This window comes from Gossypium arboreum, chromosome 13 (genome assembly GCF_025698485.1).
Source record: "Gossypium arboreum isolate Shixiya-1 chromosome 13, ASM2569848v2, whole genome shotgun sequence".
Lineage (NCBI taxonomy): Eukaryota > Viridiplantae > Streptophyta > Magnoliopsida > Malvales > Malvaceae > Gossypium > Gossypium arboreum.
The window spans coordinates 98,078,298-98,222,476 of NC_069082.1; the positions used below are offsets into that span (position 1 = coordinate 98,078,298).

General features: G+C 36.5%; 1 protein-coding gene, 3 long non-coding RNA genes and 2 other non-coding genes across 6 annotated transcripts; 4 read left to right on the top strand and 2 right to left on the bottom strand.

Annotated features, from left to right (window-relative positions):
* Nucleotides 1-30,187: 30,187 nt before the first annotated feature.
* LOC128286562 (uncharacterized) lies at nt 30,188-31,918 on the top strand. The gene is made up of 3 exons (XR_008277170.1): nt 30,188-30,267; nt 30,382-30,425; nt 31,727-31,918. It is a non-coding gene; the product is annotated as an uncharacterized LOC128286562 (long non-coding RNA).
* A 35,564-nt stretch (nt 31,919-67,482) lies between these two features.
* LOC108466244 (uncharacterized) lies at nt 67,483-75,225 on the top strand. Its single transcript, XM_053024562.1, has 3 exons — nt 67,483-67,544; nt 74,240-74,442; nt 74,762-75,225. The coding sequence occupies exons 1-3, from the start codon at nt 67,483-67,485 to the stop codon at nt 74,929-74,931; spliced, it is 435 nt and encodes a 144-aa protein (XP_052880522.1). The 3' UTR covers nt 74,932-75,225.
* A 3,475-nt stretch (nt 75,226-78,700) lies between these two features.
* On the bottom strand, nt 78,701-79,440 carry LOC108466528 (uncharacterized). The gene is made up of 3 exons (XR_001868648.2): nt 79,354-79,440; nt 79,203-79,264; nt 78,701-79,016 (listed from the first exon to the last, which is right to left on the bottom strand). It is a non-coding gene; the product is annotated as an uncharacterized LOC108466528 (long non-coding RNA).
* A 28-nt stretch (nt 79,441-79,468) lies between these two features.
* On the bottom strand, nt 79,469-81,774 carry LOC108466527 (uncharacterized). Its single transcript, XR_001868647.2, has 4 exons — nt 81,580-81,774; nt 81,335-81,399; nt 79,823-81,204; nt 79,469-79,597 (listed from the first exon to the last, which is right to left on the bottom strand). It is a non-coding gene; the product is annotated as an uncharacterized LOC108466527 (long non-coding RNA).
* Nucleotides 81,775-96,347: 14,573 nt separating this feature from the next.
* LOC128287716 (small nucleolar RNA R71) lies at nt 96,348-96,453 on the top strand. The gene has a single exon (XR_008278416.1). It is a non-coding gene; the product is annotated as a small nucleolar RNA R71 (small nucleolar RNA).
* A 12,152-nt stretch (nt 96,454-108,605) lies between these two features.
* Nucleotides 108,606-108,708, top strand: LOC128287571 (small nucleolar RNA R71). Its single transcript, XR_008278271.1, has one exon. It is a non-coding gene; the product is annotated as a small nucleolar RNA R71 (small nucleolar RNA).
* The last annotated feature ends 35,471 nt before the right edge of the window (nt 108,709-144,179 follow it).

Genomic DNA, 144,179 nt, shown 5'->3' on the forward strand with positions numbered 1-144,179 from the left:
TCTTCTTTCCCTCAACTCACGGCAATGGGGGGGGAACACTCACACCATTCTTTTTTTTTCCCCATTTCTTTATTACCCATATCCTTATTTTATTTTTTTCTAACATACACCATTGTCACAACATGTTTTATGACATGTTTTGCCCATCACCCTTTGTCATGGCCGGCCATTAGCAATTAAAAAGGGGAAATTGACATGCAAGTCCACCCCTTTGATTACATGAACTAATAGATCCTTATAGATTTACCTATCACATTTCAAAAGTGTCACACATAAGTCCTATCGACTAATTTCACATGCAATTTACTAAATCGAAGTTTAAAACCTTCACGCATTCATAATAACATATTTTAGACAATAGATACCATATTCAAATAATTTGGTGACTCGGTTTAGCAGTCCCGAAACCGCTTCCCGACTAGGGTCACTTTAGGGTTGTCACACGCACACTCGCAAGTTCTCAAAATATCGGCTTTTCGGCATTTCAGCTTTTCAGCTTTTGCCGATCTAGTCTATAAGAGGGTGTCAGTTACACACCTATTTGCGACGATATGCTGACGAGATCTATACACGAACTGCCTACAATTGGATTACTAACACGTTAATCTAACTATCAAAAACAAACTACATATTAACCCCTTACCATAATCGGCCAATAGCACCTTAGGCATTAGCAATCCTACCTTTGCCGAAATTAGCGACTATATCTAGATCCAGTCGTTCCACTTGTCCAAGCCTTTGATCAGTAGCCTCTAGATCACACTAGCATAAAAAAATAAAATAGTTATCACAACCCTTAGAGCTCCAAGCCCAAATCGACAGTCTCCCTAACCTTTAGGGGTTTTGGCTTTTTCTAAAACCTGAAATAAAGATTAGGCTCAAAAACTTACCACTGGTTCCTTCGGTCAATGATTCCAATTAACTCCTACTCGATTCTGATGCAGATCTAGCCCCTCAATTGATAACAAAAGTCGAGCCTTTAGTGATCTTAAAATTCGGCTATATCCCTATGGCTATGCGTTTTCTATTTTTTTTGTAATAGTGAAGAAAAGATGGGGGTTTTGTAGTGGCTTTGTCGAGTGAGGTTTAGGGTTCAGAAAAAGAAAGAATTGATCAAAAAGGATGAAGAAAAATCAGTAGGTTTTTACTAGGAGAATCCAGCACAGACAATATGAACTTTCGGGATTTCAGCTTTTGTGATATTCGGCTGTAAGGCTTAAAAATAATAGTAAGAAAGTGGTGCAGAGTAGAGTGGTAGAAGGATGCGGCTATGGAGAAAAGAAGAGGAGAAGGTAGATGGAGAGAAAAAGAAAATAAAGGAGGAGGAGGAAGGATGGTCTGAAAAACGGCACAATTTACCCCCAAATGCCGAATTTATACTTGGCATTTAACCTAGCCGAAATTTGCCACCTAAAGAAACCCTTGGCCGGCCAACTCTTGCTTCTCAAGAGTCCATCATTCAGCCAATACTGCTCTCCCTAATCAGCTCCTAAATCCTCTCCCTTATCCCCTCTTTACTCAATCTCCTGAGCAACTCAAACTCCTCTTGACAGTCTTTTACTTTAGTTCCATTACTTACCCTTTCTAAACATAAAAAATAATTCCCTTAATATGCTCCCATTGTGACTTGAACCTTGGTTCTCCCTAGCATCCACACGCCAGTTTTATAGCCTTCCCAATGGCGTCACATGCCACTTTGCCACCTGCTTCCTTGTGCTTTATTTTACCCAATTAGTACTTAAAAGCCCAGTTAACCAGAACCCCCTTTTTTCCCTATGGAATTAAAATTAATTAAAAAATACCGGGTTTTAACTAAAGCTTGGGCCTTCTAGAGGCCTACTAACATAATTAAACCTATGCCAAGCAGACAGAACACAGAAATTTTAAATTTTGCCAGCATACACAGAATTCCTGAAAATTGGGGCGTTACTATAAGTACTGATTCAATCTTCTTTCCAGACACTTTGGTATCTAAAATGTAAAGGAGACAAGCTTTGCAACCTTTTCTCACATATCTTTGAGCTGGCATAGTTGATATCACAACTGGTAATCCACCCAATTCATCAGATTCAATCCAAAGAATTTCATTATTCTAACATTTCAATTCGATAGTCTTTGGTCTAAAATTCACAATGGCATCATGCAGAGTCAACCAATCCATACCCAGAATCACATCAAACTCATCAAATGGCAAAAGCATCAAGTCAGTCAGAAAATAGTAACCCCGAGTCATTAAAGGAGAGTTCTTGCATACTTTGTTAACTATAACATACTTGCCTAAAGGGTTCAATACTTTAATTACAAATTCTATAGACTTAACAGAAAATTTCTTACTAGACACCAAATTCTCACAAACATACAAATGTGTCGATCCAATATCAATTAAAGTAATCACATTAGTATCGTAAAGAGAGAATATACCAGTAATAACATTTGGAGATGACGCTTTTTCATGAGCGCGAATAGCGTAAGCTCTGGCTAGCGCTCTAGCTTCAAATCTCACAGCTAAATCCTTTGGTGCTCCTTTCCCACTAGATATATTTCCCACATTTCTTGGCAGTTTCCCTTTTGTAGTCGTATTATTCGGTCTTGTGTTCTGAAATGTATATTTCTCAAATAAATCTGGGTAATTTTAGATAAAATGATCTGGCAATCCACATTCGAAATAGGCTTTAACATTCTTATTCCAGTACTCTTTAAAATGACGTCTCCATCACTGTTGTCACTCAGGTTTGTTGTTCCTCACACTGCCAACACTCGTGACGGAAGTAGCTTGAGCTTTAGAATTCACATGTTGATTTCCACGATCTCTGTTTTGATATCTCCGCTGACGCATTTGATCGACTATACAAATCTTAAGATTTCTTTGATGAAGAATGATAAGATTTATTCATCGGTCTTTTTCTCGAATCGCTAGCCTCAAAATCAGCTTTCCTCTTTTCTCAACTAAAATCTTTAGCTTTGCAAGCCTGATCAACTAACACAACAAATTCTTTTAAATCTAATATCCTGACCAGAAGTTTAATATCTTTGTTCAACTCGTCAACAAACCATTTACACATAATCTCTTTGGTATAAACATACTTCCTAGTGTACTTGCTTAACTGTACAAATTCTCTTTCTATTCGATTACAGTCATACGGTGTGACAGCCCAAAATTGACCCTAGTCGGGAAGTGGTTTAGGGACCGCTAAACCGAGTCACCGAAATGTTTGAATGTAATATTTATTGTCTAGAATATGTAATTATGAATGTGTGAAAATTTCAAGTTCGATTTAGCCGATTGCATGTGAATTAGGTTAGTAGGACTTGTGTGACACTTTTGAAAAGTGAAAGGCTACTCTATAAGGACCTAATAGTGCATGTAGTCAAAGGGAGGACTTGCATGTCAAATTCCCCCAAGTTGTAGTGGCGGCCATGACAAGGAATCATGGGCTAAACATGTCAGAAACATGTTTTGTTGGTGCATTAGGGAGAAACAATAAACAAATAAGTATGGGTAATAAAGAAAGAAAAAAAAAATGTGTGTGTGAGTGAAACCCCCATTCCGTGCATTGTGGAAGAGAAAAGAAAAGAAAAAAATTGTTCATCCATCTTTTCATTCTCTCTAATCGAAAATACTAGAGGAAGGAAGGAATTTTGCTTCATGTTTGTTTTGGAAGAGGATTAGGAAGAGGTTGGCTATACTTGCATCAAGATTAAGGTATGTTTGAGGTTGTGCCATGAGATTCATGCACGTTTTAGTTGCTAGCTTGATGTTCTTGGTAGCCCATGGTTCAAATCTTTGCTATGTCATGGGAATGAAATTCGCCAAAGTAAATGTGGTGTTAATGCCATTGCATGCTAAATATCAAGCTTGATAATGATACATGTGATGGGGGATTGAGGGCTCTTAGATTTTCTTTTAGCATTTTTGAAAGAGATACTAAGTTCTTTGTTTAATCATGACCAAAATTATGGTGTTGTGATGTATTCGGCCATGGTACATCCATAAGTATGATTTATGCTCATTGCATGGAAAGTAAGATTTGTGTATTGAAATTTTGTTCATGTTTAGTTACAATCAACTTGAGATTCGGCTCTAGCATATATATATGTATATATGTTTGCACACGATGTATTGGTATGACATATATGCTATTTCAAGGTGTATATTTGCTTGTGATGATGTCTCGACTATGAAGTAAATGAGAGATGTGCATTGAGCTACGATATGTAATGCGTTAGTAGTAAAATGTATGCTGTTTTTGTGTGGTATTAAGTGTATAATTGGCCTCAACATGGACATGTATGTTCGGCCACATGAGGGGAAATTGGTGTGCATGCATTCGGTTAGAGGCAAGCATATTGATGCCTATTCTTGGCTTAGAAAATTCGGCTAAGAGGAATATTAACTAATGTGTTGAGTTCGATTCATGATTTCGTACATATGCGACTTTGATGCCTAATGAGTATATATATTGGCTAGGTATCTTGAATTCCTCTTTCGATGCTCAAATGATAAAACCAATTTATTTGTTAAATTAAGCTCAAGAGCAAAGGGGAGCTAAATCCGATAAGGGGAAGGAAAAAGTCGTCGAATAGCCGTCGAAATCGTTCGACCACGTCCGAGGTAAGTTTTGAGTATCGAAACTTAGATTTTGATTCGATTGAACAAGTAATAAGCAATCGAAATTGTGCCCTTGTATGTGGCCATAGAGCCGAAATGATATTCTTGATTAAGTAAATTGTGCATAAAAGTTTGTTATGAAATTGAAACAAAGATGTGTATGAATGTGCGATTGTGATATCGGGCTAAGCCCAAGGCAATTGTGCGAGATGTGATATCGGGCTAAGCAGAAGGCAATGGTGCGAGCTATGATATCGGGCTAAGCCCAAGGCAATTGTGCGAGTTGTGATATCCGGGTTAAGTCCGAAGGCATTTGTGCGGGTTACCATAACAGGCTATGTCCGAAGGCGTTTGAACAGTAGCTATATCCGGTTAAACTCAGAAGGTATGTGATTTGAAAATTATAAGCTTGCTGGAAAATTTTCAGTTAATGCACTGGTGAAATTCCCAACAACAAGGTATGTGTTGTGTGTGCTTTGCACACTAGGAGTAAGTGCGTATGAATATTTGCTCCAATGATAAACGAGCTATCGGCCTTAACTAAGCCGTTATTTGTGTATGAATATAAGAGTTGGGATTGTGAAGTAAGCATGTCATTGAGAAATTGTGCATATGAATTATTGTTTAGCTACTTGAATGCTATGCTTTGGTTGTGTGTAATTTATGGCTCAAAACTTACTAAGCATAAATTGCTTACTCCGTTCCTTTGTTTCTCTGTCTTATAGATTTTGCTCGTTAGCGATCGGATTCGGGATCATTGAAGTGAAGTCATCCACACTATCAAACCCCCTTTTTGGTACTCTTTTGGTTGAACTTTGGATATGGCATGTATAGGACTACCCTCGATTGTTTTTAAGTTCTTTGTGATGTATATGTGTACGGCCATGCGAAAATGGTTCGTAAAAGTGGAGGATGGAATTTGACCATTTGTGCTTGTAATTATATTTGGTTTCATGATGTGATTATGGTTTGGAATGAGAGTGTTGGTCACATGATCAGCCATTGGAATGGCTAAATATGATCATATGTGCACCTATGTATGTCAAAATTATAGTTGGCCCATGGAAACCACAAGATAGGTAAAGTTTACCTTGAAAATAGATACTGGCAGCAGCAGTGGTGCGGATTTGAAAAATTGCCAAAATTTTTAGGAATGGTATTAAATAGTGAATAAGTTATGTAAATGAACCTTGACGAGTCTATTTTCATATGAAAGTAACGAAACGATCATATGAACAGTATACCGAGAGATATTAAAGTTCTCGTGAGACAGGGCCAGAACGGTTTCTAGGTCCCCTATCATGACTTTGAAAATTTTCTATAAATTATCCAGAAAGAATTAGAAGTCATGCCTTATATGTGAAGATTCCATTTTGAGTCTAGTTTCATTGGAAACAAACGGCACCAGTATTAAAGCCCTGTACAGAGAGATATTCAAGTTGTAACGCACGAAGGTCAGTGTAGTCGACCCCTGTAACATGGGTGACTTTAACTAATAAACTGTACTAATTGGCCCGACCAAAAATTCTAGAAATAAATCCATGGATGGATATATGAGTCTAAATTGAGGGAAAATTTTCGGAATCAGTTTCCAAGTTTTGAAACTCGAGATATGATTTTTAAGGGGACAGTGATGCAGTTTTCCAGCCTGTCTGGAAATGCCAAATTGGTCGGTACTTCAAGAGGATTTGTCTCGTTAACCCCTCGTGTCCGACACCGGCGATGGTCTCGGGTTCGGGGTGTTACATACGGCCTTGTTTTAGTTCTAAAAAATCTCTATGCTTTTGCTCCAGGAACCATTGACTGATGTATTTCTTTCAGAATTCGGTATGAAAGAACTCCCAAGTGACTCTCTCTCGGCACAACTGACACTAGCATATTCCACCATTGGTACGCGGTGTCTCTCAATAGTGATATATCACATTTTAAACATTCAGCAAGTGTGCAAGAAAGCTCATCAAACACTCAAATCGTATTCTCAAGCCAAAATTTTGCTCTTTCAAGATCATCATCAATGCTTGTGACAGCCCGAAATTGACCCTAGTCGGAAAGTGGTTTCAGAACCGCTAAACCGAGTCACCGAAGTATTTGAATATGATATTTATTGTCTAAAATATGGGAATATGAATGTGTGAAAGTTTTAAGCTTCAATTTAGTCGATTGCATGTGAATTTAATTAATAGGACTTATGCGTGACACTTTTAAAAGGTGATAGGTTAATCTATAAGGACCTATTAATGCATGTTATAAAAATGATGGGTTTGCATGTCAAATTTCCATTTATAATAAGTAGTGGCCGGCCATGGTATGGGTCATTGATGATAATATGTATTTTCTATTAGCATTATTAGTTTACAAAATAAAATAAGGAATTAAGAATAATAAAACATGTGGTAAATGGGAGGAGAAACCAAAGTTTTCCTCTTTGCTCCTCATTGCCGTGACTAGGAGAGAACAAGCTTGGAAAAATTCAGCTATGGTGGTTAGCTAAATCAAGGTAAGTTCAAGGATGATTCTTGGATTTCTAGCATTTTTTGAGTTAGTCATTAAGCTCCTTGCTTAGCCCATGTCCAAATTTTGAATCTTGTTGGTAACATGAGTAATCGGTTAAGAGAAAATGTTCAAGAAATGGTTGTTGTTCATGTTATTTGGATGAAAAGAAAAAAATTGGTAGTTAGGTGAAGTAGAGTCTAACAAATGAGCACATATGTGCATTAGCTGCTAGATGGAGAAAAATCGGCTAGCAAGTTGAGTACTAAGGCCGAATATGATTTTGGATATTATTGGGCAATGTATGTCTTTTGAATTGATGGAATGGAAAGGATGCTTTAATTGTGTTATGAACAATTATATGTTAAATTAAGGTTTGCTAAGCTAGCTATTAAGGTGAAGTGCAAATGTTAATATTTGATTGCTAGTGTATATATGTGTAATAGCCGAAATGAAGATGCTTGATGTCATGAGTAAATGTTGTTTATATGTTTGGGAATTGAGTAAAAATTTGATTTTTAATCACTTAAGGATTCGGCATTGTTTAAGATAATTTACTTAAAATGTGATTTTGAATGTTATGAGTATTGGGATGTAAGTATATGTGTGTGCTTGGTCATAGGAGTTTGCTATGAAATTTTGTTTGGTTGAGTGATGAATGGCCGAATGAACTATAGGCTAGGGTGGATAAATTTTTGTAGATAAGTAGTGTGTGTGACTATTGGTTAATGAATATTCGACATAATGGGGTTTATGAGTAAATGGCATAATATATATATATATATATGTGTGTGTGCGAATATGTGGTAGTGCATAAAACAAGAAATCGATTAAATTGGGATGGTCACACATAGGTATATTCGGCTTGTAGTTTTATAAATGTGATATGAGTATTTTGTTTGTAAATGAGTAGTAAATATGTTAAGAATGGTTCTAAAATGTATATGGATGCCGTGTGATTTTGTTTGATGGGGAAGTAAATTGTTTGATTTAGCTCAAGAGCTTAGAGGATCAAAGTTGGATAAGGGAAAGGAAAAAGTGATCGAATAGCCGTTGAAATCGTTTGACAACATCCGAGGTAAGTTTTCGAGTAATGAAACTTAGTTTATGATTTGATTAAGTCATGACATATAAGCATAACAAATAAACGGTGATATAATGATTCTACTTGAATTGTATATTGAGGTGATTAGTTTATACCTATGACGGGTAGCCGAATGTGTATAGAGATCATGTTATAAAGCAAATCAAAATCATGCTCTTTGTATGTGGCTATTGAGCCGAAAATGGTAATGGTTGATAAGCGTCTTGTGTTTGAATTCTAGTTATGATAATGAAATATGGATGTGTCATGATTTATTGGTATATGTGCTTGATTATTCGGATGATATCCGGGCTAAGTCCCGAAGGCATTTGTGCAAGTTACTATATCCGGGCTAAGTCCCGAAGGCATTTGTGCGAGTAGTTGCTATACCCGGGCTAAGTCCCGAAGGCATTTGTGCTAGTGACTATATCCGGGCTAAGTCCCGAAGGCATTCATGCTAGTGACTATATCCGGGCTAAGACCCGAAGGCATTTGTGCGAGTTGCTATATCCGGCTAAATCCCGAAGATACTTGGGTTTGGAAGCGAGCGATCTTGCTGTAATAATTTCAATTAATACGCTCATAAAATACAAACGATAAGGTATGTTTCGTATATGCATCGGAAAGGTTGATTCCTTTCAAATAGTACTCGCTCAATTGATTAACGAGCTTCCGGCCTCTAGTTAGGTTTGATATCCTGTGTATGAATATATTGGTTGAAGCGTGAAGAAATTATGATTTTGAGAATGTGCATATATGAAATTATTCATTTAGTCATATGAACGCTATACTTTAGTCGTAAATAATTTCGTTACTCAAAACTTACTAAGCATTAAATGCTTATTCCGTTTCTTTAATTCTCTATTTTATAGATTTTTGTTCGTCAGCTATCGGACTTGGGATTTTCGAAGTCGAAGTCGTCCACACTATCTAAGCCCTTTTGGTACTCTTTTAGTTAAACGTTGATAATGGCATGTATAGGACTAACCTTTGTTGTTAATCAAGTACCTTTGGTAATGTGTATATATTCGGATAGCCATGCGAAAATGGCTTAAATATTTTGAGCATAGCATTAAAATAATTTTGTATATATATGGTTATTGAGAGGTTTGGAAATGCTTGGCAATGATTAGCCATTGGAATGGTTAATCAAGATCATATTTGGTGCTATGTATGTCAAATGGCTAGTTGAATCATGGAAACTATGAAATAGGTGAAATTTACCTTAAAATAGATGCTGACAGCAGCAGTGATGTGAGTTTGAAAATTCACTAAAAATAGTAGGAATGTAATTAAATAATTAATAAATTATTTAATCGAACCTTGATGAGTCTATTTTCATATAGAAGAAGCGAAACGGCCATATGAGCCGTATTTTATGAGATGTTTAAGTTTTCGTGAAAATAGGGCCAGAACGGTTACTGGATCCCCTGTTCTGACTTTGGAAATTTACCATAAATTAACTAGAAATAATTAGATGTCATGCTTTATATTTACAGATTCCTTTTTAAGTCTAGTTTCATTAGAAACAAACGACATATGTATTGAAGCCCTGTACAGGGAGAAATCTAAGTCGTAATGCATGAAGGTCAGAGTAGTCGAACCCAGAAACAGGGGAGACTTTAACTAATAAACTGTACTAATTGGCCCAACCAAAAATTCTATAAAAAAAATTTTTGATGGATATATGAGTCTAGTTTCAGGGAAAATTTACGGAATCAGTTTTCGAGTTTTGGAACTCGAGATATGATTTTTAAGGTGACAGTGATGCAGTTAGCCAGCTTGTCTGGCAATTTTAAAATGAACTGTGTAAATAAATGAATTAAGTTCGTTAACACCTCGTGTTCAACTCCGGCAACGGAGTCGGGTGCGGGGCGTTACAATGCTAGCTCTGAACTCTTCAGCCCCGTGTTTACGAATCTTGTAAACTGGAGGCTTATTCAATATTAAAAGCTCGACTCCTTGAGGAGCTACAGGAATCAGATAGAGATTAGGAGGGGTAGAGGTTGCTGAGTAGCCGGGTTTGTCCGGATATACTACGTAAACCATTCGTTCATCATTTGGAAAAAGACTTCTTTAGCCTCTCCTCCCTAGCTACATGATACGGGCCTAGAATCAGATAGCGCTGTCTCTTGAGCAGGAAGCGCATTACTCTCAACCTCATCATCTATAGCTTGATTGGGATCCATTTACTATACAAAAACACATTTTAAAATGTCAAGAGTCGTCACACTATTACAGTTTATATTTGGCATGTATAGCTAGACTCTCACACACGCTACGTTAGTCCTAGAATTGACTAAATCGTAACTCTGATACCAATAAATGTAACACCCCTCCCCTCACCCATATTCAATGTCGAAATAGGGTTAAAGAGAATTACCAAACTTATAAAGCAATTAAACATCTATTTAACATACATTTCCTCAATTCAATCATTCATCATTCAATCTCAACCAACTTGTCTTTAATATGAGCCTACGAGACCCTAAACATACATTGGGAATGGTTCGAGACTAAACTAATAACTCAAGAAACATTCACAAAACTTTGAAATTTTTTCTAAAAATAGGGGACACACGCCTGTGTGACTAGACCATGTGTCTCATGCGGCCACCAAACACGCCCGTGTCATAGGCCATATGGACATTCAAAATGGGAGTACATGGCCGTGTCCTAACCCATGTCCAATCCCGTGTAACTCTCTAACTTGAGTCACACGACCAACACACACCCCCGTATAGATAGCCCGTATACCCTAAATATGGCCCCACACGCCCGTGTGCCAGGCTGTATGCTAGGTCGTGCCAAACCTGTAGGGTATATTGACTTATGCCACACGGCCAAGTCACATGCCCGTGTATGAGGCTATCTGGAGCATACTGAATTGATTTCTAAAACCACACCAGGGACACATGGCCGTGTACTTAACTGTGTGTCACACACAGCTCGGACACAAGCCCGTGTCTCTGCCCGTGTGGACAAAAATAGGCTATCTACCAAGCCATTTTGCCACGTAAATATGCATATACATACGCAACAAAACATAGCATAAATGAATATCTAATTTAGCCAAAATAAAATCTAATTTATACCATTCCCAATTCTAACAACCAACATGCTTTTAACCTTAAATCTTACACAATTAAAACATTCCAAAACACATATACAAACCAACTAATTTAACCTTTGCCAAACATATTGTAACATCCTGAATTTGGGGCCTAGAAGAGTTGGGTTTTGAGTCTGGGATTCGAATAGAAGAAAACCTGAATAATTAGGAAGTTTTAAATATTATCGTTTAGAAAAAAAATTATTTTATTAAATTACCACTAGAAAATTTTTACTGTATTTATTATTACGGATATTTTAAATTTTATGAAATTTTAATTAGTATTATGAGATAAAATTATTATTATTAGAAAAATATTCTTGTATGTATGTTTGAAAATTTTTACGAAAATTATTACTATTTCTTGTATTATTGATATTTGAAATTTTTATTATTAGATATATTTATAAAATTATTATTATTATTGGAAAGGAAAAAAATATTAGTTGTAGCATACGATTTTCGGGATTTTTTTGGGTTTTGTGATTTTAGTAAATCTTGAAATTTTCATGTTCTAAATATTGGAATTATGTTTAAATGTGTTAGTAGACCTTTAGAAGGCCCAAGACTAAGCTAAACACGGTAAAATATCAAGGTGGGATTTTTAAGTGAATAGGAAATTTGGTTAAGTGGGCTTTTAAGAAGAACTGCGTAAGTTATGACACAAATAAGGCCTTGGTAAAGTGGCAAGGTGACGCCACTAAGTTCCTAAAAAAAGTGGCGCCTGGGAAGGAATTGGAGGTCCAGGGTTCAAGTTGTAAGGTAGGCATATTGTTTTTCTTTTAATTTTTAGGCATGTACTAGGCATGTGATCACACAAGTAAATTTCGACAAGGGCCTTAGAGAGATGGGCCGATTGCTCTAATTTAATATTAGGGTTAGGTTCTTTTCTTTTCTATCTTGGGGAATTAGGGTTAGCCACCTGAAAGCTTTCTTTCATCTTTTCTGAATTCTCACAAAAGCCGAAAACACAAGTCTATTTCTCATTGTGCCAAATTTTCTTCTTCTCTTTTCCTCCATTTTTTCTCTTCCTTTATGCTTCTCCTTCTAGCCGAAACCTTCTGACCATCTTATTCACCTTCTTTGTCGATCCCATCTTCCATTAAACCTTCATCACCAATCGCCATTAAAAGGCCGAAATCCTGAAAACTCACTACTTGTGCCGATTTCTCCAAAGCCAAATACTTTAGTATTTTTGCTCCTTGTGATCAACATTCATATTCTCTAAACCCTTAATATCTGTCGGCAACGTTACTCCAAGGTTATAGCCTCAAACCATCATCTTCTTCATCACCTAAAAAGCCGAAATACCATAGATTTAGGGACTTATAGCCGGAACTTCAGATCTTCTAGATTCGAGTTCTACCATCGTTTAGAGGATAAATCTACATCAGATCTGCGTAGAAATCAAAGAGGAACAAGTGGTAAGTGCTCATCCCTTCAGATCTAGTCTTATTTTACAACTTCGAAAAAGCCGAAGTCCCTAAAATCTAGGGAGGCTGTCGATTTGGGCATATGGCTCTAAGGGTCTTTAACTGATGTTTTCTTTCGGTGACTAGAGTCTTCTTAAGCGTTGAATTAAAGGCGTGGTTCATTGGAGCAATCAGATTCGGAGCTAACTATCGATTTTGGCAAAAAGGTAAGGTTTCAAAGGCTTTCAGGGACATGGTTCGGTCATGGATAAGTAGGTTTTGGGTTTAGTGATTACAGTTTGTAAATAAGAACTGTGCTAATCAATTGTAGGACATCGGAAGAGGTCTCAGTAGCGGTTGTCGCAAATCAGGTGTGTACCGAACACCCTTTCTTAGTTCAATTCGGCAAAAGCCGAAATGCCGAAATTCTGGCATTTCATGGTCATGTGAGTATGCGAATGCTCTCAAGTCATAGAGTAATTGTTAGATCTGGTACCGCAAGGTGGTAAGCACGTTCGCGTGACGTTTTAGCGTATTTCGGAAAAAGGGGCTCGATAGGCCAAAACTGGGCCCAATGGGCTTACGGACCAATATGGGTAAGAGATGGGCAAATTAGCCTGTTAGGTAGATGGTGGAATCAAATTTCATAAAACTGTTAAAAATTACTGAATTAGCTTGTGTAGTTGCGTAGATCACGAAATTACCCCTAAAGAGCAAAATTACCAATATACCCCTTGGGTTTAAATTGGTTGAACTGCATGATTGATCAATGTTGTATTTTACATGATATGCTTTTATTAATATCTGTTGTATAGGGTTGGGGTATTAATGGAGGAAGTACTGAAAGTGGTTCATCCACGTACTGGAGGCTTTGCCTCAACTTACTGAAATTTGAGCAGCGTTGCTGCAACTGTGGAGTGTAGGGCTGGGTGGGTTGAGATATTCCCCACATGGAGTGTAGGGTTGGTACGGGGTAGTGTAGCGGTTGGTGGGTTGAGTAGTCTCCCCAGATGGGCTTGCATTCATTATTACTGTTGTTACTCATGTTACTGAACTGGGCCTATAGGCCACACTGTTATGTAAAAAGGGGCTAAGGCCTTGCTACTGTATTCTGAAAGGGCTTCGGTCCACTGTGTACTGTTATCTGAGTGGGGCTTAGGTCCAATGGGCTCGAGCTGATTTGGGCTTTGGATGGGTTTCTGTATACACTGAGTTTTCCCAAACTCACCCCTTCCTCTTCCATCCTTGCGGTGAGCCCTAGTTGGTGGACTTGGAGTCAGGGGATTCAGAGTGGCCATGAAGATTGATTGCCGATTTAAAAAAGTTTAGCATTTAATTTGGATTATTTTATTATACTTAAAGTTGTAATAAGGCCGCTCTTTTAATTAATTTTATTTTGGGGATTATTAAACTGGTTAGCACTAGGGTTCGTTTTATAAAAACTACTTGATTTTTAAAAGATCACGATGACGCATAAAGTTTCCATAAAGTAAATGTTTTTCCAAGAAAATAAATATTTTAAACAAACGTTTTCAAACTTAATCATTTTCTTAAGACGGACATAATCAAACGGTTTTCTCAAAATTATATGAGATGTTAGAGTGTGGCAATGGCGGTGTGCATGTCTAGGATTGGATCCGGAAGAGCTTGGTACTTAAGCGGTCAAGACGGACTCACCTCCTCTTTTTTCTGGTTTCCTACAGTGCGCACTTCCATTCACTTTAACCTACTTTTAAAAGTGTCTTTTACAACACCAACTCAATTTTTCCAAACTAAGTGTTTTGAACGCATCAATGTGGCGCATCGATCCGGTCATAACATCCAGCCGGGTTTGAGGTGTTACATTTAGTGGTATCGAGCCTAGGTTGCAACAACTCATTTGTGGATCGAGTCCAAAATCGTTTCAAAAAAATTAGGCCTAAGAAGGGTATTTTTGGAAAGGCGATTTTTCAAGATGTTCAAGTTTTTCTATTTGTTAAACGGGGTTAAATCAATAGTTTTAAAATAAAAGTGTTTTCAAATCATATCTTTTTGATAAACAAGAACATGGGTTTTATGGATCGATCGAAGTGGCTGCTGAATCCCCGCACCAAGTCTGTAAGTATTTCATTCCTCATATTACACTATATTAAGATATTATTGTAGATAGAACTGAGACCATATCATGACATTATAACTAGGGCAACCCTAAAAACTCTAGAATCTGAGGCGTAGCTAGGCTATGATTACGTGAAAATAGAAACTTGAAAATACTATCTCGCATAAGACATGTGAATAAATAGTAAAAATATTTGAGACCTTTGTAGTTATTTGATATGTGTCTTGGTAATGTAAAGCATTGATATGGATTTCTGGGTAAGCAAAGTCGCCAACTTGGTAGCGGTAACTCGAGCTTGGTACTGAGGCACCGCCGAGTTAGTAAGAAAAGTGGTAGAGGAAGTATTGGATACAAAATTAAGGAAATTAGGGAAGCGCTTCAAGCGGGGTGCTTGGAGTGTAAGAAAAGGAAGGATTCTAGTTCTCGAAAACCAAGCCTCGCTTCGTGAAACATGTTAAGGCACGACCAAACTATCCAACCCGCAAAGATCGCAGCGGACGTCATTCGGTGAATGCCATAGGAAGACAGGAGCATGTCGTAGATGTGGGTCCAAGGAGCATCGAGCTCGAGATTGCCAAGTTTGTTTTATTTAAATATATGTTACGAGTTGTATGCGTGCCTGATAAACGTTTCTTTATTTCGGTAATTAGATGTTCTGGGTCGTACTAAGAATTATTTTTAATCAAAGTGCGCAGTGAAAGCATAGTGGTTTGACTTGAGTAATACGGTTTTTTTAAGGAGGGTAGAGTTGTAACATCCGAATTTGGGGCCTAGAAGAGTTGGGTTTTGAGTCAGGATTGAATAGAAGAAAACTGAATAATTAGGAAGTTTTAAATATTATCGTTTAGTAAAAAATTTATTTTATTAAATTACCACCGAGAAAATTTTCTTGTATTTATTATTACGGATATTTTAAATTTTTATGAAATTTTAATTAGTATTATGAGATAAAATTATTATTATTAGAAAAATATTCTTGTATGTATGTTTGAAAATTTTTACGAAAATTATTATTATTTCTTGTATTATTGATATTTGAAATTTTTATTATTAGATATATTTATAAAATTATTATTATTATTGGAAAGGAAAAAAAATATTAGTTATAGCATACGATTTTGGGATTTTTTTGGGTTTTTGTGATTTTAGTAAATCTTGAAATTTTCATGTTCTAAATATTGGAATTATGTTTAAATGTGTTAGTAGACCTTTAGAAGGCCCAAGACTAAGCTAAACACGGTAAAATATCAAGGTGGGATTTTTAAGTGAATAGGAGATTTGGTTAAGTGGGCTTTTAAGAAGAACTGCGTAAGTTATGACACAAATAAGGCCTTGGTAAAGTGGCAAGGTGGCGCCACTAAGTTCCTAAAAAAGTGGCGCTGGGAAGGAATTGGAGGTCCAGGTTCAAGTTGTAAGGTAGGCATATTGTTTTTCTTTTAATTTTTAGGCATGTACTAGGCATGTGATCACACAAGTAAATTTCGACAAGGGCCTTAGAGATGGGCGATTGCTCTAATTTAATATTAGGGTTAGGTTCTTTTCTTTTCTATCTTGGGAATTAGGGTTAGCCACCGAAAGCTTTCTTTCATCTTTTCGAATTCTCACAAAAGCCGAAAACACAAGTCTATTTCTCATTGTGCGAATTTTCTTCTTCTCTTTTCCTCCATGTTTTCTCTTCCTTTATGCTTCTCCTTCTAGCGAAACCTTCGACCATCTTATTCACCTTCTTTGTCGATCCCATCTTCCATTAAACCTTCATCACCAATCGCCATTAAAAGGTCGAAATCACGAAAACTCACTACTTGTGCCGATTTCTCCAAAGCCAAATCCTTCAAACATTTTTGTTCCTTGTGATCAACATTCATCTTCTCTAAACCCTTAATATCTGTCGCAACGTTACTCCAAGGTTATAGCCTCAAACCATCATCTTCTTCATCACCTAAAAAGCTGAAATACCATAGATTTAGGGACTTATGGCCGGAACTTCAGATCTTCTAGATTCGAGTTCTACCATCGTTTAGAGGATAAATCTGCATCAGATCTACGTAGAAATCAAAGAGGAACAAGTGGTAAGTGCTCATCACTTGAGATCTAGTCTTATTTTACAACTTGAAAAAGTCAAGTCCCTAAAATCTAGGAGGTGTCGATTTGGGCATATGGCTCTAAGGGTCTTTAACTGATATTTTCTTTCGGTGACTAGAGTCTTCTTAAGTGTTGAATTAAAGGCGTGGTTCATTGGAGCAATCAGATTCAGAGCTAGCTATCATTTTTGGCAAAAAGGTAAGGTTTCAAAGGCTTTCAAGGACATGGTTCGGTCATGGATAAGTAGGTTTTGGGTTTAGTGATTACAGTTTGTAAATAAGAACTATGCTAATCAATTGTAGGATATCGGAAGAGGTCTCAGTAGCGGTTAACGCAAATCAGGTGTGTACCGAACACCCTTTCTTAGTTCAATTCGGCAAAAGCGAAATGTCAAATTCGCATTTCATGGTCATGTGAGTATCTGAATGCTCTCAAGTCATAGAGTAATTGTTAGATCTGGCACCACAAGGTGGTAAGCACGTTCAGCGTGACGTTTTAGCGTATTTGGAAAAAGGGCTCGATGGGCCAAAAGCGGGCCCAATGGGCTTACGGACCAATATGGGTAAGAGATGGGCAAATTAGCCTGTTAGGTAGATGGTGGAATCAAATTGCATAAAAGCTGTTAAAATTCTGAATTAGCTTGTGTAGTTGCGTAGATCACGAAATTACCCCTAAAGAGCAAAATTACCAATATACCCCTAGGGTTTAAATTGGTTGAACTGCATGATTGATCAATGTTGTATTTTACATGATATGCTTTTATTAATATCTGTTGCATAGGGTTGGGGTATTAATGGAGGAAGTACTGAAAGTGGTTCATCCACGTACTGGAGGCTTTGCCTCAACTTACTGAAATTTGAGTGCGTTCTTTGCAACTATGGAGTGTAAATTTGGGTGGGTTGAGATATTCCCACATGGAGTGTAGGGTTGGTGCAGGCGGTGTAGCGGTTGGTGGGTTGAGTAGTCTCCCGGATGGGCTTGCATTCATTATTACTTGTTGTTACTCATGTTCTTGAACCGGGCCTATGGGCCACCTTTGTTATGTAAAAAGGGGCTAAGGCCTTGCTACTGTATTCTGAAAGGGCTTCGGTCCACTGTGTACTGTTATCTGAGTGGGGCTTAGGCCCAATGGGCTCGAGCTGATTTGGGCTTTGGATGGGTTTCTGTATACACTGAGTTTTCCCAAACTCACCCCCTTCCTTTTCTATCCTTGCAGGTGAGCCCTAGTTGGTGGACTTGGAGCTGGGCGGGATTCAGAGTGGCCATGAAGATTGATTGCCGATTTAAAAAAAGTTTAGCATTTAATTTGGATTATTTTTATTATGCTTAAAGTTGTAATAAGGCCGCTCTTTTTAATTAATTTTATTTTGGGGATTATTAAATTGGTTAGCACTAGGGTTCGTTTTATAAAAACTACTTGATTTTTAAAAGATCACGATGACGCGCAAAGTTTCCGCAAAGTAAATGTTTTTCCAAGAAAATAAATATTTTAAACAAAAGTTTTCAAACTTAATCATTTTCTTAAGACGGACATAATCAAACGGTTTTCTTAAAATTATACGAGATGTTAGAGTGAGGTAATGGCGGTGTGCATGTCTAGGATTGGATCCAGGAAGAGCTTGGTACTTAAGAAGTCTGACGGACTCACCTCCTCTTTTTCCTGGTTTCCTACCTGGTGCGCAGCTTCCATTCACTTTAACCTACTTTTAAAAGTGTCTTTTACAACACCAACTCAGCTTTTCCAAACTAAGTGTTTTGAACGCATCAATGTGGCGCATCAGATCTGGTCATAACATCCAGGCCGGGTTTGGGGTGTTACACATATACATTTTGCACCAATTCACAAATATAATTCATATCTAATATCAAACATTTAACATATATAATATCAGTAACCACAAGCCTCATAATATAAGTCATTCCCATATCCATCCATGAACTCAAACATCAACATATATGCACAAATATGCACATAACCAAATTCACCAAATTAAGCCAACTCTCATGGCTATATTTACAAACCAAAACATAAGCATTTACAAGCCAATTCAAATGGTCATTATCACTACCAAAACATAGCCAAAATGACTCAAAATCCCTATACATGCCATATACTTAATATACTAAAGTTCAAAGGTACCAAGTGATAGGTAGATAGCATATGCAATCTCCGACGATCCCCAAATCCAAGCTAGCTCAATAACATTATAAAACATGAAAAAAAATAAACAAAGTAAGCTATAAAGCTTAGTAAGCTTGTATGAAATAAACTTAATGAAATCTCACAAATGTAATTCAATAAACTCAATAAAACAACATAAGACTTACTAACTAACAAACCTTTCATATACTAATTCACAAACTATATAATTTCATCCTCATTTCTTCAACTCAATGCTAAAATAGTTTATATACATACCTGTACCATCCTATACAAATCTCATACACATTCACATCTTACATTTATCTGTTGAACCAGTTGGGATAGAAGTCAGATACTCAAGGATCTCACACGATAAGTACCTATACCATGGCCTGTAGCCAAATCCAAGTAACTTATCTAAAATACTGATATCATAGCCCGAAGCCAAATTAGCCGATATGCCAAATCAATTTATCTCACACCTGAAATGCTATATCATGGCCCGAAGCCAACTCAATATATCCCCTAATGACATGTCACTAGCATCATAAACTATTCCTAAGGTTCAACTGGGATTTTAGATGTCGAATCATTGTCGAATCACTATTGTTCATATCCATAGTCTCGTATTCATAATTTATGCAATATCAAAGCATATTAAATACATTTTTATTGAAATATATCGCATACAAACTTACCTTGGATGTGGAAACAACAAACTAAGTCAATTAGTCGATAACTTTAGTTTTCCCCCGATCTAGATCTGAATTCCACTTTTCTTGATCTAAATTTATTCAAAATTAACTTATTTAATCATCTATTCATTCAATTTAGTCCAAAATACACTTTAAAACACATTTACACTTTTACCCTTAATAATTCACATTTTTCACAATTTAGTCCTTATTTCATAAAATCACAAATTAATGAAATTCCAAATATACCCATGCTAGCCAAATTACTATAATACCCCTATCAGCCCATATTTTTCATTTATTTCACATTTCAACCACAAAATTTCAACATTTCTCAATGAAATCCCTATTTTGTATTTTCACTAAAAATCTCTTAACAAAACTTGTTTAACTATCAACTACTATTCAAAATCTATCATCAAATATCAAAACTCATACTTATTCATTAATGGAAACTTTCAAAATCTTTAACAGCTTTGCAAAATAGTCCCTAGGCTAGCTAGACCTAGTTTCAACAATCTCAAAAATATAGAAATCATTAAAAACGGAACAAAATTGACTCACCAATTGAGCTTTCAAAGTAGCCGAAACCTAGCTCATTCCCATGGCTTTTAATCTTTGAAATTTCAGTGGAGGAAACTAAGAAAGATGATAACCTTATGCATTATGTTATTATTTTACTATGTTATTTCATAAATTACTAATTTAACCTTAAGTATATAACATTAAAATTCATTTATGCATGTCCATTAATGTCCATCTACCTTAATAATGACCCATTTATCACTTAAGGACCTCCACATTTAATATTCATAGTCACTGCATTTAACAACTAGAATTCAACATTTACGCTTGAAGTGTGACCAACCAAATGATAAAATTTCTTAACGAAAATTTCACACCATCATATATTCTTGTTGTAAAAATTAAAATAATAATAAAATAATTATTTCAACCTCAGATTTATGGTTTCAAAACCACTGTTTTGATTTGACTAAAAATGGGTTGTTATAATCGGCTTAATTACCTTGGTCTTGATTCTGATTTCCAAGGTCCATCTCAACTTGTCTTTGAGTTGTTCGTTCACGTCTTCTTTGTCTGAAAGTTAGCTCAATTTCAGGGTCTACAGAGAGTAAATCAATAATCCAATTTATGTTCATAAACACCTGAAAAGAAAATCACAAAATTAAAAAGAATAAGTTAGTAATGTTAGAAATAAACCAAATTGGAAGTAAATAATTTCACAAAAAAAAAAAGACTATGGCAACAATTAACAATCCCTGGCAACGGCGCCAAAAAATTGTAATGCGTAGGTTTGTGCAAGTGTACACAGTTGTTATCAAGTAATAAGTAAGTATCAAGTTATCATCTCCCCAGGGATTGAATTTGTGTTAAATCACTTAATTGTAAAATTATACTAACAACTTGGTAAATAAAAACACAATATGATTGAGAACTGATGATTAAAATTAAATATATTAAACTAGATGCAATGATCCCTAATGCAAATTATCCTAAGTATGTAAACTATATGAATGGAATAGATTTTAGTGAAATTAAACATAATTTGCAACAATTATAACATAAATAAACTAGGGAAATTACTTTAATTAAACTTAATTTATTATCGACATGCTTAATAACATTCGGAAAAACATTCTATGGCAACTCGATCTTTCATGAGTTTGGAAACCACATTAGATCCTTTCAGAATCCTTTACTTAGTAAATACACATTTCACTAATCCTTATTTACTAAGGGTTTCTTAGCATCGTATGAGGTAACAGGGATGTGTTATGTTTGAAATAGTTTAATCACACAAATTTAAAAACTATGCAGATAACAGAGCTTGGTTAGAGTTGTTATGCAACCTGTAATTTAATCAGGTTAGGATCTAACATGAGCATGCACATTTCAATTATGTGTCCACTAGCCGTCGTCTGGTTAAGATCGCTCAGCTAATTCAGGTGCATTTCAATCACGTATGAATGAAATATAGACTTGATTTTAATTGATAACATGATCGATTGAGGCACAAAATTATAATCATGAATCAAATAAATATTATTTAATCAAAGCAATCATCTTAGCTTAAATAAAATTAAATTAACATTGTTGTAAACAAGAACAAAGAACACGTAGCAAAAATTTTAAATTAAATTAAAGAAAAGAAAGATTAAACCCAAATCAGAGTGGCTGTCACCCAAGACTCTAATCGACAAGGCTCCTTTCCTTCTTCGCTTTGCTTTTTTGCTGATGGCTCTCTAAGGTGGCTGACCAGCGGCTATTTAAGAGGGTTAATTGTTAAAATCTCTATGAAGAGATGATGCTAGGCTTGGGGAATGGAAAATGCTAAGAGATGATGCTAGGCTTGGGGAATGGAAAATGCTAAAGAGAATTGAAAGAGAAGAGAATGATGAGGGGTGAGGGAATGAAGGGGTCTTAGTTATAGGTGAAGAGAGGTGGGTGGTTTGCTAAAAATAGCTGGGTTTAGTCTCTTCACACTTCTTCCATGAGTGGCCAGCCACAATAAGTGGAATTTAACCTAGTTTTTGCTTGATTTTTAAGCAATTTATGTGACAGCCCTAATTTGACCCTAGTCGGAAAGTGGTTTAGGGAACCACAAAATTGAGTCACGAAAATAATTAGATGTTATATTCTGTGCTTATTGTATGTGGAATTTGTATGTGTGAATATTTCGTGCCTTGATTTTATCAATTAGGTGTTAATTTATAAGAAAGGACTCATGTGATAAGAATTGAAAATGTGATAGGTGATTTTTAAAGTGACCAAACAATGCATGAATTATTGACATGGGGGACTTGCATGTCAAATGGACCACTTTTAATATAGTGGCCGGCCATAATGATGGTTGATAAATAATATATTCATTTTATTTTTGCATTATAATAGTTAATGGCTTTATATTATGAAATAAAGAATAATTAAAATAAGAGAAGAGTGATAAAAAAAATGTATGTTCATCTTTCTTTTCCCCATTGCCGTAACTAGTGAAAGAAAAATAGAATAAGAAGCCAAGGCATTCGGCCATGGTTATTTCATAAATCAAAGGTATGTTAATATGATTTTTATGTAATTGTTTATGAAATTAAATTGATAAGTGCATCATATAGTTAACCCATGGTTTAAATTCATGAATTATTGAACATATGTGCATTCGGCAATTTGTAAATTGTGATAATTTGATACCTTTTGTAAGGTGTTGTTTAGATGTTAAATTTTCTTATATGATGGCCGAATGAGTGTAATGTTAATGAATGATTAAGTTGAATTCATTGTTGAGGGGTATGAAGTTGAAGTTGCCGTATATATATGCTTTTGGTAAAGGAAATTTCTTTTTATTTAAATTAAGCATGTTCTTATTAAATTGAGCTTTGAATTGATGTAATTAATTGGAAAATTTGTTGTTTATTTAGGTGATAGAAAGTATGAAATGGTCTTATGTGATACTTGTATATAAGTAGATGGAAATGAAGTGTTGTATATTTTTGTGTATGGGATTAATTGCACTTTGATTATAATGTGCATGATTATTACTATGTTTAATATTGGTGAAAGCCTAATATACTCATGATACAATGCTAGACTATTTGATCAATATGTGTTAAGGGAACACGAATAAATATCTAATTATGAGCTATATATTCAGCTGTATGGTTAAGATATGTATATGAAATTATGATAAGTCATATGAGTTTTGTGTTTGTGTATGTGAACTAGGTATACAATGAATATTCGGCTATGAAGGTTAAAGGTTAAGTCATAGGAATTTTGGTGATATACATATTCGGCCATTAGGGTTATATGTACTTTGGCTATGTGGGTTATGTGTTAAGGTAAGTTACTTATTTGATATGTGTATTCGGTCATAAAGGTGTACATGAGGAAATGTTAAATTAATTGTATTAAATTGCTTAATGTGATTAAAAATGTGTATAACCATTTTGTATTTGAGCTAAAAGTAGCTATATGATCTATTAAATTTCTTGTCATATTCGGCCATAAGCTAGCATGATGGGGCTTTAATAAGTTAAATTTGTTTGAATTAGCTCAAGAGTATGGAGAACCAATGTTGGACAGGGCAAAAGAGAAAGTAGTTGAATAGCCGATCCGAGACTGTTCGAAAATATTCGAGGTAAGTTTTAAGTAGTTAAACATAAATAATATTCGATAATGACATGACATATTATGAGAATTAAGTAGTACTTGTAATGTATGTATATGGCTGAATGGAAAATATAATATGGAAGTAAAATGTGATATGCTTTTATGATCAAATGATAAGTGTTAAATGAATATGAGTGAGATGTTATCTGTAAATTATCAAATGATAAGTGTGGATGATGAAATGAAATAAAAGTGAATAAAATGTAGGATGATATATTCGAATGATGCTACTACCTAATTTGGTGTGATTGTGTTACATGAAACTTGTTGATTTGAATATTGTACGGTACTATTCGGGCCTTTGAGCCTAGCAGGCTATAATACCGGTAAGATACTATTCGGGCCTTTGAGCCTAGCAGGCTATGATGTCGGTGAGATACTATACGGGCCTTTGAGCCTAGCAGGCTATAATGCCAGTGTGATACTATTCAGGCCTTTGAGCCTAGCAGGCTATAATGCTGGTGAAATGAAATCGGGCTTCGAGCCTAGCAGGCGAAATGCCGGTGGATGAATTCAGGTTTAAAACCTAGTAGGCTAAATGCCGGTGATTTGATAAAAGACTAACACTAAGATACCTCATGTTAGAACGACAATTGAATACATTCAATACGTTAAGTTGGCCAGGTACGTATTATGTACTTATATGTGAGTTTGATTTGAATTGAATCATAAGTGTATAATGTGATACATATGTGAATAAATGTTATAACTATATCTATGATCATGATACATTCGATCAAGGTGTGAAAGTATGTGAAAGTATTTGATTTATTTATGTTATATGAATTCAAATTAAGTGAAATAAGAATGCTAAATGTGCATTATGTGCTTGTGTATATTCGGTCAAATGGCAATATACCTAGAAAATGGCCTCTTGAGAAATTGAATGATCGAAGTATAATTAAGTTTATATGTTTTCATTGCTTAAAACTTACTAAGCTTATGAAAGCTTACTCCGTTTGTTACGTTTCTCTGTTTCATAGATTGTTGACTCCAGTCACCTGCTCGGGGGAGGGGGGGATCGTCAGCAACTCGTCACACTATCTATCATTTTGGTACTACTATGTTTTGGAGCTAGTATGGCATGTATAGAATAGACTTAAGTGAATGATATTTTTGAGATGTTGTTGTATATAAGCCATGTGAATATGGAAACTTTTGAATGTCGGTATAAGTTTGAATTTCGATCATTTGATTGTGTTTGGCTATGCATATAATTGCTAATGAACTTATGTAAGTGTGAATGTACAAATGTAGTGTTTTGGATTGGTAACTCTTCATAACCCACTCCGGCGGGTGTTACAATTTAAATGCCATAATAACTCAAGACTGAGACTCGGTCCAATGTAAATCCTCGGGCAAATCTCTAATTTCTTCAACAATGCAAGGACCTTGTGTAATTAAACCAAAAAAGTGGTTTAAATGGGTAGCCATCTGTAGCCGAATTTGGGTTGACTTGGTCTTCAATTTGGACGGTTTTTGTAATCCAACAAAGCTATCAGACCTATCCAAAATAAATTAATAAGTTAAAGGACCAAAGAATAAAATTTATCCAATTTAAATAATTAATTACAACCCAAATTATTAATAAAATATTTAAAATATTTATTAAATATAATTTTATATTTTATTATTTAATTTAATCATGCATGACCCATTTTATGTCTTAAAAATGTAATATGTTCAAGTCAATATAAAATAAGCCATTTTATACATGAAACCTATATAATAAAGCATAAAATCACATTTTAATAATTTCTATGTCTTAATTTCATATTTTCACATATTTCATTAATTTATTAAACAATTACTTAGTTTTACCAATGAGTTTAAGTAAAAAAGGTGATAAATTACATAGGAAAAATCTTATATATTTTTCAGTTTACAATGGAAGTCTTGAATGAAATATGCTTTGTTGATGTGTTTGAAGTTATAAAATATGGTACCAATGAGGGTACATTTTTTAGGCACTAAAGATGGTTTTTTTGGTATGAATTTTGTATATTTAATTGTGTTTTGGATAGGTTAAATGACTGGTGAAATGGTTGCTTAGTGCCCAAGCAATCAAAATTTGGTAAACTTGAGTTTTAAGGTACGTTTAGGTGCACATGGTTTGCCATTCGGTCGTGTGTCACACATGGGTAACGCACACGGACATGTGCCCTCAATGTGTAGAATATTTAAATGAGTGTAGTTTTCACATGGGCTGACACACGACTTGTAACACGACCGTGTGACCTAAGTTAGAGAGTTACACGGGCAGAGACACGGGTTGGGACATGACTGTGTGTCTCAAGTCAGTGAATTACACGGGCAAGGACATGGGCTGGGACACATCCATGTGTCCTTATTTCGAAAATCACATGGCCTGGGGTATTCCATATTGCCGTGTGTCCCCTATTTTTAGGTATTTTGAGATTTTACCCTAAATTTCTAGAATTTTTTCAAATTAGACCCTGTTAGTTCTTAAATCATTTTTAGGGACCTATAAACTCATATTTAGGACTGTATGGATAATTTTTACTATAATTTGAATGATATAACCTGCATTTTAATTATTTTTGATTAATGGATTGATTTTTTTGGTAATGCTTGTGACTCTAATCTATCAGCAGAGAGGAGTTAGGGGTGTTACAAGGATCTTTTCATTTTCAAGGAAAAAAAAGACGGAGGCTATGTGCTATATTAAAGAGAGGATTATAAAGAAGATACAAGGATAGAAACAAAAGTTACTTAGCCCAATTATAAAAGAGGTTTTGGTTAAAGTAGTGGCATGAGAAATCTTGATTTACACTATACAGAGTTTCAAAGTGATATGTTATGAAATTAACATTATTATTGCTAAATATTGGCAGGGACAGAAACAAGAAGAGAAAAAGGTGCATTGGTTAAGTTGGTTCAAACTTATTGATATAAAAGGTGACGAAGGAATGAGTTTCAAGCAATTAGGATTGATGAATAAAGTGTTATTGGTGATGCAATGTTGGAGGTTTTTAATGTACCCAATTGCTCTTGGGGCTAAATTTATTAAGGGGATTTATTTTCCACACAATTATTTAATGGAGGTAAGAAGGGAGCAAAGGCTTCATGGATTTAGACCGGTTTATTGAATGGAAGAGAATTCTTAAAAGAAAAATTTTAATGTAAGGTAATGAATGGAGAGAAGATTGATATTTGGGTTGACCATTGGATACCTAATGTGAAGCTTAATAGGGCAATAAATCACGAGGAAAACCTACCAATTAAGGTGTTAGAGTTGATTGATAATGAAACAAGGAGATGAAAATTAGAAACAGATGAAGAGGTGATTCTGGAGGAACACTATAAGGCTATAAAAGAATTACCAATTTGTTTGCATGGTGAAAATAGACTAACATGAACAATAGCTAGAAATGGTATGTATGTAATAAAGTATGGTTACCATGAATTAAAAGAAAAGGAGAAACAGAGGACTGTTCAAAGGGCATTGTCTTCTCATATTTTTTGACCATAGGTATCGAAGACCATTTGGAATCTTAATGTTCCAAATAAAATTAAACATTTTATGTGGAGGGCATGTGTGAATTTCTAAACTACTGGGGTTAATTTATGGAGGAGATTAAAGGAGTGCTTTTTATGCCTTATTTGTATAAATGTAGTGGAAAAACTTGAGCAAATTCTACTAATATGTGAATGGGCACAAGCTGTGTAGTTTGGATTGGAGTTGGGGTTCAAAGTGGATAAAAATCATATCAAATCGTTTGATGAATGGTTCTTGGATGATTTTAAGATTGTGAGTAATGATAAAATAGAAAGAAAAGAGATAACAAGCATCATTGGGATTACCTACTAGCAAATATAGAAGGTGAGATGTGGTTTGGTTTTTCAAAACAATCAACCAAACCAAACTAGGTGCATAAGAAAAATTAAAGAATGGAGCAAATTGGATAGGTAAAATGAAGGGTGTTGTCCAAAGGGATATTGCAAAGTTAAAGAGGGATAGGAAAAGCCAAGTAAGAGATGGTATAAAGTTAATTGTGATGGACCGTTTGGACCTGATAATGAAGCTTGCCAATGCAAACTACTTGGGTTACTTGTGTACCTACTCAATTTCTCAACAATATATGCAATATCTAGTACTGTACATGTCATTATGTACATGTAACACCCCGAATTTGGGCCTAGAAGTATTGGGCCTTCAGTGTGGGTTTGTAAGGAGGTTTTATATAGGTATTTAATTGTGCAATGAAAGGACACAATTAAATGTTTGCTTTAGTGGTTAATGGCTTTGAGAAGTGTTGGAGAAATCTTGGGTTCAAACTTGGGCTTTAGTAAAAATTTTGGTATTAAGTGAAAAAAAAAAACTAGATGCTTGGATGAGGGTTTTTAAATTATTGTGTTAAATAAATGACACAAGGAAGCTTGTAGTCTAGTGGTTGTGGCGTCATTCAGGTTGTATGGGAGCCTGGGTTCAAGCCTTGGCTCTTGCAATTTATTTTGGGTTTTTTAAAGGGAACCTGGACTTTGGCCTTTAGACCTTATAATTAATTGGGGATAAAATATAACACAAAAAGCCTTGTGGCTTAGTGGCAAGTAGCGTGTGGAGCATTTAAGGAGAGGCATAGGTTCGAATCCCATAGCAAGCAAAGAGCATTTATTTTGCTAACAGGGGGCGGCAAGAGTTGGTGTTGAATTTAAACTCTAATGTTGGAGGGATCCCACATCAGGAAGCTAATATAAGAGTGGTTGTGAAGCTGGCTTTAAATAGAGGGAACCATGAAGAGAGTAAATGTACCTTTCTTGGCTGATCCCTTTCGCTGTATGGCGTGCTCGTTTGGGTTGGGCGTCGGCTAAGGGTGCTCGGAGTGTGGATTAACTCCAGTCTCCTATCAGGTGTGTATTTCTTACTACTCTAGCTGTAGGATGGCTACTTGAACATGATGGGTAGAAAGGGGTCATGGGCCTAATGGGCCTCTGAGCCCAATTGGATAAGTTATTTGATTGTGTAGTAAATATTGGGCTAGGCTAGGTGAATCTCATATTTGTGGCTAGATTTGGGCTAAAAGGGCCACACGAGCGTGTGGGCCCATTTAATGAGAATAGGCTTTAGGCCCATTCGTATTGTTATCCCTGTTTAGAATACTTTAGTTTACTAAAATTACCGAAATACCCTTAGTTTGTAAAAATACTGAAATACCCTCGATTTGTAAATTTACCGAAATACCTTCGACTTGTAAAATTACCAAAGTACCCCCGATTTACAGAATTACCGTTTTACCCCTAATTTACATAATTACCGTTTTACCCCTGATTTACATAATTATCGTTTTACCCTCGACTTACAGAATTACCGTTTTACCCCTAATTTACATAATTACCGTTTTACCCCTGATTTACATAATTATCGTTTTACCCTCGACTTACAGAATTACCGTTTTACCCCTAATTTACATAATTACCGTTTTACCCCTAATTTACATAATTATCGTTTTACCCTCGACTTACAGAATTACCGTTTTACCCTCGATTTACTGAATTGCTGTTTTACCCTTGATTTATAGAATTACTATTTTACCCTTGATTTACAAAATTACTAAAATACCCTTGGTTTGTGAAATTACCGAAAAACCCTCAATTTGTAAAATTACCAAAATACCCTAATTTACAAAGTTACGAAATACCCTTGACTTTCTAAAATTATAGAAATACCATTGGTTTACAAAATTCTTGAAATACCTTTGGTTTGTTGATTTACCAAAACACCCTTGTAGGATGAAATGACTAAAATACCCCTAAAAGGTAAAAAGATAGTAAAGCCCCTGTAGGGTAAAGTGACCGTAATACCCTCGTATGATAAAATGACGAATATGCCCTTATGTTCCGTATGGTGATGTGCTTAGGATTTACATATATTGATATTGGATTAGTTAAGTTTGAGTGACGGTGGTGGTTATCGAGGCGATTGATTTTGGAAACGTTTCAACTTCAACCCGTAATAGGTGTGTACTAACCTCGTAATAGCTTAGATTAATATTTCTTTGAAAAGTGAAAGCTTCATATTTTAGTGATTCGAGAATTAATATTTAGATCTATTTTCTACGCACGTTTAAGTTGGATTCACAATGGATATGGGGTAGGAAGGTATTTGGAACATTCTTCAACGAGTAGATATCTTGGTAAGTATTCGAACCTTCTTTCCATTTGTATCTTGTGGTTTAAGAAAAGCTGAAAACCCCTGTGTCGACTAAGGCTAAAAGGGTTTTTGGTGTTATTTGGTTTGTTGGTGCTAGTGAGGATTAAAGGCTACCGATCGAGGAGTGTGTGAAAAGCTTGGATCATCGTAGTGACTAAATCTAGTCATCAACTTCGGCAAAGGTATGAACCCAAGGGCCATTGTGGATGGTGGCCGAATGTGTAAGTGATGATAATAGGTTGTTTTCGATTTGGTTTAATAATAACATGGTCTAATCTATAAGTGGTTGATTATAGGAGAAATCGCATAGGAGATCTCGTCAAGGAATATCGCAAATCAGGTGTGTAATGAACCCTTTTCATAGTTTAAAGCGATGAATGCCGAAAAATTTGAAATGCCAAATTCGGCATTTCGAGGACTTGTGAGCAAGTTTAACGCTCACTAGTTAGTTAGAATCGATGAGATTATGATCGGGAACATTGGAAGCAGTAAGAACGTGATTTTTGGCATTCACGGTAAGTTGGGCCTCGAGGTCGCAATAGGGCCCAATAGGCTTTCGGGCCCATTTGGGTAAAATTGGTAGAAAAGTAAATCTGTTAAATTGTCATTAAGACTATTAACACTATTATGGATATAGGCTAAATGGGCCTAGATGACAAAATCGGCTAAGTAGGGCCCATTAGGGTTTTAGGCCCAATAACTCGGTTTAGTTAAAAGTGGGCTAGAAACGCGGTTTACACAAATGAATAGTTAGTAATCGATGATGAACATGGAACAATCCCTAATTTTTGGTAAAATTACGATATTACCCTTATAATATGAAAATGATCATTTTGCCCTAGGTAAAATGACCATTATACCCCTAGGGTTTATATATGAACTTAATGCATGGGATTTTGATAAACATGATATGTATGATATGCACATGACATGTATGATATGCACATGATATGTATGATATGCACATGAGATGTTCATAAATGCATTGGGTTGGGTTTTATATGGATGGAGGAAGTGAAAAGGGCTTATGCCCCGCTTATTAAAGGGCTTATGCCCCGATTATTAAAGGTTATGCCCCAGTTATCAAAAGGGCTTATGCCCCAGTTATTAAAGGGCTTATGCCCTAGTGATCAAAAGGGCTTACGCCCCAGTTATTAAAGGGCTTTTGCCCCAGTTATTAAAAGAGGCAAGGCCTCCAGTTATATGATAAAGCAGCTATGCTGCCAGTGGAGAGTTATGGCGGGGTGGGTCGAGTTAATCCCACATGGTGTCTTTGGTTGGTACGGTGGAGAGTAGCGGATGGTGGGTTGAGTAGTCTCCCCAAATGGGTTTGCATACATTCATTGGTATTTCATGTGATATTGAAATGGGCTTGCATTCTTTTCATTGACATTATATGTGATATTGAAATGGGCCTATGGGCCATACCGTTTACAGTAAAGGCTTCGGCCCAGTAATATGAAATATGAAAAGGCTTCGGCCAAGTGTTATGAATTGTGAAATATGAAAAGGGCTATGGTCCAGTACATGTTTGAGATTGGTTTTGGGCTTAGACCCAACAGGCTGCTATTGTTTTGGGCTCTGAAGAGGGCTTGTTGCACACTGAGTTTCCAAACTCACCCCCTTTCCTTAACCTTGCAGGTGAACCTTAATATGGGGACTTGGGCCGGAAGGATTCAGAGTGGCCACGATGATCGCTTTTAGACCTTTAAATAAGTGTTGGTTTTCATTTAATTTCCTTTAATTATTATTTATTTTTGGGTTGTAATAAGGCCATTTTTAACTTTTCTTTTATTTCTTCTCGAGATTATTTTATTCTTAATAACTTTAAAATTGGTTGATAATTATTCAATTGGGCTAGACTTAGGACGTGTTTTCAAAACGATAATTGTTTTTAAAATATCTCAACGCCACGATTAATTGATTTATCAAAGACGTTCACTTAAACAAATTTAAACTCGATATAACAAAGTGTGGCTATGGTTGTGGGCATGTCTAGGATTGGATCCAATCAAAGAGCTTGGTACTTAAGCAGTCTTCATGGCTCACCTCCTCTATCTCGGATACCTACCTGGTGCCTAGCTTACATACACTTTGTTAACTCAACAAAATATATGGTTTTTAAAACACTAAAACGGAACGTGGGTTTTCAACTCCAATGTGGCACGTCAGATTCGGCCATAACGTCTGGGCCGGGTTTGGGGTGTTACAGTACATGAGACAACCAATCACACTTGCATATTCCAATTGATCAATTTTTCTACAAGTATTAGATATTAATTCTATTTGAAGATCTATGAGTGTAGATGCTGGTATACAATTGAAAAGATCAAACTTTTTAATCTCCTTTTTAATGTAATGCGATTGTGATAAAGCTATAGCTCGAGTTATTTTAATCCCAAGAATAACATTTGCTACACCCATATCTTTCATAGCAATGTTGATTGACAAGAACTTCATTATGTTTTCTACTTGTTCCAAATCTGAGTAAAATTTGAGCATGTCATATATATATAAGAAAATTATGACACCTTTTCCATTTTCAAATTTGCTATATTTTCACTTATTGGATTCATTTATTTTATAGCCATTAGCTAGAACAACCTTTTCAAACTTTTGGTGTCATTGCTTTGGTACTTGTTTAAGCCCATATAGAGATTTAACAAGCTTACATACCTTATGCTCTTGTTCTGGAACAAAAAATACTTCTTGTTGTTCCATGCACACTTCCTTTTCTAATTCACCATTTAAAAACACAGTTTTAACATCCATTTGGTGAACAACCAAATTATACATGGAGGTAAGTGATATTAAGAGTCTAATTGTAGCAATTCTTGCTATCGGATCATAAGTATCAAAGTAATCAATACCTTATTCTTGCTACCAACCTTGTTTTAAAATCATCATGGTTCCATCGACCTTCATTTTCTTTTTGAAGATCCATTTACAACCTATTGATCTGGAACTTGGTGAAAGATCAACTAAGATCCAAGTTTGATTTCCCATTATTGAACCCATCTCATCATTTATAGCTTATTTCCGTAAGTCAGAGTCTTGAGATTTGATTTTCTCTTAAATGTAATAGGATAAGATTTTGTAATATAGTAGTAAGGTATCTCATTTCCTATACTTTCATCTTTACCTTCTACAATGAACATAATGAAATCTGGTCCAAAATCTTTGACCTTTTTAATCCTTTTATTTCTTCTTAATTCTTAACAAGGTCTGTCATTATTATCAACTTGTTTCAATGGAATATCATTCTCATTTGAAGAATAAATTAATTGTTGTGGTTGGAATTGTCTTGAAATAGAACAAAAACCTATTTTCATAAAAAATAACATATCTTGATTCAATAACAATATTAATTGAAATTGAATCATTTGGTTCAATTACCATGAATTTATATGCCTTGCTATTATGTGCATATCCTATAAATATGAATTCAATTTCTCTTTTGCCTAACTTTATACGTTTTGGTGTTGGAACTTTGACATAAATCTATAACCCCAAACCTTCAAATAATTAAGGTTTGATTTACTTTCTTCCATTGTTGATAAGGGTTATTTTAGTTTCCTTATTAGGAACTCTATTCAATATGTGACAAGCTATTAGAAAAACTTCTCCCCAAAAACCTTGTCCAAAACCTTAATATGATAACATTAAATTTACCATTTCAGCCAGGACTCTATTTTTCCTTTCAGTTACACCATTTTGTTGCGGTTTGTAAGGAGCTAAAGCATGATGGATGGTCCTAGTGGATTCAAAATAACTTGGGTTAGTATCTTTCACTTCTATCCGATCTTAAACACTTGATAAATGATTTACATTGAAGTTCAACTTCAAATTTATAAACTTTAAATTTATCAAATGCTTCATCTTTTGAATGCAATAATATACATAACAATATTTGGAACAACCATCAATAAAAGGAACAAAATTTTCTTTCCACCTAATGTAAGAGTAGTATGCATGTCACACAAATCACTATGTGTCAAACATTTTGTTTTCCTTTTAACCTTTCATTTTCATGTGTTGTAGTAGTCATCATGAAAATGATTAGAACCTTAAAATTTTTAATGTGGAACTTCGGTGAGGAAAATATCGAACACATGAACGGTACACGAATAACAACTCGAACAAAAAAAAAGAAGCAATAAGACAAGACTTCAAGGCGTGTATCAAGCCACCATCTTTAAGGTTCTATTCACCCCAACCTATACTTAGTGTGCAAATGAGTTTCAAACAAATGAACCTCGAGGATATAATTAAGCCTAGTGACTATTTGTGTTTTTCACTAATAAAAATAGTCTATTAAGCACTGAGCAGAGTATAACAATAAAATCAATTTCTATAAAGAATTTCTATAGTAATTTTTTATAGAACAATTTAATAATAGTAGAAGATGGGGAAAGGATAGAAAGAACTTTTGAGAATTACTTTGGTATGTCTTATCAATGAAATCTCACTTCTATTTATAAGAACTTTCATGTCTCTTCATAAATATATAACTTTCAACATGTGTTTTTTTTAATAATCACATCTTTAAAATAGACATAATTATTAAACTAATATCTCATAACTGTTCATGTAATATTCTTGTATAGTTATAATTCTTTGTCAAAATCAAATGATATAATTATTGATCAATAACTAAAAGATATTACACTTTTTTATTTATAGTTATAGGAATATTATAAATATTTGAAAATGTTTCGGATGAGTAAAAAAGTTAAGTGGGATCAGTTTTGGGAGTGGGGCTGATGCATCTTACTTGCTGAGAACATAGCTTTGAAGAATGTGATTATTAAATCTGAGTCACAAATGATGATAAAGGAAATCAAAGGAGAATCGAAAAGAAGTGATTGGAAGATTTTTCCATATGTACAGGAATTGTCGTTGGTGAATATTTTGAGTAGGGATGGTTTGCCTGAACCACATCGATTTAGTCTGTTTTACTAAGCATCTTTGAGTTTTCTGTTACTTAGTTTCTCATGTAAGGTGCTTTGTTTGATTGTCCGATTCGTTATTTGGTTTGACTTTGAGTAGAAGAATGTATTGCTGTTGGATTTAGTTAATTAAAGTGTTTTCTTATTTGTCGAAACCATTTTTTTAAATCGAGTTTTAGAAAATGGGAATCGACTTTAAGAAAAACGAAAACGGGAGTCGCCACCGATCTTTTTAGGTGTGATTGGATCACCTTTTTAAACATTTTTGTTTAAAAATCATTAGTTTCGGTCTACGAAATCAGAAAATGGGTTCAGGAGCCGGTTACGTACGAGGAAGGGTTAGCACCCTCGTAACGCCCAAAAATTGGTACCTAATTAATTATCAAAATGTCTTTAATGTTGGAAATTTAAAAAATTTAAAATGCAATCCTTTTTTAAATATTTTTGACTTTGAAAATTAAGGTACACTTGTATCAAATGAATCAAAATATTACATCTAGTAAGTTAGGACACAATATTTTTAAGACATTTGACACTAAGTTAGTCCCTTTGGAAATCCCTATCTCGAAACAACGAAACGTCATATCCAGTAAGTTAGGATACAACGCTTTGAAATTCTAAGATAGTTGCTTGCATTTTGAAAACCTTAAAAACTTAGAAGGGTGCTTGATTATTTGAAATCAACGAGGAAAGTTGCAACCCAGTAAGTTAGGGCACTACTTTTCTCGAAACTTCCAAACATCAAGCATTGCCTTTATTTTTTGAAAACTTTAGAATCTTGTTTTTAAAATCAATGTATGAAGGAGCATATGTGAGATAACATATTATGATAATAGGTGAATAAAAGCATAATAGCATAAATATCATACATTAACTAACATATATATAAGAAATAAAACATGGCAAATAAGTAAAATATACATAAAAAAACAATATATATTTAAGAAGAATAGGTAAAAACACATAAACATGTAATTCAACATATATTTAAACATATTAATAAAAAATGATGCATGATATACAATTTGATACATATATATATAAATAATAATAATATGCCAAACACTCAACATTTAATTATGAGACCAATATTTAATATATTGACATAATATATAAAAAGGGTTTTGTATATATATTAAATTATAAATGAAGTGAGTAATTTTTTTAAAAATGTGTGAATTAAAATTAAATTTTGACAATGCAATGCTAATATAGTATACATAATAACTTTAGTTTTAGGATTATAATAAAATAATAAAATATAAATACTATGATATTGTACTATGTAAAATATAAGATAATAAACATATTTAATAATACATGAAAACATATTAATTAATAATGAATTTTGAAATAGTATAATAATGTATAAAATACTAATTTTATAGTTTTGGATAAAAATATACATAGGTTTTTAAAAAATATAAAGGAAATAATTAATAAAATATTTAATATCAATTTAATGTGAAGATAATAATGTGAATAACAATATACATAAAAAATATATAATAGATAATAATAATATGAAATAATATATTGTTAAAATATAAAATAATATAATAATGTAAAAATATAATATAATAAATAATAAGTAATGATATATGTTAAAATATATATTAATATGATTATAGAAAATATGAAGTAATATAATATAATAAAATATAAGTAAATAATAATATAAAATATATAATACATAAAATAATATATATACAATTTAAAATAAATAAGTTATAAATAATTTTAAAAGGGATAAAGGGACTAAAATTAAATGTAAATAAAAATCAGTGGCTAATTTAATAAAAAAAAAACTGAGATCGGACCTAATTGAAACGGCCACTAAAACCCTAGGGATTCATCGAGAAATTTTCCCTTGTCCCTAAACGGCATCGTTTCGTTATAGGCCTTAAAGTGGTTTCTGTTGGGACTAAATTGAAACAAAATTAAAACATTAGAGCTAAATCAAAAGTAAATAAAATGAAATTATAATTATTAAAATTGCGAGAGGACTAATTGAGCAATTAACTCATTTACAAAAGCACACGAATCCTCCCCGGGTAATCGGGTCAACACGCAGATCCTAATGCTTCGAAACGACATCGTTTTTAAGCTTATCGAAATAAGCTAAAACGGCGTCGTTTTACCGATGTTATAAAAGTAAAAAAAAAAGCTTAAAATTTTCATTTTTCAACTACTCAAACAAAAATAGAGAGAGAAATCTAAAACTCGTTCAGGGCTTCGGCCTAGGGCCATCCTGGCTCGTCCTAGAGCACCACAGCCTTTGGTCTTACGTGCCTCACGCACCACCGTCTGAGTCTCCGTGTTCGGCGGTTAGGGTTTTCAAAGCCCTATTCTTTTTGCGGCGAATCAAAAGGTAACCCTTTTTACTTTTTTTAAATGTATTTTTGCTACATGCTGTATCAAAAGATAATAAATATCGAAAAGAGAAAAAAAAATTGAAATATCACATCTGTTCTTCAGTTTACTCCTTGATTTCTCTTATATATATTTTGTATTTATCAAAAAAACCGTAGTTTGTACAGATTAGAAAAAGGGTTTTTATAGCCTTTTCTGCAAATATTTACATTTTGGGGAAAGAAATCTTTGATTTCTTTCCATGTTCGTTTTGCTTTTGCTGTGTTTCTTTCCATATTTGTTCCTTGCCTGTCGCGATTTCTTTCCCTTGTTTGCAGGTGAGCGTGAGGATCTCGGTGGCGAGATAAGGCTGAGGTGTGGCGCGCTGATGAAGGCGATGATCTCGGCGTTGTTAGCGCCGATGGTGGCACGACATCCAGTAGCTAAGGTCAAGGAGAAAGTCGTGGCGCTGATGGAGCCTTGACGTGAGGCCAACAGATGCTCCCCGAAAGTTCTGGAGTTTCATAAAACGAAAGGGCGCTAATTAGGCATGACGTTTGAGGCACCTGAAGCTTCTAGAATCCTTTGCGGCGCGAGGAGAAAGAGAGCTAGGGTTTCTAACCCGATCTGAAAGTCATTTGGGCCCCTACTATTTGGGCCTTCGGGTTTATTGGTATTACGTGGGTCTGTTTGGGTCTGTTGTAATAAGTCTGGTTTAAGTTTGGGCTACGGGTGTATTTGGGTGTAACCGGGCACACGGGTAGTGCTTCTGTATTGAACCAAAAACACTTGGGCTTTGTAATTGGACTTTTAAATGGACATTTTAAATAAATAAATACTTATTTATTTAATTATTTTATTCTGTTTTCAGCCCGTTCAAATTTGGACTACTACAGCTGCCCCTCTTTGCTCATTACTGTGTGACGCGAATCGATCAATGATTTAGAAAGACCAAGTTTGACCGGTCTTATCAAATCATGGTCTTCAATCTGCTTCTTGTAAACTTATGACTGTCATGTTGATATCTTCGATCTGCTCTCTGCCGAACACAGAGACGCCAAATCTTCTTCGATTTGTTCTCTGACAATACAGAGTTGCCAAATCATCTTAGATTTGCTTCAACGTAAGCATGCGAAAACCAAATCAGCTATGTCTTCGATTTGCTCCTTGTAAGCACAAGGATACCAAACCATCTTGGATCTGCTTCAGTCTAATCATCTGAAGGTTAGATCTACTATGTGTCTGTCCTCCGTCGAATATGGAGATGCCAAACTTTGATTTGTTCTCTGACAATACAGAGATGCCAAATCATCTTAGACTTGCTTCACGTAAGCACGTGAAAGCTAAATCAGCTATGATTTCGATTTGTTCCTTGTAAACACAAGGATGCCAAATCATCTTGGATCTACTTCAGTATAAACAGCTAAAGGCCAGATCTGCTATGTATCTGCTCTCCGTTGAATATGGAGACGCCAAACTTCGATTTGTTCTTTGACAATACAGAGATGCCAAATCATCTTAGATTTGCTTCATCGTAAGCACGTGAAAGCCAAATCAGCTATGATTTCAATTTGTTCCTTGTAAACACAAGGATGCCAAACCATCTTGGATCTTGCTTCAGCCATATCTGCTATGCTACGGCCTATTACCTTACTGCTTAGGGGATTAAGGCGCGTCATCTTTGATAACCTGTTAAAATGATTATGCCTGATGATTAGGATGTTATGATCGAAGTGAACCGAATGTTCTTAATTAAACATGTTATGATGCAAAATGTTGTGAATATGACCCCTATCTTAGACGTCACCACTCATTCCTTCATTTGTCTTTTCTTTTCTCAAAGTATTATTCTTGCTCAGCCTGTAGGCCTGTACCCTTCCTCAAATGCTACGATCCACTGAGGATGTCTGTAAGATAATCTTTCCTTAGAATTGAATTGTTGGTTTTGTCCATTTTTCTTTTATACTGGAAGAAAAAAATCCCTTGAGTTCCTTCATCCCTTACTTATGTAAATTTCTCAAACAATTGTCTTGTTTTAGTTTCTTGTATTATCTAGAAATCTCAGAGTAATGTGCAAAACTTCGTTTGTGAACATATTTAGTTCATCTATCATTATTTTAATGCAACATACTTAAAGAATAATGAAAGATAAATAAATCTCTAAGAATAATTGGATTTGAATGAATTATCAAAAAAGATACAAAGGAAATTAATTTGAAAGCCTATCTTTGAGAAGAGAAAAAAAAAGCAAACAGGCCAAAAATTAGATGCCCTAGATATCGCCGCTTAAGCGCTTATACATCAACTTCAATGAAGGCATGTGATTAGAAGACTCAAAGTACTCTGTCGATGCCCCAGTATGCAACGTTCTTTGTTCTTTGTTGAGCAAGATTATCGGATGCTTCAAAATTTGAGTCGCCCTTTCGGGTTTTCAACTCAAAACCCTTTTGGTCACAAGGCGCCCTTTGTGGGTTTTCACCTTGGATTCTCTTCTCCTTTAGACAAAGTATTTTTTAACTGAGTCTGAGTTCACTGAGTTGGGTAAACTTTTCCCATCCATTTCCGTTAAGATCAATGCACCGCCAAAGAAAGCTTTCTTCACGACATACGGCCCCTCCCAATTCAACATCCATTTCCCCCTAAAGTCTTTTTGAATAGGAAGGATCTTTTTCAGTACAAGGTCTCCCTTATGGAAATCTCTTGGTCGAACTTTCTTATCATAAGCTCGCATCATTTGCTTCTGATACATCTGACCATTTCGAATGGCTCTTAGCCTCTTTTCCTCAATCAAGTTCAACTGGTCATATCGGGATTGAACCCATTCAGCCTTATCTTCGTCAAAATTCGAAGAGAATGTATTTCTACTTCAATAGGTAACACTGCTTCCATCCCACAAACTAACGAGAATGGGGTTGCCCCAGTAGAGGTTCTGACAGATGTTCGATAGGCCAGGAGTGCAAACGGTAACTTCTCATGCCAATCTCTATAGGTCTCAGTCATCTTCCCCACTATTTTCTTAATGTTCTTGTTGGCGGCCTCCACTGCCCCATTCATTTTTGGACGATAGGGAGAAGAATTGTGATGCTTGATCTTGAACTGGTCGCAAACCTCTGCTATTGTTTTGTTGTTTAAGTTCAATGCATTGTCGGATATGATACTCTTAGGCATTCCATACCGAAAAATGATCTCCTTCTTCAAGAATCGACTCACAGCTGACTTAGTAACATTCGCATAAGAAGCGGCCTCTACCCATTTTGTAAAGTAGTCAATTACCACGAAGATAAACCGATGTCCATTCGAAGCTTTCGGTGATATTAGCCAATGACATCCATGCCCCACATGGAGAAGGGCCATGGAGAAGTCATAACATGCAAAGGTGAAGGTGGTATATGAATTTTGTTCCCATAAATCTGACACTTATGGCATTTCTTGGTATAGTTGATACAGTCCCCTTCCATAGTGGCCCAATAATAGGCAAACCTCATGATTTGCCTTGCCATCGTGAACCCATTTGCATGCGTCCCACATACACCTTCATGAACTTCTTCTAAAATCAACTTTGCTTCCACAGCATCGACACATCTCAAAAGTACTTGGTCTTTCCTTCTCTTGTACAGGATATCCCCGTCCAAGACATAGTCGCAAGCTAACCTTCTCAAAGTTTGTTTATCATTTTCATTGGCCTGTTCAGGGTATTTACGATCTCTAACATATCGTAATATATCCTGATACCAAGGTTTATCGTCCTTTTCTTCCTTCTCAATGTTATAACAATGAGCTGGAGCCTCGTAGACACTCATTTGAATTGGTCTCATCTCTTCCTCTTTATTCACCTTAATCATTGAGGCCAAGGTTGCTAAAGCATCTGCCATCTGATTTTCGTCTTGTGGGAGATAATTAAAGGTGATGTCATCAAACTCCTCAAGTAACCCCAAAATTACCTTTCGATAATTGATCAATTTAGGGTCCCTTGTCTCTCATTCACCTCTAAGCTGATAAATTACCAATGCAGAATCTTCATATACTTCTAGGGTTTTTATACCTCGCTCCATAGCTGCTTGAAGTCCCATGATGCATGCTTCATACTCAGCCATATTATTCGTGCAATCAAAGTCCAACTTGCACGTGAACGGGTAATGATCGCCATTCAGGGATACCAAGACTGCCCCAATTCCATTTTCGACTGCATTAGAAGCCCCATCAAAATTTAGCTTCACCAAGGAGAATCTTCGGTCGTTGCTATACACATTAACTCCTTATTTGGAAAATCAAAGTTCAATGGCTCATAATCCTCTAGAGCCCTACTGGCCAAGAAGTCTGCTACCGCACTTCCTTTTATAGCCTTCTGACTTATGTAGACTATATCAAACTCTGAAAGCAAAATTTGCCATCTCGCCATTCTCCCATTTAGAGCCGTTGACTCCATCATGTATTTCAATGGATTAAGCTTTGAGATGAGCCAAGTGGTATGGTATAGCATGTCTTGTCTTAATCTTGAGTCGTCCAAATCAACAAGACAAAGACAACTTTTCAATTGGTGGATATCTCATTTCACAGTCAGTGAATTTCTTACTGAGATAATAAATTGCCTTCTCCTTTTTCCCTGACTCGTCATGCTGACCAAGCACACATCCCATAGAATTACTGAATACTGACAAGTACAGTATTAACGGTTTATCTGGGCTAGGTGGAGATAAGACCGGAGCATTCAACAAATACTGTTTGACCTTTTCAAAAGCATTCTGGCAGTCCTCATCCCAAGTACCTTAATTGTGCTTTCTGAGGAGGCGGAAGATAGGATCACATTTCTCAGTTAGTTGTGAAATGAACCGAGCGATGTAATTCAACCTTCCTAGGAATCCTCGAACTTTTTTTTGAGTTTGTGGTGGAGGCAATTCTCGTATTGCTCTGACTCTGTCTGAATCAACTTCTATTCCCTTTTCACTAACTACGAAACCCAATAGCTTTCCCGATCTAGCTCCAAAGGTGCACTTTACCGGATTGAGCCTCAACTGAAACTTCCTCAACCTCAAGAATAGTCTTCTCAAAACTTCAATATGCTCTTTTTCTATTTGGGACTTAGCAATCATGTCATCAACATATACTTCAATGTCCCTATGTATCATGTCGTGAAACAAGTTCACCATGGCCCACTGGTAGGTTGCCCCTGCGTTCTTTAGTCCAAATGACATTACTTTGTAGCAAATAGTGCCCCACAAGGTTATGCAGGTGGTTTTATCCATGTCCTCTAGATGCATCTTTATCTGATTTTACCCGGAGAAACCATCGATAAAGGAAAACAAAGAAATATCCCGCCGTGTTGTCTACCAAAGTGTCGATGTGCGGCAAAGGAAAGTTGTCTTTTGGGCTAGCTTTATTCAGATCTCTGTAATCAACACACATTCATACCTTCCCGTCCTTCTTAGGGATTGGCACAATATTAGCTACCCATTCGGAGTACTTGACCTCTTGTAAGAATCCTGCATCGAACTACTTCTTAACCTCATCTTTTATTTTTAGAACAATGTTTGGCCGCATTCTCCACAACTTCTGTTGGACTGGTTTGCAATCCTGTCTTATTGGAAGACGATGTACTACAATGTTGGTACTCAATCCGGGCATATCTTGATATGACCATGCGAAGATATCCTTGAACTCTCGAAGCAACTCAACCAGACCATGCCTTGTGTCATCGGTAATCAGTGTTCCAATTTTCAACTCCTTCCCTTCCTCTAAGGCTACATTTTCTATTGCCTCTTTCTCATGCGGCATAATTCATTTTTCCTCCTGTTTTACCATTCTTAACAGATCAAGAGACACATCACAATCTTGAACATCTTCAAAATCCTAAGATTCCTCTAAACACATGTCTTGCTTGCAAAAGAAATCAGGAGTTGCAGTATCAGTGATCATATCATTGATATCTAGGGACTTGTGGGGGTATGAAAGAATATACAAAGAATGAATGAATCTAAGAATGATTGTTTATGTGCTATGAAAAAGTTCAACGAAATATTGATTGATAAAAAGATACCATATTCGTCCAAATTGATAATAAAGCTATGTTTTATTAAAATAATAATAGATGATCATAAGCCTTTTTCACAAACGTAATCTTACTACTCCTAGGCCCTAGAGTAATAGGCATGTTTCGAGAATTACTCTAAAAAATTCCTAAAGACTACAGGAAGGTCCTCCGCAGTCCAATTGTTCAGAGAGCTCCCCAGTTTATAAGGACGAATGCCCTCGAGGCTTCCTTGCTCTAATCCCTCATTGTGTACACATTAATCTGATGACTTTTTTCTACCAGTAACCCTCCTGACTTAAAAGATTTGGATATAGGTGGGAATGTCATCGGTTCCCACCCCACTTTTCCTCCGTTCAAACGTGTCTTTCTTCTCGCTTGGCGCTTTTCAATCTCTTGCCTCTGGTGCTTATGGTCTGGCTTGAAGCCCAAACCAAAGCAATCTTTCTTCTCAATCAGTTTTGGGATTTGAACCCCTCCTTGTATCTGTCTTCCTAGTCCTTTTCCTTGCAATGCTCCCTTCCCCATCATCATTTGCAGGGCCATCCTTGTGAATCTAGACATTTTGGGTACCGGCACCTCACTCCCTTCCAAAATGAAGGTTGCATTGATGATTTCTAAAGAGCGGAAAGAACACTCAATAGCCTCTTCATTCACCTCGACATAAGGGGCCTTGCTAGTGACTGCTGCTATAATGTCCTCCTCCGCATTAATGGTTATTAACCGTCCATCGGTCACTAACTTCAATTTTTGGTGTAATGAGAAGCGCACCGCCCCTGCCGAGTGTATCCATGGTCTCCCCAATAAACAATTATAGGAGGGCTTGATATCCATCACCAAGAAATCAACTTCATATGTATTTGGCCCAATTTCCAAAGGGATGTCAATTCGTCCATCACTTTCCTTTCGGTTCCATCGAAGGCTCTTACCACATTGTGACATGTTTTCATATGCAAACTGTCAATGGGTAATTTGTTCAATGTGGAAAATAGAAGGACATTCAAAGCTGACCCGTTATCAATGAGTACGCTTCGAAGTGTGTATCTCTTGCACCAAGTAGTGATGTGCAAGGCCTTGGTTGACCCTATGCTCCCAGGTGGAATTTCATCATCATTGAAGTAGATGAAATTGTCAGCACTGATGTTATTCACCAACCAGTCCAACTTGTTAACGGATATGTCGTGGGTGACATATGTTTCGTTAAGTACCTTCAACAATGCATCCCGATGCACCTCAGAACTCAGAAGTAGGGCTAATACTGATATACGGTTGGCTGCCTACGCAACTGTTCGACCATACTATACTCGCTATGTTTAAGGAACTTTAGAAACTCCTTAGTCTCCTCCTCCTTTACCGGCTCCTTGACAGGCACTTCAACCTCTTTCTTCTTCTCAATGTCAACATCCTTTGTTTTTGTGGGCTCCACTCTGATGCCCCCTCATCATAACACTTCCCACTTCGTGTATGGGAACCTTCATTTTGCACGCCCTTAGACGCACTGGCTATACTCTCCCCCTCAGGTACTGTTACACTGCAACCATAGCTCAATGGCACCCTTTTGTCATCCTTGTAAGAGAAAGGAGTGGGTTTATGGATGACGACCTTGGGCCCGGTTTGCGCCCTCACTTCATTATTCCCTGGAAAGGAAATAATAATTTTTGGTCAGCTGATTCCTTGTCGTTCATTTTCCAACACACATATTTGTCTTTTACAAGAACTACCCTCAAAAATCTGTAACTCTTTGTTAACCATAAAGCCTTGCACCATGACCTTGAACTTTTCACAATTTTGGATCATAAGACCCACCTCTCCATGGAATTCACAATAGTTCCCCATTCTTTCTCTACCTTTTCCAGAGGTCAACATACCTCTCTTCACCATCTCCTCCCATATTACTTTGATGGGTGTCTTCACCTTGGCAACATCTTCCTTGATTCTTCCTTCCCTAGTTTCATCAATGGCATTCACTTCTTGATTGCCATGATTTGGTAATGGATTTTTAGCATTAGGGGTACTATTGAATTTCACAACCCCCATCTTGATAAGCCTCTCCATGGCCTTCTTGAATCCGATGCAGTTTTCAATCGAATGCCCCGGTATTCCCGCATGATATTCGCATTTAGCATTTGCATCATACCATTTGGGGTAGGTGGCTGTAGCGGTTTCAAGTGAAATGGAGCAATAGCATGTGCATTGTATAAGCTTTGATAAAGCTCACGATACGTCACAGGAATAGGCGTGAATTGCATCCTTTCCGAATTCTATCTTGTGCCCGATTCCTATCTTTGAGTTCTTTGTTGCTATATTGCAGCTGCTTTGGGTTGACCAATTGTGATTGCCCTCGAGTTGAAACTATTCATGTTATTCACCTCGTTGTCCTTTCTCCTTAGGGCCGATCTTTTAGCCATTTCCCCCTCAATTTTATCACCTCTTATGGCATCCTCAATCATCTCTCCTGCCATAACTATATTCGCGAAACTTTTCGTGGTGCTTCCAATCATGTGAGTGATGAACGGCGCTTTCAAAGTGTTGATAAACAACATGGTGGTCTCCTTTTCTAACAGTGGTGGTTGTACTTTCATTGCCACTTCTCTCCATCATTGTGCGTATTGCCTAAAAATTTCATTAGGCTTTTTCTCCATGTTTTGAAGTGTGATCCTGTCCGACGTCATATTAGTCACATGGTTGTACTGTTGCATAAAGGCTTGTGCAAGATCTCTCCATGAACCGATTCTTGCATGGCTCAACTGATTGTACCACCTAGCCCTGCTCCTACTAAGCTGTCTTGAAAACAATGGATCAATAGTTGATCATTATTCACATACCCAGTCATTCTCCTACAAAACATTGTTATGTGTGCCTCTGGGCAAGTAGTTCCGTTGTACTTTTCAAACTCCAGCATCTTAAATTTGTGAGGAAGCACCAAGTCTGGGACCAAACTTAAGTATTTAGCATCAATATGATGATTGCCAGTGTAACACCCCGAACCCGAGACCATCGCCGGTGTCGGACACGAGGGGTTAGCAAGCTAAGTTCACTTGTTTTGCCCATCCATTGGACATTTCCAGTCAGGCTGGAAAAACTGCGTCACTGTCGCCTTAAAAATCATATCTCGAGTTTCAAAACTCGGAAACTGGTTTCGTAAATTTTCCCTGAATTTAGACTCATATATCCATCCATGGGTTTATTTCTAGAATTTTGGTCGGGCCAATTGGTACAGTTTATTAGTTAAAGTCACCCATGTTACAGGGATCGACTGCTCTGACCTTCGTGCGGTATAACTTGAATATCTCTCTGTGCAGGGCTTTAATGCTGGTTCCGTTTGTTTCTAATGAAACTAGACTCAAAATGGAATCTGTACATATAAGGTATGTCTCCTAATTCTTTTGGATAATTTATAGTGAATTTTTAAAGTTGCGACAGGGAACCCAGAAACCATTCTGGCCCTGTCTCACAATAGCTTTAATATCTCTTAACCTGTAACTCCTATGACCATTTCGTTTCTTCCATAAGAAAATAGACTCATCAAGGTTCATTTACATAGCTTATTCACTATTTAATTCCATTCCTATGAATTTTGGTGATTTTTCACATTCACGCCACTGCAGCTGGCAGCATCTGTTTTTAAGGTAGGGCTTACCTATTTGGTAGTCTCCATGAATCAACTAGTCTTGCCATACATAGGTTCATATATGATCATTTTAACCATACCAATGGCTGATCATATGACCAACATTCCTATTTCCAAGCCATAGCCACATCATGACACCAAATATATATATATACAAACCACAATTAGTCTAAGTTCATGCTTCCTTTTTCGAGCCATTTTCGCATGGCCGTACATACTTACATTACAACATATTTAACAAACATGAGGTAGTCCTATACATGCCATCTCAAGTTCAACCAATAATTTATACCAAAATGGAGGCTTGATAGTGTGGATGACTTCGACTTCAACGATCCCAAATCCGATTGCTTCGAGCGAAATCTAGAAAACTGAGAGCCAAAGCAACGGGGTAAGCATTTTTATGCTTAGTAAGTCTCAAGGAATATAATCAACTCTAATTAAAGCAATACATTCACATAACCAAATGCATCATTTCATTAATGCACATTCACATAATCGTACTTACTTCACCATCCCAACACTTATGTTCATACACAAATAACGGCTTCATTAAGGCCGATAACTCGCTCCATCATAGGAGCGGATATTCATACGCTCTTACTCCTAGCGCGCAAAGCACACACCGCACTTACCTTGTCATTGGGAAATTTCACAAGTGCATTAGCTGAAATTTTCCAGCAAGCTTATAATTTTCAAATCACATACCTTCGAGTTTAACCGGACGTCGCTACTCGTTCAATCGCCTTCGGGACATAGCCGGTTATGATAACCCGCACCAAGGCCTACGGACTTAACCCGGATATCACGATTTGCACAAATGCCTTGGTCTTAGCCCGGATTTAACAACTTGCACGAATGCCTTGGTCTTAGCCGGATATAGCTACTAGCACAATTGCCTTGGTCTTAACCCGGATATAATTTTCAGCATAATTGTCTTGAGGCTTAGCCGGATATCATTCAATTTCTCATGCACACATACATCAATAATCATTGGACATACATATTTCATTTTCCTTACTAAGGCTCAAACACAATTATAATCATTAGCATATTCGCCTTGGGACTTAGCCCGGTGGAATTCAAATACTCATACACACATAATCAATAATCATACACATCCATATTTCATCTCACATAATTCAAGTAAGGTCACTTCTTGAGGACTTACCTCGGATGTTGTCGAACGGCTTTTACGGCTATTCGATCACTTTTTCCTTCCCTTGTCCAATTGTGGACCTCTTAGCTCTTGAGCTAATTCAAACAAATTCAATTTATTAAAACCTCATTGTGCTAGCTTATGGCGAATATGACAAGGAATTTAAATGGTCATATGGCCACTCTTTAACTTGAATACACAATGGTCATGCACATTTTATACTACATCAAGCAATTCAATACAATTTATTTGAGCATCAAGGAAATGCTAAGGCCTTCAATAGGCTACCCAAGGCGAATATTCATGTACATGTTGAGGCCAATTATGCACTTAATACCTCACAAAAACAGCATGCATTTTACTAGTTAATGCTTTTCATATTGTGGCTCAAAACTTATAATATAGCATCAAGCACTTATATGTGTGCTAGGCCGATTTGTGCTTGCAATTTCACAATTATTCTTCAACATCTTCTTCGTTAAACAAACTTATTCATCACTTCCTTCATAACCAAAACATCATGTGCAAACATATATATACATATATGAGCATGGCGAATTTCAAGGTGTCCATAGCCATCCAAAACACAAATTTTAACTAACATGCAAGAAGCATGAACCATGCTCATGAATGCATCATGGCCGAATATGACAATCATGCTCCTTTTCAACTTCAATCATGATAAAACAAAAAGAAAGCTCAAAATCTTACTCAAGAGTAGACAATCCATCATTGCATGCATCATCATCAAGCTTCACACTTAGCATGCAATGGCTTTATCACCATAACAACTTTGGCCAAATACCATTTCCATGGCTTAACAAAGATTTGAGCCATGGCTAACATGCACATCAAGTTAGCAACCAAAACATGCATGAAACTCCTAACACAACCTCATACATACCTTAGTCTTGATGCAAACTTAGCCAAATCTCCTTCTACATCTCTTCCAAACCAAGCATGAAGCAAAAATCCTCCTTCTTCCTTAGTTTTGGCTCAAAGAAAGGATGAACAAAATTTTTTCTTTCCTTCTCTACAACTCACGGCAATGGGGGATTACCACACTCACACACATTTTTTTCATTTTTTATCACCCATACACCTTTGTTTATTATTTCACCCTAATGCACCAACAAAACATGTTTCATGACATGTTTAGCCCATCCTCCTTGTCATGGCCGGCCACCACCTATAAAGGGGAATTTGACATGCAAGTCCATTATTTTGCATGCATGCTTTAATTAGTCATCACACATTTCCTATCATACTTTCAAAGTTCATTACTAAGTCCTTTCTTGTGGAATTCACCCTTATAACACTAAATCAATCATCATAAAATGTCATACATGAGCACACACATGTTATAGGCATCAAAATAAATTTTAATTATTTTTATGCCTCGGTTTTGTGGTCCCGAGACCACCTTCCGACTAGGGTCAATTTTGGGTGTCACAACTCTCCCCACTTAAGAAATTTTCGTCCCCGAAAATCTTACCGGTAAATAGGTTTGGATATCGCTCTTTCATAGAGTTCTCGGTCTCCCAAGTAGCATCTTTTATCCCGTGCTTGAGCCATAACACTTTTACTAGCGGAACCCGCTTGTTTCGCAACTCTTTCACTTCTCGTGATAGGATACGAATCGGTTCTTCCTCATAACTCATATTAGCTTGAATTTCAATTTCTGATGGACTAATCACGTGCGATGGATCGGATCTATAGCGTCGAAGCATCGAAACGTGAAAGACATCGTGAACCTTTTCGAGTTCAGGGGGCAAAATCAAACGATATGCCCATGGATCGGACTCGCTCGGATATCTCGTATGGCCCAATGAACCTCGGGCTCAACTTGCCCTTACGGCTGAATCGAGTATCTTTTTCCAAGGCGATACCTTGAGAAACACTTTATCACCCACGATACTCGATATCCTTACGCTTCAGTTCGCGTCACGACTTCCGACGATCGGAGGCTATCTTCGACTTTCACGGATTACTTTCACTTTCATTCAGCATCTCTAATCAAATCCACCCGAAAATCTTACTTTCACCAAGCTCGGTCCAAAACAATGGTGTACGGCATTTACGACCGTACAAGGCCTCGTAGGGTGCCATCTTAATACTTGATTGAAAGTTGTTGTTGTAAGCGAATTCAATCAACGGCAAATACCGTTCCCATGAACCACTAAACTCGAGGACGCAACATCTTAACATATCCTCAAGTATCTCGAATTATCCGCTCGGATTGACCCTTGGTTTGGGGGTGAAAGGCGGTCTTGAAATGCAACTTGGTACCCAAAGCCTCTTGCAATTTCTTCCAAAATAGCGATGTAATCTTGGGTCTCTATCCGACACGATAGAAATAGGCACCCCATGCAATCGAATAATTTGGGAGACGATAATTCGCCAATTTATCGAGCGAAAAATCCGTGCGGACAGGATAAAATGAGCGACTTGGTCGATCTATCAACAATGACCCAAATCGCATCTTTCTTACTTGCCGACCTTTGGTAATCCGGATATAAAATCCATTGTCACTCGATCCCATTTCTATTCGGTATCATGATTGGTGAAGTAATCCGATGGCACTTGATGTTCCGCTTTCACTTGTTGACATATCGACACCTTGAAACAAATTCGAAATGTCTCATTTCATACCGAGCCACCAAAATTGGCGTTTGGTCATTGTACATTTTAGTACTACCCGGGTGGATTGACATTCGACTCTTGTGAGCCTCGCTCAAAATCATCGAAACAAGTTCGAATTCCTTGGAATACATAATCGACCCTTGAACGTCAGCGGTCATTGTCGTCAATCTGAAATTCGATTCTTCATCCAAAACACATTCGCTCGCTTAGCGACCAATTCAGCGTCGACCTTCCGAGATTCAAGTATTTGATGAATCAATAACGGTTTGGCCTCTAATTGACTACTAGCACCTCCTCGGGTGAAACGGATAAATGAGCATCCATCGCTCTCAAAGCGAGCGGTGCCTTGCGACTTAAAGCATCACCACCGCGTTGGCCTTTCCGGTGATAATCAATGATGAGTTCATAGTCTTTCAACAACTCAAGCCAACGTCTTTGTCGCAGTTTAAATCTTTACGAGTCATCAAATATTTTAGACTCTTGTGGTCCGAATAAATATGACACCTTTCTCCAAACAAGTAATGCCGCCATATCTTCAAGGCGAACATTATGGTACGCTAGTTCAAGGTCATGGGTCGGATAGTTTCTCTTATGCGGCTTTAGTTGTCTCGACGCAAAGCCACAACTCGACCTTCTTGCATCAACACACAACCTAACCCAAGCAAGGATGCGTCATCTGTATATGACAAACTCTTTACGGACTCTACTGTACTAGCACTGGGGCCTCGGTTAAACAAGTTTTTAGTCGATCGAAACTTTCTTGTGACGTTCACCACTCGAACTCAACATCTTTTGGAGTAGTTTCAGTCATCGGTAGCACTATCATCGAAAAACCTTTCACAAATCGTCGATAGTATCCGCAAGCCCCAAAAGCTCCTAAATTCGGTAACATTCCTGAGGTTTCCAATTGACTATGGCGAAATTTTGTTCAGTCCATCCCGACACCGATCGGACACCACGTGCCCAAAAAAAAAGCTAACCTCTTTCACCAAAATTCACATTTACCAAACTTTGCGTATAATCGCTTATCTCGTAAGATTTGCAACACTAGCCTCGGTGTTCGGTTTCATCTCTCGAATTGACCTAAATGTCATCGATAAATACAACTACGAACCGATCCAAGTATGGCCTGAAAATTCTATTCATTAAATCCATAAACACCGCAGAGGCATTAGTGAGCCCAAACGACATCACCAAGAATTCAGAGTGACCGTACCTCGTTCTAAAAGCGGTTTTGGGTATGTCCGATTCTCGGACCCTCAACCGATAGTACCCGACCTTAAATCTATCTTTGAAAACACCAAGGCTCCCTTTAATTGATCAAACAAATCGTCAATTCGTGGCAACAGATATTTATTCTTTATCGTCACTTTATTGAGTTGACGATAGTCGATGCAAAACCTCATGCTTCCGTCCTTCTTTTCACAAACAATCTTGTGCGCCCATGGAGAAAAACTTCGGTCGAGCGAAACCTCTATCCGTTAATTCTTGCAATTGGACCTTCAATTCCTTTAACTCCGTTAATGCCATACGATACGGAGCTATCGAAATTGAGTGGTACCGGTACCAATTCGATGCCAAATTCTACTTCCGAACAGTGGTAAGCGGCAATTCTTGGGAAAACATTCGGTATTCACAAACCACGGCACAGATTCGGGTTTCTTTTTCGATTCCTTGTCATCGAAGCACGTCGCAAGGTACGCTTCGCACCTTTTCTTACATATTTCTAGGCCAACATCGGCGATATTACGGTGGCAACTCCTTTAAGTCCGTAGACTCAACCCGTATTATCTTGTTATTCGCGCTCCTCAAATCGATAGTCTTGCTCTTGCAATTTACAACCGCATCGTGCATGGTCAACCAATCCAAACCAAGAATAACATCGAACTCATCGAACGGCAAAAGCATCAAGTCCGCCGGAAAACAAGAACCTCGGAACACTAGGGGACTTTTCTTGCACACTTTGTTGACAAGCACGTAATGACCCAAGGGGTTTGACACCGAATTACAAACTCGAGAGACTCAATGGGCAAAGTCTTCTTTGGATGCTAAGGTTTCACATATATATGAATGAGTAGAACCAGGTCAATCAAAGCAATCACATTTGTATTGAAAAGAGTGAAAGTACCGGTAATAACATCCGGAGAGGCAAGCATCCTCGGCGTGCGCGTATGGCATAAGTCCTAGCAGAGCACGAGCCTCAAATCGATGGTAGCATCTCTAGATCCTCTCGACCGCCAACGACATTGCCCATATTTCTAGGTGGCCTACCTCGGCGATGGTAGCACCGGGTTTGCACTCGACTTACATTCATTCATGCATCCTCGGGCAATCCTTCATAAAGTGGTCGGCCGATCCACACTTATAGCAGGCGATCACGAAACCAACAGCTCCCCGAATGCCATTTGCCACAATGTGGGCACTCCGCCTCTCTCGCGATCATTTCCACCACCGTGATCGAGGTGACTCGTGTGGTCACTGGGGGTCGATCGCGTCCTCGTCTAGAAAAGCCCAAACGCCTCTAGACCGGCTCACATCATCTCGAAATCTCTTCGATGCTTGTTGAAGAGACTTTCCGAGGACCTCTTCGAATTCTCCAGTTCCCACATCAACTTTTTTGTTTCTCCTTTCTAAGCTCTTGACTTTACAAGCTCGCTCAACAAGTACTACGAACTCTCGTATCTCGAGAATGCCAACGAACATCCTTATATCATCATTCAGCCCATCCTCGGCGTTTACACATAATAGCCGGACGAAATGCATTCTCGCAGCGTCTGGCTAAGCCTCACAAACTTTCGTTCAGTAGTCAGTAGCGGACATAGAACCTTGCTTAAGATCAAGAAATTCCCTTCGCTTTTGGTCGATGAATCTCGACTAATATACTTTTTTGAACTCGGTTTGAAAGAATTCCCAAGTCACTTGCTCTCTAGGCACCACAAGTCGAGTACTCCACCAATAGTAGGCGGACTCACGTAGCAAGGAGATGGTACACTTTAAACACTCATCGGTGTACAGGATAGCTCATCGAGCACCGGATAGTGTTATCCAACCAAAATTCAGCTCGCTCGGCATCATCATCATCCGTAGCCTTAAATTCAGTGGCCCCATGTTTTGAATCCTATCGATTGGGGCTTACTTGACCTTATTTGGTCATCACTGGGAGGTATTGTGGGTGGGGTTGCATTTGTCGGGAATGGAGGTTGTGGAACAGTAGTGTTAGTTCGAATGTATTGATTAAACCATTCGTTCATCACACTATAAAAGGCTTGCCTAGCCTCATCATTCGGATTGCTGGCCATAGGTTGAGAGTCCGTCGTGCTGTCCCTTGTGCGGGAGCAGCGCCACACTCTCACACCATCAGCTATCGCTTCGGTTGGGATCGGATCCATTCTAATAACAAACACAAAGTCAAATTGTCGAAATCACCACACTATCGATTCATCATTTAATGGCATGTATAGCTAGACCCCAAACACATCACGGTAGTCCTAGAATCGACTAAACCGGCTCGATACCAATAAATTGTAACACCCGAACCCGAGACCATCGCCGTGTCGGACACGAGGGTTAGCAAGCTAAGTTCACTTGTTTTGCCCATCCATTGGACATTTCCAGTCAGGCTGGAAAAACTGCGTCACTGTCGCCTTTAAAATCATATCTCGAGTTTCAAAACTCGGAAACTGGTTTCGTAAATTTTACCTGAATTTAGACTCATATATCCATCCATGGGTTTATTTCTAGAATTTTGGTCGGGCCAATTGGTACAGTTTATTAGTTAAAGTCACCCATGTTACAGGGATCGACTGCTCTGACCTTCGTGCGGTATAACTTGAATATCTCTCTGTGCAGGGCTTTAATGCTGGTTCCGTTTGTTTCTAATGAAACTAGACTCAAAATGGAATCTGTACATATAAGGTATGTCTCCTAATTCTTTTGGATAATTTATAGTGAATTTTTAAAGTTGCGACAGGGAACCCAGAAACCATTCTGGCCCTGTCTCACAATAGCTTTAATATCTCTTAACCTGTAACTCCTATGACCATTTCGTTTCTTCCATAAGAAAATAGACTCATCAAGGTTCATTTACATAGCTTATTCACTATTTAATTCCATTCCTATGAATTTTGGTGATTTTCACATTCACGCCACTGCAGCTGGCAGCATCTGTTTTAAGGTAGGGCTTACCTATTTGGTAGTCTCCATGAATCAACTAGTCTTGCCATACATAGGTTCATATATGATCATTTTAACCATACCAATGGCTGATCATATGACCAACATTCCTATTTCCAAGCCATAGCCACATCATGACACCAAATATATATATATACAAACCACAATTAGTCTAAGTTCATGCTTCCTTTTTGAGCCATTTTCGCATGGCCGTACATACTTACATTACAACATATTTAACAAACATGAGGTAGTCCTATACATGCCATCTCAAGTTCAACCAATAATTTATACCAAAATGGAGGCTTGATAGTGTGGATGACTTGACTTCAACGATCCCAAATCCGATTGCTTGAGCGAAATCTAGAAAAGCGAGAGCCAAAGCAACGGGTAAGCATTTTTATGCTTAGTAAGTCTCAAGGAATATAATCAACTCTAATTAAAGCAATACATTCACATAACCAAATGCATCATTTCATTAATGCACATTCACATAATCGTACTTACTTCACCATCCCAACACTTATGTTCATACACAAATAACGGCTTCATTAAGGCCGATAACTCGCTCCATCATAGGAGCGGATATTCATACGCTCTTACTCCTAGCGCAGAAAGCACACCGCACTTACCTTGTCATTGGGAAATTTCACAAGTGCATTAGCTGAAATTTTCCAGCAAGCTTATAATTTTCAAATCACATACCTTCGAGTTTAACCGGACGTCGCTACTGTTCAATCGCCTTGGGACATAGCCGGTTATGATAACCCGCACCAAGGCCTACGGGACTTAACCCGGATATCACGATTTGCACAAATGCCTTGGTCTTAGCCCGGATTTAACAACTTGCACGAATGCCTTGGTCTTAGCCCGGATATAGCTACTAGCACAATTGCCTTGGTCTTAACCGGATATAATTTTCAGCATAATTGTCTTGGGGCTTAGCCGGATATCATTCAATTTCTCATGCACACATACATCAATAATCATTGGACATACATATTTCATTTTCCTTACTAAGGCTCAAACACAATTATAATCATTAGCATATTCGCGCCGGGACTTAGCCCGGTGGAATTCAAATACTCATACACACATAATCAATAATCATACACATCCATATTTCATCTCACATAATTCAAGTAAGGTCACTTCTTGAGGACTTACCTCGGATGTTGTCGAACGGCTTTTACGGCTATTCGATCACTTTTTCCTTCCCCTTGTCCAATTGTGGACCTCTTAGCTCTTGAGCTAATTCAAACAAATTCAATTTATTAAAACCTCATTGTGCTAGCTTATGGCCGAATATGACAAGGAATTTAAATGGTCATATGGCCACTCTTTAACTTGAATACACAATGGTCATGCACATTTTATACTACATCAAGCAATTCAATACAATTTATTTGAGCATCAAGGAAATGCTAAGGCCTTCAATAGGCTACCCAAGGCCGAATATTCATGTACATGTTGAGGCCAATTATGCACTTAATACCTCACAAAAACAGCATGCATTTTACTAGTTAATGCTTTTCATATTGTGGCTCAAAACTTATAATATAGCATCAAGCACTTATATGTGTGCTAGGCCGATTTGTGCTTGCAATTTCACAATTATTCTTCAACATCTTCTTCGTTAAACAAACTTATTCATCACTTCCTTCATAACCAAAACATCATGTGCAAACATATATATACATATATGAGCATGGCGAATTTCAAGGTGTCCATAGCCATCCAAAACACAAATTTTAACTAACATGCAAGAAGCATGAACCATGCTCATGAATGCATCATGGCGAATATGACAATCATGCTCCTTTTCAACTTCAATCATGATAAAACAAAAGAAAGCTCAAAATCTTACTCAAGAGTAGACAATCCATCATTGCATGCATCATCATCAAGCTTCACACTTAGCATGCAATGGCTTTATCACCATAACAACTTTGGCCAAATACCATTTCCATGGCTTAACAAAGATTTGAGCCATGGCTAACATGCACATCAAGTTAGCAACCAAAACATGCATGAAACTCCTAACACAACCTCATACATACCTTAGTCTTGATGCAAACTTAGCCAAATCTCCTTCTACATCTCTTCCAAACCAAGCATGAAGCAAAAATCCTCCTTCTTCCTTAGTTTTGGCTCAAAGAAAGGATGAACAAAATTTTTTCTTTCCTTCTCTACAACTCACGGCAATGGGGGATTACCACACTCACACACATTTTTTTCATTTTTTATCACCCATACACCTTTGTTTATTATTTCACCCTAATGCACCAACAAAACATGTTTCATGACATGTTTAGCCCATCCTCCTTGTCATGGCCGGCCACCACCTATAAAAGGGGAATTTGACATGCAAGTCCATTATTTTGCATGCATGCTTTAATTAGTCATCACACATTTCCCTATCATACTTTCAAAGTTCATTACTAAGTCCTTTCTTGTGGAATTCACCCTTATAACACTAAATCAATCATCATAAAATGTCATACATGAGCACACACATGTTATAGGCATCAAAATAAATTTTTAATTATTTTTATGCCTCGGTTTTGTGGTCCCGAGACCACCTTCCGACTAGGGTCAATTTTGGGCTGTCACAGCCAGCGCCTTCTAAAACCCTAAACTTCTCCTCCAACCACTTGCAACGATCCTCCAACTGTTTTGAGGAGTTGGTTGCCATTCTTTCCCTCTTCATCATATCCAAATCAGGGGTGATAGGGTTGATTGGGCTATCGCCCAAATTATTTCCCGCCCCAGATGGGAAATTCACGGGGATTCCAGTATCAACCAGCCCATGTTGAAGCCTTACAGTAACAGATAGCCTTCTAGGAGGTGCCTCGGTTTGCAGTGGCACATGAGGTGGAGTAAAACCTGGAAGATGATCCTCACCTTCCTCACCAGTGATAGCCACGGGGGCTTTCCCTTTATTAGTGGCCCTTAGCAGCTGAGTCATTTCAGCCATCATATTCCTCTGAGCCTCTAGCATTTGCTCCCTCATGTCATTCTGCATTTTGGCCAACTACTCTTGCAATTGGTCTTGCATATCCTTTTGCAATTGTTCGAACCTTTGATCCATACTCTTAGTTTTAGTGTGAGTGCCGTAAGGATGTGTGATTTTTAGATTTTCTTTTCTACCTCTCTCTCAAGAAGTAAACTTTAACTAATTAGGGTTTTTCTATAACTTTGAATGCAGATGATGTGATGTAATGCAAATGCATGAATGCAAAAAAGGTATTGATCTCGATTCAATCTCATTTAGAAAAATATATTTAGAAAAAGAATATCTTTACATATAAATGGATTTCATATACGCATTTGCCCTAATGCCCAAAGTTCTAACTTTATCTAATAAAAGGGCTAACTCTCGACCTTTATCAGACGCTGACTCATACATCATACTCAACGGGTCAGCTCGTACTGCTAAGTCTCGAACATATTCAAAAATCTCTCGGATCTGGGCTATAGCCTCCCAAATAATGTAATCCCTATCTCTGACTTGACCTTTAAGTTGATGGAGCTCTCCTTTTATACAATCTTCTTGCGCCTCGAGCTGCTCAATCTGAAGTTCACCATCATGCAATGCCACTTCCAAATCTTCAACCTTACTTTTTAGCTCCTTTAACTCGACCGTAGGATCATGGTTTCGATGCCAACGAAGGGATCTTCCAAGCTCAGTTACCTTAGTCTTCAACCCTTTATTCTCTTTCTCTAATGCCAAATTCTGCGACCGTATCTCTTGGAACTTCTTCTCCCAATACTCGGCTCTAGCTTTTTCCTCTTGAGCTTCTTTCTGCCACTGTTCTGAAGACCTTCCTAACCCCACTCGCTTTAAAGATATTTGTGTCTTCTTATACTCCTCTTTTAAATCATCTCGGTCTTCCTCAACCTTCCTTTTTTCCTTCCTAACTTTTTCAACCTCCTTCTTTTACAGGTCAACATCTAGACTCAGGTACATCTTCTCCTCCTCAAGCTTTTCTATCTTCTTTTCGAGTTCCAAATTCTTTCTCTTAAATTATTGCTTTATGATATCAAGCTCCGAGGGTATCACTTGCAAATATTCCTCCATTGGTTGAGCTTCCTCCATTTTTGTCATACAGACATTATCGTTAATCCTTTTACTCCTCCACTGGACATATTCCGGGGTCGTAGCAGGATTAATGGCCATTCCCTTCAACCGACAAGTCTTCTTCCAAGCACTAGAAACCTCACTAACCTTCCTCTTGTAATCGGATCCTCTGTATACAAACTCACTTTGAGCCAACCCATGAGTTGCTGGTATGAACTGTCTCAATCCATGCTGCCTCAGCACGAGCAAAGGGGCATAACCAATGGCACCCCAAATTCCTAATAGGGGAACCCAATCAAAGCTGTCGCATCGATAAAGTATCTCACCAGGAACCATCCATGGAGCTCTCCACTCAACATCTTTCGATTGAAGATTCCGAAGTAATGCTATCCAATTCTCTTCCAGCATATCCACTTTCCTAGATGAGGCTACTATATCTTTCAACGGGGAGTAGTTCTCAAAGAAAACTCGATAAAAAATCCTATCAATCAATCGAAAGTGATTGTAAAACCAAGCCAAAAGTAACTGAACACACCCTATAAACCTACCTGCACCAGCCCTCTTACATGCACCTAAGGACCTGAATGTCTCCGCCAAAATCGCAGGGACGGAAGTGACTTTTTTGCTGAGTCAATGAAAAAGATCCGTGGTTGCCTCGTCCACATATCCCAAAGACCTAGGGAAAACCATCAGTCTATACAAACTTAAGGCAAAAATGTCTACCTTCTTCGTCTCATCGGGGTGTGTCAAAATCAGATCTTTCAAAGTGTCCCATGAAATGCACTTGCACTCACCCTTCTCTTTAATTCTATCCGTGATCCACTACTCGCTCATCCCGGTAATGGTCATGAATTTCTTCCAAAAGGTAGGGACACAAGCAGCCCGAGAATAGATCCTATCACTCTGAAACCTGGGACAACGAAGTAAGGCAGTGTACTCCTCCACGATAGGTACCAAGTCTACTTCCCCAAAAGTGAAACAACTGTATGCCGGGTTCCAAAACTGAGCAAGGGCTAGGAACAAGTGCTCATCTACTTGAATATCGAGCAAGTAAGGCAAATCTCCATAATTATCGTAGAATGACTGCTTGGTCTCATTGCCCCACTGATCCTAAATTTCCTTAAGCTCTTGGAGATTATTCTATGTGACACTAATACGAGTATAATCTGACAGCTCCGACACATATCCCATAGTTATACTGTCTCCCTTTTCTAGCTAAGTTTGCTCTGACCATCTATGAACATCGGCGTTGCCCTCTACTCTATCAAGAAGTCCGTTTTCCATAATAAAACTTCCTAACTTAGAAACTGACCGTGAATCGGTACCTTTGTAAATGCAAAATGCCATGCAAACAAAAGAAAAGAAATAGTCAGTATCACATGATATCAATAAATCTCAACGATAATTTGTAAGGGTAATATATAGAGTATAGCTTTGACTAAGTTGGGCTCTTACGGTTTTTCTATATATGGTTTGTTTCTAAAGTTTGAGGTACCCGAACCAGCAGATTCCTCGATCCTCACCCATTATAGGGTCATTTGAATCGAGTTCAGTTCAGGGGAATACATTTCCCTATGGCTACACGGAGATGAAAATATCATGAAACCATAGGTACGGATGTATCCCGAAAGTGATCCACTATCCTGCACGGAGGCGAAAACCTCACGAAGGCGTAGCTTCTCACTCCCACTTAAGGGTGTGACCACAATGGTCATGCAAATGCAATGCGTATCAGAATATAGCAATACATGCAATAATACAAACAAATGTAATGCAAAGAGGATTAAATTTTAAAATTTTTAATTTCTGACATTAAGACAAGAGATAATCAATTACACGGCTTGACTCTTTTATTACTCCCCAGCGGAGTCGCCAATGTGACAGCCCTAAAGTGACCCTAGTCGGAAAGCGGTTTCGGGACCGCTAAACCGAGTCACCAGATTTTTTGAACATGGTATTTATTGTCTAAAATGTGTAAATATGAATGTGTGAAAGTTTCAAGCTTCGATTTAGTCGATTGCATGTGAATTCAGTTAGTAGGACTTATATGAGAAAATTTAGAAATGTGCTAGGCAAATGCAAAGTGGCCTAATAATGCATGTTGTGAAAATGAAGGATTTGCATGTCAAATTTCCCTAAATCTAAGCCTAGTGGCCGGCCATGACAAGGATGATGGGCAAAGAAAACATGTCCTAGACATGTTGGCCTAATGCATTATGTAAGGAAAAATAAAATAATGAAAGGGAGGAATGATGAAAAACAAAATGAAAGAAATGGTCTCATGCATGCTCCCATTGCCGTGACTAGAGAAAAAAAAAAGAAAAAAAAAAGGTTTTGTTCATTCTTTTTGTTGTTTTTGACCGAAATACAAAGGAAAGAAGGGAGGAAATAATGAGAGATTCGGCCATGCTTGTAGCTAAGTTAAGGTAGGTTTGATGATATTCCATGAGATGCATGCATGTTTTAGATTGTTAGCTCGAGTTCTACCTAGCCCATGGTTTAGATTTCTTTTGCTATTTGATGGAGATGAAATTCGGCCATGGATGTTGTCTTTCTTGGTTGGTGTTTTGATGTTGTTGTAATGAAGCATGAAGAGGAGTGAGTTTGAATGTTTAATAAAAGGAGATTTTTAGGTCATTGAGTTCTTGTTGTTGTGTGTGTATATGCATGAGTATTCGGCCATGCTATAGAATTCATGTTGCAAAATGATAAATGCTTGGTACATTCGGCTATAATGGGCATTAAGATGGTGAAGTTTGATTTAGTTAAATGTTCATATAGGTTGTCTTGATGAAAAGAGAAAGAGAAGAATTAGATATCATATTTGATGTTAGTGTGGTATATAAGGGTGTTGAACCTAAACAAGTAATATTCGGCTAGCATGATAAGTATGAAATATTAAGTAGGTGAGATAATTGATGGTGAAGTGGCTAATAGGGACTTTTAATGAAATCTATGCTAAGGCCGAATGTATCAAATGCTAAATGTGCTTATATGTGTATTCGGCCAAGGAAGCATGATATGAAGCTTGATGGGCTTGAGAGATGAATGACCGAATGATCTATAGGTCATGTATGGGTTAATTTTATGCATATGTGTGTGTGTGGCATTAGTAGTTAATGGCATTCGGCATTGTTTAACTAAAATTAGAAATGAATGCTTGAAAGTTAAATATGGTCGCCTAGTGACCAAATGCGTTAAAAGCTAATATATGGACAAATGATACGAATGAATTGACTCTTGAAATGTATATGGTTGCCGTGTGTATGTGTCGATTGAGAAGTAAATTTGTTTGATTTAGCTCAAGAGCTTAAAGGATCCAGGTTGGATAAGGGAAAGAAAAGTAATCGAATAGCCGTTGAAGACGTTCGACAACATCCGAGGTAAGTCATTAAGCATATATTTGGTATTGATTTAAATGGTCATAATATCCATGCAATTGTGTTTAATGAGATGGTATGTATATAAAATGTATGTGTATGGAATGATGACATTGTTGAATGTATAAAGGTAGTAAAATGCGTAGAGTGTTTGGTCTCGGCACTAAGTGTGCGGGTAATAAACGGGCACGGTGACAAGATTGGCACTAAGTGTGCAAGCTTGAAAAGTATGGCACTAAGTGTGCGAACTTAAATTATATGGCACTATGTGTGCGAGCTTAAATCACATGGCATTAAGTGTGCATGATCGATTATTAAGCACTACGTGTGCGAATTTAATATATATGTTCGATCGGTTACTTACATGGAGGGTGCGACTTTATCGAGTTGATCATGGACAGCGGAAAGAGTAAGTACCTTGAGCTCATGGCGAATAGGCACTATGTTCATGCTCGGGGTTGAGCTTGGTAAGCTTTAAATCTATGTGATGATTAAACTTGCAGTCACGTAAATAAGGTATCATGGGATAGATAAAAGTTCGTTTGTTTGCATGATTGTGGTGAAAATGAGTTGATATATGGAAATTGCCTCAAATATCTTATTGAATAGAATATGGAATGTGAATGTATGACTTGGTATGAGATTGAACCGAAAGGTCTAAGGAACTATGGTATAGTTCGGTATGGATGGAACACTTAGCCTCATTTCATTGTTTCACTTCGTGATAATTTTGCTAATGGATAATTGTGGAGTGCTTATGACTTACTGAGTTATAAACTCACTCGGTGTTTTCTTGTCACCTATTTTAGGTCTCTTGGACTCGTCTTTCCTTGTGTGCTCGAAACCGTCATCGAAGTCATCACACCGGCGAGCAATCTTTTGGTATTGTCTTCTTAGTCGATCTAGGAGAACATTTGGCATGTATAAGCTCTTTGTTCTTTGAAATTTTGGGTTGTAAATTTAAAGCCATGCGAATATGGCCTATGTGGTCGGTTGAGTGGGGTTTTAAAACTTATAGTCGCGAGTCTTAGAAATCTTAATTTTGATAAGGTGGTCATAATTTGTGTTATGTATGAGGGATTATTAGTAAGGCAAAGGAAAAAAATTCATGAAATAGGCATAGTTATTTCAAGAATCGCTATGGACAAAGACAGCAGTGATGTGAGATCAAAAAATCACTAAAAATAGTAGAAGTGGAATTAAATGCTAAAATAATTACGTAACCGAAGCTTGATGGGTCTATTTTCATATGGACGAAACGAAACGACCATATGAGCTGTATTTTAAGAGATATTCAAGTTTTCGCTAAACAGGGCCAGAACGGTTTCTAGATCCCCTGTTTCGACTTTGAAAATCCATTATAAATTAACCAGAGAGAATTAGAAGTCATGCTCTATATGTACAGATTCATTTGTGAGTCTAGTTTCTTTAGAAACAAACGGCATAAGTGTTGGAGCCCTGTACAGGAAGATATCCAAGTCGTAATGTGCAAAGGGCAGTGTAGTCGAACCCTAAAACAGGGGAGACTTTAACTAATAAACTATACTAATAGGCTCAACCAAAAATTCAAAAAAAATGTGTAAATGGAATTATGAGTCTAGTTTCAGGAAAAATTTACGGAACTGGATTTGAGCTCGGAACTCGAGATATGATTTTTAAGGTGACAATGGACGCAGCTTAGCTAGCCCGCTGGATATATAAAGGGAAATAAGTGAAGTAAGCCAGTAACACCTCGTGTTCAACTCCGGTGACGACCACGGGTTAGGGGTGTTACATTTGATTGGTATCAGAGCTATGGTTTAGTCGGTTCTAGGACTACCATAGCGCGTGTGAGTTTAGCTATACATGCCAAATTGTTAGTGCTTAATAATGTGATGACTTGACGGTTGAAATTTTTGTTTTGATTAGCAAATGGAACCCGGGTAGAGAGACCCTTAGCAGATGATGTTGAAAGTGTAACGGCTGCTCCTGCGCAAGGGACACCGCTGTTGAGCCTCGATCATCCGCGAATAATCAAGATGAAGGCGAAACAAGCCTTCTTCACCATGATGAATGAGTGGGTCGCGTAATATGCCCGAACCAATCCGGCTGTCCAACCATTCCGAATTTAAATACTCCACCCCAAGAGCCCGTAATACCATCGCCATCGATCCCGTGAGGTGAGTAAACCACTGTAGACTTAATTAGGAAGCGGGCCGAGGAGTTCAAGGCCATAGTTCTTGGCGATGCCGAAAGGCCGAGTTCGCTTGATAATACCATTCGGTGTTTGATGAATCATGCACACTCGATGAATGTCTTAAGTGTGCTATATCCTTGTTAAGCGAGACTCACCTACTATTGGTGGAGGACCTTGATTTCCATAGTCCCAAAAGAACAAGTTACTTGGGATTTCTTTCAAACGAATTTGAAAGAAATATATCACCAACAGTTCATCGATCAAAAGCGTAAGGAATTCTTGGAGCTCAAGCAAGGCCGTATGACAAGATCTCGAATACTGAATATGAGTTCGTAAGACTTAGTCGGTATGCTCTGGAGTGTGTGGTGATGAGGTTGCTATGTGCAAAAGATTTGAAGAAGGATTGAATGAAGATTTAAGGTCATTGGTGGGTATTTTGGAGATAAAAGAATTTGTAACACTAGTTGAACGAGCCTGCAAGGCGGAAGAACTTGGAAGGGAGAAGAAGAAGGCTGAATTTGAAGCTAAAGACTGTCGTAAGAGATCGACGGGTAAAACCCCATTTTCGGCTATGAAGAAATTCAGAGAGGACACAAATAAGTCAAGGACGACTGCGGGGATTTCCATTAGAGAACGACCATCGATGGACTCACGAGCTACTTCGGTTGCTAGTGTGGGCAATAATCGTCAAGAAAAGTCTGAATGCCCCCAATGTGGAAGACGACATATAGGTGAATGTTGGGGTAAGTCTGCTAACAGGGCCTGTAATGGATGCGGTTTGAAGGACCACTTCATTAGAGATATGAGAAGAATAAGATGCAAGGTGCAAGACCTAGTGGAATGACGGCTAGAGGTAGACCCCCGAGAATTTCAGGAGGTAGGGGTGGTAATCCGAGAGGGGCCTCTGATACGGTTGTTCGATCCGAGACCCGTGCTCCTGCTAGAGCATATGCCATCCGCACATGAGAGGAGGCATCCTCCCCTGACGTTATCACTGGTACTTTTACTCTCTTTGATACTAGTGTGATTGCATTGATTGACCCTGGCTCTACTCATTCATATGTATGTGAAACCTTAGCATCCAAAGAAGACTCTACACCGTTGAGTCTCATCGAGTTCGTAATTGAGTGTCAAACCCTTTGGGTCAATACATACTCGTTGATAAAGTGTGCAAGAGATGCCCCCTAATAATTAGAGAATCCTGTTTTCCGGCCGATCTGATGCTTTTACCATTTGACAAATTTGATGTTATTCTTGGTATGGATTGGCTGAACGTACATGATGCAGTGGTGAACTGCAAAAGGAAAACCATTGATTTGAGGAGTGCAAATAATAAGGTAGTCCGAGTTGAGTCTACCGATTTAAAGGGAGCGTCAGCGATAATACCTTCAATGACCGCTCAAAGATATGTGAAAAAGGGGTGTGAAACGTACCTTGCGTATGTGTTTGATAGCAAAGAGACGGAAAGGAAACTTGAATCGAGCATTTGGTCCGTGAGTATTGGATGTTTTTCCGAGGAGTTACCGGATTGCCACCGGTTCAAGAAGTAGAATTCAGCATCGAAGTTGTACCTGGTACTACGCCAATCTCAATAGCCCCGTATCGTATGGCATTAACGGAATTAAAAGAATTGAAAGTTCAATTGCAAGAATTGACGGATAGAGGTTTCGCTCGACCGAGTTTTTCTCCATGGGGCGCACCAGTATTGTTTGTGAAAAAGAAGGATGGAACCATGAGATTGTGTATCGACTATCGTCAGCTGAATAAAGTGACAATAAAGAATAAATATCCGTTGCCACGTATTGATGATTTGTTCGATCAATTAAAGGGAGCCTCAGTGTTTTCAAAGATAGATTTGAGATCGGGTTATTATCAGTTGAGGGTTCGAGACTCGGACATACCCAAAACTGCTTTTAGAATGAGGTACGGTCACTACGAATTCTTAGTGATGCCGTTTGGGCTCACTAATGCCCCTGCGGTATTTATGGATTTAATGAATCGAGTTTTCAGGCCATACTTGGATCGGTTTGTAGTTGTGTTTATTGATGACATTTTGGTCTATTCGAGAGATGAAACCGAACATGCTGAACACCTGAGACTAGTGCTGCAAATTTTACGAGATAAGCGATTATACATAAAGTTCAAGAAATGTGAATTTTGGTGAGAGGTTAGCTTTTTGGGCACGTGGTGTCCGTGACGGTGTCGAGTGGACCGAACAAAATTTCGACCATAGTCGATTGGAAACCTCCAAGGAATGTTACGGAAGTTAGGAGCTTTTTGGGGCTTGCCGGATACTATCGACGGTTTGTAAAGGGTTTTTCAATGATAGCTGCACCGTTGACAAAACTACTTCAAAAAGATGTTAAGTTCGAGTGGTCGGAACGCTGTCAAGAAAGTTTCGATCGATCGAAAACTGCTTAACCGAGGCCCCAGTGCTAGTACCAGAGTCCGTAAACAGTTCGTCATTACTGAAGGACGCATCCTTGCTTGGGCTAGGTTGTTTATTGATGCAAGAGGGTCGAGTTGTGGCTTACGCGTTGAGACAACTAAAGCCGCATGAGAGAAACTATCCGACCCATGACCTTGAACTAGCAGCCATAGTGTTCGCCTTGAAAATATGGCGACATTACTTGTTTGGAGAAAGGTGTCATATTTATTCGGACCACAAAAGTCTTAAATATTTGATGACTCAAAGAGATCTAAATCTGCGGCAAAGACATTGGCTTGAGTTGTTGAAAGACTATGAACTTGTCATTGATTATCACCCGGGAAAGGCCAACGTGGTGGCCGATGCTTTAAGTCGTAAAGCACTGTTTGCTTTGAGAGCAATGGATGCTCACCTGTCCGTTTCACCAGATGAGGTGCTAGTATTTGAATTAGAGGCCAAACCGTTATTGGTTCATCAAATACTTGAATCCCAGAAGGTCGACGCTGAATTGGTCGCTAAACGAGCTGAATGTGTTTCGAATGAGGAATCGGAATTTCAGATTGACGACAATGATTGCTTGACGTTCAAGGGTCGATTATGTATTCCAAGGAATTCGGAACTTGTTTCGATGATTTTGAACGAGGCTCATAGTAGTCGAATGTCAGTCCACCCGAGTAGTACTAAAATGTACAATGACCTGAAACGCCAATTTTGGTGGCCCGGTATGAAACGAGACATTTCAAAATTTGTTTCAAAGTGTTTGATATGTCAACAAGTGAAAGCGGAACATCAAGTGCCGTCGGGATTACTTCAGCCAATCATGATACCCGAATGGAAATGGGATCGAGTAACAATGGACTTTGTGTTTGGGTTACCGTTGACTCAGAATAAGAAAGACTCGGTCTGGGTCATTGTTGATAGACTGACCAAATCTGCTCATTTTATCCCTGTCCGCACGGATTTTTCGCTTGATAAATTGGCAGAATTATACGTCTCCCAAGTTGTTCGATTGCATGGGGTACCTATTTCTATCGTGTCGGATAGAGACCCAAGATTTACATCGCGATTTTGGAAGAAATTGCAAGAGGCTTTGGGTACCAAGCTGCATTTTAGCACTACTTTTCATCCCCAAACCGATGGTCAATCCGAACGGATAATTCAAATCCTCGAGGATATGTTGAGATGTTGCATCCTTGAGTTTAGTGGTTCATGGGAACGGTATTTACCTTTGATTAAATTCGCTTACAACAATAGTTTTCAATCAAATATTAAGATGGCGCCTTACGAGGCTTTATACGATCGTAAATGCCGCACCCCATTATTCGGATCGAACTTAGTGAAAGTAAAATCTTGAGGTTGATTTGATTAAGGATGCCGAAGCGAAAGTTTGAGTAATTCGTGAAAGTTTGAAAGTCGCCGGATCGCCAAAAGTCGATGCGGATTTGAAAAGAAAAGACATTGAATATCGTGTTGGAGACAAAGTATTTCTCAAAGTTTCACCCGGAAGAATGTGCTTAGATTTGGCCGTAAGGGCAAATTGAGTCCAAGGTTCATCGGTCCGTATGAAGTATCCGAACGAGTTGGACCAATCGATACCGATTAATTCGCCCGAGCTCGAAAAGATTCACAACGTTTTCATGTCTCGATGCTTGACGATATAGGTCGACCCATCGCACGTAATCACTCCATCCGAGATTGAGATTCAACCTAATTTGAGTTATGAAGAAGAGCCGTTCGCATTCGATGCGTGAAGTAAAAGAGTTGCGAAATAAGAAAATCCCATTAGTGAAGGTGTTGTGGCATAAACACGGAATTGAAGAAGCCACTTGGGAACTTGAGGACTCCATGAAAAAGAAATACCCGAGCCTATTTACCGGTAAGATTTTCGGGGATGAAAATTTCTTAAGTGGGGGAGAGTTGTGACAGCCCTAAAGTGACCCTAGTCGGAAAGCGGTTTCGGGACCGCTAAACCGAGTCACCAGATTTTTTGAACATGGTATTTATTGTCTAAAATGTGTAAATATGAATGTGTGAAAGTTTCAAGCTTTGATTTAGTCGATTGCATGTGAATTCAGTTAGTAGGACTTATATGAGAAAATTTAGAAATGTGCTAGGCAAATGCAAAGTGGCCTAATAATGCATGTTGTGAAAATGAGGGATTTGCATGTCAAATTTCCCTAAATCTAAGCCTAGTGGCCGGCCATGACAAGGATGATGGGCAAAGAAAACATGTCCTAGACATGTTGGCCTAATGCATTATGTAAGGAAAAATAAAATAATGAAAGGGAGGAATGATGAAAAACAAAATGAAAGAAATGGTCTCATGCATGCTCCCATTGCCGTGACTAGAGAAGAAAAAAAGAAAAAAAAAAGGTTTTGTTCATTCTTTTGGTTGTTCTTGACCGAAATACAAAGGAAAGAAGGGAGGAAATAATGAAAGATTCGGCCATGCTTGTAGCTAAGTTAAGGTAGGTTTGATGATATTCCATGAGATGCATACATGTTTTAAATTGTTAGCTCGAGTTCTACCTAGCCCATGGTTTAGATTTCTTTTGCTATTTGATGGAGATGAAATTCGGCCATGGATGTTGTCTTTCTTGGTTGGTGTTTTGATGTTGTTGTAATGAAGCATGAAGAGGAGTGAGTTTGAATGTTTAATAAAAGGAGATTTTTAGGTCATTGAGTTCTTGTTGTTGTGTGTGTATATGCATGAGTATTCAGCCATGCTATAGAATTCATGTTGCAAAATGATAAATGCTTGGTACATTCGGCTATAATGGGCATTAAGATGGTGAAGTTTGATTTAGTTAAATGTTCATATAGGTTGTCTTGATGAAAAGAGAAAGAGAAGAATTAGATATCATATTTGATGCTAGTGTGGTATATAAGGGTGTTGAACTTAAACAAGTAATATTCGGCTAGCATGATAAGTATGAATATTAAGTAGGTGAGATAATTGATGGTGAAGTGGCTAATAGGGACTTTTAATGAAATCTATGCTAAGGCCGAATGTATCAAATGCTAAATGTGCTTATATGTGTATTCGGCCAAGGAAGCATGATATGAAGCTTGATGGGCTTGAGAGATGAATGACCGAATGAGCTATAGGTCATGTATGGGTTAATTTTATGCATATGTGTGTGTGTGGCATTAGTAGTTAATGGCATTCGGCATTGTTTAACTAAAATTAGAAATGAATGCTTGAAAGTTAAATATGGTCGCCTAGTGACCAAATCGTTAAAAGCTAATATATGGACAAATGATACGAATGAATTGACTCTTGAAATGTATATGGTTGCCGTGTGTATGTGTCTCGATTGAGAAGTAAATTTGTTTGATTTAGCTCAAGAGCTTAAAGGATCCAGTTGGATAAGGGGAAAGAAAAAGTAACTGAATAGCCGTTGAAGACGTTCGACAACATCCGAGGTAAGTCATTAAGCATATATTTGGTATTGATTTAAATGGTCATAATATCCATGCAATTGTGTTTAATGAGATGGTATGTATATAAAATGTATGTGTATGGAATGATGACATTGTTGAATGTATAAAGGTAGTAAAATGCGTAGAGTTTTGGTCTCGGTACTAAGTGTGCGGGTAATAAATGGGCACGGTGACAAGATTGGCACTAAGTGTGCAAGCTTGAAAAGTATGGCACTAAGTGTGCGAACTTAAATTATATGGCACTATGTGTGCGAGCTTAAATCACATGGCACTAAGTGTGCGTGATCGATTATTAAGCACTACGTGTGCGAATTTAATATATATGTTCGATCGGTTACTTATATGGAGGGTGCGACTTTATCGAGTTGATCATGGACAGCGGAAAGAGTAAGTACCTTGAGCTCATGGCGAATAGGCGCTATGTTCATGCTCGGGGTTGAGCTTGGTAAGCTTTAAATCTATGTGATGATTAAACTTGCAGTCACGTAAATAAGGTATCATGGGATAGATGAAAGTTCGTTTGTTTGCATGATTGTGGTGAAAATGAGTTGATATATGGAAATTGCCTCAAATATCTTATTGAATAGAATATGGAATGTGAATGTATGACTTGGTATGAGATTGAACCGAAAGGTCTAAGGAACTATGGTATAGTTCGGTATGGATGGAACACTTAGCCTCATTTCATTGTTTCACTTCGTGATAATTTTGCTAATGGATAATTGTGGAGTGCTTATAACTTACTGAGTTATAAACTCACTCGGTGTTTTCTTGTCACCTATTTTAGGTCTCTTGGACTCGTCTTTCCTTGTGTGCTCGGAATCGTCATCGAAGTCATCACACCGGCGAGCAATCTTTTGGTATTGTCTTCTTAGTCGATCTAGGAGAACATTTGGCATGTATAATCTCTTTGTTTTGTGAAATTTTGGGTTGTAAATTTTAAGCCATGCGAATATGGCCTATGTGGTCGGTTGAGTGGGGTTTTAAAACTTATAGTCGCGAGTCTTAGAAATCTTAATTTTGATAAGGTGGTCATAATTTGTGTTATGTATGAGGGATTATTAGTAAGGCCAAGGAAAAAAAAATTCATGAAATAGGCATAGTTATTTCAGTAACTGTTGCAGATAGCAGCAGTGATGTGAGATTGAAAAATCACTAAAAATAGTAGAAGTGTAATTAAATGCTAAAATAATTACGTAATCGAAGCTTGATGGGTCTATTTTCATATGGACGGAACGAAACGACCATATGAGCTGTAGTTTAAGAGATATTTAAGTTTTCGCTAAATAGGGCCAGAACGGTTTCTGGATCCCCTATTCCGACTTTGAAAATCCATTATAAGCTAACCAGAGAGAATTAGAAGTCATGCTCTATATGTGCAGATTCCTTTGTGAGTCTAGTTTCTTTAGAAACAAATGGCATAAGTTTTGGATCCCTGTACAGGAAGATATCCAAGTCGTAATGCGCAAAGGGCAGTGTAGTCGAACCCTGAAACAGGGGAGACTTTAACTAATAAACTGTACTAATTGGCTCAACCAAAAATTCAAAAAAAAAAATGTGTAAATGGAATTATGAGTCTAGTTTCAGGAAAAATTTACAGAACTGGATTTCGAGCTCTGGAACTCGAGATATGATTTTTAAGGTGACAGTGACGCACTTAGCTAGCCTACCTGGATATATAAAGGGGGAAATAAGTGAAGTAAGCCCGGTAACACCTCGTGTTCAACTCCGGTAATGACCACGGGTTAGGGGTGTTACAGCCAAGCTGTCGAAACCATTTTTTTAAATCAAGTTTTGGAAAATGGGAATTGACTTTAAGAAAAACAAAAATGGGAGTCGCCACCAATCTTTTTAGGTGTGATTGATCAGCTTTTTAAACATTTTTGTTTAAAAATCATTAGTTTCGGTCTACGAAATCAGAAAACGGGTTCGGGAGCCGGTTACGTACGAGGAAGGGTTAGCACCCTTGTAACGCCCAAAAATTAGTACCTAATTAATTATCAAAATGTCTTTAATGTCAGAAATTTAAAAAATTTAAAATGCAATCCTTTTTTAAATATTTTTGACTTTGAAAATTAAGGTTCACTTGTATCAAATGAATCAAAATATTACATACAGTAAGTTAGGGCACAATATTTTTAAGACATTTGACACTAAGTTAGTCCTTTTGGAAATCCCTATCTTGAAACAACGAAACGTCATATCCAGTAAGTTAGGATACAACGCTTTGAAATTCTAAGATAGTTGCTTGCATTTTGAAAACCTTAAAAACTTAGAAGGGTGCTTGATTATTTGAACTCAACGAGGAAAGTTGCAACCCAGTAAGTTAGGGCACTACTTTTCTCGAAACTTCCAAACACCAATCATTGCCTTTATTTTTTGAAAACTTTAGAGTCTTATTTTTAAAATTGATGTATGAAGGAGCATATACGAGATAACATATTATGATAATAGGTGAATAAAAGCATAATAGCATAAATATCATACATTAACTAACATATATATAAGAAATAAAACATGGCAAATAAGTAAAATATACATAAAAAACAATATATATTTAAGAAGAATAGGTAAAACACATAAACATGTAATTCAACATATATTTAAACATATTAATAAAAATGATGCATGATATATAATTTGATACATATATATATATATATATGCCAAACACTCAACATTTAATTATGAGACCAACATTTAATATATTGACATAATATATAAAAAGGGTTGTGTATATATATATTAAATTATAAATAAAGTGAGTAATTTTTTTAAAAATGTGTGAATTAAAATCAAATTTTGGCAATGCAATGCTAATATAGTATACATAATAACTTTAGTTTTAGGATTATAATAAAATAATAAAATATAAATACTATGATATTGTATAAAATATTAATTTTATAGTTTTGGATGAAAATATACATAGGTTTTTAAAAAATATATAAAGGAAATAATTAATAAAATATTTAATATCAATTTAATGTGAAGATAATAATGTGAATAACAATATACATAAAAAATATAATAGATAATAATAATATGAAATAATATATTGTTAAAATATAAAATAATATAATAATGTAAAAATATATAAATATTATGTGATAAAAATATAATATAATAAATAATAAGTAATGATATATGTTAAAATATATATTAATATGATAATAGAAAAATATGAAGTAATATAATATAATAAAATATAAGTAAATAATAATATAAAATATATAATACATAAAATAATATATATACAATTTAAAATAAATAAGTTATAAATAATTTTAAAAGGATAAATGGACTAAAATTAAATGTAAATAAAAATCAGTGGCTAATTTAATTAAAAAAAATAACTGAGATCGGACCTAATTGAAACGCCACTAAAACCCTAGGGATTCATCGGGAAATTTTCCCTTGTCCCTAAACGGCACCGTTTCGTTATAGGCCTTAGAGTGGTTTCCGTTGGGACTAAATTGAAACAAAATTAAAACATTAGAGCTAAATCAAAAGTAAATAAAATGAAATTATAAATATTACAATTGCGAGATGACTAATTGAGCAATTAACCCATTTACAAAAACACGCGAATCCTCCCCGAGTAATCGGGTCAACATGCGGATCCTAATGCTTCGAAACGACATCGTTTTTAAGCTTATCGAATTAAGCTAGAACGATGCCGTTTTACCGATGTTATAAAAGTAAAACAAAAGCTTAAAATTTTCATTTTTCAAATACTCAAACAAAAACAGAGAGAGAAATCTAAAACTCTCTCAGGGCTCCGGCCTAGGGCCATCCTGGCTCGTCCCAGAGCACCACTGCCTTTGGCCTCACGCGCCTCACTCGCCACCCTCTGAGCCTCCATGTTCGGCAGTTAGGGTTTTCAAAGCCCTATTCTTTTTGCGCGAATCAAAAGGTAACCCTTTTTACTTTTTTTTAAATGTATTTTTGCTATATGCTGTATCAAAAGATAATAAATATCGAAAAGAGAAAAAAAATTGAAATATCACATCTGTTCTTCAGTTTACTCCTTGATTTCTCTTATATATATTTTGAATTTATCAAAAAAACCGTAGTCTTTACAGATTAGAAAAAGGGTTTTTATAGCCTTTTCTGCAAATATTTACATTTTGGGGAAAGAAATCTTCGATTTCTTTCCATGTTCATTTCGCTTTTGCTGTGTTTCTTTCCATATTTGTTCCTTGCCTGTCGCGATTTCTTTCCCTTGTTTGCAGGTGAGCGCGAGGATCTCGATGGCGAGACAAGGCTGAGGTGTGGCGCGCTGATGAAGGCGATGATCTCGGTGTTGTTCGCGAGCCGATGGTGGCGCCTTGACGTGAGGCCAATAGACGCTCCCCGAAAGTTCTGGAGTTTCATGAAACGAAAGGGCGCTAATTGGGCATGACGTTTGAGGCGTCTAAAGCTTCCAAAATCCTTTGCGGCGCGACGAGAAAGAGAGCTAGGGTTTCTAACACTATCTGAAAGTCATTTGGGCCCCTGCTATTTGGGCCTTCGGGTTTATTGGTATTATGTGGGTCTGTTTGGGTCTATTGTAATGGGTCTGGTTTAAGTTTGGCCTACGGGTGTATTTGGGTGTAACCGGGCTCACGGGTAGTGCTTCTGTATTGAACCAAAAACACTTGGGCTTTGTAATTGGACTTTTAAATGGACATTTTAAATAAATAAATACTTATTTATTTAATTCTTTTATTCTATTTTCAGCCCGGTCAAATTTGGGCTATTACATTATTGATAGCCAAAAAAAAACTAGAAATTGATAGTTCCAATGGTTTAACTGCACAAATTCAATTCGATTTTTAAGGAACCGCTCTAAGAACGGCAAAAAGCGGGGCAATTAGAACCGAAAAATTAGATTTAGAAAATATTTGATATTTAATTTCTCAAATATTGAAAAATACATTTGATAAATAATAAAAGTGTTATTTTCAATAATGAAAATATAATGATAAAAATGCATTGAAAAACTCCTTTTAATAATAGAATAATGAAAGATAAAATAAAATAAAAATTTCAACATCTGTAGATTTTGATTTAATATGTGATATTTAAAATTGTTAGAAAAAGAGAGAATATTTTTGTGATTGTGTCATCAAAAAAAAAAAAAACTTTCTTTAATTTTTTATTTTATTTTAATTTTTACATAATTTTATGTTAACATTTATCTCATTTGTCATTTTGATCATATTTTTTTATTACTTTGGTCCTCAACTTTTAAATTTTAGTAAAATTGTTTTCTTTTAGATTAAAAGTTAACTAGACCATTAAAAATTTAATGGTATTTTTCTAAGGAAATTGGAACTCACCAAGACTGTTAATTGATTCATTATATCTAGATTAAATTGAAGAAATAAATCTAGATAATATCCAAGAGGGATAAAAGAAAAGATAAGCCGATTGGAAGAAACCAATAAAAAATACCAAAAAGGAAAGCAATATGTCTAAAACAAAAAAAGGAAGCAACTTGAGAAAGCAACATCCAAATTCAGACAAAAAAGGAAGCAACCACATCACGACAATAACCATCAAATCAATGATGAAACATCATTCTTTTCAAAAAAAACTGTGCGGGATTCAAAGAAAATTAAACAGAATTCATAATTACTCTTATAAATAGAGATGAAGGATACCTAAGGAAGGCATCGAAGTTAGTTTGGAAAACCTTTCCCTATCCACTTCTCATCCATCATCCTCTCTTCCTATCTACTTCTCATCCACCATCCTCTCTTTCTTTGTAAAAAACCTTTTCCTTATTACTAGTTTCACTTTGTAATTTTGTAATGTTATCTACTGTCACCCGTATCCCTTGCTCTAATTCAGATATTTCCCTTGTAATAATATTATCATACTTCAACAATTTTTCGAAAGGGTCGATGCACTATTTATCCCCTTCCCCCAAAGTTGCTGTACTAGTTGCTACTTGAGTTGCAACTGAGGCAATATCTGAAAGGCTTTTCAGTGTTGATAAGGTTAGACTAAAGGAACATCTTGTTGAAGAGTACTTGACCTATATTGATAGGAAGCTGCAACTCTTAGAAAGCCAAAAGAAGCTTCTGTATAGGCAAAGGACTCATGTTGTCTTCTATAAGACAGACTTGCTTGGTCATGGCGTTTGAAGCCTATGCATTTATAAGAATAAAAGAAAAGGGAGAATAAGTCGAGTAAGGGGGGCAGTGTAGGATTGATTTGATGATGATACTTATATTTTTTTAGAATTTTATATTAGTTGCCTCTGATTATCACTATTACTATGATTTTAGATGGATGATTATTAGTGCTATTTGTTTTCTTTGTATTAATGGTCGATTGTGTAGTCATGTAACATAGCTTCATGGATGAATGAAGGGGAAATGTTTTGTTGGTTAAGAGTGATAAACATAAAGAGAGACTGAATTGGTAAATAAAAATTAAAATTGAAAGATTAAAAATGACATAATAATTTATAGTGGATTGACATTAATTACTTACCTCTACTATTTTAACTTTTCTTAATTAAAGATTTTTCTCAATTCATTAATTAGTATCTTTGAACGCAATATATAACCTTTATATCTCTATTATCTTTTTCTCAGGCTATGACAAAACATTTTCCTAGTTTTTGCTTAATTGGGAACCTTCCCCTTTTACAAAGGTTAAAAATATGTAAACCATAACAACCTATCTAAAGTAAATGTTTACCATAATAATCTATCTCAAATAAAAAGTCGTAACACTTGAATAAGAGAATGGAAATAAACACAAGTGTTCATGTACTAAGTATGAGTATGAGAAGAATAAAAGTAAGAAAGATGAAAATTAAGCTCTTGATCTTTGAATGTTGTATTCTATTTTCTCATGAAATCTTATTTATATCTTCTCATTGATTCATACTTGTTTTAGGTTATTTGAGGGAATTCCTATTAATTAGAAACATTGAATTTATGCATTTAAGATGCCTTGTAAGTAATGGTGTTGGAAATGTGTAGGTATCAAACCAATACCTTAAGCATAGGTTTCAATACCTATTCTTGTAGTTTCTGCGATTGTAACAAGGCTCTGCTTGATAAAATATCACGACTTATTTCTCTCTCATATATTTGAATTTCTATAGCAAATTGTATTAAGTTTAATGATAGTTATAGATTAATCTAGTTTTTGTGAACTCAAGTAAATAACAAAGGAGCGCGGTCATTCATTCTCCAAATACTGATGTAAATGAGATAGTTGAACTTATTAGTTTTATAAAAACAATTATATAGTAATTAATCTAATATATATAAAAATAATAACAGGTATACAATCATTTAAAAAACCAATTCCATATGTAATTATAATATTATGTTAAGTGACATGTAATTTAAAACTAAAATGTGTAACTTAAATAAATTAGATTAGATTAAATGAAAAGAATGTTTTAAATAATTTTTGTTTACCTTAAAACATCAAAAATTTCAACATTTTAAATCTAATATGACTACGTTTATTATTTTAACGTAAATTTTAGTTTAATTTTAAATATATTTGAGAGTTATTTTTTAAAAAATAGTTCTAATATTTTGGTTAAATTTAAAAACGATCATAAAGATATATATATATATATGAATTATCTATTAAAATTTTACTACAAAGCAAAACAGATTTTTAGCGACATTTTTTTGGCCTATAGCGGTTATACTAAAACTATTTGCGGCGTTTTGATAAGCACCGCAAAAAACGCCGCTAAATTTTATGGCATTTATGTAAAAAACGCCGCTATAGAACATGACCTTTAGCGGCGCTTTTCCACAAACACCGCTATAGAACACGACCTTTAGTGGCGCTTTTCGCATAAACGCTGCTGCAAAACATAACATTTAGCAGCACTTTTTCACAAACGCTGCTAAAGAATATAACGTTTAAAAAAATTATTTTAACCAAATAATATTTATTTCTATGATAAATATTATATTATGTTTTATTTATGAAATTTAAACTTTAAAATATATACTTTTAAGGATAAATAAAAATATTATTTAAATTAAATTTTCTCTGAAAATTTTAACTTTAAAACTAAATATAAAAATTAATGAATTTAAATTTAGAATTTAAAATAATAAATTAATAACATAATTAAAATCCAAAAGTCGAACTCAAGTTATCATAAATATTAAAATAAAAATTTAAAATCTAAACCAAAATAAATAATAAAAATTAGATTAAATATAAAGATATGAATAACATATGATATTACAATGAAGTTCCTTAAATGAAATAATGATTTAAATCATAACCATGTAAAATATAATATTTGAATATCCATTCTCATGTGAAATATCAACATTGATTATTTAAATTGATTAAGCTGCTAATGAATATTCTGCTAATGAATATTCCTTTGACCAAATTGACAAATTTGCGGGGATATGGATGTACTGGCTTTCTTTTAAGATGAGGAGGCGGTATCACTACTGGTTTAATGGAACCATCAAAGCCACCATTTGACTCTCGGACAACCTAGAACCACAATCAAAAAGTATGCATATGAGAAACAGACTGACTAGGAGAGCCTGCCTATGACTATACACATTGCAAGGTAATAAACATACAATGCATTTTCTTAATCAAGTAAATCTTGGTAATAAAAGATATAATACATTTACTTAATCAAGGAAATCTTATAATGAACTCAAAGCAATGAACCTTAGAGAAGAACTTTTGAGCATGGCTTCGAATTTGAACTGCAGACTTGGTGCCTACATGCTCTGCATGAAAATAAGAGTAACTTAAATTGTTCAAACCATAGTGAACATGGCAAAGATAAGTAAATCAGTTCAACTCATTGTGCACTTACCTTCTATTTGGCGCCAGCCACGACCATACAACCTTAAAGCTTCAAGAAACCTCTGATGCTCTTCCTCAGTCCATTTCTCCCTCTGATTCTTCAAGAAATGAAGATGAAGAAATGGATGCTAAAGATGACAATATGTTGGAAGAAGATATAAGCTTCTTATCCATGACCAGACCGTTAGGTGCAACGAATGAGCCAACTGATGACATGGCTGTGAAATTGGATGCCATCTTACTCTCTTAATAAGCTGAAAAATATTCAAAACCATGGTTTTAGAATCAAGGTTATCTCAAATGTAAATTGATGAATAAGCAAATTTTTTTCAAATATTTTAATTTCTACAACTAAAACACAGTAAAAAAACAAATGAAGGTAAAAATCACTGGTAAAACTAATAATTTCTGAAGCATTTCAAGTTTTAACAAAGTTCAAATGAAGGTAAAATTCACATTGACTAGACACCCAACAACACCTGCAAATATCTCTCCGTAATACTTCTTGCCTGTATGAGATAGAGACAGAAGAGAGAGATGCTGCTACTAATCTTGAAGCTAAATTTCAACAGATCTTCTTCACATCTAACAAATTTATACATCCACTACACGCACACGGGAGTATGAAGAGACATGAAGTCCGCTACTTTGTGTCAATGCCATATTATATCAAATATTAAATGATATAAAAGCAAGTAAAAGAATATTTTAGCCCATCTGCTCCAACAAGTCAGTAAAAGATACTATTCCAGTCTAAACAGGAAAAAGGAAAATTAAATTAAACACCATTAAACAAGCTGGTGGTTAAAATTTCAAAATCATATGTATTCTTCTACAGGTACATTCAATAGTTTAAAATATTTATTAGCTGTATTCACAGTTCACACTCATGCATGGTGAAAAACAGATCACAAGCTTGGCAGATTATAGTTCCATGTAAGAAACGGAGAACCAATAAGATTGTATGAATACACAAGTAGAAGATAAGAATAAATGAGTTCTTCCTCCATGCGTGAAATAAACTTGGTAGATTGTAGTTCCAGTCAATGTTTTAGGAGAAACAAAAGATAGATGCGAATAGGGCAAGCAGAGACACATATTTAAGAGTACCAAGTCATGACAACGAGACGAACAAAGCAACGCAACTCTTACACATAGAACCATAGATAGTCTAGATTTAGAATAGGGAGTTAAAAGGAAAGAAAAAGAAGTAAGAAACACATCTCAACATACACACATATGCAGTAAGAGGAAGAAGTCAGCTTAGCATTTACATGGTACAAGTGCATACGAACAACTAGTCTCCTACAACACAATTTTGAGCCTTTTCTCTTTCATTCATACTTTAAAAAACCAAGAAACTCATCCTATAGGACAAGAATCATAAAAGGAAGAAGTCTCAAGTTATGCATTTGGGCAAGTATAGGAACAATTAGTTGCCTACAACACAAAATCACATTCGTGAAACAAGCATCTGCGAACTCAAGCTACTATGAAAAGATAGAAAATTGGGACAAAAAACAAGCAAGTACTGAAGGCAATGAGTTGTTTAATTGCGAGACAATTATTTACATTTCATAAATCATAAACAATTAAAATCAAAATCAAAACTCGTAAATTATGGTCATAAATAATTAATTTCCTGAATAGACAACCGACAAAGCAAACTATTTCAGATGAAAACTTGAGGAAATTATTAAATTAAACAAAACTGCGTTAAAAAGATGGACATTTCTGTAAAAATACAAAAATAAGTTACAAACAGTGACATATGTAAAACCCTAAAAAAATACTTCAGAGAGTAGGCGGTTCTTGGGGAGAAGTTTGGCCACTTCAGGAGGGAGAACAACATGCCTGTACACTACACAAAAGAAAATCAAATATGAAATTAATTTAAATTTAATAAGGAACCAAAACTTAACATTCTGAAAATTTGAAAAGAATGAAGAAAATATTAAACCTAGTAAAACTCGGATGAAATTGAATTTTACCTGTACTCATAAGTATCATCGAAGTATTTCTCGGAGTATTGAATCTGCCCCATTTTTCGATTTTGCTGTAAAATGAAAAATAAAACAAATCACTATTTTTTTCCTTCGTCTAATTTAGCATCAAGTCGGATTTGAAGGTTGGATCTGAAAAACTAAAGAAGCAAAAGCAAATAAAAAAAATGAAGCAACCCAAATCATAACTCTTTTGTGAGATTAAAAAGAAAGGAAAAAGAGGTATAGGGTACCTTCGAGAGAGAGCAAAATGAAGATTGAGAGAGACTTGGGGCAAATAAAATTGGGAAAAAAGTAAGGGATTTCGGGTATTAGGGACTTCTGTGTTTTAATTTGGGCAAAACAAGACGAAGTTTTGCTTAATTTTTGGAGGTGTTTAAAAAAAAGCGTAGCTAATGTTTGATCTATAGTGACATTTTTTAGAAAGCATCGCTAATACTTAATCTATAGTGGCGTTTTTTAAACTGCGCCGCTAGTGATTGATTTATAGCGACGTTTTTCAAAAAGTGCCACTAATCCTCAATTTATAGCCGTTTTTTTTCATAAATGCCACTAATGCTTGACCTTTTGCTGCGTTTTTGTCATCAACGCCGCGATAACTCTAACCTTTTGCGGTGTTTTCCTCTAGCACCATTAATGTATAACTTTTGTGGCGTTTTTAGTCCAAGCGCCGCTAAAACCGCTGCTAAAAACCTATTTTGCTGTAGTGTTTACCATTACTTTTAAAATTTATTTTTTATCCACATGTAAATATAAAACTCATTAAATTCTAAATTTAAAAAAAATTAGGTTTAATGACAAATTTGGTCACTAACGTTTGCATGTTTTATCAAAATGGCCTTAATTGTATTTTTGAGCATTTTTTGGTCATCACCCTTTGTTCTTTTTTTCAATTTGTTTTTTCTAAATGAAAGTACTTTTAAAAATGTTATCGGGGATGATGTAGAATTTTATATGTGGAATATTTTTATGAGATGTAATTTTTATTTGAATAACCCAATAAGATAATTACATGTGGAAAATAATAAAATAAAATGAATAATACATTAAATTTAAAAATAACTCTTAATTTAAAGAAAATAAATGTAATTATCTAAGAAAATAAATGTAATTATCTAAAAAATTAAGTAAGTAGAAAAACTTCTTAATAAACAAATGTACGAAAGATTGAAACCTTTTGAAAGAATAAAATTGAAACCTTGGATTTATTCATTAAATCTGTTAGAAAAAAACATAATGAAAAAAAAAAGAATAAAGATTGATGGCTAAAAAAAGCTCAAAATTATAATTAGGGCTATTTTAATAAAACATGCAAACGTTAGTGGCCAAATTTATCATTAAGCCAAAAATTTAATATGATATATCATGCAACTTTAAAACTCGTAGCCAACATCTACCCTCTTAATGGGCCTACAAAATGTGGAGGATTAGTTATTGGGGTTGCTCCAGTAGATACCTTGAGAAATCAAAAAAGATAATATGATATATCATGCAAAAAATGTAATTTTAGTTGCAACTTACACACTATAAATGAAATTTTAGTGCGAAGTGGGAGATTATTAGTGCCAATTACACGTTACAAATGTACTTTTAGTTGCAACTTAGCTTGCATCTAACACATTATGTAACTTATCATATTTAGTTGACATCTTTTGATTGAAAACATTTAAACACTTTCAAAAAAAAATTTGGTTTCTTGGATGTCCTAATTTGATGTCCCTTCTAATGTTGCAACAGAAGTTGAAACAATGTAATTTAACAAACAGATTATAAAAGGAGAGTAAGATAATGAGAGAAATTAACACATGATATTTTTCAATTCAATTCGATTTAACAATCCTACGTTTGGGAAGTCTCGTTTAGTGAATAACTTTATTCAACAATGAATCTAGAATCCTATTCGTAAAGCATCAATCTACGAAAATCCAACTTGTGTCTGTTGTATGGAGTGAGAAGCAGATAGCACAAACAACTAAATATACGAAGTGATTGATAACCTGGCTTCTTATTAAAGAGCTCTTCAATAGGAAAAAACACCTTTTAGAGCCTTGGTATGTAAAACATCTATTAGATGAACTATTGAAACAAATACATCAATTCAATAGGACAATGGCATGGACGCTTGAGCAAAAAGTGTGAGACCCATTTCTACAATTTGATGATGCTTGTACTTAACAAGCCCATTCTATTCTTATGTATGAGGACAAGTAAGTCAATGTTGAATACCCCAGACTTTAAGATAAGCATCAAACAAATGAATCACCCTTACCATGGTCTGAATAGCTTTAATTTTGCACGCAAGAGTTAACTCAAACTACTTTTTGAACATCAGAAAACCTTTTTCTCGAGGTTAGCAAATCATCTCGTCAAAAACGTTTGCTTAAAGTCTAGCATTGATACTTTAAATTATTTCAATCGCGGAAGCTACTAAAGTTTGAAATATAAAAACGTCTGTTTTTAAGTGTTTTTGAAAATAGTTATTATTTTTTGAAAGTTCGTGTTTAGCAGTTTTAAATAAGGAAATCAAAAGCCCAATTAAAAATTTAATCCCTCAGAGGCCTTATTACAAAATTAAAACCCCAAAAATTAAAATTCAAATAAAAAGTCTACAGCAGAGCATCAGTGGCTGTGTAGCCACCTTCGATTCCCTCGCGGCTCAAAATAATCTAAGGTTGGGGATTACCTGTGCAGTTAAAAGAAAGGGTGAGTTTACAAAAACTCAGTATGTAATCCCTTATCGGCTGCATGTAAAACAAGATATGTAGTAGCGATGCAGGCTAGAGCCCTATTCAGTAATAATCTGATCGGGCCTTAGCCCTATATAAAAATAGTGTGGGCCTAGGCCCAAATATAGTATCAGTACAGTGCAAACATGCAACTATGCATCCCATCCAAATCCAGCCAACACACCACCCGTATCGTAGCATAGCTTCCAGAACAGTAAATGTGGCAAAGCCACCAGTATCAGTAATTATGACATAGCCACCAGTAATAGTGAATGTGACATAGTCACCAGTACAGTACTTCCTCCATATCAAAATCCCAACCCCATGCAGTATGTCATGTCATAAATATTACGTGTATGCAAAGTCATACTCAGTATAATCATACATGTAAATCATAAGCACATCAGTCATATAGAACATAAGGGCATAATCATCATATTACCATATAGGGGTATTACGGTCATTTTAACCTACAGGGGCATTACAGTCATTTTACCTTACAGGGGCATTACGATCATTTTACCCTAGAGGGGTGTTACGGTCATTTTACCATACAAGGGTATTACGGTTATTTTACCCTATAGGGGTATTACAGTCATTTTACCCAACAGGGGTATTACGGTCAGATAACGACCTCTCTGATGGTCTATAGTCGCCTCGAGCGATACAAATAACCTAAATGATCATAACGATGTAAATAGGCCAATGGCTAATTACTCAGCCCAAGTGGGCCTACACGCTCGTGTGGCCCATTTAGCCTAATTCCGGTCACGGCTATGCGAACACCATAGCCCAGTCCATTAGTAGTCACTTATCGCAGATTTTATCTGTATGGACCCACGATCCCATTGGGCCCACACGGCCCATTCTAGCCCAATGTGGCCGAAAATAACTTAAGTCATGTGCGCGACATGACAAGTCCAACTACTTCCCACTTAATAGTTAGATTTACACATGCGGACCCGCGGGCTCATTGAGACCATTCGGCCCATCGAGGCCCAAAAACATCCTATGCCAAGTGCATGACATGGCCAGTTCAACCTTCCCCCACTTGACGGTGAGATTCACTTATATGGGCTCACAGGCCCATTGGGCCCAATGTGGCCCATTACTGCCTAAGCCCACGAGATCACTCATGGTGGCCTCTTCCACGTTTCATGGGCTCAGTTTACCAAACGAGTGTTCGCATGCTCAAACCCAACCTTTCGGCTTTTCAGCTTTTTCCCATACCACAGTCAGATCAGGGTGTATACATACTTTACCAGCTTTTACACCTATTACCGTTTACAGGGTACGGATACACACCTGTTTACGCAACCGCTTCAAGTTCCTCAAGCACCCAACCTACAATCATTCCCACATACCATCAGTTCTTCAACTACAAGTGTTCATGAACACCAAATCCCCAAATCAATGCTCCTACTTACCTTGATTGAATGAGGGCGACTTAATCCTCCAAAATTGCTGACTAGAAATGATCACACACTCTTGCCAATTATCTGTATTATGAACCCAAATCTTTAATAATCAGGATTAATCATCTATGTGGCCTAACCCACAAAAATTAATCTTACAGATACATAGGGAATATTCGGCTAATACCTCAAAACTAAAGTAACATCTTACCTTAATTGAACAATGAGAGAAAGAGTTGATTGCTTCCGAACGCTTGCACCTCTTTACCCTACTGAAATACCTAAAACCTAAATCACATTGCGGAGATGGATTGAATAACGTAATCATAGAATATAGAGAAAATAAAATTTAGCTTTTAGAAAAAGATAGAAAGAACAGATTGAAAAGCCGATTGTCAGAAATTCTTGCAAAACTGAAATCTCAACACTAACAGCAGAGTACATAACTATCAGTCAAAAATTAGGGAGGGGAGAAAAGCTGTAAGTAATCGATCTAGAAAGAAGAAATGAGAGAAGAAAAGAAATAGAAAAAGAAGAAATTGACTATATTTTAAGAAAAGAGAAAGAGAAACAGTAAAAGGGAAAGAAGAGATTGAGTTCGGCTAGAAAAGAAATGAACAGGCAACAGGCATTCGGCCTAGTCTTGGAAAATACAAAAATGTTAGGAGTAGATGAATGATCCGACAAGGAGAAAGAAGTTGAGTATGGGGATTTTGGCACTAAGAACTTACATTAAACAAATCCCAAAAGAGTGTGAAAGTTTACCTGTTAACCTGACACTAGGCAGAAAAGAAGCCAGAAACGCTTAAAAATCAAAAACCCGAAAAGATAGAGGGAAATTCGGCACCCTTTCACTCACTAATTGCCGAAAATGCATAGCCAAAGACCCTTTTAGCCGAATGCACATACAAGTCTTCCAACCAGCTACAACTCCCCAACTTTCCAATCCCCTGAAAATCTCCACAAATCTCTCCCCTTATCCCTCCTTGATATCCTTTATAACAACCTCCAAGACCCATTCAAACTCTCACCCAACAGAGTTCGAAACCACCTCAAACTCTTGCCGCCTCATGCTAGCAAAATAAATATCTTTTTTTCTTGCAATGGGATTCGAACCCAAGCCCTCTCAGTTACCAAGTCACGCCACTTGCCACCAAGCCGCAAGACTTTTTTGTGACATATTTTATCCTCAATTAATTATAAGGTCTATAGGCCAAAGTCCAGGTTTCTTTAAAAGAAATACCAAAATAAATTGCAAGAGCCAAGACTTGAACCCAGGCTCCCTTACAACTTTAATGACACCCCAACCACTAGACCACATGTTTCCTTGTGTCATTTATTTAACACAATAATTCAAAAGGCCTTTATCCACACATCTAGGGTTTTATTCACTTAAGACCAAAATTTTTACTAAAGCCCAAGTTTGAACCCAAGATTTCTCCAACACTTCTCAGGGCTATTAACCACCAAAGCAGACATTTAATTGTGTCATTTCCTTGTACAATTAAATACTTATGTACAACCTCCTTACGAACCCATACTTAGGGCCCAATACTTTTAGGCCCAAATTTAGGGTGTTACAGCTTAGATACACAAGTGTGTCTTCTGGCCGTGTGTGGCACACAGGCTGGCATATGGGCGTGTGGTCGGCCGTGTGATCCAAGTCAGTAACTCCCTTAGATTTTACACGGCCTAGTACATAGGCATGTCTTTGCCGTATGGTGCAAGTCAGTATGTATGCCCTATTTTCACACGGCATGTGACACAGGCATGTCTCTCATACGGCCCGTTCACACCAGCGTGTGACCTTGAATTTAAAGAAAATTTTCTAAGTTTCTTAAAGGTTGTGAATGTTATTGGTTTAGTCTCGAACCAGTCCTAAGCATGTTTTAAGGTCTCGTAGGACTTTAGAAGGGACAATATGATTGAGATGAATGTATTTTGTTCTTAAAATGAATTAATGTTTTTAATTGTTGTGTATTGATCAGTAATGCCTTGTAACCCTATTCTGGCGATGGATACAGGCTAAGGGTGTAACAATCCAAACCCGGCTCGGACGTTATGGCCAAATCTAGTGGTGCCACATTGAAGTGTTTTTCGCAATGTATAATATTGTTGAAAAACCCATTCTATATATTTAACCTCTTTGTGATCTCAATGAAGATTTTTAAATGCCTCATTCCCATTCAAGTCTTTAAGTTGTTTGGCATAATTTAATCATATTAAATTGATATTAATTTTAAAACATTATTTCTTGTAGAAGCTTTCAAAACATGTTGCATAAACGTGGTGTTTTGAAAAACATTTATCTCTTCGAAAATCCGCTTCCTACTACTAATAGATATAAATCCAAATAAGTAAACCCTAAATTAAAGCTTACAAATTTAAAAAGACCTTATTACATTAAAAATACCCAAAATTAAACTACTTATTATTTAAAACCCAATGAGAAAGTTTGTGCGGTTGTGTGGCCACCTCCGAGTCTCTTGCAACAACAACCCGCCTAAGCCTGGGGATTACCTGTACAGATAAACAAATGGGTGAGTTATGAAAACTCAGTGTGTAATCCCATATCAAATAATCAATCAGTGAGCATACACAGTCTGGGCCTAAGCCTAATTCAATAACGATTCAGTTTCAATTGGAGCCTTAACCCATTACAGTATCAGTATCAGTGTGGGCCTGAGCCAATCTCAGTGATAGTACAACATAGATATGCAATCAATAGATCCTACCCAACTAGCTTTTACACTTCATCTCCGTCCAACCCTACACTCCATGTGGGGATAAAATCAACCTACCCATCCCTACACTCTAAGTAGTACCAGTTGCAGCACTAAACAGTATTTACAGCAGAGCTGCCAGTACAGTACACTTCCTCCAATCATAACAAATCCCATCCCCTTGCAACATATCATGCATCATGTCATAACTTCATACATGCAATCAATATATTTAAAATGACATGCTCAATCATAATCATACATCTCCTAGGGGGATAACATCATTTTACCATGTAGGGGCATTTTAGTCATTTTACCAATTAGGGGGTCTAGCTTACCAACCCAACAATAGGTCTACATTTGTCTCGGACGACCCGTGCAACCTCAACAGTCAAACAGTGAAAATGGGCCCACGTCCCATATTACAACCCATGTGGGCCCACACGTCCGTGTGGCACACATAAACCAGAAATGGCCTTGGATGTGTGGATTACACAGCCTGGCCCAAGATTCTCCACACGTTCTTGTGGTTTACCTGTGTGAGGCCCACATGCCCGTGGGGCCCATACTGTAACAACCCGATTTTAGCTAAATCAGAGCAGTAGTTTGGAACCATAAATCAGAGATCATAGAATTATTTTAATATTATTTTTGGTGTTTATAGCATGTGAATATATATATGTGAAAGTCTCGTGAGCTAATTTTATCGTTTAATAGCTCAATTTGAGAAAAAGGACTAAATCGTGTCAAATGCAAAAGTTGCATTCCACTTGTTAAAAGTGCTTAATGGTCATGGCTTATTAAATGAAAGGCCCTTATGTTGTAATTAGACCATGATTAGTGGAATTTGACATAAATGGCCAACCATTAAATGTTTAGTTAATGTTTTAATTAAGGGTAAAATAGTAATTTGATTATTAAGGTTAATTTAATTAAAACAAAAGCCAAAATTTAGCTTATTTTCTTTCTTCTTGGCCAAATATACAATGAAATTAAAGCTTTGGAGAGCATTTAGGGTTCGACACTAATCTAACTTGATTAAAGTATGTTTTAAGTTCGATTTTTGATGATTTCTATGTTTTTTGTGATCGTTGCTTCATGTTCTAGCTAGCCCATGCTTCAAATTTTGAAAGTGTTGAGGATTTTAAAAGTTTTAATAGATGAATGCTTGATTTCTTGAATGTTTGATGATGGAAAATGAGTATTTGTTGATAGATTATTATGTTTTATAAAGTGATTTTTAGTGAAAATGAATAAAAGGGATTAATTTGTGAAAAGAGGAAAATGTGTGAATAAATGATAAATACGGGCTAATATGTATACTATGAAAATTTGACTAGCATGAAATTAGAAAGAAATTGTGTAATTTGTGATTTTGTGAAATAAGGACTAAATTGTAAGAAATGTGAAAATTTAGGGCCAAAGTGCAAATTGGCTAAATTATATGTTTGTGGATGAAATTGATTGAGTTGATGATTACGTGGATTAATTTTGAATACATATAGATCCTGAAAGAAAGAAATCAGATTTAGATCGGGGGAAATCAAAAGTTATCGAATAGTCCACCCCGTCCGTTATTTCTGACTATGAGGTAAGTTTATATGAAAATAAATGTCTTTGAAATGAATTATATATGTTTTATTATCATTGAATTGTTATGAATTTTGAATAAGCAAATACGAGCATAAATCGATGAAGTTATGATATCCGAAAGTCCCGTACGAACATTATGAATAGTATAGGATATGAATGTTATGACATTAGGTTATTGATATGCAATTACATGTAAGACAATGTCTAGGACATTGGCATTGTATTGAGATTAAATGTAAGACAATGTATAGGACATTGGCATCGTTAATCGATTTCGTGTAAGACCCTATCTGAGACAGTGGCATCGATATGTGATAGCATGTAAGACTGTATCTAAGATATGGCATTGTACAAGCTTATGTAATTTCTGAGCATCCTTAACGATTTTGAATGGTTCAATGAGAAAATTCAAGTCGAGAAAGAATATGTGAATGAGCTAAGTGACTCAGGTACGTACGAGTCTAGCTATACATGCCATATAATTGGTATCAAAGCTAAGTGACTCAGGTATGTACGAGTCTAGCTATAGTTTTATCAAAGCTATAGTTTCTAAGCATCCTTAACAATTTTGAATGCCTCGTAACCCTATTTTGGTGACAGATATAGGTTAGGGGTGTTACATATAATTTGTATCAAAGCTATAGTTTTGTCAATTCTAGGAAAAACATAGTGTGTGAGAGTCTAGCTATACATGCCATATAGATAAACTGTGATAGTGTGGTGATTCCTGATAGTTAAAATGTGTTTTTATATAGAAAATAGATCCTGAATGAGCAATAACTGATGATGTGGAAAGTAATGCACCTGCTCTTTTCTCAAGGGGCAGCTCCGGCCGATTCTAGGCCTATTTCGAGTAGCCAAAAAGGAGAGGCTAAACAAGACTTTTGCCAAATGATGAGTGAGTGGTTCACAGACTTTGTTCGAACGAATCTGGCTGCTCAACAACCTCCACCCCCACCTGTTCCTCAACAAGTCTCAGTTGTGCCACAAGTGATAGATCCAATTCGATTGAGTAAGCCACCAGTCGATAAGATTCGTAAGCACGGTGCTGAAGAGTTCCGAGTTACCATTGATGATGATGCTGAGATAGCTGAGTTCTGGTGTGAGAACACTATCTGAGTATTTGAAGAATTATCCTGTACTCCAAATGAGTGTATTGAATGTTTTGTATCCTTACTAAGAGATAATGCGTATCATTGGTGGAAAAAATTGATATCAGTAGTCCCAAAGAAACGTGTCACCTGGGAATTCTTTTAGACCGAGTTTCGAAAAAAGTATATAAGCCAGTGATTTCTCGATCAGAAACATAAAGAATTTTTAGAATTGAAACAAGGCTGAATGACTGTCACTGAGTATGAAAGAGAATTTGTACAGTTAAGCAAGTATGCTCGGGAATATGTTTCCACTGAAGAAATCATGTGCAAATGTTTCGTAAATGGTTTGAATGAAGATATTAAGCTGTTAGTTGGAATACTTGAATTAAAAGAATTTGTTGTACTAGTTGAGAGAACTTGTAAAGCCAAGGATCTCAGTAAAGAAAATAAAAAAAACTGATTTTGAAGCAAGAGATTCAAGAAAGAGATTAACTAGTAAATCTTATCACTCTGCATCGTAGAAATTTTAAGACTTTTTTAATCGTTCCAATACATCTGTGGGACATTCAAACAGAAATCGAGTGAGACAACAGTCAAGCTTAAAGCTCTAGCTACTTCGATAGCTAGTGTTGGGAGTGCGAGACCTAACTAACCTAAATGTAAACATTGTGGTAAACAACATCCTGTGATTGTAGATTGAATGATAGGTCTTGTTTTAAATGTAGATCATTGGAACATTTTATTCGTGATTGTCCTGAGTTGACTGAGTAAGATACAGTATAGAATACGAGGCTGGGTAACAGTACAGCTAGAGGTAGACCACCTAGAAATACGAAAAATGTTAGTAGTAACTAGAAAAAGACTAAAGACTCTACTGTGAGATCAGAGGTGAGAGCACCTGCACAAGCCTACGCTATTCGTACTCACGAAGAAGCGTCATCTCCAGACATCATTATCGGTACTTTTACTCTTTATGATACTAAAGTTATTGCATTGATAGATTCTATCAGGGTCAACTCATTCGCATTTATGTATGAATTTAGTATCAGTAAGACTTTGCCTGTAGGGTCTATTGAATTTGTAGTTAGAGTATCGAACCCCTCAGGCAAATATGTGTTGGTTGCTAAAGTGTGCAAGAACTGTCCATTGATGATTTAGGATAATTGCTTTCTGGCTGATTTGATGTTGTTACCATTTGACAAATTTGATATAATTCTGGGTATGGATTGGTTAACGTTGCATGATTCTATTGTGAATTGCAAACGAAAAATGATAAATTTGAGATGTCAGATTAATAAAATTATCCGGATTGAGTTAGATGATCTAAATAGCTTGCCAGCAGTGATTTCATCGATGTTAGCTCAAAAATATGTGAGAAAGGGTTGTGAAGCTTACTTGGCTTATGTGCTTGATACGAAAGTGACTGAAAAGAAGATTGAATTAGTGCCTATTATGTGTAAGTATCTAGATGTGTTTCCTGAAGAGTTACTGGGTTTACCACCGATACAAGAGATTGAGTTTGGAATTGAGTTAATTTCGGGAACAACTCCTATATTGATAGCTCCGTACAGAATGGCTCCAACAAAATTAAAATAATTTAAAGCTAAATTGCAAGAATTGACTGATAGAGGATTTGTAAGACCAAGTTTCTTGCCTTGTGGTGCTCCCATACTGTTTGTGAAAAAGAAAGATGGCACGATGAGAATGTGTATAGACTACTGAAAGCTTAACAAAATGATGATCAAGAACGAATATCCTCTGCCCAAAATAGATGATTTGTTTGATCAATTGAAAGGGGCTACAATGTTTTCAAAGACAGATCTACTGTAGAATAGCATCAATGTTGTCAAATCATTGAAAACACTGCTACTCGAATCGAGTTAGGCGCTCAGAAATGTCAGCATATGAAGTTGCCGCATGAATTGGACGGTGGTGGTGGCTGAGACGATGGGTTCTCGTGTTGTGGGGGAACATCATCAGTAATGTCCTCGGGGGCCTCCTCCTCGGTAGATTGGGCTAGACGATATTGAGAAGGGTAGGTTCCTTGGCGCTTTTCGATCATCCTCATGCTTAGCATGCTCGAGATGCCTTGTGGAGACATCTGGCCAATGAGGGTCAAGAATGATTCCTGGGCCGTGGTGTTGAGGAGCCCAAAGTGTCGAGCCAACCGAGTAACGTAGAGGCCAATGGAGATGACCCCCTTCCTATGCCACTTCGTCTGGTGTTGAATGGCGAGGGCAATGAAATAGCAAGGTCGATGACGTGCCCGTGCAACATACACCATAGAAAGTAGGCGTCGTGAGTGTTGACAGCGCCAATTGCTCTCTCGCCTTCCTGTTAATATGTAAGCCAAAATGGCGTGTAGGTACCTCAGAGATAGAGGGAGAGCCGCTGCTTTGGAGCGGCTAGGATTATAGGTGGCTGAACCTGGTACTAGTGCGTCCAAGCACCATGAAGGAGAACGATGGATATAGCGGTTGAGAGTATTAAGTCATTCTCCTCCTTGAACTCCTTCGTATATAAGCCCAGTGCAGTACCGAATTCTAGGACGCTGAGCTGGCGAACTAATCTGCCTAGGCAAAAGTACACTGTGCTGGGATCATCGTAGTTCATCATTATGGTTTGAAGATGAAACGTTAAGCATAGTTCCATCATGAGCTCTAGATATGTTGGCTCGATGATCCCAAAGAAAATCTCCCAAGGATCGGTGGTTAGGAGGGCCCAAATTGCATCAGCCAACTGAACTTGTTCTACTGCAGCCCAGTTGATGCAGGGGCCTACAATTAGAGGTTGGGCCCGGAGTATTTGGAAAAGTTATTCTTAGGGCCCAATAGAGAATTGCAGGAAAGGGTGTCAAATTTTCGTGGTAGGACCCGAGGAAGATGACACTCCCTTCCTTTTCTTTGAAGCAAGGACAACAGTTTTCTTTGCTCGTGAAGACGACATGGTAACCCTGCAAGCAAAACCATTATTTTGTCGTGAGGAATGTTCAAGGTAAGACGAAAACAAATCCAAATGCTAAGGGAAAGAGATTGGGCGTCAAACATGGAGTGGAAAGAGGCACATGGGCATGGTAGGGAAGGCGTGTGGACTTGTAGCCCGTGTTAAATTAACAGGTTCACCCACGGTTGCTTGGCACGGGCATGTCACATGCCCGTGTTGATTTGACAGGTCCGGCAATGGGTTCAAGGCACGGGCATGCGATTTTGGCAGGTTCGCCCACAGCCATGTCGCACGGCCATGGCGATTTGTCATAGCCTATGTTGGGGAAATCTTTGCCCTGTTTCCACACAGTCATAAGCACGCCTATGTGCTTGGCCATGTTTGTGTGGTAAACCTGTATTCAAGAGCTCCGTTAGTAAGTTAGGTGTTAAACACTAAAATGAAAAGAAGTTAATACAGTTAGTACTCGGGTTGCCTCCCGAGAAGTGCTTATTTATAGTCTAAGCTCGACTTACCTCTCCATTGAATGGTCATGGTGGTTTGAGGAGTTTATACTCCTCATTCCGGCTATGATTCTCATCAAAATAAGGTTTTAGATAGGTGTTGTTTACCTTAAAAGTGCAGAACTTGGGATGACTTACCTCGACTGTACCGAATAGGAAAATGCTAAGTACCGTAAGAGGGATTTCTTCATTCAGTTTGGTAGTGACAATGTGAGGATCTGCGGTATCTAATAATACTTTATCTCCAACCTTAAGTTGATTTGGGAAGGTATTGAGCTCGTTCTGGCGTAGTTTTGGTTTATCGTGTGTTCTCGATTTATGCGTCCACCATTCATCTAGCTCCTCGATTTGTAGCCTTTGATCTTCATGAATAGGTCCCCTACTATTACTTGAGAATGGCTCATGTACTTCTTTCAGACTCATTTCCTGCAAAGTAGGTTGCACCATATTGTTAGTTTTAGTAGAATGGTTTAGACGATCACCTTCAATTTCCGATGTGTTGCCAGAATTGTGAGCTTGAATGGTGATTGTTTCATCTCCCACACGGAGTGTGAGCTCACCTGTGCCAACATCAATAATCATTTTAGCAGTTGCTAAAAGGGCCATCCTAAAATCAAACGAGTGTTGCTATCCTCCTCTATGTCTAGAACAATGAAGTCAACGGGAAATATAAATTTATCGATTTTAACTAACACATCTTCAATAATACCCGTAGGAAATCTTATAGTTTTATCTGCTAATTGAATGCTCATTCTAGTCTATTTGGGATTCCCAAGACCTAATTGTTTGAACATTTTGTAGGGCATGACGTTAATACTAGCCCCTAAATCAACTAATGCATTATTAACATCTAAACTACCAATTAAGCAAGGAATCATAAAACTCCCTGGATCTTTTAGTTTGTTGGGTAGTTTATTCTATAGAATAGCTGAGCAAATAGCGTTTAGCTCCACATGCGACGCCTCGTCCAACTTCTATTTATTTCCTAAAAACACCTTTAAAAATTTCATTGCGTTTGGCATCTGCGATAGAGATTCAATAAATGGTAAGTTAATATGTAATTTTTTTTAAGAGTTTAAGGAAATTACCAAATTGTTCATCTAAGCGGTCTTTTCTTGTCGCGTTGGGGTATGGCACACGAGGTTTATATTCGACATTCACTGATTTGTTTTTATTATGACCCACCTCACCTTGATTTCTGCTCACCATAGTTTATTACTTCGGTTCTGGCTAAGGCTCAACGAATCCTTCTTCATCTTGAACATTAATCGCGTTGAGCTATTCCCTTGGGTTGGGTTCAGTATTACTTGGCAAGCTACCTTGTGGTCGTTCGGAGATTAGTTTGGAAAGCTGGCTTATCTGAGTTTCAAGCCCTTGGATTGACGCTTGTTTATTTTTAAGTGCTGTCTCAGTGTTCTGGAAACGGGTTTCTGACACTGAGATAAATTTAGATATCATCTCTTCAAGGTTTGGTTTCTTTTCCTATTGATAGGGTGGTTGTTGAAAACCCAGAGGATGTTGTAGTCTTTGATTTCCTTGACTGCCTCACGAGAATTAGGATAGTTCCTCTAACCTGCATTATAAGTGTTACTATATGGGTTATTTTGGGATCTAGAGTTATTGTTACCCATATATTGGACTTGTTCCTCCTCGATGCTAGGGTTGAAGGATTGATACTTTGTGCCTGCTCCTCTTCCATTCGTCTCGCACCTCATTACTGTATGTACCTGGGTAGAACCAAGTAAACCATCAATCTTTTTATTTAGAAGTTCTACCTGGTTTGATAGCATAGTAACCGAATCGACGGTATAAACACCTGCTATTTTAGTTGGCTTAGTCCTTATGACTTGCCACTGATAGTTATTCAGTGACATCTCTTTAATAAATTCGTAAGCCTCTTCAGGTGTTTTATTGTTGATGGTTCCCCCGGCTGCTGCATCAATCATTTACCTTTTCGAGGGGTTCACACCATTGTAGAAGGTTTGAACTTGCAACCATAGAGGTAATCCATGGTGAGGACACCTTTGCAGTAGGTCCTTTTATCTCTCCCATGCATCTTAAAGAGTTTCTAAGTCCATCTGTACAAACAAAGAGATATCATTAAGTAATTTGGCTATTTTAGCAGTGGGAAATATTTTAATAGAAATTTTTTGGTCATTTGTTCCCAAGTAGTAATTGACCCTCGTGTTAACGAGTTCAACCACTGTTTAGCTTTGTTCCTCAATGAAAAAGGCATTAACCGAAGATGAATGGCATCGTCAGAAACGCCATTAATTTTAAATGTATCGCAGAATTCCAGGAAATTTGCCGAGTGAGAGTTTGGATCCTTATCCTGCAAACCATCAAACTGAACAAATTGCTGTATCATTTGAATAATGTTAGGTTTTAGTTCAAAATTATTTGCAGCAATAGCAGGTTTAGCTATACTTGATTCAGTTCCTGTTAAAGTAGGTTTAGCGTAATCATACATAGTACGAGGAGCAGGATTTTGATTTGCTAGTTCAACGGGAATCGCAGGAGGTAGCTGATTATCTTGGTTTTCAGCCATCCCCTCGGTTGGGGTTTGAATATCGTCCTCTTGCTCGTTCTTTGTGTATCTTAAGCTTCGCCTTATTTCTCTTTGGTTTCTGCGAGCTGCGCGATCGATTTCTTCGTCAAAAAGTAGTGGTCCTGACGGGTTTCTTCTAGTCATAAACTATAAAAACCTACTAAGATAAAGAAAAAGTAAATTAATAAATAAAAATAAAATAGAATTAACTTGCAAGAAAAATAAATGGCTAAAGTAATAAAACTTGAGTGTTCCTAATATCTTAGTTCCCCGGCAACGGCGCCAAAAACTTGATCGCGATTTTCGTGACAGGTAAGTTTTATATATTTATAATTAATCGTTCTTGAAACTAACTATTATCACGATGTAGGCAAGTGTACCTATCGAACAGTAGTATAGTTTTAGCAAGATCGGATTCTCGAACCCAAAGGAACTAAAAGTACTAGTAATGACTGTCTTTTTATTATCTAGCCTAAGAATAAAGGGGTTTTGTTTTAACTACCTAATCATCTATATTAAGAATTCACAAAAAATAGAATTGGGGAATTACTTTTGGAAAAACGATTGAATTAAGACAATACCTAAGGAAGAATCCACCTAGACTTCACTTGTTATTCTGACTCCGAATTGGACGATTTATTCATTTAACTTGTTCTATAGAGATCCCTAAGTTATGTTATTATCCCTATTCAAGACTAATAACGTCTAATCCCTAGATTGAATAATTCAGACTTTTCTCTAATTAACACCCTAGGGTTGCATTAACTCGATCTATGGATCCCTTATTAGGTTTCACCCTAATTCGAAAAAATCTTGTCACCCTATCTCTAGGCGCGCAATCAACTCCACTTAATTATGACAAATGTACTCTTAGACAGGGTGATAAACCGTAATTTATACATATTTTTACCCCATGTTTAATGCATGTTATGGATTATTTCCTATTAGAATTGGTGAATTCATTGCTCCTAATGCTATAATTTAATGTTTTATACTTAGGAGAGCATAGGAAAGCAAAAGGAACGAGAAACGAGCTAAAATAGAGAAAATGGGCCAAAGTACGAAATCAACACGACCTGGACCTCCTCACACGGGCAGACCACACGGCTGTGTTGATCGCATTATTTCGTTATAGGTTTTAAATATTTATAATTAATCGTTCTTGAAACTAACTATTATAGCGATGTAGGCAAGTGTACCTATCGAACAGTAGTATAGTTTTAGCAAGACCGGATTGTCGATCCCAAAGGAACTAAAAGTACTAGTAATGACTATTATTTTATTATCTAGCCTAAGAATAATGGGGTTTTGTTTTTAACTAACTAATTATCTAAACTAAGAACTCACAGAGAATACAATTGGGGAATTGCTTTTGGGAAAATCGATTGAATGATGACAATACCTAAGGAAAATCCACCTGGACTTTACTTGTTATTCAGGCTCCAAATCAGACGATTTATTCATTCAACTTGTTCTGTAGAGATCCCTAAGTTATGTTATTATCCCTATTCAAGACTAATAACATCTAATCCCTAGATTGAATAACCGAGACTTTTCTCTAATTAACACTCTAGGGTTATATTAACTCGATCTATGGATCCCCTTATTAGGTTTCACCCTAATCCTGCAAAATCTTTTCACCCTATGTCTAGGTGCACAATCAACTCCGCTTAATTATGATAAATGTACTCTTAGACAGGGTCTATTCCTCCTCTGAATAAGAGCTTATCTTGAATCAGTATCCTGGGATATCAAAACAAGAATTAAGAACACATAATTAAGAACAAGTTAAATATTTATCATACAATTCAAAAAATAATAACAAGATTCGTCTTAGGTTTCATTCCTCTTAGGTATTTAGGGGATTTAATTCATAACTAAATAAGAAAACATCTCAGAAAAATAAAGAATACAAAACATAAAGAAAACCCAAAACTCCTGAAGGGGAATTGAGGAGAGATCTTCAGTTTTGATGATGAATCCGGCTTCTAAGATAAATCAATCGGCTTCCTTGGAGTAATTCCTTACTCCCTTTTCTGTGTACCCCATTTTCCTCTTCTTCTAGGGTGTATTTATAGGCTTTGGAATGCCTATGAGCCCTCAAAAGTGGCCTTTTCCGAATTGGACTTAACTTGGGCTCGGTAGGGACACGCCCGTATGCAATTACTTCAGGCTGTGTTCGAGCCTGTTAGAATGGCATGGGCATGTGCTATACCTGTGTGAGTCGTGCTTTGATTCTTCCAGATTGACACAGTCGTGTGGTCTGCCCGTGTGAGGAAGTCCAAGCCGTGTTAAGTTCGTACTTTGGCCCATTTTCTCTATTTTTGGCCCGTTTCTCATTCCTTTCGCTCTCCTATGCTCTCCTAAGTATAAAACATGAAATTAAAGCATTAGGGTCATCGAATTCACAAATTTTAATGAGAAATCATCTAGAAAATGCATTAAACATGGGGTAAAAATATGTATAATTTACGGTTTATCAAATACCCCTACACTTAAGCATTTGCTTATCCTCAAGCAAAATCCTCAACTTATAATGAAAATAAATTCTCCCCAACTTATAATTCTTATCGATAATATCTCAAAATAATATATAGGTAATCATACATTGAGAATTCAACTAAAAGAACATAAAAGTTTCAAACATTCCAAGTTGAGTATTTAATTATGCAAACATAGGTCTCTCTCCACATCTAAGTAATTACCTTTGATTCAGAATATCACAGAGTTTCACATCCTCACTAAAGATTCACTCAAATCACTCGAGATATTTAAGGACAATAAATGAAGCACTCAATAGTCAATAATGAAAAGTCATTACCATAGGCTTGCATGAAAATCAAATCTCCACCACTATATTTAAGATGATACATCAATCAAAAGGTCTTTAGAGGGTTGTAGTGCGGCTTGGTTAGGGGGTGTTGTCAGAAGCTGAAAGAAAGGGTTAGAATCGAGATTAAATTGAAAAATTGCCTAACTAGAAAAAGAGTTAGTCTTCATTTGCGTACAACAAAGCTTCTCTCAGAATATGAAATTATAGATATGTATACATAGTTTTTTTTTATGAACAAGTTAAATACATAGGCTAACTTATTACAAATAAGACTTAGCTAAGCAATTTATTCAACTCAAATCTCGACAAAAATATGGATCAAATTAATTTAGGGGATTTCAACAATAATAGGTTAAGGGTCAATATTAAGGGTAATACAAGAAATGGCTTGTTAGGCTCAAGGGGGTTTACTAGGGGTTAATCGTGGAGGTAGGTTTTTCATGGCATGAGTGGGTTCATCCTAAGTGCCTTAATCATTTTGATATATCGAATCAAATGGTGTGGTCTCGACATGCATAATCAAACAAGTTCTAGAATAACAGTTCAATACTGACGCACTCAAAGCAATAATAAAAGTGAGCATGAAAGAATTAATAGGTGCTCAAAAGGCTCAAAAATCTCACAAAAAATTATGGCTTTTTGATGTTTAGACTCATGAATTCCAATTCAATGTAATACCTAGACTTGGGGAAAGAACCTATAATTTTAAATTCTTAAAAATCAACTCATCATGCTTGATTCCCTAATGTCTTAAAGTTTAAACAATCAATGCATAAATGCCAAAGTTTTAATTCAAGATATATCAATCAAAATCATAAATCAATTAAAATTTATCCTAAATATGATATGAAAGCTTTTCAAGAGAACAAGGTGATTATTCAGGGATTTTTCTGATAATGAAATAAATACCCCCCACACTTAAGATGTACATTGCCCTCAATGTACAAAGATAGATATTAGAGTATAAAAATAAGTTAGGGAGATAAGTGAAACTTCCTTTATGATGAAATCCTCGAATTGGAGTTCCGGAGAAGAATCGGTTCGAGAGTGAAGGAGGATACTCCGGCGGTCGTAGAGGTTTATTAGGCCATAAGTCCTGTGCCAAAAGAATATTATATCTAGTGGTAGCTATGGTCGTGGTCGATCAGGACATGGCAGTCGTGGAGAACCTTTTCCGGTGGAGTTTTAGTTCCTATGTGACGATGAGCTTAAGAGCTCTATATAACTGTGATAAAATTAGGAACTTTTTAAGGGATATTAGGAAGAATAATTACTCAAAAAGAAATAACCGAATTTAATAATTAAAAATAAAATTTCTAAAATCTAATAAAAATAAAAAGTAGTTTCAATAAAAATTAAAAACATAAAATAAAAATAAATATTTCTAAACATCTTCATCGCTGGATGGTTCGCAAGGTGGGACTGGCGATGAGATGTGGAGGTGCTGACAAATCTGATGTAGAGTAGCATCAATGTTGTCAAATCGTTGAAAACACTGGCGCTCAAAAATGTCAGCATATGAAGTCGCCGCATGAACTGGACGGGAGGGTGGTGGTGGTTGAGTCGGTGGGTCCTCGTGCTGTGGGGGACATCATCAGGAATGTCCTCGTAGGCCTCCTCTTCGGTAAATTGGGTGAGACGGTACTGGGAAGGGTAGGTTCCTTGGCGCCTCTCGATCATCCTCATGCTAAGCATGCTTGAGATACCTTGTGGAGACATCTGGCCGATGAGGGTAAGGGATGATTCTTGGGCTGCGGTGTTGAGGAGCCCGAAGTGTCGTAGGGGCCAATGGAGATGATGCCTTTCCTATGCCGCTCTGTCTGGTGCTGAATCGCAAGTGCAATGAAATAGGCAAGGTCGATGACGTGCCCTTGTGACATACACCATAAGAAGTAGACGTCGTGGGTGTTAACGACACTAGTGCTCTTTCGCCTCCCTATAATCGTGTGAGCTAAAATAGCGTGTAAGTACCTCAGGGATGGTGGAAGAACTGATGCCTTGGAGCAGCTAGGATTGTAGGAGGCCGTGCTAGGGGCCAAAGTGTGCCAGTACTTCGAGCGAGAGAAATGTATGTGGCGACTGAGAGCATGTAGTTCATTCTCCTCCTTGAACTCCTCCGTATATAAGCCTAGTGCAGCACCAAACTCTGGGACGCTTAGCTGGCAGATTAACCCACCTAAGTGAAACTGGACCGTGCCGGGATCATCGTACTGTGTCATTACGGTCTGAAGATGGAACGTTGAGCAGAGTTCCATTGTGAGCTCGAGGTATGTTGACTTGATAATCCCAAAGAATAGCTCCCAAGGGTCAGTGGTTAGGAGAGCCCGAATCGTGTCAGCCATCTGAACTTGTTCTATGGCAGCCCAGTTAATGCAGTGACCCGTAATTAAGGGTCAGACCCGAAGTATTTGAAAAAGCTCTTCTTGAGGCCCTTGGGGGAACTGCAGGAGAGGGTGACAAATTTCTGTGGTTGGACCCATAGAAGATGACGCTCCCTTCCTCTTCTTCAAAGCTGGTACGGCGGTTTTCTTTCCTCTTGAAGACGACATTGTGTACCTGCAAGTGGAAACATCAATTCGTCTTTTTGATGAGTGGACAATTTATAATATATAAAAGGAATGCGACTAAATTCGAAAAGGAAAATGCATGAATATATTCAGCCACAATCACTAAATTAAAAAAATAAGTTTAATGACCCATTTTGATGTGGCATGAGCATGGTGATATAAGTAAAAATGGCAAGGAATGGAATGCAAAATACTATATGAATGAAAAGAGATGTCAACACAATATGCATGATTATTTCAACTATCCTAGCCTTGAATATTTACTTCTAAGTTATTACATGAAGTGTAGGAATCATGTAATGAGTAAGATTTTAAACATGAGAAAGATGTTAACTTGTTTGATAAATGAAATTTATGTGATTATCAATATAGAAACAACATGAAAAACATAGATTAATATGATAAATAGCATTATAAATCAGTGAAATCAAAGAAAAAAGAGTAAACAAACATTAAGGGAAAAGGGTGGGCATCGAGAATGGAGTTGTAGGTGGCGCACGGGCGTGGCAAGGGGGCCGTGTGGAGTTGCAGCAGCTAGGGTTAGGGTTTTTGAATGGGGAAGAAAGTGAATAGTGCAGGGTATTTATAGATTTTGGGGCACACAGCCTTGGCACATGCCCGTGTTCCCCACGGTCGTGTCTAGCTTCGTTCTCTTCTCCCACGCCCGTGTGTGCAAGCCCCACGCCCGTGTTAATTTGACAGGTTCGACCACGGGTGCTAGACATGGGCGTGTCGCACGCCCGTGCTGTTTTAACAGGTTCACCCACGATTGGTCCACACGGGCGTGTGGCACTCCCGTGTTGTTTTGGCAGGCTCGACCACATCCATATCGTACGGTCGTGGAACTACTGTGGCATTTAATCGTAGCCCATGTTGGAGAAATCTTTTGCCCTGTTTTCACACGGCCTTAAGCACGCCCATGTGCTTGGCTGTGTCTCTATGGAAACACCTGTATTCAAGATTTCTATTAGTAAGTTAGGAGTTAAATACCAAAATTTAAAGAAATTAATTTTGTTAGTGCTCAGGTTGCCTCCCGAGAAACGCTTATTTATAGTCTAAGCTCGACTTACCTCTCCGTTTGAATAATCATGGTGGTTTAAGGAGTTTATTCTCCTCATTCCTGCTATCAATCTCATCAATATAAGGTTTTAAATGAGTGTTGTTTACTTTAAAAGTGCTGAACTTGGGATGACTCACCTCTACTGTATTGAATGGAAAAATACTGAGTACCGTGAGAGAGATTTCCTCATTCGGTGTGATAGTGGCAATGTGGGGATTTACGGCATTTAATAAGACCTTATCACCAACCTTAAGTTGATTTGAAGAGGTATCGGGCTCGTTTTGGCGTAGTTTCGGTTTGTCGGGTGTTCTTGGTTTGTGTGTTCGCCATTCATCGAGTTCCTCGATTTGTAATCTTCGATCTTCATGAACAGGTCCTCTACTATTTCCTGAGAATGACTCATGTGCTTCCTGCAGACTCATTTTCTGCAAAGTAGGTTGCATCATATTGTTAGTTTTAGTAGGATGGTTTAAATAATTACCTTCAATCCCTGATGTGTTGCCAGAATTTTGAGCTTGAAGGGTGATTGTTTCGTCTCCCACCCGGAGTGTGAGTTCACTTGTGCCAACATCAATGATGGTTTTAGCAGTTGCTAAAAAGGGCCTACCTAGGATTAAGGGAGTGTTGGTATCCTCTTCTATGTCTAGAACAATAAAGTCAACGGGAAATAAAAATTTATCAATTTTAACTAGCACATCTTCAATAATACCTTTAGGGAATCCTATAGTTTTATCTGCTAATTGAATGCTCATCCTAGTCTGTTTGGGTTTCCCGAGACCTAGTTGCTTAAACATTTTGTAAGGCATGACGTTGATACTAGCCCCTAGATCAGCCAATGCATAATTTGTGACAGCCTTAAAACGACCCTAGTCGAAATGTGGTTTCGGGACCACAAAACCAAGGCATAAAAATAATTTAATATTTATTTTATTGCCTATAATGTGTGTTAACTCATGTGTGATATTTTTTATGCTTTGATTTAGAATTATAGATGTGAATTTCACTAGAAAGGACCTAGTAATAAACTTTGAAAGTATGAGGGGAAATGTGTGATGACTAATTAAAGGATGCATGCAAAACAATGGACTTGCATGTCAAATTCCCCCATAGCTAGTGGCCGGCCATGACAAGGATTTATGGGCAAAAATCATGTCATGAAACATGTTTGGTAAATGGGTTATGATGGAAAGAATAAAATAAGGGTTATGGAATAAACAATTAATGTTAGTAGATGAGAAACAAAAAAAAGTGTCCATCTTCCTCCATAGCTTGGCGAATGTCCTAAAGGAAGAAAGAAAAATTTTGTTCATCTCTTTTCACTCTCTTGTTGGCGAAAATACTAAGGTTAAGGAAGGAGTTTTGCTTCATACTTGGTTTGGAAGAGGATTAGGAAGAGGTTGGCTAAACTTGCATCAAGATTAAGGTATGTTTGAGGTTCATGCATGTTTTAGTTGCTAGCTTAATGTTCTTGTTAGCCCATGGTTCAAATCCTTGTTATGTCATGGGAATGAAATTCGCCAAAGTGAATGTGGTGTTAATGCCATTGCATGTTAAATAACAAGCTTGAAAGTGATACATGTGATGGAGGATTGAAGATTCTTAGATTTTCTTTTAGCATTTTTTTGAATGAGATACTAAGTTCTTTGTTTCACCATGACCAAATTGAAATGGTGTGGTGTTGTGGTATTCGCCATGATATATCCATAAGTATAATTCATGCATGTTGCATGGTAAGTAAGATTTAAGCTTTGGAAATGTGTATATATTTGGATATAAGCCACTTGAGAATTCGCCCTTGCACCTACATGAATATATGTTTGCACATGATGGATTGGTATGACATATATACTAATTCAAAGTGTATATTTGCTTGTGATGATGTGTTGATTATGAAGTAAATAAGAGATGTGCAATGAATTACGATATGTAATGTGTTAGTAGTAAAATGTATGCTGTTTTTTTTGTGTGGTATTAAGTGTATATTCGGCCACATGAGGGGTAATTAGTGTGCATGCATTCGGTTTGAGGCAAGCATATTGATGCCTATTCTTGGCTTAGAAAATTCGCTAAGAGGAATATTAACTAATGTGTTGAGTTCGATTTATGATTTCGTACATATACAACTTTGATGCCTAATGTATATAAGGGCCAAGTACTTTGAACTTCACGTTGATGTTTGAATGTATTGAATTGCTTGTTGTGATGTAAAATGTGCATGACCATTGTGTATTTGAGCTAAAGGATGGCCATATGACCATTTACACTCCTTGTCATATTCGCCATAAGCTATCATGATGAGATTTTAATAAGTTAAATTTGTGTAAATTAGCTCAAGAGCAAAGGGAGCTAAATCCGATAAAGGGAAGGAAAAAGTAGTTGAATAGCCGTCGAAATCGCCGACAACATCCAAAGTAAGTCTTGAGTGATGACCCTACTTGAATTATATCAAAATTATGCTCCTTGTTTGTGTGGCCATTGAGCGAAATAGTAAAGGTTGATAGATATTTTGTGTTAGAGCTTTAATGTGAAAATGAACTATGGACGTGTCTTGAATATTGATATATATGTAAGTGAACATTGGAAATATATCCGGCTAAGACCGAAGGCATTCGTAATGAGTTGATATATCCGGGCTAAGACCAAGGCATTCGTATGAGTTGATATATCCGGGCTAAGACCAAGGCCTTTGTGCAAGTCACCAAATCCGGGTTATGACCGAAGGCAATCGTGAGTCGCTATATCCGGTTAAATCCGAAAGTATGTGATTCGAAGTGAGCAATCTTGCTGTGAAAATTTCAGCTTATACACTTGTGAAAATTCCAGCAATGAGGTATGTTTGTATGTGCTTGTACTAATTGAATTCTTACAAGTAAGTATGCGCTAAGTTGATAAACGAGCTACCGGCCTTGGGCTAAGTTGTTCTTTTGTGTATGAACATAAGGGTCGGTGATGTGAAATAAGTATGAGTATGGGAATGTGAATTAGTAAAGTGGTTTAATTAGCCATGTGAATAAAATACCTTAGTCAAAGCTGATTTCATTGCTTGAGACTTACTAAGCATTAAAATGCTTACCCGTTGCTTTGGCTCTCTGTTTTATAGGTTTCGCTCGTTAGCTATCGGATTCGGGATCAAAGAAGTGAAGTCATCCACACTATCGAAGCCCCATTTTGGTACAAATTTTGGTTGAACTTTGAAATGGCATGTATAGGACCATCCTTTGTTGAAGGTCATGTACCTTCCGGTTTGTGTAAACTTGGATAGCCATGCGAAAATGGCTATATATCGTTTTAGCATAGAACTATAATCGTTTGTATGTTGACCCTTATGAGGTATGGAATTATTTTGAAACGATTAGCCATTGGAATGGTTAATCATGATCACGCTTTGTGCTATGTATGTAAAAGGGCCAATTGAATCATGGAAAGTATGAAATAGGTAAAGCCTACTAAAGGCAGATGCTGACAGCAGCAGTGACGTGGATGTGAAAAATCACTAAAAATAGTAGGAATGGTATTAAATAGCAAATAAATTATGTAAGTGTACCTTGATGAATCTACTTTCATATGGAAGAAACGAAATGGTCATATGAGTTATAAGTTAACAGATTTTAAAGTTCTTGTGAAATAGGGCCAGAACGGTTTCTGGATCCCCTGTTCCAACTTTGGAAAATCATTGTAAATTAACCAGAGATAATTAGGAGTCATTCCATATATGTGTAGATTCCTCTCTGAGTCTAGTTTCTATAGAAACAAACGGCATTAGTATTGAAGCCCTGTACAGGGAGATATCCAATTCGTAACGCACAAAGGTCAGTGTAGTCGATCCCTACAACAGGCGAGACTTTAACTAATAAACTGTACTAATTGGCTCGACCAAAAATTCTAGAAAAAAATATGTAGATGGACATATGAGTCTAGTTTCAGGAAAAATTTACGGAACTGATTTTCAAGTTGTAAAACTCAAGTTATGAATTTTAGAGCGACTAGTACTCAGATTGGCAGCTTGTCTGAAAATTGTCAATAAGTGGGTTGAAGTCTGTTAACACCTCGCGTTCGACTCCGGCGACGGTCTCGGGTTCGGGGTGTTACATAATTAATATCTAAACTACCAATTAAGCAAGGAATAGTAAAGCTCCATGGGTCTTTTAGTTTGTTGGGAAGTTTATTTTGAAGAATGGCCGAGCAAACTGCATTTAGTTCCACATGCAACGCCTTGTCCAACTTTTGCTTATTTGCTAAAAGCTCCCTTAAAAATTTCATTACGTTTGGCATCTGTGATAGAGCTTCAATAAATGGTAAGTTAATATGGAATTTTTTTAAGAGCTTAAGGAATTTACTGAATTGTTCATCTGAGCGGTCTTTCCTTGTCGCGTTGGGGTATGGTACACGAGGTTTATATTCGGCAGTCATTGGTTTGTTTTTATTAGATTCTACCTCACCTTGACCTTTGCTTACCATAGTTTCTTGCCTCGGTTCTGGTCCAGGCTCAACGACTCCTTCGTTATCTTGAATATTAATTGCATTGAGCTATTCTCTTGGGTTGGGTTCAGTATTACTTGGCAAGCTACCTTGTGGTCGTTTGGAGATTAGTTTAGAGAGCTGGCATATCTAGGTTTCGAACCCTTGGATCGACGCTTGTTGATTTTTAAGTGCTGCCTCAGTGTTTTGAAAACAAGTTTCCGACATCGAAATAAACTTTGAGAGCATCTCTTCAAGGTTTGGCTTCTTTTCCTGTTGGTAGGGTGGTTGTTGGTAGCCCAGAGGATGTTGTGGTCTTTGATTTCCTAGACCGCCCCACAAGAAATTTGGGTTGTTCTTCCAATCTGCATTGTAAGTGTTACTATATGGATTGTTTTGAGGTCAAGGATTATTACCCATGTAATTTAATTGCTCGTTATCCATGTTGTGGCCATTAGGTTGGTATTCCGAATGGTTTGTTCCACTTCCACTTGCTTCGCACTGCATCACTGGGTGAACCTGTGAAGAACTAAAAAAAACATCAATTTTCTTATTCAAAAGTTCTACCTGATTAGAGAGCATGGTGACTAAATCGACGTTATAAACACTGGCTGTTTTCGTTGGCTTTGTCCTCATGACTTGCCACTGATAGTTCTTCAGTGACATCTCCTCTATAAACTCATAGGCATCTTCCGGTGTTTTGTTGTTGATGGTTCCGCCAGTAGTTGTGTCAACCATTTGCCGAGTCAAAGGATTCAGACTATTGTGGAATGTTTGTACTTGGAGCCAAAGCGGTAACCCATGGTGAGGGCACCTTCTCAAAAAGTCTTTTTATCTCTCCCATGCATCGTAGAGTGTTTCTAAATCCATCTGCACAAAAGAAGAGATATCATTGCGTTATTTAGTCATTTTAGCCGGCGGAAACTATTTTAGTAAAAATTCTTCGGTCATTTGTTCCCAAGTAGTAATTGACCCTCGTGGTAACGAGTTCAACAACTTTTTAGCTTTGTTCCTCAATGAAAAGGGAAACAACCGAAGATGAATGGCATCATCAGAAACGCCATTGATTTTATATGTATCGTATAGTTCTAAAAGGTTGGCTAAATGAGCGTTGGGATCCTCATCCTGCAAACCATCAAACTGAACAAATTGCTGTATCATTTGAATAGTGTTAGGTTTTAATTCAAAAGTATTTGCAGCTACAGTAGGTCTAACTATGCTCGATTCAGTTCCTATTAAAGAGGGTTTAACATAATTATATATAGTGCGTGGAGCAGGATTTTGATTAGCCGTAATTGAATGAGGTAGCTGATTGCCTTGGTTTTCAGCCATCTCTTTGGTTTGAGTATCGTCTTCTTGCTCGTTCTCTGTGTATCTTAAGCTTCGCGTTATTTCTCTTTGGTTTCTCCGTGTATCTTAAGCTTCGCGTTATTTCTCTTTGGTTTCTACATACTGTGCGATCGATTTCTTCGTCAAAAAGTAATGGTCCTGACGGGTTTCTTCTAGTCATAAACTATGAAAACTTGCCAAGAGAAGGAAAAAGTAAGTTAATAAATAATAATAAAATTAAATTAAATTTCAAGAAAAAATAAATGGCTAAAGTAATAAAAATTAAGCGTTTCTAATATCTTAGTTCCCCGGTAACGGCGCCAAAAACTTGATCGCGTTATTTCGTGATAGGTTTTAAATATTTATAATTAATTGTTCTTGAAACTAACTATTATCGTGATGTAGGCAAGTGTACCTATCGAACAGTACTATAGTTTTAGCAAGACCGAATTGTTGAACCCAAAGGAACTAAAAGTACTAGTAATGACTGTCTTTTTACTATCTAGCCTAAGAATAATGGGGTTTTGTTTTTAACTAACTAATTATCTAAACTAAGAACTCATAGAGAATAGAATTGGAGAATTGCTTTTGGTAAAATCGATTCAATGAAGACAATACCTAAGGAAAAATCCACCTAGACTTTACTTGTTATTCTGGCTCCGAATTGGATGATTTATTCATTCAACTTGTTCCGTAGAGATCCCTAAGTTATGTTATTATCCCTATTCAATACTAATAACGTCTAATCACTAGATTGAATAACCGATACTTTTCTCTAATTAACACTCTAGGGTTGCATTAACTCGATCTATGGATCCCTTTATTAGGTTTCACCCTAATCCGGCAAAATCTTGTCACCCTATGTCTAGGCGCGCAATCAACTCTGCTTAATTATGATAAATGTACTTTTAGACAGGGTCTATTCCTCCTCTGAATAGGAGATTATCTTGAATCAGTATCCTGGGATATCAAAACAAGAATTAAGAACACATAATTAAGAACAAGTTAAATATTTATCATACAATTCAGAAAATAATAACAAGATTCGTCTTAGGTTTCATTCCCCTTAGGCATTTAGGGGATTTAGTTCAGAACTAAATAAGAAAACATCTCAGAAAAATAAAGAATACAAAACATAAAGAAAACCCAAAACTCCTGAAGGGGAATTGAGGAGAGATCTTCAGTCTTGATAATGAATCTGGCTTCTGAGATGAATCAATCGGCTTCCTTAGAGTAATTCCTTACTCCCTTTTCTGTGTACCCCATTTTCCTCTTCTTCTAGGGTGTATTTATAGGCTTTGGAATGCCTATGAGCCCTCAAAAGTGGCTTTTTCAAAATTGGACTTAACTTGGGCTCGGCAGGGACACGCCCGTATAACACGCCAATGTGCGATTACTTTAGGCTATGTTCGAGCCTGTTAGAATGCATGGGCGTATGCTATACCCGTGTGAGTCGTGCTTCAATTTTTCCGGATTGACAAGGCCGTGTGAGGAAGTCCAAGCCATGTTAAGTTCATACTTTGGCCCATTTTCTCCGTTTTTGGCCCGTTTCTCGTTCCTTTTGCTCTCCTATGCTCTCCTAAGTATAAAACATGAAATTAAAGCATTAGGAGCATCGAATTCACCAATTCTAATGAGAAATCATCCATAAAATGCATTAAACATGGGGTAAAAATATGTATAATTTATGGTTTATCACGTGTCAATTTGGCAGGCTCGAGCACGGCCTGAAATAATCGCACACGGGCTTGTCCCTACCGAGCCCAAGTTGAGTCTAATTTGGAAAAGGCTAATTTTGAGAGCTCTTAGGCATTCCAAAGCCCATAAATACACCCTAGAGGAGGAAAAAAAAAGAGACGGAGAATAGGGAGTAAGGAATTACTCCAAGGAAGCCGATTGATCCATCTCGAAAGCTGGATTCACCATCAAGACTGAAAATCTCTCCTCAATTTCCCTTCAGAGTTTTGGGTTTTTTATGTTTTGTATTCTTTATTATTCGAGATATTTTCTTATTTAGTTATGAACTAAAACCCTAAATACTTAAGGGAATGAAACCTAAGACTAATCTTGTTTTTATTTTCTGAATTGTATGATAAATATTTAACTTGTTCTTAATTATGTGTTCTTAATTTTGTTTTGATATCCCAAGATATTGATTCAAGATAAGCTCTTATTCAGAGGAGGAAAGACCCTCGCCTAAGAGTACATTTGTCATAATTAAGGAGTTATTTACAGCCTAGACATAGGGTGACAAGATTTTGCCAGATTAGGGTGAAACCTAATAAGAGGATCTATAGATCAAGTTAATGCAACCCTAGGGTGTTAATTAGAGAAAGGTCTCAATTATTCAATCTAGGGATTAGGCGTTATTAGTCTTGAATAGGGATAATAATATAACTTAGGGATCTCTACGTAACAAGTTAAATGAATAAATTGTCCGATTCGAAGCCAGAATAACAAGTACAGTCTAGGTGGATTTTTCCTTAGGTATTGTCTTAATTCAATCGATTTTCCCAAAAGCAATTCCCCAATTCCATTCTCTATGAATTCTTAGTTTAGATAATTAGTTAGTTAAAACAAAACCTCTTTATTGTTAGGCTAGATAATAAAAAGACAGTCATTACTAGTACTTTTAGTTCCTTTGGGTTCGAGAATCCGGTCTTGCTAAAACTATACTATTGTTCGATAGGTACACATTCCTACATTGCGATAATAGTTAGTTTCAAGAACGATTAATTATAAATATTTAAAACCTATCACGAAATCACGCGATCATAGGGTCTATTGCTCCTCTGAATAAGAGCTTATCTTGAATCAGTATCCTGGGATATCAAAACAAGAATTAAGAACACATAATTAAGAACAAGTTAAATATTTATCATACAATTAAGAAAATAATAACAAGATTCGTCTTAGGTTTCATTCCCTTTAGGTATTTAGGGGATTTAGTTCATAACTAAAAAGGAAAACATCTTAGAAGAATAATGAATACAAAACATAAAGAAAACCCAAAACTCCTGAAGGGAAATTGAGGGGAGATCTTTAGTCTTGATGGTGAATCCGGCTTCTAAGATGGATCAATCGGCTTTCTTTGAGTAGTTCCTTGCCTCCTTTTCTCCGCATCCTCTTTCCTCTTCCTTTAAGGTGTATTTATAGGCTTTGGAATGCCTATGAGCCCTCAAAAGTGGCCTTTTTCGAATTGGACTCAACTTGGGCTCGGCAGGCACATGCCCGTGTGACACGCCCGTGTGCGACTACTTCAGGCCGTGCTCGAACCTATTAGAATGGCATGGGCATGTGTTCTACCCGGGTGAGTCATGCTTCGATTCTGCCAAATTGACACGGCCGTGTGGTCTGCCCGTGTAAAGAAGTCCAGGCCGTGGTGATTTCGTACGTTGGCCCATTTTCTCCGTTTTTGGCCCGTTTCTTGTTCCTTTCGCTCTCCTATGCTTACCTAAGTATAAAACATGAAATTAAAGCATTAAGAGCATCGAATTCACCAATTTTAAGGAAAAATCATCCATAAAATGTGTTAAGCATAGGGTAAAAATATGTATAAATTACGGTTTATCAATAGGCTTTGGACTCGTGAGTGGTTTACTCGATTTTGAAAACAGGTGTGTATTTACGCACTAAATAGACTGAAGAACAACAAAAGCTGAAAAGCCGAAAGAATGGCCTTTTGGCCACATGGGTGTGCGAACGCATATGTGGTAAACCAAGCCCATGGAACATGGGTGTTCGACTGTAGAGGCCACCATAAGCATTCTCATGGGTTTGGGTCGTTCTGGGCTACGATGGGCCGATATGAGTCATGTGGGCCCAATAGGCTTATGAGCTCCACACAGATAAATTCCACAATATATGGTAATTACTGGACTGGGCTGTGTAGTTCACATGGCTATGGTAATTTTTGGACTCGATAGGCTACATGGGCATGTGGGCCTACTTGGGCTGCATAATGGGCTCTAGGCCTATTTACACTGTTAGGACCGTTAGGATTACACGAGTCGCTCGAGGCGATTGTAGACCTTCTGGTGGGTCGATAAGAGTACTTAGCCCCCAAAGCAGGTAAAATGACCAAAATACCCTTAAAGGGTAAAATAACTATTTTACCCCTCGAGGGTAAATGACTGATTTGTGCTATGATATGACTGTTCTTTCTGAGCATGACATTTTACATAAAAGTATGGTTTATGACATGACATTCTGCATGAGGTTGGGTTTTTGTTAAGGAGGAAGTGTACTGTTACTGATGGCTCTGCCACATATACTGATACTGGCAGCTTTGCTGTGTTATTGCTTCTGGTAGCTCTGCTGCGACATTAATAGTGCCAGCTTTACTGCGATATTGGTGTGTTGGTTGGATGGGTCGACTTTTTCCCTGCATAGTGTGTTGGTGGTATGGAGTGGTGTGTTGTTGGATTAGGATGGGTTGCATTACTGTACTGTTTTGTTATTGTATTGGGCTAAGGCCCACTTTGAACTATTTTTAAATAGAGCTTAGGCCCAGACTGTTACTGCATGTTGTATATTGATCGACTGATAGGGGATTGCATATTGAGTTTTCATAAACTCACCCTTTCTTTTGACTGCACAGGTAATCCCCAGCGTTAGGCAGATCAGAGCTGCGGGGGACTCGTAGATGGTTACACTACTACTCCCGTTTTCTCTTATTTGGCATTCATTAGCTATTAGATTTCGTTTTTTGGTTTTGAATTATGTAATAAGGCCTCTCTAATTTTCTAACTTTTAATTTGGGATTTTTTCTTATGATGATTTATATCTGTTAAATGTAGAACGCGGTTTTCCAAAACGATAACTGTTTTCAAAACACTACGTTTTCACAACACTTTTGAAATGCTTCCATAACAAACAGAGTTTTAAAAGTAATGTAAATTTAAAATGAACTGCGAATAGCTAGAATGATTTAAGTTCCATCAGCAAGAGCTAGTTTTCGAAAAGCACTCCAACGTGACACCGCCAGATTCGGCCATAACGTCTAGGCTAGATTTTAGGTGTTACAATATTGATTCATAAAATGATTTATTTGTGTATGGCTTACTAAGATTTTAAAGCTTACTTTGTGTGTTCTTTCCATGTTTATCTTTTGTAGATCATCGAAGCTAGCTCAGACTCTAGGATCATTGGGAAACGTCATCGCACTATCGATCATCTCATTGGTATTTTTGGAAGCTTTGTATATATGGTATATGGCATGTATAGGCTAGTTTCAATTTGATATGTTTTGAGTTGTGATTATAGCCATGAGATTTTGCTTGTGAATGTTCATGTGTATGGCTATTTAAGTTGGCTTGAATTGTGTTTGGTGAGATATATATATGTGATGTATATAATACTTTATATGTTGGTTTGTTTTGGTATGGTTATGAGTTGGCTATTTTGAATAGATGTAAGTTTGTGTATTAATGCTTGAGGAATGGTATATTATGGTATGTTTTGTATATGATGAATTGAAATGTTTGGGAGGCATTATTTAGATGATAGAAAAATTTTGAAAGTACATTTCAAAGTTATGCGAATTGATGATTATGGTACATTGTTTTGGTATGTTTTGAATATGAAATTGAATAGTTGTATAATTATGAATAGATGTCATGATATGAGTACGAATTGGCATGTTTGTGGTTGCTTAAAGATGTATTGAAATGTGCTATTTTGGTTGCTATGTGTGCTTGTGGTTAGGGTGGCAAATTGGCCTTGCAAATGGCCGTTTTTTGTCCACACGGGTAGATACTCAAGCATGTTACACAGTCGTGTGTCCTTTGGGGTACCCTTCGAATTAAAGTCAGTATACCCTACAGTTTTGACACGGCTTAGACACACGGGCATGACTACTGGCCGTGTGTGGCACACTGGCTGGCACATGGGCGTGTGGTCGACCGTGTGATCCAAGTCAGTAACCCCCTTTGATTTCACACTGCCTAGCACACGAGAGTGTCCTCAGCCGTGTGGTGCAAGTCAGTATGTATGCCCAGTTTTCACACGGCCTGTCACACGGGCATGTCTGGTCACACGGCCCATTCACATGGGCGTGCAACCTTGAAATTAAGGAAAATTTTCTAAGTTTCTCAAAGTTTGTGAATGCTATTGGTTTAGTCCCGAACCACTCCTAAGCATGTTTTAAGGTCTCATAGGACCTTAGAAGGGACAATATGATTGAGATGAATGTGTTTTGTTATTGAAATGAGTAAATGTTTGTAATTGTTGTGTATTGATCAGTAATGCCTTGTAATCCTATTCTAGTGATGGATATGGGTTAGGGTTGTTACAATAAACCTTGGCCAAAATGCACAAAAACTACTGAATTGACTTATGGATAGTGTGATAGATCTTCAATAAGCTTCCAAACAAATCGACCTTTCGATAACCTATAAAACATAAGAAAGAACTACGTAAGCAATGAATACTTAGTAAGCTTGTAGAAAATTAAAGCATAACTTACCATTTCTATAATATAATTCATAGAATAAGTACAAACCAAAAACAATGCCATAAGCTTAGTGTAAGCTTATACTATATCACCAACTCACAAGTTAATATATCCATCCATATCATAAATGAACTCATTCATAAGATATGTAATTTTCCATATGTATACAACACCATCTAATTCATCAATCTTTTCATTAAGTTATGATTCATTCAATTTACATACTTACCATTACGTTCCCTTCTCTTCCCCGTTGAACCGTTTAGAATTACATTGGATACTCGAAAAAGCTCACACAAAGTGTGCCTTTACATATAACTGTAACCTTTCCTTTACATCATTCCTCACATGAGCTGTGAGTCGAAATGTAAGCTACATGATGCTACTCACATGAGCTGTGGAGAACTCGCAACAAATACAGGACCTCAGCCATTGGTAGGCCATTCAAGACCAACACCCGGAACATGAAATCCCTAATGACATGTCATTTGTATCCTAAGAATTCCTAGGGTTCAACCAAGACTTATTATCTGTCAATTCATCATATAATTGATACTATTAAACATCAATCCATTTACATTAAAAATAACATAGTAAACATTCAAATTAAATAACATTAACATGATAACCATTCATACGAGCTTTCCTCAATAATTATAGTCATAGAAGTAGAATGGAAGACTAATCCAAAGCTTTCACCTTTCCTTGATTTAGGTCTGATTGAGATTTATCATGATCTAAATAGATAATTATTTTCAATTAAGTACTTCAATTAACCTTAAACATCAATTTCAATCTGTATCTTATATTTATGCAAAATTACCAATTTGCCCCTAACATTTTAACTTTTCACAATTTAATCCTTAAGCTTGTAATTTGAAATCTTACAATTTTAATCCTCCACTCAAGCTAGTCGAATTTCTTAGCGGCTTATAATAATCCAATTAAACCATCATTTCATAAATTTAACATGAAAATTTACTATTTTTACAAATGGACCCCTAAATGTAATTTCATCAAAAATCACTTAATAAAACTTGTTTATCTTTCAACAAAGATTCATAATCTATCATTTAACATCATAACCTAATAAAAAACCTCCATGGCATAACCCTAAACCTTTAACAGTTTCACAAATTAACACTCGTGCTAGCTAGATTAAAGCTAAAACAAACTAAAAAATATAAAAATCATTAAAAATGGGGCTCAAAATCACTTACGTGCACCAAAAGAAGCTTGGTCGAACCTAGCCCTATCCTTCGATGGTGAATTTTTGTGGTGATAGGAAGAAATGAAGAAGATGAACATGTTTTCTTAGGTTATTTTAGTTATATTTACTTACACCTTTTCCCTTTAAAAACTATCAAAATTTCAATAATACCTAAGCCATAATAATGCACTAACTAATCAAATGGTCTAATTATCATTTAAGTCCTTTAGTTTAAGATTCCATGGCTATTGGACTTCTTTAGCTATTAGTACTCAACTTTTTCATCTTTCACGATTTAGTCATTTTTACTTAATTAATCAAGCAAACATCAAAATTTCTTAACAAAATTTTAATATGACCTTAGTATAATTCCATATGCATGAAAATAATAATAAATAATAATTTACTCATTAGATTTGTGGTCCCGAAACCACTGTTCTTATTTCATTGAATATGGGTTTTACACCTCTATTATAGATAAACTTGTTCCATCTTGGAAAGTCTTTAAAAGAAGTACAAAACATAAGAAAGAGAAAATATATCTTGAGGCTTTGGCAAATCATCTTCGTATTAAAGAAGAATATTAAAAGGAATATTTAAACTTAGATTCTGAAAATGCCAAAGTCCATGTTACGGAGGAAGTATAGACTACTAAACCATCCATGAGACAATTCAAACAGACTAATAGAGCACCTATGTTCAAAAAGCAATAAAGGGCTCATGCTATCATTGTGGTAAGCTGAGACATTTCAAGAATGAATATCGATTTCTAAATAAGAAATCATCTTCTAAGGTTGATAATAATGAAAATTTTGTTACCATGATTTCTGAAATTAATTGGCACATGATGATAATGCATGGTGCATTGATACTGGAGCAACCAAATGTGTGCAAAGATAAAAACATGTTCACAAAGTTCACATAATGTGAATATGATAATGTATTGTAAATGATAAAATCTTCAAACGAAACAATTAAAGGCAAATGGTTTGTTGAACTACAATTCATTTCTAGAAAGGTTTTAACCTTGAATGATGTATATTAAGTATCAAAAGTTAAGAAGAATTTAGTGTCTAGAAGTCTGTTAAATAAATTTGGTTTCAAACTTGTTATTGAGACAAATAAGTTTATTCTGTCTGAGGAAGGAATTTTTATAGGGAAAAGGTATATGTTTGAGGGTATTTTCAAACTCAATATAATAAATAAGAATAAAAATACCATTTTTTCTTATATGGTTGAATCTGTTTGTTTATGACATTATAGATTAGGTCATTTGAATTATAGAAAATTGAATGACATGCATAAGTTAGATTTAATTCATATTTTTAATAATAATATTGAAAAATGCAATACATGTATATTGACTAAAATAACCGCCTATGAACAATGGAAAAAAAGGAAACCAAACCTTAATTATTTGAAGGTTTGGGGCTGTAGAGCTATTGTCAAAGTTCCAACACCTAAATATAAAAAGTTAGGTGAAACAGGAATTTAATGCATATTTATAGGATCTGCACATAATAGCAAGGCATTAGGTTCATGGTAATTAAACCAAATGATTCAATTTCAAGTAACACTGTTATTGAATCAAGAAATGCTTTTTTTGATAAAAAAAATAGACTTAATAATATTTCAAAAAAATTACAACCACAACAATTGATTCATTTTTCAAATGAGAATGAGATTCCATTAGAACAATTTGATAATAATGATAAATCTTGTCAAGAATTAAGAAGAAGTAAAAAGATTAAAAAGGTCAAATATTTTGGACCAGATTTCGTTATGTTCCTTGTAGAAGGAAAATGTGAAAGTATATGCAATAAGATACCTTATTGTTATAATGCAAAATCTGATCCTATTACATTTGAAGAGGCAATGAAATATCAAGACTCTACTTTTTGAAAAGAAGCAATAAATGATGAGATGGATTCAATAATGGGAAATCAAACTTGGATCTTAGTTTATCTTCCACTGGGTTCCAAACCAATAGGTTATAAATGGATCTTTAAAAATAAAATGAAGGTCGATGGAACCATTGATAAATTTAAAGCAAGGTTGGTAACCAAAGGTTTTACACAAAAGCAAGGTATTGATTACTTTGATATTAGACTCTTAATATCACTTATCTCAATGTATACTTTGGTTGTTCATCAAATAGATGTTAAAACTACATTTTTTAGATAGTGAATTGAAAGCGGAAGTGTACATGGAACAACCAGCAAGATATGTTGTTCTAAGATATATAAGCTTGTTAAATCTCTGTATGGGCTTAAACAAGCACCAAAGTAATGACACCAAAAGTTTGAAAAGGTTTTTCTAGCTAATGACTACAAAATAAATGAATTTGATAAGTGCATATATAGAAAATTTGAAAATGGAAAAGGTGTCCTAATTTGCTTATATGTAGATGACATGCTCATATTTGGAACAGATTTGGAACAAATAGAAAACAAAAATAAATTTTGGTCAAAAAACTTTGCTATGAAGGATATGGGTGTAGCAGATGTTATTCTTGGGACTAAAATAAACCGAGAAGAAATCACTATAGCTTTATCACAATCACATTACATTGAAAAGGTGCTTAAAAAGATTTATCTTTTCAATTGTCTACCGGCATCTACACCCATGGATCCTCAAATAAAATTAGTATCTAATGTTGGTAGGAAAATTGATCAATTGAAATATGAAAGTCTAGTTTGTTGTCTTATGTACATGATGACTTGTACAAGACCATATATTACATATGCTGTTGGGAAATTTAGTAGGTACACATGAAATCCATGTAGTTTGCATTGGCAAACTTTGAATAAAGTACTTAGCTACTTAAAAAAAAACTATTAACTTTGAGTTGTGTTATAATGGATATCCTTTAGTTTTAAAAGGGTATTTGGATTCTAGTTGGACGGCAAGTTTGGAAGATCATGCATCTACTAGTTGATGGATCTTCATTCTTGGTAGATGAGTCATTTCTTTGGGTTTCAAGAAACAAACATGTACTACTGATTCCACCATGGTAGCCAAAGTTATTACATTAGTTACTACATCTAAATAAGTAGAATGGTTAAGAAATTTTCTTTATGATGTACCTATATCGCCTAAACCAATTTCACCTATTTCTATCTGTTGTGATAATGAGGCTACTCTAGCAAAGGCATATAGCCAAGTATATAATGGAAAGTCTAGACACTTTGGATTAAAACATAGCTATGTTTGACAATTAATCTCTAATGGAGTGATCACTATTAATTATGTGAGGCCAAGTGAAAATTTGGCAGATTCTTTGACAGAAAGTCTTACTAGAGATGTAGTCAACAAGACTTCAAAAGGGATGAGACTCAAGCCTATTAGTTAGAGTCACCTATGATGGAAACTCGACTCAACACTTGATACAACGTCAAGTCTTGAGTTCAATGAAACAAAGTACATAATTAGTATGTGACTGCTAGCGCTATAAATAAATCCATCCTAAGATTAAAGTGCTAAGTGCCTGTAATGATAAGGTAATGATGGGAAATGTACTCTTAATGGACCCATCATATAAATATGTTAGAGTATTAGAATTACAGGAACACTTTTGATGGAATCTACCTATGTGAGTGTGAAGTCTGTTTGCTTTTAGGAATTTAAGGGTTTGGCTTTAACAACACTCATGAAAAGAGGCCACAAGCACATGGTCATAATAGTGTCCTTGGATACTATGCATTGATCGATGTTGAAATCATTGTATGAGATGTGCTCTGTTAATCGAGTGGAAAAGTTGGTTCAAAGGTTAGTCTACCATGCAATTATGATTAACTTTAACATGTTTTCACTAAGTGAAGGTTTAATCGTAAAATACCTTCATTTATGCAATTTGATTTCTAAAAATATCAAAATCTAAAATATTTTGAAAATGGGGTGAGATTGTTTGAACGATGGAATGTGCAAGTGTACACAATCACAAGAAGTAATAAAGTGACAAGTAAATTTTGAGTTATCGCACCCACAGGGACTATGAAAGAAAATATTTATGAAATGAAACTATAAACAATATGGTGAAAGGAAAATATGTTGATTTGAAGAAGTGTTAATAAAAACTAAAAATTAACTAAGAAAAATAAAAAGTAAACATTCCAATACACGATTTCAAGAAATGAGTTTAATCAATATGACATAAATGTGTTAGATCAATTTTATTCTTTAACTTAGATTAATTAAAGCTGTGTTCATGTTGTTATGAATAATTTCATGACAACTCAGTAAATTGTTAACTAGTGCACATACTTTGTAACAGCCCGATTTTGGGCCTAGTCGAAATAATGGTTTCGAGACCACAAATCTAAGGTCAAGAAATTATTTTAATGTTATTTTATGTGTTATAGCATGATTATATGGATGTTTGAAAATTTGGTGAATTAATTTAAGCGATTCCATGCTTAATTTTGAAAAATGGACTAAATCGCATAAAGTATAAAAGTTTTGTTCTATTAGCTAAAGGTGTTAATTAGCTATGTAAAGTTAAAATAGAGGTCCTTATTAAGGAAATAAACAATTATTAATGTGGTGGCTAGATATGGAGACAAAAATCATGAAAAATCAATGGTTAGTTGGCATTAGGTGACTAAATTTGACTAATGAATAAAATAATAATAAAAAGCCTAATTATCACCTTTTTTTTCCATCTTCTTCTCTCCACCTATTTTCCCTAAGAAAAATGGCCATGGGAGCTTGAAATTTATAGAAACTTTAGACCCTTGCAAGTAAGTGATTTTTATAGTCATTTTTGTTGATTTTTTTATGTTTTGGGACCCTTATAACTTAATCTAGCTAATGAGGGGACTATTTTGCAAATGGTTGAAAGTATAGGGTTCTGCCATGAGAATATTCATGTTTTTTGCTTCATTTTATGGAAGAAAATGAATATTGGTTGTTAAATAAACAACTTTTGTTAAATGATTTTCATGAAAAAAACTAAAATGGGTCATTTTGTAAAAGTTGTAAAATAGGTAAAATAGGTGGTAAATGTGTGAAATAATGAAAAATGTAGGATGCTTTAAGCACGAAAAAGGTTTGGCTATGCATGGGTAGTAAAGAAATTGAACACATTTCATTTTACGAGCCTAGGGAAAAAAGTGTAAATATGACAAAGTATAGGGGTAAAAGTGTAATTTTACCAAAAATGTGAAATTGGGCTAATTTGAGTAGCATGATGAATACATAAACTAAATGTGTTGTTATAGACCATGGAAGATGAAATTCGGAATTAGATAGGGGGAAGAGCAAGATTATCGAGTAATTGACTTATTTTGTTGTTTTATACCGAGGTAAGTTCGTATGTTAATAAGCATTAAATTTGATATGTTTAAATGCTTAATCGTATCATGTATTATTTCGTATGTTATTATTGGATCATGAATAATATAAAAATATAAGATCGTATTGAAAGATCAAATTAAGAGAAATGCAGGGTTAAGTATGATCAAATTACGACATGTTATGAATTGATGGTAAAGACCATGGTTGGACCATGGCAATATGTGTAACCATGTAAGACCATATCTGGGATATGGCATTGACATTATTATGTGATCCCGTATAAGACCATGTTTGGGACATGGCATTGGCATTGTTATGTGAGCCAGTGTAAGACCATGTCTGGGATATGGTATCAGTATTGTTATGTGAGCCAGTGTAAGACATGTCTGGATCATGGCATCGACATCATTATATGAGCCAGTGTAAGACCATGTCTGGGACATGGCATCGGCATGAGGCATCTTGTAAGACCATAGCTGGGATATTGGCATCGATATGAGATTTCCATGTAAGACCATGTCTGGGACATGGCATTGGTAAAATACATCATGTACGAGTTTTCCCAAGTATCCTTAGTATCCCAAGAGGTTCAAAGGGTAAATCCAAAGATTATGTCAAAGAAATGACAAGGTAGGATCATGTTGAAAGGGTACATGTATGTACGCAAAATTCATGAGTAATGACTTCGACGTATATGGGACATTTGGTAAGAATGTAAATGAGTAAGTCCTACCTATGAAAATTATCTTGTGATGACCTTGTGATTATAAGTCTATACTTATGATGTATAAATTGGTGGTAAATTTGATTGATGATCATGTGTGAGGCTTTTAGGCCAAATTAAATTGAGACATGATAAGTTTAAGTTTTGTTGTTGATGTATAGGTTAAATTGGATAATGAATGGCATGTAAATATTTGATAATGACTAGCTATTGGAATGGATAGTTAAGGATATGTTTTGGTGTTATGTATGATTAAATGGATGTTAATACAAAGAAATCATAAAAGAGTAAAGTTAGCAGTAAAACAGTTCTGGACAGGAGTAATTGTATAACTTTGAAAAATCACCAAAAATTGTGGAAATTGAATTAGAGGTTGAATAAGATATGAAATTAAATATTATTAAGTCTAGTTTCACATTGTAAGCAAAAGAAATTCATATTATGAGATGTTTGAAAACTTAATTTGGAGTTTTACAGCTCATCATATAAATAATTTAGTGACTATAACTCGCGTAGATAGCTTGATATGAACATAAGTGAATAGTGGAACTTTGTGCAATTATGATTGCATTATCTTGAGAACATATTATTAGGATTGTTAAAAACATGTTAATAAATTTTTTATTATTTACATACCTACTTACTAAGTTATATGCTTACTCTCTCTTCCTTTCCTCTTTCCTATAGTGTCACTGATGCTAGCTCGAGTTGGAGGTCATCAGAGATCTTATCACACTAACAAGCTATTGATGGGTATCAATGATTTTCTAGCATTTTAAGTGTATGGCATGTATAGGGATTTGGTTATTGTGCACATGATATTATGAGTTGGCCTAGAATATTGGCCTATGCTAATTGAAGGTCACTGTTGTATAAGGCCATTTAGTGTGGCCAATATTTGCTATGTTATAAGTCTATGATGAAGCATTACATGGATGTGCATGTTTGTTTGGGTTGTATGAGTGAATGTGTGATAATTATGTGTGGCAAATACTAAATGTAAATGGTTGAGTAAGTTACATGTTATAATTAGTTAAGTGTGTGTGGTTGTGCATGATGAATGTGATTTATAAATAGTGTGTGAATGCCATGGTATGGTTATTGGGATGCCATGTTGTGTGTTGATAAACTTAGTATGGGTTGCAAGTGTTTTTAGATGGAAAAAGGCGTGGTAAATAGTCTAACTATCATCCATGCGGATGGCCACACGGCCTAGCACACAGGCGTGTGACATGACCGTGTGACCCTAAATGGGTGATGACACCATAAACAGAGAATTACACGGGTGGAGGACACTGGCGTGTCCTGAGGCACATGGGTGTGTGTGACCACACGGCCTGCCCACCCGTGCGTGTGACTCTCCAAAATATGAAAATTTTCTTAGTGTTTCAAAGGTTTCAAAAGTTCTTGGTAGGTTCCCTAACCACCTCCAATTCATGTTTTGGGCCTCGTAGGCCCATATAACGGACTTTAAGGTAAAAATAGAAAAGTTTTAAATTTGAACGAAATTTTATAACCTGTAAATGTTTGCATGCATGCGTTTGAGGTCGGTAACACCTCGTACTGTATTCCAGTGATGGATGTGGGTAAGGGGTGTTACATACTTACCTATTCAAACCCATTAATCTCTTGAACATATTCCTATGTCAATTGAAAAAATTAATAAATTTTCATAAGAAAGTATAAGATAAAGTGATGTAACAATATATTCCTATATTGAAACAATTTAATCACAATAATCTTACAAGTTATGCAAGGCTAAAGTATCATTTAATACTGTCGCTAATTTACACCTCAGCTACCTTAGAGGATTAAACATGCACCAATTAAGTACAATGTCAATTAATTATAATTTAAATCGTATTAATAATTAACTCATTCGTTACCTTACAATTATAATACAAGTATAACATAGGCATGGTTTTATTTAATTGAACAATTTACCAAGACCTATAACAACACAAACACATTTTAAATAATTTAAGCAGATATAATGCAATTAATCTAAAATTATATGAATTTAAGACATTTTAATTAAATCAAGAATAACAACAAAACAAATATTCATAATCATGATCACAACATAAATGAGAAAAAATAAAGAGAAATGAACTAGGAAACAAATCCCGATGTTTTTTAGAAGCCAGACTAATGTGCTCGTTTTCTTTTTTGCTCATCTTGTCGATCCAAGGCCTTCAAGAACACTTGGATGCTGCTACTCCAAGGGGCTTTCTAGCTCTTTTCAAGAGGGGAAATCAACAAGGAAAGGAGAACAAAGGAAATGGGAAAACAAGAAAGGGAATGGAAGAGAGAAAGATGTGTGAATTGAAGATGTGAGGGATATCAAATGAGGAAGGGAAGAGGGGTATTTATAGGTGGAGATGGATGCTAAAAATAACACAAAAACATCAGCCACTCCCTCTCCCTCGGTCAGCCATGCTTGGTGCAAGTTTGATTGATTCAAACTTGTTATTTTGAACTTAGGGCTAAAAATAGAAAGCATGAAAAGATGAGGGGTTTGAATGGAATTAAGGAAAAATTCAAGGGATATTTTAAGAAAATTTGATAAATAAGCTGATTGAGTCAACTATATGGATAGTTTGGACTTTCAAGTCCTTAATGGATAGTCCTCTACTCTTAACACAATTAGACCCCTTTTGCTTCTTCAGACTTATAATTAAATTTTAACGCAATTAATGTTGGATCAAAATTAAATATAAAGTTCGTTCAATAAATATTTTTGGACCGTCCATGGCTGGAAAATTAAGTAGCCACACTCTTGATTCACTTGATGCAAGAATTGCCCCAACGGTTCAAGCTTCTCAAGGTGACTACTGAGCCGAATTTCATTCTTTGTGCAAAACTATTCTGGATAGATTGAGTCTAGTGTTTGAGAAAATTTAGAGATAATTATGGGAGAAATGATGATTTATTATTGCAAAGCTTCAGATAAAATCAAGCCATATTGTCTCAAAGTTGGGTTTCAAGGGATAATATTCGTCGAGGTTGGCTTGAAAGGCTCAAACGGTCCAAGTAAAAGTTTTGCATAAGTCATTTTTAAAATTTCATGCTTCCCAGGATTTCACCTCAAGAAATTGCTCAGTTAATTCTAGATACTTAAACTTTCATGCATGCCTAGATCTCCTAAGTAATTAAAAATTTTATGGTACGATTTACATACTTTATTAAGATTAAAATTTATGTTGTAATTCGACTAACATAACAATTATTAAGATAATAGAACTTTATTTATACAGAATTTTAATATAATTAAGAAAATTCAAAATTTTGAACAAAATATAACTTAATCATAATTATAAGAATAATGTATTCTAGAAAAGAAAAAAATTTAAATTTTTGGTCCCCCTACTTAAGATGAACAATGTCTCCATTGTTAAAAAAATAGAGAGAATGAAAATATAGAAGTGAATGGATATTGTACACCTGGTAGGACCCTAGGAAAGGAAGGTGAGTCAAGTTTGATTGCTTAAATACCAAGCTTTTCCTAGGCAGATCCAATCCTAGACATGTACATATATATTGCCATATGTTGCACTATGTCTATAAACTTTGATAGCTCATCACGAAGATCTAGGCAAGGAAAATGAGTTCAAAACATTGACGTAGCAATGTTAGGTTTGGTCATTACTCCATTATGGATTTGAATTGGCTGCATTGATTCTATGTCTATAGGATCTTCTTTTTCTTCGGGTTCCTCCCTAGATTCAGCTCACTTCTGTAGAACAAAATTTCTTGCTACTTGAAAGAGGTAACAATCTGTGATTGTGCCTTGGCTATACCTTTTCTTCTTTATGTTTGCAAGAATTTTAGCTTTTAAGCACAAAGCCATTATTGTAAAATGAAAGTAAGCTGGACTAGAATGTCTAGCGACACAATTTCAAATTTTTCTTAGAATGGTTTTTCCCACCTCAATGGTCTTTACTGTCATAATTGAGTATAAGAAGACCATTCATTCTACTGAAATTGTAGTTCCATGTGAAATAGCCAAAAGGCTAAACTGAATGAAATAAAACCATACCTTTGGTAATTGTGTCAAATATTCCCTACGACAAGTGTGAGTCCTATGCTTTGACACAGTCCATTTAGAGCCCGAAACTATAAGTTCATTGAGAATTTCTTGCAATTTTTGGCCTCAGTATTGTCCATTAAGGAAGAATATTCGTCGTCTTCAAAATTAGGTAAAACAAAGAATTCATTAATAGTTTTTGATTTTATTGGTACCTTGATTCCTCAGATAGAGAATTTTGTTAATTCACTTGAGGTCATATTTGCATAAAATTCATGGAGTAACTCTTCATCTACACTCGATCATTTCTCACAAAACACTTCCCAATTTAAAGCTTCAACAACTTGTCGAATGCTTGCCATGAAATTAGTATAGTTGTTTTCTTTCAATGTAAAACCTTTTTTCTAGGAGCATTTGTTGATTTTTGAAAATGCTGTAGTATCTGGCTTTGACTTCTTCATAGTGAAATTTGTTCTATGATTCTTCAACTTGAACAGAGGCACGAGTTCTTTTCCAAGGCATGATTTAACCTAAACATCACATAAGATGGAAACAAATAATATTTTACCAAATTTTAATCAGTATAAAATATTAACAATTCATAAAGTTGAAAAGTTAAATAATTAAATCAAATTAAAATTTAGGAAAAACAATTTCTTACCACCTTTGTAAAAATATTAATAAGAAGTCAAGAAAATAATATGAATAAGAAGCAAGGTGATGTCGGGCTAGGGTTAGTTGAAGGGAGTTTGGATGTTACCTTAGGTGTTGGTTGTGGAGGTAACGAGGTGCAAGGGGGTAGGTGTCCGTGCGCTAGAGAATGAGAAGTAGCAACACACAAGGGCAAGGGAACAATAGCGGCATGCGAGGGTTGGTGTGTGAGTAGCAGGGCACACGAGGGATGATGCATGTAAAGGGCAAATCGTGCAAACTGAGGAGGGTTGGAGCTGCACGAGTAGGTGTGCAAGGGAATAGGTGGAAGGTCGGTTGTGCACATGTGACTAGGTACTGGTTACTCTCGATGTGTGTGGTTGCTGGTGGAAGGAGATGGAGATTTTTATACTAAGGAGCTTAGAGGGTGGCTGGTGTTAGGAATTGTAACATCCCAAAAATCGAGGGTTAGTAGAATCGAGTTTGTGAATCGAGAGAGAGTGGTCATGCCTTAATTTTTGATATTATATATGCATTTTTAGGAAATAAATAAGGTATTGGTTTGTTGGTTAAGTGTTAGTGTAACGTTTCTTGAAACCCAAGTTCAAATCCCTTCTCTTGCATCATTTTTTTATTTTGCCTTAAACCCTAGTATGTAACATGCCTTGTTTTTTAAAATAAATATTTCAAATTTTATCAAGAATTAGTTATTGGTTTTATGGTTAAAAATTAGTGAATTTATCCTTGAGGTCCTAACTTCAAATCCCTTCCCATGCGAATAGGGCTGTCACACAAATAATTTAATTTTTTGACAAAAACTCATTGTTTTAATGTGTGGGCCATCCAAGCTTAGTTAACCTAAGTATAAATATTATTTTTTCACTAAAAATCAGCCTTTAATCCTCCTCCTCATTGCCCTAGCCGTTCCTCTCCTCCTCTCCTTCTCTTTGATTTTAATTTTTTTTTTCCTTTCCTGCATTGTTGTCTTCGCCTACACCTAGTTTTACCATCTCTTTATTTTTTTTTCCTTTTTTATTTTTTCCAAAAGATTTGTTAACATATTATCCACCATATTGCTGTCATTTTTTCTCATTAAAATTAGCCCGAAATCTAAAATCTTAAACTCCAAGATCGATCCCGAATATTGCCAAGAAAGTGCCATTGTCGTTTCTCTCGACTAGCTTGCGTAAGGTCTCTTCTCTCCTCAATTTCTTAATTAATCTTGTCCATTAAAAACATAAATTTTTAGACTTATAATTTTGGGGATTTTAAATGATTTCAAAGGCATTTTTCCAGAATTTAATGAGATCTGAAACTATTTAAAAATTCCTCCCCAATTTTGGCCACCATGGGTGGTGGTGCGTAAGCCTATGTGCAAGAAAGGGGGTTGTTTTGTTTCTTGGTTCTTGAATATATTTTTACAGCATTAATTTGAGTTCTTGAACCCTCCTAATCAGCTTTTAATCCCATTTCAATTAAGTAAAAATTTTCTTGATCGATTGGTCATTCGAAACCTACAAATCGTGAAGCATAAGTGCAATTAAGGGTAACTAGTATGTTATTTCGACATAGTTGTTGGGTAAAAGTTATGAATTGATTAAATGAATGAATTTAATCATTAATTAGATACTTATTTTCCAGAATATTATTGAATTAGGTGTTGACCCAAATTCCCAAATCATCTGTAAAGGCGAAGAGGGATGGTACATATGGTTTGCATCGAAAGAGTGTAAGGAATCTAACTAGTTTGGATTCATAAAATAGTTATAACTTCAATGATTGGTTTGAACTCATAAGTGGATGTTTTGGGGCTGGTTTAATGGTAAATTGATTCAATTTATACTGAATTTTGGTTTAGGTTCATTTAAGGAATTATTAACGAAAATTAGAAGATTTGCTAGTGTGCTGCGAGGAAGCAAAAAATTAGGTGTGGTTCCTAAACTCATAGAATTGTTTGAAAATATTAAATATCATGTTATATTTGATAAATTAGCTTGCTGATTGGATTGACTTAATAGCCAAATTATTTATTTTGTGAGTGGCCAAGCCAGGTATGTTTCGAGCATTAAAAGATTGACATGTTGGCAAAATTGCTAGTTTGATAGTAGGAATGTTTGATTGAGTTTGTAATTGCATATTTGTTATGAGATATGAGAATGTTTGACTGAATGATATAATGTGTTGAGATATTATGTTTATTTATGATTTAAACATGTGAGATATTTGTTATTGTGTACTGAAAAGGGTGTTATTTATGCACAATAAAAATCTGTAAAGTATGTAAAAGTGAACGATATTGTAACACCCCATACCCGTATTCAAGGCCAGAACAGGGTACGAGGCATTACCAGACTTACAACCCAAGCATTCACACAAATTCGTGTCATAAATTTATGTCCAAATTAAAACCATTTTCATTTTATCATAAAGTCCCTAATATGAGCCTAGGAGGCCCAAAACATGCTTTGGAAGTGATCCAGGACTAAACTGAGAACTTTAGAAATTTCTACAAATCCTAGAAATTTTTTCCCTAAACAGGGGTCACACACTCGTGTGGTTTGGGACATACCTGTGTGGGTAGGCTGTGTGCTCACAAACACCCGTGTCCCTGACCCGTGTAACTCTCTGACTTGTAACCCATGAACAAATTGAGGTCACACGGCCAAGTCACACGCCCGTGTGCTAAGCCGTGTGGAAAATTAATTTTCATAAAATAGGTGCAAGCTTTACACGCCCATGACACACAGTCGTGCCTGAGGTCTTGTCATCCACACAACTGAGACACACACCCGTGTCTCTGCCTGTGTGCTCAATTCTAAGCATTCTGTTTCTCAAAATTTAGATGTAGGGGACACACAGCCAAAACACATGCCCATGGGGTAGACCGTGTGTCATACACGGCCTAGACACACGCCCGTGTGTCTACCCTTGTGGACAAAAATAAAGGCTATTTACCAAGCCACTTGCCACCCTTATTGTAACACCCTAAACCCAGCCTTGACATTACGACCGAATCTGACGTGTCACATTGAAGTGCCATCCAAAACTTGTACTTGTTAGGTGAAAAATCGTTTTAAAGATAAAACCCATTTAATTTTTAATTGCTTTGGAAAACTTGGTTAATTCCGTTACTACAACTGAAATTAACTTATCAAAGCATTTGTTATCATTGATTTTATAATCTGTTTAAAACAGCGAAAGTTTCTCTGGTTGAAAACCTTAAGATTAGAAATGCATGTTTTTCTTTGAAACCGTTATTGTTTAGAAAAATCGATGTTCCTACTCAAGTAGTTTAAAATACGAAATCAAAAGCCCAATAAAAGTTAAAAATCCCCCAAATGGCCTTATTACATAATTAAAACCCAAATATAAAGTTTTAGAATGAATTTAAGTAATAACCAAAACATCTACAATCGTGTAGCCACCTCTGAGTCCCTCGTGGCTCCAAATCGTCTAAGGTTGGGGATTACCTGCACAGTGAAAAGAAAGGGTGAGTTTACAAAAACTCAGTGTGCAATCCCCTATCAGTCAAACAGTACACAGTGCATACAATAACGGTCTGGGCCACGGCCCTATTCAGTTATAGTAACGTGGCAAAGCCACTAGCACAGTACTTCTTCCAAATCAGAATCCCAACCTCAATGCAAAATGTCATGTCATAAATAATGTGTGAATGCAAGGTCTCATACTCAAATGCAATCATATATTTATCATACACTCATCAATCAACCTACCTCTAGGGTAGAATGGTCATTTCCATCCATTAGGGGTAAAATAGTAATTTTACCCCGCAAGGGTATTTCGGTCATTTACCCAATTTTAGGGTCTTGGTATTGTTAACGACTCTTCAAAAGGTCTACAGTCGTCTCGAATGACTTATTTAGCCCATAAAGCCAAAACTGTGTAAATTAGCCCACGGCCCATTACTCGGCCCATGTGGGCTCATACGCTCGTGTGGCCTATTTAGCCCAAATCCAGTAGCGACTATACGATTACCATAGCCTACTCCACTATCTGCCACTTATTGGAAGTTTTATCTGTGTGGGGCCCACGAGCCCACACTTCCTATCTCAACCCAACGGGTCCCATAACGGCCCAAAACCCACGAGAATGCTCGTGGCGGCCTCTACTGTCTGTCGCCCATGACTTGTGGGCTCGATTTATCTCACAAGTGATCACTCGCTCGCGAGGCCGCAAATGCTAAAATTTCGGCATTTCGGCTTTTCGGCTTTTACCGATTCACATTAGCGTAATGGTGTGAATACACACCTTTTGGCTTTTGGACAGTAACAGAATGGTGTACGGATACACACCTGGGTTTGCGAAAATGAGAGAATCTCATATGAATCCAAAGCCTACAATCGATCCAACATAGAGTTAGTCTTCACTTAACTCAATCGAAATCAACTAATCTATAACCTAACTCTTTTGCTTACCCTGACCGAAAAGAGGGTGGCCAACTGCGCCTGGATTAGTTAAGGTCGAGCACCTGTATTTAGGCACCTAACTGGACTCACGACAGATTAATAGGTAGAACTAATTAAAAAGTAGCCTAAAATCATAAAGATAACCCTTTGAGAGACTAAGAGCAATTGGCCTTACTCAAGTATTGGAAGAGACTAAGAGCAATTGGCCTTACTCAAGTATTGGAAGACAAGGTTTCGATGGTTCAAGAACATCCTTCTCCCTTCGTTTCTCAGTGATACCTGGAATCCACAAATGCGCATCATGGGAAAAAGAGGTCACCAATTGACAAATACAGAGATTTAAGAGAAGGGATATTTGGCTTTAAGAAGATAGTAGAAGAAACAGGGTTGACAATCCCTACACTATATACTTACCAACAGCAGAGGAGCCCAGGATTCGGCAAACCACACAAATCGAGTAACAAAGGCAGTAAAATGAAGAACAAAAGAAACAGGGAATTGTTTGAAGAAAAGGGAAGAAGTTTCGGCAAAGAGGGTGTTAAATTTGCCAGTAGGGTTCGGCCAAAAAGAAATGTGAAGAGAAGAAAAGAAAGATGGGTATTAGAGATAGGCTATATTCGGCCAAAGATTTAGAAGGGAAGAAAGAAAAAAGAAATATGATTCGGTGCACAAAAAAATAAAAGAAGGAAGTTGCAATAAGGGATTTCGGCTTAAATCTCGAAAAGCACGAAAGACTACCAGTGAAATCGGCACAAGGGAGAATGGTACCAAAATTGTGAAAAAAATAACAAAACCCGAAATAGAAGAGAAGGAATTCGGCACCTCCTCCCAAACCAATTGCCAAAAATGCACTCCTAAAACCCTTTGGCCGAATTTGCACCCACAACACCCCTATTCGGCTACAACTCAACCCAATTTCAAACTCTTTGAAAATCTCCAAGATTTTCTCCCCTTATCCCTCCTTGATATCCTCCATAATAACCTCTATTTATTCAAACTCTCAATCACCAGAGTTCAAATCCAACACCAACTCTTGCCGTCCCCTGGTAGCAAAATAAATGCTCCTTGCTTACCATAGGATTCGAACCCATGCCCTCTCAGATGCTCCACATGCTACTTGCCACTAAGCCACAAGGCTTTTTGTGATATAAAATCCCACACACTTAAACATAAGTCCTAATTGCTAATAACCAGTCTCACTTAAGATCAAAACTAAAAATTTTGCCAAGGCCCAAACTCGAACCCAGGCTTCCTAAACACCCCCAAACATACCCAAATCACATAACCAATAAAGTAAACAAGAAATTTGTGTCAAAGCATGTAAAATTATAGACATTGCATTTTTGGGGCATTACAACACTACCCCCTTAAAGAAATTTCAGCCTCGAAATTTACTTGATCAGGATAAGTGAGGGTATTGTTGTTGCATTGGCTCCTTTGGTTCCCACGTGGCCTATTTTGAACTGTGGTTACGTCAAAAAACCTTAACCAGTGGAACATATTTTTTTCTCAATACTTTAACATCACGATCTAATATTTGCACCGGTTCTTCCTTGATAGTCAAATCAGACTTAACCTCAATTTCCTCAACTGACATAATGTACGAGGGATCAGAACGGTATCACCTCAATATTGAAACATGAAATATGTCATGAATCCTATCTAGCTCTGGAGGCAACTCAAGTTGATAAACGACCGGTCCCACACGCTTAAGTATTCGGTAAGGCCCAATAAACCTAGGGCTAAGCTTGCTTTTCTGCCCAAACCTCAAAATTTTCTTCCATGGTGAGACTTTAAGAAAGACATAATCCCCCACAGAGTACTCAATCTCCTTACGCTTTAAGTCTGCACAAGACTTCTTCCTATCAGATGCTTCCTTTAACCGGTCTCAAATCAGCTTCACCTTATCTTCTGTATCAGAAAATAATTTAGGCCCTAGAATCCGCCGCTTACCCAATTCAGTCCAATAGGTAGGAGTATGATACCTACGACCATATAACACCTTGTACGGTGCCATTCGAATACTAGACTGGTAGCTATTGTTATACACAAATTCTACGGCAAGTAGTCTTCCCAGCTGGCTCTAAAATCGATTATACAACTTCTTAACATGTCTTCTAGTACCTGAATCACCTTCTCTGACTGCCCATCTGTTTGAGGGTGGAACGCAGTGCTGAAATCTAGTTTTTTACCCAAAGCCTTGTGTAACTTCTTTCAAAACTGATATGTGAATCTAGGATCTCTGTCAGATATGACAGAAACCGGTACACCATGCAGTCTCACAATCTCGGGCACATGTAACTTGGCCAACTTCTGCAATGAATAATCAATGCAGACCGATATAAAATGAGCAGATTGAGTCAATTGATCTACAAGCACCCATATCGAATCCTTTTTAGTAGGCGCTAAGGGTAGTCCACTCACAAAATCTATAGTTACCCTCTCCCACTTCTAGAGTGGAATTTTAACTGGTTGTAGTAACCCAGAAGGCAGTTGATGCTCAACCTTAACTTACTGTCATATCAGACACTTACTCACATAATCAGTAACTTTGCATTTCAACCCTGGCCACTAGTATAGCTCACGAAGATCTCGGTATCACTTGTTCTCGCCAGGATGTATAGCATATGGACTACTATGCACCTCTTGTAGTATAGACTGCCTCAAATCCGAATCCCTCGGCATACAAACTCTTCCACAGAAACATAATAGTCCTTCACTATTTAGCCCAAAATCTGTAGTCTCACCATTCTTGACTTGTCGATAACGAGAAACTAGCGACTCATCCAACAATTGTTTCTCCTTAATTTAATCAGTCCAAGTCAGTCTCACTTGCAGTTCAGCTAACAAGCTACCATCATCGAATAGACTGAGACGAGCAAACATTCAAATTAGATACAACGCTACAGCTTAGTGCGTCAGCTACCACATTAGCTTTACCAGGGTGGTACTCAATTGAACAATCATAATCCTTAAGCAACTCTATCCACCTCCATTGCCTAAGATTCAGCTCTTTCTGAGTAAGGAGATACTTGAGGCTTTTATGGTCTGTGAAAACAATAGTCTTTTCACCATATAAGTAATGCCTCCAAATCTTCAGTGTGAATATTACCGCAGCTAACTTCAAATCATGAGTGAGGTAATTCACCTCGTGAGGCTTAAGCTGACGACACGCGTAAGCAACCACTTTACCCTCTTGCATCAACACATAACCCAAACTAATGTGCAACGCATCACTGTAAACAATAAATTCTCTCTCAGACTCCGGCTGTTTAAAACAGGGGCCTTAGTCAAAACATCCTTCAGTTTCTCAAAACTCTCTTGCTGTTTACCAGTCCAATTAAATGGTACCCCTTTACGCAGTAACTTAGTTAGAGGTGCAACAATCAGCGAAAACCCCTCAACAAAACGTCTGTAATACCCAGCTAGACCCAGAAAGCTTCGAATCTCAGATACCATTTTTGGTGGTTTCCAATCCACTACAGCTTCAATTTTTTAAGGATCCACCCTAATCCCCTCGGTAGACACAACGTGACCCAGAAATGTCACTTCTCGCAACCAGAACTCACACTTGCTGAACTTTGCATAAAGTTGCTTTTCCCTCATAATTTGTAAGACAATTCGAAGATGTGCATCATGATCCTCTTCCGTTCTTGAATACACCAGGTTGTCATCTATAAACACAACTATGAACTGATCCAAATAAGGTTGGAATACTCGGTTCATCAAATCTGTGAAAGCCGCTGGTGCATTTGTCAACCCAAATGGCATCACTAGAAACTCGTAATGACCATAACGAGTTCTAAACACAATCTTATACACATCAGCCTCCTTAACCTTCAGCTGATGATACCCAAACTTGGAGAAAACTATGGCTCCTCGCAACTGGTCAAACAGATCATCTATCCTTTGTAAAGGGTACTTGTTCTTGATAGTTAGTTTGTTCAATTAACGATAATCGATGCACATGCGCATGGATCCATCATTCTTCTTCACAAACAACACTGATGCTCCCCACAGGGACACACTCAGTCGAATGAATCCTCAATCTAATAGCTCTTGAATTTGAGCCTTTAACTCTATCAGCTCCTTTGGTGCCATTCTATAAGGGGCAATAGACACCGGAGTTGTTCCAGGTAGGAGCTCAATGTCAAATTCGACCTCACGGTTTGGAGGCAACCCAGGAAGTTCTTCAGGAAATACATCCAAAAACTCCTTAACAGTTCTGACATCTCCCACAAAAGGACCTTCAGAATTAGAAATACTAACATAAGCTAGGAATGTCTCGCAACCCTTATGAACCAACTTCTCGGTCCTAAACACAGAAATCACATTAGACAGATAATCTCTTCGCTCCCCTATCACAATCACCTCCTCATCCTCCGTAGACTTCAACACCATACGTTTCGCAACGCAATCCAATTTCACACGGTGCTTCACTAGCCAATCCATACCGAATATAATATCGAATACCCCAATCAGCAGTTCCGTCAAATCCGTTGGAAAGACAACCCCTTAGACCTCTAGGGGCACGTCTCTGGACAACTTATTCACCCCAATAGACTGTCCCAGTGGACTTAACATAATTATCTCACTAATAGTATTTTCAAACTGGATACCCAGCATCCTAGACACAGTGCATGCAATATACGAGTGTGTAGACCCAATATCAATTAAAGTTGTGTATGGTCCATTATAAATCAGGAACGTACTAGTTATAACATCAGGAGCGTCACCATCCTCTCAATGATGAGTAGCATAGACCAAGGCTGGTTGTCTCGTCACAGTGTTACTAGCACCTCTGCCTGATACTCCACGACCTCATCCCTAACCATTTCCACCTCTAGCCTGTCCACAGCCTCTCGGTGGCTGATAACCACCTCTCCCTGGCTGAACATGAGAGTATTCGGATCTTTGACGATATGCTCTGACACTGTGTTTTAGAGTTCAAAGGTGACTGGAAAGAGATATAGGAGGTGAAATTGATTTGTGTTTCCAAGGAACAGGATGAAAGTGATTCATGAAAGTTGAAAGTAACTTCAGACTGATATAAGTAGTATACAGATTTGAAAATTTAATATATTGGATTCCAGATTGATGACAGAGTGCTTCTAGATGTATTACCCTCGAAGAGGACTCTTTGAGGAAACTACGAAAATGTTACCCTAACCTTTTTCTGGAAAGATTTTTGGGGATGAAAATCCCTAAGAAGGGAGTTGTAACAGCCTGATTTTGGGTCTACTCGGAACAATGGTTTTGGGATCACGAATCTGAAATAGAAAATTTTATTTTTATTATTTTTTTATGGAATGATTTCGTGAAAATTTCATTCAAAAATTTGACATTTGGGCACTCAATTTAGTCAAAAGGACTAAATTGTAAAAAGTGCAAAACTTGAGTTCTACATGCTAAAGATGTCTAATTGTTATGAAATTTTAAATTGGAGGTCCTTAAATGGAAATTAGACCATTGGTTAAGTTGTTGGACAAAAATGGACATGGTTAGGTATGTTTCTAAAGTTTTTCATTAAGGGCATTTTAGTAATTTGGTGATTAAATGAATTAAAAAGCCAAATTAAAAGCCAAATTTTGTCCATCTTCCTCCCATGGCTGAATTTTACAAGGAGAAACCATAGGTAGGGTTTTTCAAGCTTCCAAGCTCGATTGTAAGTCCGTTCTAGCCCCATTTTTATGTTTTTTTTATGTTTTTGAAATCCTTGTAACATGATCTATCTATCTCTACCACTACTTTAAGAAATAATCAAGGTCTAAAATTTTACCCATGATGGATATTTGTGTATTTTGATGTCTAATGGTAGAAAATGTATGTTTGGTGTATGATAAATGACTTTTGCTAAGTGATTGTCGATGAAAATGCCTAAAAAGGACTTATTTGTAAAAAGTTATAAAGTAGGTGTTAAAATGAAAATTAAAGAAAAATGTGGGTTTCTACAAGCATTTATAAGGTTTGGCTAGGCATGGGTATTAAATAAATTGAGTACATTTCATTTTACGAGCCTAAGGACTAAAATGTAAAAATGTCAAACTTTAGGGACAAAAAATGTAAATTTTTCCATAATGTGATTTTGGCCTGATTTGAATAGTATATTCATTAAATAAGTTAAATGTAATATTATAGATCAAGAAAAACGAGTATTTGACGATTAGGTCTTTTTTGCCATTTTTATACCGAGGTAAGTTCGTGCGTTTAATAAGCATTAAATTATATATGTATAAATGCTTAATTGATATGATTGTGGTAAATGCTATATTATTGAAATGAAATGTGAATGCTATTGAGTATGATACTACGGAAATTACCGACAGAGATTTCAATACAGCGAAAGTCTCAGTTGAACCTTAGGAATAGATATGAACAAATGCCATGACATTAGGGTTATTGAGATTATGTGTAAGACCATATCTAGGATATGGCATCGATATGAGACTTCGTGTAAGACCATATCTGGGATACGGTATCGATATGAGACTTCGTGGAAGACCATAACTAGGCTATTGGCATCAATACGAGATTACATGTAAGACTATATCTGGGATGTGGATTGGTACAGTACTATACGAGATTCCCGAGTATCCTTTAGTATTCCAAGCGGTTCAACGGGTAATTTAATGGGTATGTCAAAGAAGAGAAAGAGCATATAAATATTACGAATTGGTACAGGTATGTACGTAAAGTTTATAAGCATTGACTTCATGAAATTTTGAGTTCATGATTTCTACTAGAATGATTTTGTGAAAACCTTGTGATTATTGGTCTATACTTGTGATGTATGAAATTTATGATAAATTCAGTTGAAGATCATGTGATTGGCTTTATGGCCAAATTGGGTTATGATATAGCATGTTTTATTCGCTTAAATTACGACTTATTGGATATGAGAATAAGGAAAGATTGGCATAATTGCCTATTAAAATTATTATGAAAGTACTGGAAGATAAAAGTTTAGGTAATTGAAAAAATATTAAGATATATGCTTGGAAATATGAGTACACATAATCAATGTGCATGTTTACTATGAGGTTTGAAATGATTTGTTAATTGTTGTGATATGTTACAAAGGAGAGATTACTGTTGTTAGGCTAATGCCTAGATATATTAAATTATGCTTATAAGTTGTTAGAGTAAACATTGTGACTGATTAAAATTATAATTGTGAGATTTATAGCAATTTGTATTATTTTGTGTTTAAATTGTTGGACTTGTTAAAAGATTTGTAAGAGTTGCTTATTAATTTTTGTACGGACTTACTAAGCTATATAGCTTACCCCCTTTCCTTTCTTTTCCCATGTTTTATAGTGCCGTCAAGCTAGCTCGGGTTGGAGATAGTCAGAGATCCTATCACACTATCAAGCTATCATTTTGGGTATTGATAAATTCAAGTATTTTAAGTTTATGCCATGTATAGGGACTCTGTCTTTTGGTCATATGTATTGGTTTGTAACGATTCATGGTTCATTTTGTATATAGTCTTGAAAGTTGGCTAATGTTGGTTTTAAGTATATTCATATATATGTCAATGCTTGATCGCGAATTTCATGTGACAGGTTTTAAATACTTATAATTGATCATTCTTGAAACTAACTATTATCACGATGTAGGCAAGTGTACCTATCGAACAATAGTATAGTTTTAGCAAGACCGGATTGTCGAACCCAAAGGAACTAAAAGTACTAGTAATGACTGTCTTTTTATTATCTAGCCTAAAAATATGGGGTTTTATTTTAACTAACTAATTATCTAAACTAAGAATTTGTAGAAAGTAGAATTAGGGGATTAATTTTTGAAAACGATTGAATTAAGACAATACCTAAGGAAAAATCCACCTAGACTTTACTTGTTATTCTGGCTCCGAATCAGACGATTTATTCATTTAACTTGTCTCGTAGAGATCCCTAAGTTACATTGTTATCCCTATTCAGGACTAATAACGTCTAATCCCTAGATTTAATAATTAAGACTTTTCTCTAATTAACACCCTAGGGTTACATTAACTTGATCTATGGATCCCCTTATTAGGTTTCACCCTAATTCGGCAAAATCTTGTCACCCTATGTCTTGGCACGCAATCAACTCCGCTTAATTATGACAAATGTACTCTTAGACAGAGTCTATTCCTCCTCTTAATAAGAGCTTATCTTGAATCAGTATCCTGGGATATCAAAACAAGAATTAAGAACAAGTTAAATATTTATCATACAATTCAAAAAATAATAACAAGATTCGTCTTAGGTTTCATTCCCCTTAGGTATTTAGGGGATTTAGTTCATAACTAAAAAGGAAAACATCTCATAAGAATAATGAATACAAAACATAAAGAAAACCCAAAACTCCTGAAGGGAAATTGAGGGGAGATCTTCAGTGTTGATGGTGACTCCGGCTTCTGAGATGGATCAATAGGCTTCCCTTGAGCAGTTCCCTACCTCCTTCTCTGTGTGTGTCTTTTCTTCCTCCTCTAGGGTGTATTTGTAGGCTTTGGAATGTCTAAAATCCCTCAAAATTAGCCTTTTCCAAATTGGACTCAACTTGGCCTCGGCAGGGACATGCCCGTGTTCGATTATTTCAGGCCGTGTTCGAACCTATTAGAATGGCACGGGCGTGTGTTCATGCTTCGATTCTGCCAAATTGACACGGCCATGTGGTCTGCTCGTGTAAGGAAGTCCAGGTCGTGTTGATTTTGTACTTTGGCCCATTTTCTCAACTTCTGGCTCGTTTTTTCGTTCCTTTCACTCTCCTATGCTCACCTAAGTATAAAACATGAAACTAAGGCATTAGGAGCATCAAATTCACCAATTCTAAGGAAAAATCATCCATAAAATGCATTAAGCATGGGTAAAAATGTGTATAAATTACGGTTTATCAATGCCTTTGGTGATATAATCATGGTATGCTTGGTGAATATGAATTGTTTGGAAATATGATTTATGACATGAATGTGAAATGTTTGGTAATATGGTCTATTGATGAGATGATAAATGTTGTGTGTATGATAGATGTTGATATGGTATTGGTATGTGATGATGGTCATAATTGTGAATGGTTTTGGTTGCTCTCACATGGTTGAATTTGTGCCATGTGATGTTATGTAGATGTTTGCAAGTAAGGGTGGCAAAATGGCTTGGTAAATAGCCTTGTTTTTGTCCACACGGGTAGACACACGGGCTCGTGTCTAGGCCGTGTGTGATACATAGTCAGCCCCATGGGTGTGTGATCCAGCCGTGTGTCCCCTATACCTAAGTTGTTGCAAAACAGAATGCTCAGTATCGAGCACACGGGCATGATACATGGTCATATGTCTCAGCCGTGTGAAGGACACGGCCTTAGGACACAGGCATGTGTCTTGGCCGTGTGACTTCAATTGGTTCTTAGGTGACAAATAAAGAGTTACACAGGTTAGGGACACGGGCATGTGTGTCCACACGACCTTCCCACACGGGCGTGTGACCCTTTTTTTAGCAAAAATTTTCCAAGTGTCATAAAAATCTCTAAAGTTCTCGATTTAGTCCCGAACCACTTCTAAAGCACATTTTGGGCCTTGTAGGCTTGTATTAGGGACCTTACAATTAAATGCAAAAAATTTTGAATTTGATGCCAAATTTTATGGCTCAGAAGTGTATGTTTGCTTGTGTTTAAGTTCAGTAATGCCTCGTACCCTGTTCCAGTGTTGAATACGGGTAAGGGGTGTTACATAATTGGGGTCGAACCACTCTAAATTCTTTGTGTTTTTTGTTTCATTCTTGCCTTTACTTTCACCAAATTTTTAAGGAGGGAAGAAATATCAAATCCCATGAATCAGGGGTTAGTAGAATTGGGTTTGTGAATTGAGAGTGGTCACGCCCTGATTTTTGAGATTATCTTTGCGTTTTTAGAATATAAATGAATTACTGGCTTGTTGGTTATGTGTTAGTGAAGTGGTCCTTGAAACCCAATTTTGAATCCCTTCCCTTGTACCAATTTTATTATTTTGCCAATTTTGCTTCAAACACTAGTATGTGTCACGCCTTATTTTAAAAATAATTATTGTAAGGTTATAGTAAGAATGAGTAATTAACCTAGTGGTTAAGTAGTAATGTAAGTATCCTTGAGACCTGAGTTTGATTCCTCTTGCTTAGAAATTCTTTTTCCTTTAAGCTTGTGCCGCCCATTCCCCTATCAGTTGTCAAATTCAAGTTTGACTCAAACTTCGAGAAGTTCTGATGAGCTTGATTATTGAAAAAAAAAGAGAGAAAAGATTATCTGAATTATCTAAAAGCTATTTCTTTAAATAAAAGATTAAATTAATATTGTTTTTAGGTTTTTTTTCTTTTTTCACTCTTTTTCCCCTCCTGTCGTCCTCTACCTCTCTTCCCTTTTTGTTATCTATTTTTTTTCATTTCTTTCTTCTTCTCCTCCCATTTAATTTTATTTTTCTGCCCATCTTTCCTTCTTTCTAAAAGACGAACCATGCTATTCTTTTTTTTTTTACTATCATTGCCACATATCAGTAGCCTTTTCACCCTTCATTATCATTGTCCAATACACCACCACTTTTTTTTGTCATTGCCCATATTTTCCTTTTCCTCTACTCTTCTTTGCTTTCCGATCATCGCAGAGTTGTGTAAGTGAAAAACTTTTCAATTAATTCAATAAAGTCTAAGTAGTTCTCCTTTTATTTTATATATTATGATATGGCTGAATTTGACGAGTTATCCTTTCCTTAGGGTTTAAATGTCCAACATCTAGATTTAAATCATATGGCTTTGTCGTAGCATTAAGGAGTTTGTTTGCAAGCCTTCAAAAGCTAGTATAGGTAAGCGATAATTTTCCACTTCAGATTTGAAGTTTTGGTTAAAATTTGATGCATGGTCAAACCCTATGGGGGCTTTAAGGGGCTAATGTTTTATGAATAATTTCTTTTGTGTACAAATCTAAACAAGTCTTGATTGGATCTAAGTCCTAGGAGCTGCGGATTTAAGTTAGAGTTTCGTGTTTACACTTATTAGGTGTGGGTCTTCCCTAAGTCTAAATAACCTAAAACTTAAGGAAATATATTTAAATAATGTCATTTGATATCTAATTTTGGTTTGCCCAAATGGCCGAAATGCAAATAAGTGAAGTGTCAAGCAAGTTACATAATTAAATAGAAAGCTTGATTTTTGAATGTCCTGTTTGGGTGATGAAATTGTAAATTGAATACGTGTATAGCATGCTAGATTTAGTATTACTGTTTGATGTGCATGTAAATTTGTCACAACTGAAATTGTGCTATTTGTGTAATTATGTCACATACCATGTACGAAATTGATTTTATTGAGAGAATGTACACATGCCACTAATCCTGTTAATTGAAAGTATGCAAGGCATGCCTCGATACTGTTTACTGAAAAGCATGATAAGCATGCCATTGTATTAAACTATTATTGATAAGCATGATGTGCTTAACTGATTTTTTGTCATAATTGTATTTGCATGGGATGGGTATTTGTGGTTGACAGAGGAGTTTCATGTAGAACCAGACAACATTTAAATTTTGCAACACTGTTGTTAGTGCACTGCACTAAAGATTTGAGGAGATTGAGTGATTTATCGCATTTTTACTAGCAACTTCTCTGTATTTTTACTGACAAGTTTATCTACAGACTGCTATTGGTGGATTTAATCACAATAGGCTTAAACCCTTACTATTTTGCAGTTCAGAATATGGGTTCTAGGGAACTCATGGTGTGTAACAGATGAATGGGTAGGAATATTGCATTTAATCATTTAGCATGCCATACTCAAATGTTGTAATACGATGAAAAATTGGTTGATCTGTTTAATAAATGAATGTCTATTTGATTGATTAAATGCTTATATCGTATGGACTCGCATTGGGCTTTTTCAGCTCACCCCCTAGTTTACTCCTTACAGATAACCCTCAAGACTAGGCTCAGATTCGACATTCGGAAGTGTCATTACAGATTTTCTAGCATTAACGTTTTTTTTAAATTACTTTAATTAATTTGATATTATTTTATTCAAGATTGTAATTTTTATGTAAGTATGGACTGTTGTATGGGACATTTTGAACTGGGATTTTTTTTACATGCATAGTTTTGATGGAAACTGGACAAATTTGGAAACTGGCATAATATGACTTAAAATATGGAATTTTCTATGAAAATCAAACAGGATAATTTGTTTCGCTGCACAAGGGTAAAACTAAGGTTTTAGTAAGGGGGTTTTCCAATGTAGTCAATTAAGCTTTATTTCAAAA

Coding starts and splice junctions, on each gene's coding strand:
- LOC108466244 (XM_053024562.1), top strand. CDS start 67,483: ATGGATGCTCACCTGTCCGTTTCACCAGATGAGGTGCTAGTATTTGAA. Junction 67,545..74,239: donor TTTGAATTAGAGGCCAAACC/GTTATTGGTTCA, acceptor GTAAAACAAAAG/CTTAAAATTTTCATTTTTCA. Junction 74,443..74,761: donor CTTTTTGCGCGAATCAAAAG/GTAACCCTTTTT, acceptor CCTTGTTTGCAG/GTGAGCGCGAGGATCTCGAT.